The 101,051-nt window shown below is 44.2% G+C and overlaps 2 protein-coding genes across 2 annotated transcripts; both read right to left on the reverse strand.

The window, feature by feature from the left end:
• Positions 1-1,435: 1,435 nt before the first annotated feature.
• Scrn1 (secernin 1) lies at positions 1,436-66,198 on the reverse strand. The gene is made up of 8 exons (XM_036181001.1): positions 65,925-66,198; positions 45,288-45,447; positions 29,698-29,879; positions 21,003-21,205; positions 18,281-18,475; positions 15,495-15,660; positions 8,178-8,358; positions 1,436-4,945 (listed from the first exon to the last, which is right to left on the reverse strand). The coding sequence occupies exons 2-8, from the start codon at positions 45,444-45,446 to the stop codon at positions 4,787-4,789; spliced, it is 1,245 nt and encodes a 414-aa protein (XP_036036894.1). The 5' UTR covers position 45,447; positions 65,925-66,198; the 3' UTR covers positions 1,436-4,786.
• A 19,113-nt stretch (positions 66,199-85,311) lies between these two features.
• Positions 85,312-99,337, reverse strand: Fkbp14 (FKBP prolyl isomerase 14). Its single transcript, XM_036181809.1, has 4 exons — positions 99,002-99,337; positions 95,559-95,710; positions 92,639-92,766; positions 85,312-86,448 (listed from the first exon to the last, which is right to left on the reverse strand). Exons 1-4 carry the CDS (start codon positions 99,196-99,198, stop codon positions 86,290-86,292), a joined length of 636 nt encoding a protein of 211 aa, XP_036037702.1. The 5' UTR covers positions 99,199-99,337; the 3' UTR covers positions 85,312-86,289.
• Positions 99,338-101,051: the final 1,714 nt, after the last annotated feature.

Raw genomic sequence — 101,051 nt, forward strand, 5'->3', positions numbered from 1 at the left:
GGGAGATGAGGTTCCTCTGCTTGGAGCTGGCTGAGACTAGAGTTGAAAGGCAGGCAAGAATATGAATCTTTTGAGTTTGGGGGATTAAATTACTTAGGTGTGCCTCAGTTTCCTCCTCAGCCAAATCGGGGTGTAAGTGTGTACGTGGACACATAGTGATGAAGCCACACTGTCATGCCCTGAACACTTGGGTCCCAAAGCTAAGTAAGGGCACACTCCCTAGAAAGCAATCAGTCTGTGTATTTGTTCCCTATAGGTATTTCATGTAAACAGAGTTATGTATGTCTTCTTGTGACTAATTCACTTTTCCCACTAAAATGTCCAGAACTTTCACACATATTGTGGCATGTATCAGAATGGCCTACTCCTTTGAAGGCTGACTAGTACTCTGTTGCACAGATATACCACGTTATGTAATTATCCATCCATTTACCTAGAGATAATTTAGCAGACTAGGAAGGTGACCCAACAGGCATCTTTTCCAGCCTTGCTTTCAATTCTTTTGGTACACACTAGGAAGTGGAATTGCTGGGGCATATGGAATTTGTTGAAAAATCTCTGTAGTCTACAATGGGCAACCGTTTTCATTTCTGCTAGCCATGTATGATGTTTCCAGCTCTCCATGTGGTAGTCAATTCCTTTTTTTTTTTTTTTACTTTCTTTTTATTTATTCTTTGTGTCTTTCACATCATTCATCTCGATTCCATTCATTTCCCATCCCTGTGTATTTGCCCTCTGCCCTTGCAGCCCTACCCCCAATAAAATTTAAGAGAAAAAAGGAAAAAAAATAGCAGGGGAGGGGGAGGGGTTGTCTCATCATGGAAGCTGAAATAATGTGACACAGTAAATCACACAGGAAACCCTTTTGCCCATGTATCTTTACTTGCCAGTGTTAATTGCAAAGAGTCACTGGTCTGGTTTGAGGTCTCTGGTTTCTGCTGCACTATAGGTGCTGGGCCCTCACTGGAACGCCTCTTGGTTATCCTGCTGTTGCCCTGTGTTGTGAAGATCCTGCAGCTTTGGATCTGCAGGGCAGGCGATTCTTGCTGCTGCTGTTCAGATGGAGCTAAGTGGCATATGACTATAGTTTGGGTTTGTTTGTTTGTTTTGGTTTTTCGAGACAGGGTTTCTCTGTGTAGCTTTGCACCTTTCCTGGAACTCACTCTGTAGCCCAGGCTGGCCTTGAACTCACAGAGATCCACCTGGCTCTGCTTCCCAAGTGCTGGGATCAAAGGCGTGCGTCACCACCGCCGCCGCCGCCCGGGGGTTATTTTTAAATAGTGAATTCGTCTTCACAGTGGTACATAGTGCCGGGCCCTGCTGAGGTGCCTGAGTTTTCTAAAGATTACATTCAAGAAAGCACAGCTCTTTCACATGTTTGTCTTGTGACTGGTGCCGACTGTGTTCATGAAACACAAACAAGAGGAGGCTCCTAGGCATTGACTTGGCTATTTTTATTGTACATTTGGTGCATTTAAAGACACTCCCGAGAGCAAGCACTGGATAGGGACACTACTTGACTGGTAGAGATTTGTACAAAAGGCTGTAAGACCACACAGTCAGTTCCCCCCGACAGGAAACAAAGGTTCTCTGTGACACCGCTCCAGCTATGGCATTTCGGTTCTCACAAGATGATTAAAGACATGTGCTTAGTGGTTTCTGCAAGGACTCTGCGTGTGACATTTCAGGATGGCTGCCTTCAGTCGGATAAAATACATTTGGTCACATGCCACAGAACAGGAGCCAAGACTCAGCTCCGCGGGGAATAAAGACCACAGCAAAGGGAAGCCCAGGAGAGCTGGGATGCTTGCCCTGCACCTGCCACGCCTCCCCTCCAGGGTCCCTCCCCCAGCCTCACCCCCACCTCCGTGTTTTCTCCCAAAGCTGAGACCTTTGCAATAAAAGAATGCAGCCAATGATTGCAAGACATGCATACTTGGTTGCCCAGTGGGCCTGCATGGTGTGGTATCACCTGTAACAGTGTGGGATGACATTATTTTTTGTGGCTGACAATTACTTTTTTACAGGTGCTGATTCACCTGGCAGTAATGGAGTGTCGCCTCTGAGCTCCTCTGCTAGGCATACACCGGCTCCAGTAGCTTGTGAGGCTGACTGCCACAAACACTGGGTCTTGTGTTAGGCTAAGTCTCCATGGCTTTTATCAGGTCCTTATTCTCTCTCACACACACACCCAAGAATGGTAAATGCTGTTTCCTATTAACTAACTTATGTCCATGCAAGTGTCTGCCACCACCACCCACCCCACCCACTCCGCTATGATGCTGTTTTCACTTAGTGGAAATCTCATCCACACAAAACTAGCTAGCTTATTGTTAGGTTCTGTGGGGCAGGTGGGGCCAGGCAGTCTGTCTTTAATGCTGATGACTTATTTCTGCACAAAGTGTGCTCAGGATCCCCCACTCTCAAGGCCTAAAAGATATAGGGTGGTCTTCTGGGAAGTTATTTACAGAGTGATCTTAAACATTCCATGTTTATTTCATCCTGAATATCTATTTTCTCCATGTTCAGAAAACCAACCCTAATTAAGAAATTACCCACATAAGAAGCATTTCTTCAAAGAGAAATCCATTAGGAGCATTTTAAAACAAATATTCTACATCTGCCTACTCAAAATCCAGGATCATTTCTGCTGTTAATTTAGAGAAAGTCACTGAAGTATATGCAGGCACCTGCCAGATTCCCTCCTGTCCTGGTGTCTGTTCCCACCCATCCCAGTGGAAAAAATTTCTATTCCCAGCTCTTGTCCACTGCTTGAGGGGAAAAACCAGGCCCCCTAAGGTCTACCAGGTTGCCCACAGAGGGCTCCTGCTCCCTCTAGTGGTAAAAGGACAACATGGTTGAGATGTACAATGCTCCAAGCAAGAGGGTTGGTCTTTTTTCTGTGATGCTGAACTAAAGTCAATATCCAATCATAGAAACAGCCACTGTGTTTTACAGTGCCCACCTGGGTAAAGTTGGCACATCTGCAACCTTGGCCAAAGTACTGAAAGAAGGCCATTGTGTTATTATTCGCTTTCACTAGACTTCTGATCAAACCCTGAATCGCCTTGGCTATCTCAGGCAGGTCAGATCTCATGAGCTGGCCTCACAGGTGAACGTGAGACCACACAGGGAAATCACAGAATGGCTTTCGGCATCACCCCGCTTCTCTTTGCACCTGTGGGCACGTTCAGCTTAGCTGCTCTCCCTATGCCCCTCTGTTCATCACCATTAGATGCCAGGCTCAGCCTGCCCAAAGCTCCAGCAACTGCAAGCCATCATTTGGTCGCCATGAACTTGTCCCATCTCTCATGCTTTGCCATTTGTTTACACATGGAACTCACAAAACAGTCAAGAAAGGGGCTCACAGCCCACACCCACCCTCTTAAAGGAGGCCTGAAAGAGACCAAGATTTGTTCCAATAAAACCTCTGGTCTGCAACACATTGTGAAATGGGGGCTCAGGTACCCGCCAGCTCACAGCCCATGATACTACAGCTAAAAAGGATCTGGTGACCCTACACCATGCCTGAGATCACTGATGAATGGTTTGTGTTTGCTCAGCCCTGTCAAAAATGACAACAGATAACTGGGCCCTGCAGCATACCCCTACTAGCTGTTCCTCTAATCTACACTGCTATTGGCCATCTTTACCCTGTAGCAGTGGAGAGTGGCAGTGGATAAAAGCACCCACATCCTCTTGCTCCTTCTAGACACCAGTCCAGAGGCAACTACTGGACAGTGGGTCATGAGAACCAAGTGGGGAGACCCTGGGGTCAGGTACTCAACACACTGATTTGTGGAGTCTAGTTAACCAGGCAGTGGGCACAGCTGTCTGTCCTCAGCCTGTCTTGTCTTCCTCATACAACTGCTGTGGAGTCAAATCCTTTTTGCAACCCATTGGTGCCGGAAACAAATGAGTTTAGTTCCAGTGTCTACCGAGACAGTGGCTGCCGGGATCCCAGGTGCCTTCAACAGTCAAGAGTGTCCCTTTTCTTTGCCTCATTGGCTGAGATTTGCAGCTCTGTGAACTCTGCCCAGGGCCATTGAATGACTCTTATACAAGGTGCTGACAATCAAGTCACAAGTCATTTCTGCACAGGGCCATGTCCTCGCGTGGGTGCAGTGATGGATGGGGAAGTCCAGATAACATGGATGCCTAGCTCTCCCACATGTGAAAGCAGGTCTGGTCCACCGCACATGGACACAGCTCACAGAAGACAGGTCTTTCAGAGTCACAAACACTGGGGCAGAGCTGGGACTGTACCCAGGGGTCCTCTGTTCATTCCCATTGGCTTTGTTTCCCAAGACATACCTGTGGGGACTATGAGCTACACATAAGCCTGTGCTTTGTGGAGGAAGGCTGGGGGGCGGGGTTCTCCCCCTTCTACACACACAAAAGCCTTCAGTATGAACAAAAGCTGTTTGTTAACCTTGAAGAAACCACTATCTGGAGAGGGACCAGGACCTTCACAGATCTTGTCTTTCCCACCAGCGTGGCCCTGCAGCCCTGTCCAAGGCTGAGGGAACTCTAGTTCTCCTAAGGTGCCCATTGTCACTGAAATACAAGAAGGTCTTCAAGCCTGAAGCTTATCACACAATGGAGCAAGGGGCATGTGGGGTTGAGTTACAGAGCGAAGGGGAGGGGGGTTGCTAAGCTGAACAGAGGGAACATTTAGACACAAGGAGGCCACATGGTAAGTCTCATTTTACTCAAACAGAAGAGTGTTTCTCTGCTGGTAATTTAGTTGGGTGGGAAGTTTGAAATAAGGGCGAGGGTGCTTATATCACTTAAAGAACTTCATCTCGGTGTCCACACAGTCATAGAAAAGGTCCCCCACCTCGGCAGGGTCTGGGGGCTCGGGGCTGCTCAGGATCTCTTCCATGGCTTCCAAGCCTTGCTTCTCCAACTCCAGCATGGTCTTCCTCAGCGTGCGACCTTGTTCCTGAGGAAGGACACAGGCATGCAGAACAGCACGCATTATGGCGGTGGACACTGGCAGCCCAGGGTCCAGCTGGCTGACTGCTCACAGCACCATCTACCTGTTCCTCTGTTCCCAAACCACCATGAGCAGGGCTGCTCTAGAATGTGGCTACATTACCAGCCTGCTCGGAACACTTCCACAGCCACCAGATGTCTGATTCAGAAGTTCTGTCTACTGAGCGGTAGTCAGGGCACACTGGCCTCTTGCTTTGTGTATCTATCCCCTTCGGCTGTATGCACTGCTACATCCCATGATAATCTCTCCCCATGGTTCAGGTGACTCCGCATGACATTAGATCAACCTGAACCCATCTCCAGACATCTGTGGAAGGCCTCTCCTCCAGAATGCAATACCTTCTCCCTGCCATAACCACCATCATCTATATTGTGATGACTGGCCTACGTGGCTGTGTCTCCCGTCATTCCCTGACCTCCTGGAGAGGAAGAGGCTTGTATCTACATTGTGATAACTGGAGCACTGTAGGCATTCTTTAAAAAGATGGTCTATTGAAGGAATAAATGGCTCAATTAATAAACATGGATATCCCCATGTCACTTTTTCACATGACGATGGTTTCCAGGGGGCCAAGGCTGCATGTCAAGCTGGCAGCCAAACTTGGTGATATCTAGGAGTCTCTCAGGTGATACTGACTTGAACAGCATGGAAGGTGCAGGATGGAACTGGTCATGGAGAGCAGCTGAGGCTTAGCACTGTGGGAGGCCATTGGTGATGATTCAACCTCAGCTGCAGTGGAGACCCCGATCCTATTGAAGACACTGGGACCAGTGTGTGACCACTAAGGATGCCAGCAGATGCGAAATGGAGCTGGCCTGAGACAAGCTGGGTGTTTTAAAGATGACAGTGTCTGAGAAATGGAGTTGTCCAAACCTTTGGGAACCCAGAAAATTTTAAGTGAGTCTCAGAGACCACACTAAGCTCTGGGCTACAAGATTTGATTTAAGATGCTGGATGTTGATTTTGCTTTGCTTTGATTTGAACTGTGCTCTCTGGTTCTTAGTTTCTTGAAATAAGAAACATGTGACTTCTTTTTCATTTTGCAGGAGCCCAAATTAAGAGATGTGCGATTTTGCTTATTTAGTTTTGAGACAGTCTCTCTCTCTATGTAGCTAGTCCTGGCTGTCCTGGAACTCATTCTGTAGACCAGGCTGACCTCAAGCTCATAGAGCTCCACCTGCCTCTGCCTCCTGAGTGCTGGGATTAAAGGTGTGTAGCATCACACCTGGCTAAAGTATTAAAATTTTACAAGACTTTTGGACTTATGAAGTTATATTGTTTTATACTAATATGAGATCTTAAAGGATGAACAAGAAAGGAAAGGTTGTATATTTTTGTGTCAGGTTGGTAAGGGTTCAATTGTGCCAGTTAGTATTTTTGTCACTTTGACACAAGACAGGGTCATCTGGGAAGAAAGAACCTCAGTTGAGAAAATACATCAGTCAATCTGTAATGTAGGCAAACCTATGGCGAATTTTCTTGATTAACGGTTCACCTTGGAAGGCCCAGCTCACTGTGAACAGGTCCACCCCACCTTGGGCAGATGGTCATGGGGTATATAAAAAAAGCAGGCTAAGCAAGCATGAAAAGCAAACCAGTAACAGCATTCCTTCATGGTCTTGGCTGCAGTTTCTGCCTCCTGCCTCCTGCTTTGAGCTTGCCCTGGCTTCCCTCAGTGGGGTATCATGATCCAGACATGTAAGTCAAATAAACTCTTTCCTCCCCACATTGCTTTTGTGCATGGTATCTACTACAGTAACAGAAAGCAAATTAGAACAGTGTGCTGTACGTGTGTATGGTGTGTGTACACGTGTAGGTATGCATTCCTGTACTCATGCATGTTATGTACATGGAAGCAGAGGCCAGAAAAGGATGTTAGGTGTCCTGCTCCAGCTTATTATCTCAAAACAGGGCCTCTTGTTGAGTCTGGAGCTAGGCTGGTGACTAAGGAGTCTGAGCAATTCTCTTTCCTCTGTCTCCGCAGCACTGTGATTACAGGCTTACACAGCCATGACCAGCCTTTTATGTAGGTACTTTGGATCTAAGCTCAGATCCTCATGGAGGCACAGCAAGCATTCTCGTTTACCTAGTCATTCCTCTAGCCTCAGTCATTGCCTTTTAAGATCTGTTTTAGATAACTACAATGCCAACTATAAGAAACCGGGGGTGGGGGGATGGGGAGTGGGGGCTAGAGAGATGGCTCAGTAGTTAGGCGTATACCCGGCCTTTGTAGAAGACTTGAGTTCAAATCCTAGCACCCATATTGAGAAGTCCACAACTGCCTATAACTCCAGATCCAGGGCATCTGACACCTCTGGCTTCCTTGGACACCTGAAATCATGTGCACAGAGACACAGGATAAAAATAGATCTACAGAAGACAATAAAGTATGTGCGCCAATTTATCTAGAGATGGTTCCTTCCTTCAGGACAGCTTAGGCTTGTGAAAGTCAAGGTACAAATAGTGGGGAAACCTGATGAATGTCTGACAACTACATTCCTTCTTCCTTCTCCCTCTCAAAAATAAAGTATAGGCTTGGGGATTCCATGAAAATTCACCACTAAAGGCTACTGGGGCCATTTACCAGATGCTAGGGAACACTAGGGACTACTAGGGATTTTTCTTCATTAAGTTGCTGTGTTTTAACTTTATTAGCCAAAGCTTTTCAGGTATAACAGTTGTACTCTGAAGAATTATCTCTAAAATACTGGGGACTTAAGATCTTTTTTTTTTTTTTTTTTTTTTTTGTATCATGATAGGATATTCATAGCATAGAAGCTACTTTTGAGTGTGGAGTTGATTTGCACACTCACACTGTGATACCCCAAATTCACACCGCCTTTGGGCAGTTACCATTTAGAAATGGCATATGACTCATTCCATACAGTACTGTTTTCTTCCCCCAAAAGTACACAAAGATTTTAGCTAGCACATCTCTGCTACTCTGAGGTTAGCAGCGATGAGGAAGGAGTCATCAGCCTACTGGATTCAGAATAACAACAGAAGCAGAGGCTTCATCTTCTTTGGTTTCAAGAGAGTTGGTAGGAAAGTTAACATCTGCTTTCTCTTTCTGAGAGAGACCCACAGGGCTAGAGAGGAGGGATGTGTGTGCTAGCCACCTCCCTGCCTCTTTTCCTGTTGACCTCCACCATCCACCCTGGGCCTCCCCCAGGCTCACCTGGTCACTCTCAATGACAGCACGTGCCCACTCATGAGCCTTGTATAGCTCATGCCGGCGGTCCGGCTTCTCCTGGAACCGAGGTTCCTTTTTGGCTGGGTCATCGTCACCGAAACAGGGTGACTGTGCTTTGGGGACAAGTTTTACATCATCAACAAAGATGAATGGCTTGAATATGGACCTGGAAAGAAAGGAAAGCAGCTTCAGCCAGACTGAGCTTGATGCCTGGAGTATCCAGTGAGGAGCCAACTGAGGCAGGCAGGGGCAAGCCAAGAGACACACAGCTGCATGTTTTCGTCGCTGTTTCTATAAAACTAGCAACCATTTTCAAAGGCCAATGCTGAAACAGACTTTTGCTGCTCTGGGAAGGTGACTGGAAAGAAGGGTAAGTAGACAGACACAATGCTCCAAGACAGGAGAGAATAAACCGTGTATTTGAATGGAACAGAGGACTGCCCCTTTCTCTCCTGGGAAGGCAGCAGTTTTCAGGTTTGATCTTAAGGAGCTACTTGAAAAACCTTTGAAGTATCTCATAGACTAGAGGAGGACAGATTAAGGTGATATCAGCTAAGCCCAGAGGCCCCAGAGAGGACATGAGCAGGGAGGGAAACAGAAGGCTGCCTGGCTAAGAGCTGGCCCTGAGCAGAGAAGGTGGTCGATGCCTCCTGCTCCACTTGCCTCCTATTCTCCCTGCAGGATGAGCATATCTTAGAGGAAATGGCTGAGTCTGGGCGCATGCACACATGGACTTGTGAATACCTGGGTATGCATCACACAAATACATGTACACACCCCAAAGCAGCCACGCATATAAAGAGCTATACAGGATGAGAGACACCCACAGCTGGTTAACAGCTAGAAGAAAGCCTTATTCTCCCCGTCTCCCTTCCACAGCCCAAGAAAACACAGCTGGGACAGAGGTGCAATTCTGGCAGACACCCTGGGGGCCACTTGTGATAACAACAAGAGAAAATGAGAAAGTGGGCCTTTGACACTCTGTGGGGGTGTGATGCATTTGTGTGGTTTACATCTTTTCTTCTCTCAGGGATACATGTGGGCCCACTTCAAGAAGCCATGAAGAGGTTAAAAATGAGCTGGGATGTTGACTTCCTCAGCTCTGGCACATATGAACGCTCTCTCGACATTGTGCTACAAAGTCATGGACACTCTGGCCTGAAAAGGACCATAAACCTGTCACTCTTGCTGTCTTAGATGTGTCCTTAGATTTGCAGTATCAACACCTTTCAGAGCCCTGGAACCAGCCCTGTCCTACTGAATCAGAATCAGCATTTAGCAAGACCTGAAGGGATTCATAATACCTAAGACCGAGGGACACCGCCATGGGTAACATGCTGAGAAGTGACCTCTAGGTTTGTTTTCCGAGGCCATGGTAGGAAAGAAAGCTTGACAGGGAGAGACACACATCATGACATGCAGAAGTAAGGCCCAGCTTCATTTACTCAGGTGCAGGTTAAGGACAGGTGTCTGAGGCTCTCCTGTCCTCTCAGGTGACTCTCATATTTACCAAAAATGAGTCCACCTAAATTCTCAAAGAATTAATGAAAAATGAGGGAACAGGTGGGCTGGAGCGATAGCTCAGTAGTTAAGACTGGAGCACTTGCAGAGGACCTGGGTTCAATTCCCAGGGCCCACATGCAGTTCACAACCTTCTGGAACTCCAGTTCCAGGGGAATCGGATGCCCTCTTCTGGCCTCTGCAGGCACTGCATGCATGTGGTGCATAGAGATACCTGCTGGTAACACACTCATACACATTTATAAAACAATATTTTAAATAGTGGGGTGGGGAACAAACAGAGATTCTCAAAGAACTAACAACAACAACAAAAACCCTGACCCATTCCTCAGCCCTGTCTGCCAGACAGCACAACACACGCCAGCTAGGTTGTCCCAGGCCCCTTGTTACTCAGCCTTTTTGTTTGTTTGTTTGTTTTGTTTTTTTGAGATAAGGTTTCTCTGTGTAGTTTTGGAGCCTGTCCTAGATCTTGCTCTGTAGACCAGGCTGGCCTCGAACTCACAGAGATCCACCTGCCTCTGCCTCTGCCTCCCAAGTGCTGGGATTAAAGGTGTGCGCCACCACCACCCCGCGTTACTTAGCCATTACTAAAGGAAATCCCAGAACAGAGGGGAGCTACCCATGGACAGAGGAACACACTTCCACTTCCTGCAGTCTCTTGGAACTAGATCATTGCTTTCTCTTCTCCAGTCTGCTGGGTGTGAAGGAGGAGTTAGTACAAAGCTTCAAACTGTCTGAACCAATTGTGATTACCTCTCAAGGGAGAAGAGGAGGAGAGGAAGAAAGAAGTGTGTGCCCAGCACCCACTGGCACCACACTGCTGCCATCCAGTCCTTCTGGTCTCTGACCATACTGTTGCCATAGCAATAAGCATCCTCCTTGTCCCACAGGGTGAGCAGCATGTAGATGGTTGCAGTCTGTGCATGTGATACAGCAGCACCCTGGCTAGCACAGGGACCCTTCTGCCCACGCAAGCCAAACACTCAGCTCAGGGCTGTACTAAACAGAGCCAGTGACAGACAGAACTGCTGAGCAGCTGAGTGGAACCTCCTTGGAAGGAGACCTCCCATTCTCATTGACCCCAGGGTCACGGCACAGGATGCTCATCTGTGACATGCTGCCTCCTCAGTCTGCCAGCCTCTGCCCTCTACCACCCAAACTCCAAGGGGGAGGAGTGATCTCTTCCAGAGAACCCTGCCCTGCTTCCTGTGCTCTGACACACTTGTCACACCAGGCATGGCAGCCCAACAGCTCTAACAGGGGGGACAAACAGTTGTGAATGGGAGTGCATCTGACCAGATGTAAGGCCAGTGGTTTTTCTCTGCTTCTCAAGTGGACTGAAGTGGTGGCTACGGTTTCTTCCAGCACCTAAAGCTGCTCTGCTGGCTCTGTGCCTTTCCGTGGCCATTTCTACGAGGCATGCCAAGTTGTCATTCCAACTACAGTAGGTTCGTGCCACCCACAGTTTATCTTCTGCATCCAATATATAGGGGGAAATGGAGTGAAATCCAGGAACTCAGTATAATGTCAGCCTCCCTCACCACCTACTGAATGTCAAGTTAGTTTACTGAACCATGATGCCAAGTGCCAGGTAGCTTTTCTAAGGCAAAGGGTACCATATGTTTAGCCTTCTCAACACCCTTTCTATTTGAAAACTAAACACTAAATATGAGTGGGTCCCCATAATATTTGGAACTGCCAAAGCTCCCCCAGAGTTCTTTTTTCAGGCTGTAAAAACGTCAGCATCCTCAAGTGCAAAACATGTGAGGCATCAGTTTGTGATCAAAGGTAAACTTGAGAGTGGATAAAGAATGTAAATGACAAAACTATGTAATTCTAGGTATTATAAGATGGTAAGAATTGTTGCCAATAACTGACTGAAGAAATGCCTGTCATTCATGTCCGATCATCTGTACCTCCGGCCCAGGCTCTACAAACAAAATGTGGGACACTCAGCAGCTGGCAAATATTCTAATGTTTTGCTAATCTTTAATGCAAAGCACACTTACGATTCTAAATAGATAAGGGCATGCACAGGCATCTTTTCACACCTGAGCCTCAGACAGCAACTTCTTCAATGCACTTGAGTGCTAATTTAATGCCCACAGAGATTAAATGACTTGACCAAGGTCACACAATGAGGTGGTGTCAGAGCTGAAACTGCCTCTCTGAGTCATGGCTGTACCTCCCAGGCCACACTGCTCCAGTATCCCTAAGGGCCACACTGCTTCCAGGTAGGAGGGAATGGCCCCATTTTACAAAAAGATGAGTGAGGCTCACAGAGTTGAGTGCTTTGTCCAAAACTGAATTCCAAATAAGTGTCTAAATTCAGATCGTCTCAATGTGAAGCAAGCTTTCCCCACCACTTCTCACTCTTTACCCTCCATCTGGCTTTTATACACATGTACTACTAGAAAAAGCAATAGCTCTGGTCAGCAAACATTCCGACCTCAGACACACCTTTGTTCTTGCTGAAGATAGAGACACTCCCCAAATGGCTAGGCTGGGCTCATCTTGTGACCAAAGTCCCCGAGGGACAGGAGACACAGTAAGGAACAATGCACAGGCCCTAGCTCAGATGAATCTGCTCAACCCTGGGGGTGGGAGTGGGGTCAGAGGGGACATGCCTAGAATAACCAGTTCCTCTCAAAATGTAGGTATCATTCTAAATGGCTCATCTGTGGTCATATGAAAATGTCACTCTTATCTTACTGTCAGCTGAGATCAGAACCCCTCAGTGAAGGAGCTTGCATTGTATGGGAACGCTGGGAAGGGACATTGTATGGGAACACTGGGAAGGGACATTGTACACAGCACTGGGAAGGGACATTGTATGGGAACACAGGGAAGGGACATTGTACACAGCACTGGGAAGGGACATTGTATGGGAACACAGGGAAGGGACGTTGTACACAGCACTGGGAAGGGACATTGTACACAGCACTGGGAAGGGACATTGTACACAGCACTGGGAAGGGACATTGTATGGGAACACAGGGAAGGGACGTTGTATGGGAACACTGGGAAGGGACGTTGTACACAGCACTGGGAAGGGACATTGTATGGGAACACTGGGAAGGGACATTGTACACAGCACTGGGAAGGGATGTTGTATGGGAACACTGGGAAGGGACATTGTACACAGCACTGGGAAGGGGAATTGCACTTGAGGAGCACCCAGTGGCCCTACAGACACATGGTGGGCTAAGTCAGAAGCCTGGAGGCATCTTGGAAGGTCGGAATATAGTAGGAAAAGAGGAAAGAGATGGCGTAGGAGGGATAAAGAGTGGAGTTGAAAAGTATATGGGTGCCATTTGGTCCAGGGCCCCCCACTCCACATGCTGGTTGTGCCTTGTGGACCCAAAGGCCTTTTGTGCTTCCTCTAGGAACACATAGGTGCCATCTAAGGCTGACAATTTCCCCGATGGTACAATCTGGGCCAATCCTTGAGGGGGCAGGTGCTGCTCCTTCTACCTCTTGGCGTCATCTCTCCTGTTAAGGCAACTGTATCCTTCCCCTTTGGGCTCCCCCATCCTTGAGTCTATGTGGCCTTGCCTCCATCCATGGCCTGCCTGTCACTGTTGTCCCAGTCTAACAACTACACCTCTCAAAAGAACTAAGCTCAGATTTGTGGTGTTTGCTGATGTCTATGGTGTAAATGCTCTCTCTGTGGCCCATGTGGCACCACCAAAGACATCACAGTGCATGGGCTGGCACTGATGAACACAAGTACTCTGGCTGCCACATACCCTAACAGTCTACTCTTGACAGGCTAAAAGAACCAAGGTTCCTCTCTAAATATTCTTTCCCTTCCAACCTGCCACATCTGTGGAGCATCAGCAAGTACTGATTTCTCAGGAAATGGCTCCTATAGGTCAGAGCCGGTTCCCCAAAGCCAACCAGCATCAATGTCAGTAAGTGAAAAGCCTGCTGACTCAGCAGAGCAGCAACACTACAGTAGAATTTGTCTCCTTGGTAAGCTTGATTAAAGGGCCTTCGCCTCTCCCTCAAACATTCAAGGGCTGATTTTCCTTCTCCTTTCACCCCCAAATTTATATGGTGGCTGGCACAGGAGAGGAGAGGGCATGGGAGATGAAGGGATGAAGGGAAAAGTCGGACGTGAAAGCCAGCTAAGATCTGTAGACTGATGTGTGGGGCATGACAGAGAAAGACCCAAGCAGATGGAACCCTAGGCAGAGCCTGATACCAACTGGGAGGAGCAAGTCATCATCTTGAAACATCTCTGCATTTTAATCCTAGCAGAAGCCAGCTGAGATCGCCTTAATTACATTACCCAATGACAAAAGACAATGTTCATTGTGCCCAATTACGGAGATGCACTGAGGCATCAAACAGGGTGACGACTAACTGCAGTCCTGAGTCACAGTGGGCGACACAGCCTGTTTCTCCTCAGAAGACCACACTGATCTGTCTTCTCAAAGGACTCTCATCTTCAACATGGGCTTTCCAATTAATTGAACCATGAATAATTTTCTCTTAAAACTACTTTAAAGTTTCCACTTAGTACCAGAAGGAGATTTCACAACCCATTTCTATAATTGGATTAAGCAGCCTGCTTCAGCCTAGGCAATAGGATTGATTCCTTTCTCTGAGTGTTCTGGAGATGAAAAGTCTCACATCCTAAGCAAAGTAAGAGTGGGGCCTCCATGTACCAGGGCCCTGGACTGTGGTCCAGCCAGACCCACTCCTTGAAAGATACCTGTTTCCTAAAGAGTAAAGTCTGTACACCTTGGCAGAATACTCCAGACTCAGAAACAACTCTTACTGGCCCTGGAGAGGCCCTTGGCCCACAGAGACCTTGGGAGACAAGTCTTAGCCTACTAGGAGGGGCCTGGACACAAAGCGATGTGAACACAGGATCTGCTAGGCCAAACCATGGAGGGAGGCGGGGATAAAATCAACACCATGCAGGTGGAGTTGGGGGTGGGGGTGAGGAATGATCCAGAGAGAGCGTCAGGAATACTGCAGAGTGGCTGACATGGGGCGGGGGGGGGGGGGGGAAGGGGGGGCAACAGCGGGACCATGAGCATGGCTGAGCTTGGTGAGTAGAAAATAGAGAGAGAACCGACAGAAACCTAATAGCCAGCCTCGTATACAAGAAGGTGCGCTGGGTAGTGGTGGTGCACACCTTTAATCCCAGCACTCGGGAGGCAGAGCCAGGCAGATCTCTGTGAGTTCGAGGCCAGCCTGGGCTACCAAGTGAGATCCAGGAAAGGCACAAAGCTACACAGAGAAACCCTGTCTCGGGAAGAAAAAAAAAAAAAAAAAGTGCACATCTAGCCAGTTCTGGTGGTGCAGACCTTTGATACTAGATGTGGGAGACACAAAATCCTGGCTGTTCCTCCTAGAGGATGTGCCCTCAGCACTGTGCAGTACTACCTCCCTGCTGAAGCAGTTCTCTAACACATGCCAAAAAATGGCAGGTACTTCCACATGCACCACCCCTGGACCATCTTGTCCAGTAACTCACAAGAACTGGTTCTCTTTGTAAACCTTGGGCATCCCTGTATCTGGACCTTACTGTGTTTTATGCATATTTGCATCGTTATCTATAACCCAATGCTTGGGCCATGATCTATACTCAACAACAATGACTGGGTTCCATGACTAGAATGAACATTATGTGGCTGCAGGCAAGCAGCCCACCTTATCACAGCTCCGGTACTACACTGCCCAGGCTGAGAACGAAGAGAAGTATCCAAGGGAAGGACATGGCCAGGAGCTGGCGCCTTCTGCCTACCTGACGTGTCTTAGACAAACCTGGAAGGATCCGGGGTCCCGGTGAAGTAGTGGATACATGGTGAACTTCGGTTCTGAGGCAGGACAGACACTATACTGGATGTAGTGAGGAAAGACTCAGAGTCTATGCAAACTCCACTGGCTTTGTCTCGTAAGATGTTAATCATCGTCTGCACGGTGATGCTTTCTGTGAGAGAGAGAGAGAGAGAGGAAGAGGGAGACAGAGAGGGAGAGGGAGAGAGACAGAGAGAGAGAGAGAGAGAGAGAATATAGCTGTGAAGGCTGGCAACCAAGACTGATTCACTTTTTTCCCCATTTACTTCTAAACTATTGAATATAATTCCCAGTTGCTCTGATAAACTCTGGCCAATTCTAGATGAGCAGAAATGGTGTGTCCCATGCTCTGTCCTTCACTTTTTCCTCCTGCCTTCCTGCTGGCCGGGAGAGGTCAACAAGTACTTCACAAACCGCATCCCAGAGTTGAACAGAAAAATCCCCAGTCCTGGACTGTCTCTATCCATATAGATGCTAATGTGGGAAAGAAATGGCTTCCATCTCCTTTAAGTCATATTAATTCAAGTCTCTTTGTTACAACCTTACCTCTACCTCAACTAGTGCAATGACCGAACAGACACACACAAGAAACTGTGGTGCCTAACCACGGCCCTCCACACTCTCACCTTCATGCCTCGTCGCTGATTGGGGTAAGTGTACTATTTGAAGAATGACCACTTCACGGTGTGAGACACACAGCGAAGCATTCAGAGTGCCCAGTCTTTAGGACTACAGACTCTAAATTCAGATGAGTGGGTTGAGTCCCCGATGACACATGATTCCATTCCATCATGTCCTCCTGCGGCCATGACTCTGTAAAACAGCCTCTCAGCTGCATATGGTGGCTCACTTCTATAATTTCAACATTCAGAGGACTGAAGCAGGAGAAGCACTAATTTGAGGCCATCCTGGGCTATATAGTTAGTTCTGGGACAACCTGAGCTACTTAGGGAAACCTTTCTCAAAATATAAAACCAAACCAAAACAAGCTGTATGGAGAAGCAGCTGGCCAGTCACTCCAGGTTTCCGGTCAGAACCTGCAATAAATTCACTCTTCCTCAAACCCCTCCCCAAAGTACCAAAAACAAACATGCAAGCCAACAAACCCACTCTTAGCCTGAGTGCACAAAGATGAACTCAAACAGAGATAAGATTCCTGTGTCCTCTTTGTAAATCTCTTACATTTTACACACAATATTTACAATGTCTTTGGTTTCATGACCTACCCAATGTCCCGATTTCCTGCCTCACTGTCATATTAATTCGAATCCGTCTCTAACAGGTTGGTAGTATCTCTGGCATCTTCTGTCTTGTATTTCTTCCCTTGCTTAGTCCCTGCCATGTCTCCTAAGGTTCCCCAGTCTGGACTGGGCATGTGGCGCCCCCTGGAGTTAGAACGTGCTCCTCCACCCTGGGCTTCTGGTTAACTAGTGCCAGTTTAGGCCTGATATTTGAGCGGGATAAATAATTTCATCACTAGTTTTATTTTAGCTTAAAACATTTGGAACTTTCTCATGAAGCTCCCACTTAAAAATGAATATTCCCACGCCTTTATATACAACAATTTCTACAGCAAAATCCCAAAGCAATATTCTACAACAAGGATCAGAAAACATTTTCTTAAAGAACCAGATAGGAGGTATGTTAAGCCTCTGGACCATGTGTTCTCCGTCACACTGTCCTCTCAGCAGCTCAGCTGCACCACTATAGAACAAAGGTGGCCAGAGGCAGTACATAATGAAGCAAGTTTGTGCTGCAGTTTGGACTTGCAATGTCCTCCCAGGCCCAAGTGCTCAGCCTATGATGCTATTGTGATGTGAGAGGGCCAAATATAAGGAAGATGGGCTGTTTGGGGGTGTGGTCTTGAAGAAATATTAGGACTCTGCCCAACCCCCACAGCGCACACACACACACACACACACACACACACACTCACTCACTCACTCATTGCTTCCTGGTCATCATGATGTAAGCAGCTTCCCTAACAAGCTTCTACTGCCATACCACCTGTTCCCACCTCAAACCCAAAAGCAACAGAGCAACTGATCATGCCCCAAAATCTCTGAATCTATAACTCAAAGTAAACCTTTTCTTCTGATAAGTTTTTTTTTTTTTTTTAAATCTTGCTAGAGGACATACTTTGCAGCCATTGGTTCTAAATGATCTTTTGATTGACAGATATGCATGTATAACTAGCAAATACAAAATGTGACCATTATAGACCGGGGGGGGGGGGCAGTTTCTATTCACACATATAAGGAGCTATCTGTTCAACACATTTACCTAAGTTTGGGTTCTTAATCAGAATTCACTAAGGTATGGCATTGCTAAATGAGTTATAAAGAGAATCCAGTTCAATAGTCCAATGTAGAAGTTCATGGGTAGAGGCAATACCCAGGCACCACAGGAGGATCTCAAAGTGAGCAGAGGTTTATCCTGCAGGCTAAGTGGGCTAGGGAAGAGGGGTTCTCTCAAGTTTCTGGAGCTATAAGGAAGCTGTAATGAGTACCACAAAGAATCACATGGCAGCAGTGTTCACATCAGTAGGAATAGGAAACCCCCACAGATCCCTACAGGTGTGGAAGCTGTGTGTAACACATGCAAGCTGGCCCCTTGCCTGCACACCAGGACATAAGGTAGAAGTTGGTCTTTAATGTGCAAGGCTTATTCCCTACTCCTCCTCTTTGTTGACCCTCTCAAGTTCGGTGAAGAACAAGAGTAGAAGGGGAATTGTAAGGGACTGGTTAACTTACCCTCCTGCTTTTCTAAGCTGTCTTTGCCTGCACAGCAGTCCAGATGGTCATCGGCTGGAGAAAAAACCTGGGCAAAATTGAATTCATTCTCCCCTGTCCACCAGCCTTGACTCTGAGCATACGTCCTGAGTTCCGGATGCTCCTCGTCCATCTTAGTTGTGAGTGAAAGCTGGTTGCAAATGCACCTCACTCCCTCTGCAAAGAGGTGGATGTGTGGTTAGTGGCAGGAACCCCAAGACTACAGGGAGAAATCATTTCCATTTCTGAGAAGAGAAATACAGAATCCTTGATCCTCACTCCAGGAGACATCCTAAAAGGTTCAACCTGTCTCCATCAGACATTATTACAGCTTAGACAGGCATCAGCTTTACTGGTCTTAAATTCACAAACAAAATGAAACACTAAAGCCCCTTTATTCACACTAAGTAATCCCCAAGCATTTATGTTTACAGGAAAATTGAGCAGTTCTTTGAAAGGACTGCTGTGCTCACAAGACTTGGGGATCTATATGTGATTCGCCAGAGCAGTGGTTCTCAACCTGTGGGTTGTGACCCCATTAAGGAGTGCACATCAGCTATCCTGCATATCAGATATTTACATTGTGATTCATAACAGTAGCAAAATTACAGTTATGAAGTGACAGTGAAGATGATTTTATAGTTGGGGGTCGCCACAACACGAGGAATTGTACTAAAGGATCGCAGCATTAGGAAGGCTGAGAACCACTGCTATCCAGGGATATTCCACCACACTCACAGCACCCCCCCCCTAGAGGAGCAGCCTGCCACCCCTCCACCACAGACTCACACAGATGAAGGGTGACTTGGTCCCTAAGCTTCAAGGGGCTGTCTGGACTGCAGAGGCCAGGTTACCGTTGCTAGATGAAAAGGGCCGTTCAGACAGGCTGCTCCCAGGGAGCATGCTGAGCTTCCAAATTCTTGGAGAATGAAGAACTAGGAATAGTGCTCCAGTGGACCACTTACTGCCTGAATCCCACTCCAGCAGAGCCCTTGCTGCCTGACTCTGGGTCTCTAGAAGCAAGATCAGCTGGACCGAGTTTTCCCAGGACGCCAAAATATGCACTCCTGACTGAGGGGCACCGGCTGCTTGGCCATTCATTTTCTTCCAGAGGGTATCACTAATATAAAATGTGATTAAGCCATAGAGAACAGCTATGGTCCAAACAAGTGAGTTTGACACCATTCATACTAAGCCATTCAAAGAAAGAACTGTTTTTGTATACACAACAGATGTTATTTTCCTAGAGGGCTGATTTACAGTAGACATTTGCTTTTAAGAATCAGAACTGAGAGCACAGAGTGCAAAACTCCCACCAACATCAATCCCAGTGCTGTTGGGGTCAGAGAACAGGAAATCGATGAGTTAAAAAGAAAAATGGCTGCTGAAAAAAATGTTTAGTGAAAAACAACACTCATTTTGTAGAGATGGACTTTTATAAGTGATGCTTTGAATGAAGCTTGGCTTCTGAAATGCAGTTGCAGATCAAAAAGTCTTAGATTCTACTTAAAAGCAACTGGACCGCTTTGAAGTGCAGCCCACCCGCCTTCCCGAGAAAGCCATTTGATAACATCACTTTATCTTAGGAGGGTTTCTGTAAAGGAGTTTTCAGTTCCTGCAGGGAAAGAGAGCTGGAGGTCCAGAGGAGCGGCTTTTATTTTGCAAACGCTCTAAGGCCTGGGAAGGGAGCATGCCTAAGTCCTGATAGCATGGGTGCTGGGCACATGGTCATAGGACTACTCCCTGTGCTGCTGGTGGCTTGGCTAGCCCTTTCCACACGCTGTGAGAGTGAGCAGACACAGTCTTCACACACACAGGGAACTGGTTTAGACTTCTTGGTCTCTGCGGGGCAACTTTGTACAGGGAATACACACTAATCTTAGGGGAGCCTTGGTTGCTGGAACCAGATTTGGTTCTGATTACCTAAAAACCAGGGTGGTAAACATTGCATATCTAATATCTTTCATAGTTAACTGATAATGACTTCATAATTAAAAAAAAATATGCAGCCCTGTAGAGGTTCAACGAGAGACAAGTGTGATAATGGTGCACTAGCTGGGGCTACCTGGGATTTGGCCGGGAGAACGGCAGTACACATGGTGTGTAGTTATCATCCTGTCCCATTGGGCATCTGAGGGAGGGTGCTGGGTGCTAGTACACTGTCTCAGTATTGCCCCCAAAGCAAGAAGCGGCATGAACTAGAAAGGCACTTCTCCTGTAGATGGCCAAGTCCATGCTCTTCTAGGGATGTAGCCTCAGACGGATGACCTGGTTGGCCCTGAGTGGCACTCAGTAGTCCTCACAGACCCAAGTTTCTATTTCAGAGGAACAGTCTTGAGAAGCTAGGGAGCTGGGGGGTGACAAGAGGTTTGTTGACCTGTTATAAATGAAGACTCCCCACTCCTTTGCCTAACTCATAGTCATGGTTTGCCGTCAAAACCAGGTATGTCCAAAATATAAACAGGAAGTGTCAAACGTTAGCAGTGTACTTCCTGAGTCTTGACATCCTTTCACAGGACTCAGGAGACTCTGGATTCATCTCCGGAAACAGATACGTGGAAGTGAGTGAGAGGCACGCCTAAGCCTGATGACCAATGCAGAGTTGATGCACCACAGCAGCCTAGCTCCTCCAAGACGGCCCAGCATGTTCTACCAACCATCTCAGCCTGTCCTATCCTTCAAACTCTACCCTGCACCTCCTCACCTGTGATTCTCTCGGCAGCCCAATACTTCCCTACGGTCTCCAGCACCCAGGCTTCATCGCGATCCACCAGCAGATATGCACTTTGGAAGGTATGGCAGGAGTGCGCATCTTCATAATAATTCCCACCTTGTCCGTGCTCATCCAACAAGGAGACAATGATGTCTAAGGCTTCCTTAGCCGTTGTTCCTCGTTCTAAACCAAGCCTGAAGGAAATCAGAAGTGTATCTCCGTCATTTCGAACCAGAGGATCGTTACCATAGCAACCAAAGGTTTGGGACAAGGTCATATCAGGAAACAGGCCGATGTGTACAAACATTTTAAATATTTAGACCAATGTATGAACTAATTAATAGTACTTTAACTCAGAATGCCTCTCTCACATATCCTATTACAAACTGTAGGAATGTGTTTCTTTAGACAATCCATAAGAATAGACATATCAGGGTCAGCCCCTCCTTACTCTTGGCCGACCGTCTTCTGTCAAGTTCAGCTCTAGCCTGGATTTCCTCCTAACTACTGCCTAAGGAAAAGAAAACCTTAGATCAACTGTTATTCTACCATGAGTGCTTTGGATACTGCTATAGCCTATTTGTGTCTCCTCAAGATGCTGAAATCCTAACACCCATGAGATGGTATTAGGAAGTGGGTCTTCTGGGAGGTGATGACATCATGGGAGTGGCGCCCTCATGAGTGCCACTGGTGTCTTTTATAGAAGAGGCCTCCTCAGAGAGCTGTCTTGCCTTATTCCACCATTGGAGGACACAGTAAATAGATGCCATGGATGAATCAGAATGCATCCACATTAGACATTAAATACTGGTGCCTTGACCTTGGATCTTCTTGTTTCAAAATCTATGAGCAATGCATTTCTATTGTTTATAACTACCCCATTTATTTTGCTATGGTATTCTATAGTGGACTGAGAAAACTGGTTCTAAGGTTTGATTGCCAGCCATTGTCCTCTGTGTATATAATTTTCTCAGAGATCTTATCAGAAACAGATTATAATATGACGGGTTCTTTTTCTATGTACTTCCCTCCTACACATCAAACTGTATCAACTGATGTTTCTTATAGCATCCGCTATCAAAAGAACACAGACTCCTAAAGTGAGCCAGGCATCTTCCTTCCCCAGCCCTATCAATGAATAGGTCTATTAAGGGGAGTACAGACACATCCTTCTGCATAACTTTGGGTAGCATATATAAAAGATTTGAACTTAGGTTTTATGCCATCTGTGAAAAGTGTCAAGGTTTTCAAGATGTTATAAGGTAATAAACATGAAAACACATAGCACTAAGGGCCAATCCACTTCAGCAGGTGGGATGCTGCGGGATACAAACCCAGAGAGCATGGACCCAGCTCCAGCTCTGGTTATGCTACTCGATGACAGTCTGCCCTAAGACATGGGACCTCTCCAGCTCTTTGTGCTCAGACTGGCCATGTGCACACACTACTACCTCCCTCTCAAGCTGAGATGACAGGAAACAGCACGTGAGATGCATTCGGTTCATTTCATCATCCATCCATTCAGTCGGACTATTGCTCTGCTTGAAGGAGCTCACATCTTAGAAGGGGGCAGCGGAGCTACTTAGCTGATGACATAGCCTGTCCTTGATAAATTCATGACTTGAGAAGTAATGACTACTTAAATTCTCTCAACCGAATGCTTCCTAAGGGATACCCCACTGTGCTGTCATGGAGAAGAAAGGATAATCCAACTGCTAGCAGAGCGAGCTGTAGACAGAGCAATAAAAGAAAATCCTGAGCCTTGAGCTTCACAAACAGGGTGGCTAGGTTTCAAACTGTTGTCTGAGCCCTCCCTCTTTCCCTCCCTCCAAGACGGCACATTATCTATCCCTCTGGCAGGAATGAAAAGAACCAACTCGCTGAAATAGACATTAAATGGATCCCCCTTTGTCAATGCCATCATCTCCTAAAAGGAGGGGCATCTCAAGGATTTGGACTGAAGTCTTTTCCATGGTCCCTGGTCACAATGCCTCATGGCTCAGTGCCCTCAGGCCTCTGCAGGTCTAACCGGACCCACACAAACATACTCCAGAAGCATGCAACCATGGCTGTGTGCAATAGTCTTTGGAGGTTGGAATTTCTGTTCTGTACATTCTAGTGTGCACAGCTGATGTCTTGCCTGCTGAAACCCCACCCAGGCTCTGTACTTGCACTTTTCCTTCATCCAAACATCTGCTTCTCAGATCAATACCATGGGTGAAATGCTATCGATGCCTTTAGCCCACGTGACCATTCCCACCCGGCCTCCGGGCCAGCATATGAGGACAGGACTGCCCACTCCACAGCACAGGCAGGTAAGGACACCCTCTCCCTGAGCTCGAGAGGTATAGATGAGTCCTGAGTCACTGGACAGGAGGCCATCACTCAGCATCCTAAGGCATAGTTTGAAACTGTCCCCACCTATTCTAGGCTCCCAGTTGGGTTAGCTACACAGCCAAATGAAAATAGCGTGCTTCCGGCCCAATGCCTAAGTTGAGTTGGTGACTGTGCCTTAGCCTAGGAAAGACCAGGACAGAGATGGTTTGGAAGGGTACAGGTTAGTGCCATCCAGACATCTGCTTCCTCCCAAAGTGCTTTATCTAAGTTGTTCTGGATCTAAGAGTTAGATGTTCCTGAATTCAAGTCTTGGTTTTGTGAAAGAAAAAAAAAATGAGTCCCCTAGCCTGCTCACAGATGGGTCATACTTCCCTGCCCATTCCTGAAAGGAGAGCTTGCCAGATGGCATCTGCACTCTGGTTTAGGAATCTGTCTGCCGAGCTTTGCCGTATCTATGACTCTGTACATTAGAAGGGGCTCCCCGCTGTACCCCAAATAAGAAAAACTAGGTAAAAACCAGGTTGAGTTTGGTAAATCATTGCTATTCTGAGGCAAGCAATGAAAATAATTGATATCCCACCCTAGAGGACCCTGTTCTCAAAGGACACTGTCCTTGGAGGACTCTGTTACAAATTACCCTCCCCACTTCCTATCAATACATACTCAAGGTCCCTCTGGTTTGTGGCCTTTTGGACATTTAGAAGATTCTCAAAAAGGGCTGGATGTAGGATGATGCTATGAACAGAAGGTTTGTGCCCGTCTTCAAATGTTGAATCCACTTCTCCTGGCGGTGGCAATTGGATCTTTGGGAAGTGGTTAGACCATGAGGATGGGGTCTTTGTGATGATGTCAGGGTCCTTAGCAAAGAGACACAAAATGTTGTCCTCTCTCTGCTGTGGCCATCTGTACCTCAGACGGGACCTGTTGGCACTGTGATCTTGAACTTCCCAGCCTCCAGAACTGAGATATAAATATCTGTCATTTAAACCTCCCAATCTATTATGTGTTGTGCAAGCTTGAACTTTAAAATGTGTGGAATTGTTTTAGATTGAACTCCTGCAACAGGCCTCAGCTGACCAGTTCAAACTGGAGCTGCCTATGCTAAATGCCCCATAACTGGAGCTTTTGAAGGCAGAGTTACCTGACTCCTGCTTCTCTTTAATGAACAATAGATTCTAGTCTGCCTGAGTCAGCATAAGAAAGTCCCTGGAACTGGAACTCCTACAGGAAAGTAACCTGAGGTCACCTAATGTTAATGGGTTTCTTTTTCTTCTCCTCTTCCACTTTGAAAAAGCCAGTGTTCCACTCTTGCCTGCTGGGAGCTTATTCTGCTTTCCAGAATGAAGGCTTCCCGGATTCACGCACCAGGAACCAACGCCAACTCAATCTAAAACTAAATCTGCTGTCATTTCATCTTCTGACAGGGAAGAGGGTGTTTGAGACCTTTTGACTCCTTTCCATTTCAGTGTTCTGTCTCCCTGGAAGAAGTAAAGCATGATCTAATCTGGAGAGAAGTAGTACCCTGGTATTCCTAGCTCAGCCACCTTCTAGCCCTGGGGCGTTGGCAAGCCACTTAACTTCCCCAATTTCCAGTTTCCTCATCTTCTCGTCTACCAGAGGAATTAGAAGACCTAGCTATCTGGGTTGTTGTGATTGTTAAATGAGATAATATGTATAAAGCCAGTTTCCCAAGAGAGTTCAGGAAATTGCGGCTTTATTTACACAGGTGCTTCCCTACAGGTAATGGCAGAGCCTTCTTCCCCATCATCTGTGGGCTCCTACATGCACTTACAACCTACTATAAAACCTCAAGCCTTTCCAAATTTTTCTGATATGAGAAGCAGCTGATGGGTTGTATTTAGAATTATAAGATGCTCTGAAATGCTGAGACTGGCCAAATTTAGTGCCAACATCAAACCCAATTAGAAGCAGGAAAAGTCAGTCTGCAGGGGGATGGCAGAGGACCTGAGTTCAGATGTAATATAATGCTGGGTGCTCACCTGTAATTTCAGCCCCTTGGGAATTTGAAGACAGAGGAATACCCAGAGCAAGCTGACTGGTGAAGCTAGCTGTACTGGAGAGCTCTGGGTCTTATTGGGAGACCTTCCGTAAAGAAATGAGGTGGCTGAATGATCTGGGAAGGTTCCTGGGCCTCCATGTGCATGCACATACATACATGCATGCACACCACACACACAGATACATGAAATGAAGGGGGAGGGGGTTGGTCTGCAGAAAAGTAAAAGGACGAAACTCTTGTCTAAGGGACAGGTGCAGTGCATGGACAGAATGCAGTACTCTGTGAAACTGGCTGGTACCCACTTACTCGGAGAACATAAGGTTAAATCTGAGGGATTTTTGAACTAGTTGCTAATCTTTCATCATCTCTAATCTATCACAGTTGGAGTTTTTACACCACAGGTGTTGGAAAGGCCACAGTTTAGGGCTGCTGCCCCACTTCTAGCTGATTACTAGTATTTCCCAGCATCCCACTGTCTAATGGGATCCAAACGCCTCCTGATCCTCTTCTGGATGGAGGCCAGGAGGCATCATCAGGACATACCAACCTCAGATGTAATGGACCTTGGGTGCAAAAAATACCTTGACTTCCAGAAAACATCCCCCTATCTTACGTTAGCTCCCGCCAGCTGGATCCATAGTCACAAAACAGCAAAGCATATGTATGTATGTGTTTATATGTGGGGGGTGAGGGGGGCTACGGGAGGACTAGCCAGAGATCTATAGATAAGAAAAAAGAGGGAGGGAGGAAGGGATGGGGGGGAGGGAGGGAGGGAGAGAGGGACGGAGGGAGGAAGAAAGGGAAGGAGGTCAGGAGGGAGGGAGGGAGGGAGGGAGGGAGGGAGGGAGGGAGGGAGGGAGGGAAGGAGGGAGGAAGGGAGGGAGGGAGGAACTAACAAAGGGTGAGCCAGGGAGGAAAGAAGGGAAGTGGAGGGATAGCAAAAACAGACACAGCTTGGTTTTTAGCACTAAGAATAAATTATAACAAGGGCTGCTTAATGCTTGCATTCCTACCTGCCTCTAAGAAGCACACACAAATTACACCTTTACCCTGAAGATGGTGCCAAGGCTGTCACTCAGTCTCTTAGCGCTGAGCTTGGACTTGATGTATGGGTGGAAGGCACAAAGGACCAGAGTGTGCAGACAGCAGCAGCTCTGTTCTTTGAATACCCAGCCACAGTCTCACAGACACTTGAAGCAGAGTGTGAAATATAAATAGTCTGTTCTTCCAGGAGCCGCCCAAGAAGCTGGCAGCCAAGCACAGAGGACAAACAAGGACAGCACAAGAAATGATGCTCCACGGTGCTTCACCTGCCTGCTGAGGTAGACTGTGGGCCAAGCCATGTGCAGACAAATGAGGGTGGGGGTGTGGTGAATGTGTCTTTCTGGCAGGCTTCTAGGCAGTGTTTCTGTGGAGGCCAGGCTCTGAGAACAGCTGTGCTAGAACTTTGCCACTCACAGAGCTGTGGTTGTGATCTACAGCAGTGTTTGGTTCTCACCTTGCAGGTCGGGTTGCGCCCCCATTGGGGGTCAAAGGACCTTTTCACAGAGGTTGTCTAAGACCATCAGAAAATACAGATGTTTACATTATGATTCATTAGCAGTAGCAAATACAGTTATGAAGGAGCAACGAAAATGATTTTATGGCTGGGGGGTCACTACAACATGAGGAACTGTATTAAAGAGTCCCAGCATTAGGACGGTTGAGAACCACTGATCTACAGTAGTTATATTTCTACAGCTCCCCAGTTAACATTGGAGGACTCTGGGCTCAGGAGTCATTCACAGAACTTGCTTGGTATGAAAGACCATGCTTAACCAGTTTAAAGCTGGGGCCAGACTCTGAACTAGACCCTGAACTTAGACATCTACTCTAGGTACAGACTGTGTATGCCCTCCAAGAAACTGCCACACTCAGGGTATTTGTCACACTGTTCTTATGGCAACAGCTATGTGTGGGCCCGGGGGAGATGTCAATTTAAATGGCTATGGGTCGGCCATCATCAACTCCTGCATTTGTTATTACCCCAGACCTTGATAACTCTCACAGCACCAATCATCCACCAAATACAGCTTCCGTCTCTATCCTTTTCAGTCCTGCAGATCCACATGAAGCGTGTCTTCCCTGAACATCCCAAATGAACCAGGCAGGGAGCCTTCAAAGACCCAGGCTCTATGCAGAGCTACCCTGGGATTCACACCTGGGAGTGTCTGTGAAGGGATAGCCCTGGAATTCTGTGCCGTTAGATCCCAGAATCCTCTGCTTCTCCTCTCTGTCACCTTCAGTCACCCTTAGATTTGTGCTGTTCAGTCAAACTTGACAGTGGACATGTAAGCATGAAGCTCACATTTTATACTTTCAGAACTGTTTATATTTTACAAACTCATCCACCACTGGGGAAAAAAAGATCCATGATAGAGTTAGATCTAAAACAAAACCAGTTAGCTTTATATCCTCATTCATAACTCAGTCCTAACTGTATAGGAGTTCATTACATTGCATAGACTTTTGGTATGGTTAAATGTGTATGGGATATTATTTATTTGCTTGCAAGGCTTTTATAATAAAATTTATAAAATAATTTTGTTTCTCTGGACTCGATTTTTAAAAAGAATATGTGTTGTTCAGTTTTCTCTCTTCTCCCTGCAGGCAGACTGCAATCTCTCTGCAGCCTTGAGCATTTTCGTGCCCAGCAGGGTGAAGAGCACATAGATACTGAGCTGGCTGCTCCTGGGGTTGAGAATCTCAGGAAGAGAAAATGCAAAGCATGAAAGGAACGGTGTTCTCCACCGACACTCAGAAGTTAACTTCCTGGAATAGATGTCTCCATCTCCCCAGACCCCAGACTGCAAACTAGCACAGAGTCGTAAGTGATGGACTTCATTGCCTATTCTTCATTTTCAGGGTTTCTACTAAATGGAGAGGTTCATTTTAAAAAGAACAAAAAAAAAAAAAAAAAAAAAAAAAAAAAACTAAGTAAGGGAGATGCCAAAACCAATTCAAAAGTTGTTATTCTACATGTTTTGTTGGGAAAAATGAAACTGGTTAAACATAGAAGTTTGTTTGCCTCTTTTCCAGTTCTGATTTTACCCAGACTAACATCCCAGCACTCAGGAGTCTGAGACAGAAGGATCGTCAGTACTGAGCCAGCCTGGATTACAAAGTAAAACACTGTCTCCAAAGAGAAGGAGGGAGGGGGAGAAATGATAAAAAGAAAAGAAAATGACACAGGAAAGCTACCCAAGGCCACCCCTAGCCAATCTGCATGGGGTTGGCAGAAGCCATGGGTCATAGGTGCTTCTAAGTAAATACTCAGTTTCCCCCCAGGGGGAAAAATGTCCAAACCTCAGTTCTTCTTCTTAGGAAGTTAGCTTTGGGAAGTTCTAGTGCCATCCAATAGGCCTCCTAGTGAAACCTGAGGGGACTTGGCATAGAGAAGAGCCATCACTTGATGTGTCCACTCCACTCTGAAAGCCAGGCCCTCAGCCCCATCTTCACTCAGCTACATCCTGATCCCATGTCAGAGGAGTAGTGCTCCCCCCCACACTCTAGTCTCCTCATTCATGCAGCACTCAGCTGCCCATCACCCTCACGTGCCAGGCACAGGCCCCATACTTGTGCCACTGTGAAGAGATACCAAGATCTCAGCCCATCCAGCTTCCACACCTGGCTCCTTCTGGTCCATGGTGTCTAGGAAAGCAAGAAAGACCACCAAGGCGCTGACAGGAAAGAGGGTGCTCCATCTGTGTTTTTATATTTTGTACATTGTATTGTTCGTTTCTCTTGTATGCTATAATAATTTCTAATTCCACAATATTCTCCTATTTAAAATACTGTTTATAAAGCTTCAAAACACTTGCTTGTGAATGAGGGATTTTAAAGACATGTTTTTCATTAATAATTCTTCATTTTCAGAGTTTCTATTAGAACACTTTATACAGAAAGTTGTGTAAGCACTACCACAACCTACGTTTAAAACATCTTCATTATCCCCAAGGACACTGCCCTAACCCACTCCCCTACCCATCCCAACCCCAGAGAAGCATTCATCTACTTTCTACCTCGATGACTCCGCCTCTTCTGTGATTCACAGGCATGACATTTGTATCTGATGTCTTTGACTTATTGTATATCATGTTCTCAAGACCCTATATGTAACACATAGCAGTACTTAATTATTTTATTGTTAATATTCCATTATCATCTGTCCTATTTTTCCCAATCATCTTAGAATTTCTATTAAATGGAACTTCTTACAATACAGTAAGTATACGAGAAAAGAATTCCCACTCCCATTGGCAGTGGTTTCAGGGAATCACCGTTCTGTACCTGACCAGATCCATCCCCAGTAAGGCTTCTGTCTCAGCAGCTGGCTCTCTGGCAGTGATGGCTTCATTGGCTATGCATACGCCGTGTTCATTGGCTCCCATTTCTGCCCCCCAGAGCCAGGCAGGTCTGCTTATCACTATGGCGTGGGTCCTGGGAACTTGGTCGATTGAGATGTAAGTGCACTGAAAAGGAAGACAAGCAAGAAGGTGCCATCACCCGAGAGAAACCTTAGTTTCCACCCTGGTACCTACGCTGGACCATCACGTTAGTTACAGAGCTGAGAAGTAAGATAACCGAAATGTCCAGTCTCCAGACAGACACCTGGGACAGCCGCAGGGTCCGCTGTCTGGCAGGGTCCCTGTGGTAAGCACCGTTCTGCTTAGATAAAGCCAGTCTGCTCATAGTTTCCTCATGCACTATCACCCTCAGCAGGTGTGGAGCTGACCACTGCACTGCCATTCTCTGCCCGCTTATAGTTCATCATCCTTACAGGCAAAACTCCAGCTGTATCAGTGGTCCCCAAACTCCCTAGAAGTCATGGATCTCTAGCTTCAAAAGGAACTTTACCCAGAAAGCAGGTAAGAAGATGTGTTGTCTAAAGCAAACAAAAACAGGCCTTCTGAGGCCCTCTTGACGATCCCGGGGTCTGTGGAACATTTGATAATCTATGATCTCAGCGGTGTAGAATAGGGGGCCCCCCTAAAATGCTACCATTACACTTTCACATGACAAGGAATCCTCACACACATCCACTCCCCTGCCTAACCACAGGACTCTCATGCTAAGGTAGTGAAGCCTCAAACAGGAAAACTTTGCAGAGGGGCGTAGTACACTGACAGAACACACTACTCTGAGAACCTGGGCCTAACAGGAAGAATAAGGATGCTTGTTTAGATCAAATGACTACTAAGGTACTTTTACCCTCGGATCCTTCTGCCAGGGGCTGGGGATGAGGCTCAGTTGGTAGAGTGCTTTCCTATCATCCAGGAAGTCCTGACTTTGATCCCATGAATTGGGCATGGTGGCTTACACTTGGGAGGTGGAAGCTGAAGGATTAGAAATTCAAAGCTAGCCTTGGCTACATAGTAAGTTCAAAGCCAGCTTGGGCTATTTGAGATCCCGTTTCAATTAGTAAATTAATAAGCAAATCAACCATGAAAACCAAGTGCCTTCCCTTTACACAAACTGTTGCTCAGAAGGAGAATTATTAAAAAAAAAAAAAAAAGCTGACCCACCAAAAGTGGGGAGGGGCAGATGGGAACAGCCACGGGGTGAGAAAGGCACTCATATCATTGCCTACTCTGCTTCCTTCCCCTCCCACATCAGGCCTCACTCCATTCCCCACCTCCACCCAGGGGACTGGGCTGGGCACTCAGTTATCCATGGAGCCTCATGACTGCCTCTGTAAGCCTGTAACATGCTCTTTGCATGGTGTCTGTGGTCTGGGAGCACTAAGCTAGCTGCAGGCTCCATCTACATTTTAAACTGGGAGGCTGAAAGCACTGGGTCCAAGGCAGCCTGAGATAGCTTTCTTTTTTTCAGTTCAAGACAGCTGTTGGCGAACCGAATGCAGCCCAGACAGGCGCCCTGCGTTGGCTCCCTGTAACCTGCTGGCTCTCTCTGGCCAGAGTAGAAACACAGGCGGTATACACACTTCATGGCTTCGGCCACAGCTTCGGCCTCTGCACAACGCATGTCAGGTGTTTCTCAGCAATGGACTAATATTATTTCGCCCAAGACATTTTTAGAAACTGAAAGTTAATTAATCCCAGAGGTTTCCAAGAAATCCTTGAGGTAGGCATGTGTGTGTGTGTCTGTGTGTGTGTGTGTGTGTGTGTGTGTGTGAGAGAGAGAGAGAGAGAGAGAGAGAGAGAGAGAAAGAATAAAACACACTCTTGAAATGTTTTCCCCTGATTTACTTGTTGAAAATAATTTATTTAAAAAAAAAAATGACTCTTGCAGAACAAAAAGCTGGCCCAGCAGTGCTCACAACTATGCTCCTCCATGCTTTTCTAAATGGAACTGAAGTTTACATCTTCAAAACATGTTCACTCCCGTATGCAAAGCAAGTAATTTTGTATCACCATGACTTCATGTGGAATGTCCCCTGACACCCACGTGTTAAAGGCTTGGTCCCCAGGGCAATATACTACTGTCACCAGACATTCAGGGGCAGCTACCCCAGCTCCATCAGCCCCAGCAGACTAGGCTCAGCTGACCTAAGCAATATGCCAATTAAAAAGAGCAGCAATTACGAAAGACAGAGGAAGGAGAGCTAGTGAATGTCAGGAAGTGTCCAGGGACTCTTCAACTTCATCTTCGGGGTACTTATGATGAGCTCTGGGTTTTAATAGAGAGAGAATCGGGGTACAAGGGCACAGGGTATTTGCAAAGTTGAGGTCCAGTCTGTTGATCACTGTCTCGTCTGATTCTGCAAGGTGGTCTAAGAAAGATGTATTGTTTATGGGGACAAGCTGGTTCTCAGGAAATGATCACTTTTGTTGGAGGCTTGACTTCATCTGGGAAGTGGTCTGTCCTGTGAGGCATTGCTGTTTCTGGAATTCAAAGTGACCGCAGGATTAAGACAATAAATGGTCACTGTGCCTTCATCCTTGAAGGGGAATAAAATATGCTAAGTAACACAAGGCAAAATAGAAAAACAGAAATTAAACAACATGAGAAAGAAAGGCCCCACTCTGAGATCTGGTTTGCCTTTTGAGAGCCCAGAAACGTCACCACAACTGGTGAAGCCCAAATTGCCTACAGTGGAGTATGTGCTTACTGACAGGCATCTCAAACAAGAATATTCAAAACAACAAATGAGGTGGCTGGAGAGATGGCTCAGGGGTTAAGAGAACTGGCTGCTCTTTCAGAGGACCTGGGTTCAATTCCCAGCCCCCACTTGGCAGCTCACAAGCAGCCCACAACTGTCTGTAACTCCAGTTCTAGAGGATCTGGTGCCTTCTTCTGCTCTCCATGGCTTCCGGGCACACACACAGTACGTAGACACATATGCAGGTAAAACTCTTATACACGGAAGATAAAAATCAAATAATGAAAGAACAAACGAATGTTGCTCACTGAAGCCCAGAATGTGTGTGCCTTTGAGTTCCACCTTTAAAAATAATGCACAATTACATTTACAAAGAGAAATTATTGATACAAAAAATAACTACACCATCTCACATTTTTTCCTTAATTTAAAAATCTTTCATTTTAAGCATTTCATAATCTTTAAATCTTGTAAATCACATCCTTTGAGGATTGTAACTTAGGAAACCTCAGGATTAAGCGTACAACCACATAAATCCCTCCTCCCTAGAGAAGCCAGCATCTGTGTTCTGAGAGTATGCACTGCCTGTTTCCTGTAAGAGTCCCCGCCTCAATGCCTATTCACCTCACTAACTCTGTTTCACTCTGGCTCATCCCCAAATTCCTTTCTGTGGCAGAGTCAAGGATTCAGCTTTACTTGAGCCTAAGTCTGTGGTGATATTTTATTTGTACTGAAATGTGGTTTTATTTGTATGTTAATAAATAAAGTTGCCTGGGGGTCAGAGCTAATAGCAAGCCATAGCAGAAGCTGGGCAGTGGTGGCAGTGCACACCTTTAATCCAGATCACATGACAGGCAGATCTCTGTGTATTCAAGGATACAGCCAGCATGGAGACACACGCCTTTAATCTCAATACCAACCATAGAAGACCTGGAGGTCTGTACAGACAGGCAGTGATGAGGAGGTCATGTGGTTGGGTTTACAACCAATGAGAAGGCAGAACAGAAAGTCAATAAAAAAAGACAGACACACAGGAAGTAGATCTCTTGCTGAGGGAAGGACAGCAGCAGCAGGAAGGGTAAGGAGGTTTTAAGCTATTGCTCTGACCTCTTGGCTTTTAACTCTGTATTTGGCTCTGTGTTTCTTATTTAACAAGATGGTTACATCTACATAAGTCCCTAAAGGAGAAGGGAATTTCTCCATTTCTCCTCTGGCTGCTGGTGCTGTGTTAGGGTGGTCTTCTTGCCCCCCCGCCCCCACACACACACACATAAACAACAGACACACCTTGACTGGCTGATGTGCCTACAGCAGGGGTAAGCAGGAGGCTGACACATAGGAAAAAGACAGAAAAACCAAGTAAAGGTTTTCCTCCTGGGTTCAGTTATCTATGGGCCCAAATGAGGGGCAGAAGCTTCAAAGTGCCTGTCCTGGAATCCTTCAGAGGTGCAGCCAAGTGAGAGCCTTGGGTCCCCAGAGGTCTCAACGGGACTATAGGACCCTGGCCTCTTTCTATCTGGATCCCTTGGGCCTTGATGTAAGCAGTTCTCAAGCACATGTTCCTGCCTTGATATGCAGCCTTCCCACAGACCCAAGGTAACAGGACCAAATAGTCACAGCTGGAAGCCCCAAACTGTGAGCCCAGATAAACCCTCTCCCTGCATAGCTCTGCTAGCTGGAGCATCCTGATACTGATGAAAGGCTAACTCAGGCGTTGGCCAAGAGTTTTCGAGACTCCTTCCCCAAGGAGCACAAGTGACAGATTTTATCTTGAAAAGAACAAGTGAGTAGGAAAGGGATTGTGGCTTCTCGGGCATGGAGATTCATCATTCTATTTTTTCTTTTGAGACAGGAAAATGTTAAAATAGGAAATGGTTTTACTAATGTATCCTCCAGTTCATTTCTACACACTCATTTCCATTTTACCAATGATGTACAGAGCACCCACGACACTTAGACAGAACCAGCAGTGGTTGGGGCATGGGCCAGAGACCCAAGGAGTTCTTTCCAGTGACCTCTACTCACTCAGGGGAAGATGGGATTCTTGAATTTGTCAGAGAAAAGAATTGCAGGATGAGTCAGGTTAAAGCAGAACTGGAGTTTACTGAGAGATGTCAGCAGAGATTTAAGCAGTGGAGTTAGAGAGGCACTCAAGGAGAGCACAAGACAAACTCAAGGGGAGGTTCGATTCCCAAGGACTCACACTTCAGTGTCTTAGAAGGAGCCCGACATAAGGTCTTGGTTGCTGTCATGTTGCATCTCAAAAGATTGCTAAGAAGCATTTTTTTCTTCCTATTTCCTCTTTTTCCTTAAATGGGATTACAAGGTGGTTCTGGGGTGTCTTGGATAGGACTTCAGTCTGCATCACAAAAGCAGCAACAGGAGGTCTGGACACAACTGTACTGAGACTCCTTGACAGCTGCAGATCAGGGTGGGAGGAAGGAGAGAGGCTTCACTGGAAGAAGCCCATTATGCCTGGACTTTGCCTTGGTTATTTTTTCATTATCCTAACAAAAAAGCCACTTTGGAGACAATGGGTTTATTGGGGTGCACAGTTACAAGGTCCTGTCTGTCAGGACAGTCAGGACAGTCAGAAGAGTTCTGATGGCCAGAGCTGGAGGCAACTGCTCACACTGTGTCCACAGTGGGAAGTCAGAGAACCAGGAATGCTGGGGCCAGCTCCCTCTCTACCTCTCATGCAGTTTAGGACCAGAGCCCAGGGAATGCCATTCACTTACCTAACCTATATAATCCCTCACAGGCATGGCCAGAGGCTAACCCAACCTAGATAATTCCACGTAGGCATGGGCAGAGGCTCATCTCCTAGGCAACTCCAGATCCTATTAAATTGATAATTGATACTGATGTTAACTATCACAGGTCCTCAGACATGACCCACTGTTATTTTAGTATGTATTTGAAACATACCTACAAAAGGAATATTGGTACCATGTTGCCCACCTTCACAGCAAATGCTGTGAATTATGCTGGAATTTCTGACTTCAGATAGCAAGAGGCTTCAATCAGACTCCCCTCCCGTGTCCCCTTAGTTTTTCTTGTGTCCTACCTAAAGAGAAGTTATGCCATGTACTGTCGGCAGACATCATGGAGGCCAGTCTCTGCTCTATGCCTGGGAAGGAGAAGGAGCATGCTCAAATGGTGACCATCATCTGGATGACTTCAGGACATGTCACAGCAGGGGCTGCCCATTTCATACACATGGTATCTTGTGACCCCCTTCTGATCAACCTTACCATGCTTCCTATTCTACTCCATATAATTGATGTTTTAATTATATGTGCTATTTACATATCTGCTGTCTCCTTCAGCTAGACTGTCAAGTCCATGAATAAAAATGTTTTTTGTTGCTTAGGTTATAAACATATCCCAAGGTTGAACTTAGTAAGCACTGATGAGCTTTTTTAAGGATTTGTTTTTATTTAATGCAGATGACTGTTTTGTCTGCAGATATGAATATGCACCGTGCATATTCAGTGCCTGTTGCAGCCAGCAGAAGGTTTCAGATCCCCTGGAACTGGAGTTCTAGAAAGTTGTAAGCCACCACCAGGGTGCTGGAAACTGAACCCAGGTTCTCTACTAGAGCATCAAGTACTTAACCTCTGAGCCATCTCTCTAGACCGGTCAATTGTAGCAGGAATCTTAAAGAGTCTTATTAATAAAGTCAAATCTGGAGCTAGGTGTTGGGATGAATGCTGGAAGATCAGAGAAGCAGAACAAGCCACAGCTACCTCACCTCACCAGTTCCTCAGCTGGTCCTGTTTCCTCAGACTGGAAGCCTCTGAGTACTTATCCAAATGAATCTCAGCTGAACTGCTGCTAGAAGCCTGAAGGCTTAACCAGCCAAAAGCTTCTAGTTTCTGGTCTTCATGCCTTATATATCTTTCTGTTTTTGCCACCACTCCCCGGGATTAAAGGCATATGTCACCTTGCCTGGCTGTTTCCAATGTGACCTTGAATTCACAGAGATCCAGAGGGATTTCTGTCTCTGGAATGCTAGGATTAAAGGTGTGAGTGCCACCATTTTCTAGCCTCTGTATCTAGTGTCTGTCTGTTCTCTGACCCCAGATAAGTTTATTAGGGTGCACAATATTTTGGGGGAACACAATACCACCACAGTCAATGAACTTTGATGGATGGATGAATGGATGGATAGATGGATGGATGGATGGATGGATGGATGGATGGATGGATGGATGGATATGTAGATGGATGGAAGGGTGAGTGGATAGATGGAAGGGTGGGTGGACTGATAGATAGATGGATGGGTGGATGGATAGATGGATGGATGTGTGGGTGGATGGATGGATGGATGGGTGGGTGGTGGGTGAATGAACAGTGGATAGAGGAATGGATGAATTACCAAGGTCTCAGAGAATATATCTAGTTGGCCAGAGGCTGTGAAGTAGGGGACATTTGAAAGAATCTTAAAATGGCCCAGGCAGTAGATTCCACAAACAACTAAGGGCCTGAGAATAGAAAACTATATGTTCACTGTGTGTTCACAGTTCAAGAAAGTCCCCTCAGTGCCACTGAGGGGAGCTACTGCACCACACTGTAGCACAGAACTACAATGGCTCAGTAAGGACTGAATGATAAATCTGTCCCACACTGAATCAGAAAGACCAGATGGTGCTTGTGGGAGTTAAAATCCATGCAGCCAACCTGACACTTTTCAGGCTAGATTTAGATGATGGGGAAGGAAGGGGATCCCCAAGTGGCCAGATGGGCCCAGTCAGCCCCTCCTGAGCCTGAGAGTTCGTGCTACAAATCCACCCCATAGGGGAGCCTGTAACATACACCCCCAAAGGCCTCTTTGTCACAGGCCTCAGGAACCCTGGCCTAACAAGGGCCCTTGTGTGACAGCCATTCAAGCCCTCTCTGCTCCATTGTCAGTTAAACCCAGCTAATCATGACTACCTCTGGGGATGGGGGTGGGGGTGGGGGGGTGGGGGGGGTGGGGGGGGGTGTTGTTGTTGAGCTCAGCAGGCTCACACAGATTGGTTATTTACAGTGCCAGTGTAAAGTAAATCTCACAAAACAAGTACCATTTACACCCCGATGTGATTAGCTAGACTTTGCAGAGCCAACCATCTAGAACGTGGACTCTGAAGGAAGTTATGTTTATAAATAAAATCCATGGACCTTGGCAATTGTTCTATAATTAATAAGGGAAAGAAGAAGCAGGATTTGAGGTACAGAGGCTTCCTCCAGGAACACAGGTCCAGAAAGCATCTGAAATCTCTCATGGCAAAATTCCTAGTTACATTTACAGGAAAACAAACAACAACAATGAAAACCTCAGAGAGTAGGGAGATGCCTCAGAAAGCTAAGTGCTTGTCACCTAAGCATAAGGACCTGAGTTCTCTTTCAGCACCCAAGAAAGGCTCTCTGCAGTGGAGCACACCTGTAACATTGACACCGGTAAGACAGAGACAGGGGGATGCCAGCTAGTCTTGCCAAACCAGAGGACTCCATGTTCAGGGAGAAAGTCTCTCAAAGACTTAAGTGGAAACAATTGGGAAAAACACCTGATACCAACAACCCCAGGTCTCCACATGTGCATGCAAATATCCACACATGCACACACACATACAAATATGCACACACGCATTCACGCACACATTGTGCACCTACACGAACACATGTATATACAAAAGAAAAGTCTTCACCACCTGAAAGGATCTTGACAGAGGTGGTTGGAAGGTAGCTAAGGAAAAGGAAAAATCGTTTGTCCCACATCTCCACAGCCCCTCTCATCCTGCCTTCCATAAAACAGTCTGTCAGTGAGTGTGACCTTGGGTGCCAAAGCCACAACAGTAGAAGGCTGCCTGAGCAGGCGGTACACTTTCCTTTGTCAACATCAGCCTATCCTGAGTTCTCATTCTTTCAAGTGGCTTTATGAGGACTCGTGGAGGAAGGGGCAGACGATGGGCCTTCAAAGGGCCTCCCACACAATGACAGACAGCACCACTGTGCAGAGCAAGCCCTTCGATGTCTTGTGGGACTGGGTCAAAACTGAAAAGCAAGCTCAGCTTCACGGACGCCTATGCCACCCACATTCCAGGGCACACTATTTCTGGACTTCGCCCAGTGAAAGGCGAACAGAGACTCACACAATAGGCATTTCAGTGTGTGAAATGCGGCCATTGTATCTTTCCTACTGTACTCAGATGGGGACCACAGCCCTGACACCACCAGTGAGGACCTTGGAGGGACAGCTGATGAGTCAGCCAGGCTTCAAGGGCAGAAGAGAAAAGACAGGGAGACCGGGGTACTTTGGGAAAGAAGTGTAAGAAGCTTGTATCTTTAAAGCAGCAATACTCTGATCCCTGGGGCTTAGTGCAGGGCCTGGTTTTACCTAGGGTCCCACCTCCTATTTGACTTACCAGTGAATTCTAGGGAAGGGGCTGAGGGCAGAGAGCACATCTCAGAATTGCCTGGCATTTCCTGAGACTGCCAGATCTCTGGGGATGGACAATGTGGAGGCCGGGCTTGAGGAGTGGGGTTGGGGAGGATTGCATGCCAGAACAAAGCCCTCTACTAAGCCACACTCACTCCCAAAGCTGTGAGCATCAGACTTCTCACTCAGCACAGACCTGGGCCTTACAGATGCAGAGAAGGAAACAGAAAGATATTTCCCTTGTTTTTTTTTTTTTTTAGGTCCATTTTAATTGATGTTCCTTTTTTACAAAAGAAACAAACAGCCAAACAATGGTGTGAGATTAATTATCAAGCAGCGCTAGAGTCTTTCAGGATGTATTATGTGTGGAATCTAGTTTTGTTAGTAATAATTAGTCTCACTAGGTAGTGGTAGTGCACATCTTTAACCCTAACACTCGGGAGGCAGAGGCAGGCATATCTCTGTGAGTTCGAGGCCAGCCGGATTTACAGGGTGAGTCCCAGGACAGCCAGGGCTACACAGAGAAACCCTGTCTCAAAAAACAAACAAACAAACAGTCTCATGGGCAACAAGAACAAATGTGAATTTCACTAAAAACTCATTATGTTTCTGAAACAGTGTTCTAATGTTGGTACAATATTCTCCTAAATAGAAGATTCAGCCATATAAGAACAAACATGTGTCCACAGACACATATGCAGACACACAGACACACAAACAGCACAACATTACCCAGGAAGCTGTTCATCTGCTTCCTCTCCCTCCCTAGGAGGAAGAGCTGACACACATGTCTAAGACAGAGGTGAATCATGGGATGCTCAGCAATACAGCATCCCCAGACAGCACGGAGGAGCTTTCAAAGATAAACACAGGTGCTTGCTTCAGCAGCACATACACTAAAATTAGAATCACATGGAGATTAACACGGTCCTTGCACATGGTTAAAAAATAGAAAGAAAAAGAAAAAAGTCTTCCCCACCCTATTCTTCAACCCTAAGAGAAGTTGTCATAAACTGAGAATCCACATGGAAAAATTTAAAATATCAACCCCGAGGTCTCAGTCCTGGAGCTGTGCATTGGAACAAAAGCACTCGGTGTAATTTTAGAACTGAGACTCTTGTGCTGGGAACCTCATTTCTGTTCTTAGCATCTCAAGCAACGTGACAGGTAGATGGGAATGACTGGCAGGAAGGTGAAGGGTGGGTGGATTGGATGGACTGGGTGGAAGCAAAGCCACTTGGAAGGGTGGACTAGCTGTCAGGAGGCCTCTTTAACATGCCTGTATGCGTTCTGTAAGTAAACCTCAGGGTCTGTGCGTTTGAAAGAGCATGAGATTGGTGTCGTTTTAGATTTATTCCCTTTATGTTATGTGCATGAGTGTTCTGTCTTCATGTGTGAGCCTGGTGCCCAAGGAGGTCTGAAGAAGGCATCAGACTCCCTGAAACAGGAGTTATGGTTAGTTGTGAACCACCACCTGAGTGCTGGGAACTGAACCCGGGTCCTCTGCAAGAGCAACAGTGTCTTAATCACTGAGCCATCTCTCCAGCCCCTGATTGTTTTTGTTTGTTTGTTTGTTTGTTTGTTTGTTTTTTGTTTTTTTTTTTTTAATGAGAAGCTCTGAGGTCTTTTTGTTTTGTTAAGTCTGTATGGTCAGGAGTGTTTCTATCGAAGTGTCATGGTAGTGATTGTGGTTCATAGGGGCAAATATATCGAAGAAATCCTCACTCCGTGTTTGTGACAATGATAAAATGGACACTGAGATAGCTATAAGGAGTGGAAAGGGTAAGAGGAAGGCTGAAGGGCAGGCTGAGACACAAACACCAAGGACAATTCAGGCACTAGGACCTTGTGTCAGTGACCATGACAAAATGCCTGAGGAAATCAGCTCAGAAGAGCAGCCCTGTGCTTTGGCGCCTGGGTTCTGAGGCTTCTGTGAATGGTCACTCTGCTTCTTGTCTCTGAGCCTTTGGTGTAGCAGTGTATCACGGCAGGGTACATGTGATAGAGCACAGATGCTCCCCTCATAGTGACCGGGAAGCAGAGAAAAAGAGGGGACTGGGCCCCCAGAGACCACTTCCTCCAACCAGGCCCCCCCAGTGCCCACGGCTTCTCAACATCACCACCAGCTGTGGACAATCCTTTAACACGTGAGCCTTGGCTTCCAGTGTAAACTGTGTGTATACAGTGGTGTGGTCAGACAACAGAGACAAGTGGAATGGAGACCATAAGTGTGGTTTTTACTTGGGATGTAATTTTACCTCCCAAACACATGTGTGTACAGAGGCAGCTCATAACACAGGTGTGGAACACAGAGAGGAGGCCAGGGGCATCCCGGAGACTGTCGGATATTATCAACCACACCTTTATCTGTGCGAGAGTTAGCATGATTCAACCCATGGCATACTTGAGTAATAACATATTGTGGGTTAAGCCAGTGAAGAGAATCATGTCTGCTTCTTGACATGATTCTGGATATGAGAGCAGAGTGCCAATAGCTACTTAGCTTGTCCATCAAGAAAGAAAAACTTTCTTAAATTCTCTTTTTAACTATTTTTTTAAAATGATATGTATGTTTTGTCTGCATGTGTGCCTGTGCACCACAAGCTTCTCTGGTGCCTGAAGAGGCAAGGAGGGGGCATCAGGTTCCCTGGAATTGGAGTCATAGACAGTTGTGAGCTGGCATGTGTGTGCTGAGACTTGAACCAAGGTTCTCTGAAAGAGCAGCCAATGCTCTTAACTGCTGAGCCATCTCTCCAGCCCCATAAAATTCTTATTTCAGACATGTTTATACCAGGCTTGTGTATAATATTGTGGGCACTATGGCTACTTAACAAATTACCCCTAAACTAAATGGTATTAATAGTCATTTACTGTGCTCACAGATTCATTGGATCAGGCATGTGAATAGAAAACAGCTAGACACTGTGTCTCCACACCACTGTCTGGGGCTGGATCACCAAGAGGTCTTTTATCCACCTGCTGACAGTTAATGCTAGTAGTTGACTATTGGTCCTTGGGTTTTGTCCATGTGGGACCTGCCCTATATATGTGGGCTACTTTAACACATCCCAGCATGACAGATGGCTAAGTTCTTAGTGAAGAGTTTAGAAAGACAAGGATAAACAGACAGAAAAAAAAAATCCATCTTATTATCTAGTCCTGGAAATCACTCTGTATCACTTCTGCATGAACTGCCAGTCAGAGCAAACACCAGCCTTCAGTGAGATTCATTCATGTCAATGGTCAGAGCGAATGATGCAGACCCCAGCCATCCCTCTGCCTGGGAGGAATAAGAAGTGCATGTGGGATGGAAATGGGCACCATGGGCTTTGGGGTTCGAATCCATCCTGTAAAAAAACCACAGGACCGTTTCAGTTCCTGCATCTCTGACGTCAGGTTGGAGAGTTAACTATTCATGAAAGCAGACAGGAAAGGAAGGGCAACACCAACTTGAGCCAGCAAACTTCATCCGTGCAGTCTGCCCTGTTCCTGGAAAAGACACTCACACCTGAATGACACTGATATCCACTCACTGAGGAATAGACACTGAACTCTGCCTCACCAGAGAAACTCACACTTCTCTTCACCTCCATAAGCGTCCCACTGAAGAGATATGGACTAGCTAGAGGCTCAACTCAAGAAGCAAGTGGTCCTGTTGAAAGCTCTATGGGACATAGTCTCCCACCATCCTGTACACAGACAGCTATATCAGAATACCCCCAACTCTGCCTTCCTCAAAACAGGCAACTCTTCATTGGGGTCTGTAGCCTTTGGTGCTAATGTCCACATAAAAGAGTGAAGCAGAAACAGCATTCAGAAAAGAAAACACTAGATATGTTGGTAACCGTGCCTTTAAAACCAAGCAGGACATGAGAAAAATCTTGTATTTTTTTCCACCATAAAACACTAAGGAGTATAGATATAGAAGGAGCTTGTTCTTTACTAGCCTAGTTTTTCTCTACAAATTCTTAATCATTTAACAACTACAATTTAAAGACACAAATGAATATACCATCACTAAGAAGCAGAAGCCATGAATGCAAACATGACTCAATTTGCCAAAGAATTAGAAAGGAAGGCATTAGGCAATCCTCCCCATAACTGGTAAAAAGAAAGAAAGAAAGAAAGAAAGAAAGAAAGAAAGAAAGAAAGAAAGAAAGAAAGAAAGAAAGAAAGAAAGAAAGAAAAAGAAAGGAAAGAAGGAAGGGAGGGAGGGAGGGAGAGAAAGAAAGAAAGAAGAAAAAGAAAAAGTGAACTTCAACAGAATTTACCAATGCCTCGGAGCTATTTTTTAACATTTAAATAGGAACTTATGCAGAGATTTCATTATAATAGAGCTATACAAGTCTCAGTCTCGACCAGCTTCCTGATGTGGCTGTCCACAGGCATCGTCACTTAATCAGGACCAGTTGCAAGGACGCCGCCACTGTCTCCATTGTATTCAGGATGGACGCCAGCACGATCAGACAAGAACATAAGCAGAGGTGTGAGAAGAATCAAAGCACCCCCACTTTGAGGCCACGATGGGACACCCGGGACCCCAAAAGAATCCATGGCAAACGCTGGCGCAGCTGAAGAAGAATTCAGTAAAAGAGCAGAATTCAAAATTAACATAAGATAACCATCATGAAAGACCAATGACACACTCTAGGCACAGAGAGAGACACATGTTGTCATGCATTGCTGGTGGGCATGCAAAGTAGTAAACCACCTATGAGAAGAGGTATGATCATATTTACCAAAGTTACATGTTTACTTAGCTTGTGGTCCCCCCAGAATCTTATTCCTAGTCAAATATCCCAAATAAAAATTCATAAAAATGAAATTTTAAAGCATTCAAAACAGGAAGTGATGAGCAATCTTTAGCATGATGGACATACAAGAGACAAGACACTGTGATAGACAAAAAGACTACCACTCATCCAGCACTGCTGGTAGCAACAAAGAACTAATAACCAGCAGCAACATGGAGGTGGTTAAACTAGTCAACTGTCATAGCCACTGGGTGCAACTCTACACAATGAAGAATACTGAAGTGTATGTCGTGTCTACTGTGTTTTCTCATCTCCAAATGTGGTGGTTTCCATGAGAATGTCTCCATGCACTCAGATGTTTGAATACTAGGTCCCTAGTTGGTGGCACTGTTTGAGTAGGTTTAGAAGGCATGGCCTTACTAGAGGAAATAAGTTACTGAGGGTGGGTTTGTCACTTGGGAGTTTTAAAAGCCACATGCAATTCCCAGTGTGCTCTTTGCTCCTGGCTTTCAGTTCAAGATGGAAGTGCTCATCCTGCTGCTCCGGGTGCCATGCGGTCTTGCTGCTAGGCTTTCCCACTGTAATGGTGATGAACTCTTACCCCTCTGGAATCATAAACCCTTCCTTTCATAACGTGGCTTGGTCATGGTGTTTTATCCCAGCAACAGAAAAATAACGACTACACCACAATATGAATTTTGTTGGGGGGGAAAAAAGTAGAGAAAAGCAGACTAGCTATAGTGGTGTACATGTGTAATCCCGGTACTCAGGGGTCAAGACAAGAAGACTGTGAGTTCAAGGCCAGTACAGCTATGTAGCAAGGCTCTGCCCTAGGAAAAGGAAAGAAAAAAAGGGGGGGGGCAGGCTATGCACAGTAAGCTACTGTTATTCTCATAGGAAAGAAATGGGGAGGAACATGCACTGTGTGTGATTTATTGGCTGTTAATCTAATAGGAAAGGAACCAGGATGAACATGCACACACAGGACAGCTTAGAGAGTTTATTTTAGCTAATAGTTCCCATGGAATAGATGCCCATAATGGCAGGGGATGCAAAGCAACAGATGGCTAGAGCAGGAAGCTGAGAGATCACACCTCAGTCTCCCACAGGAAATAAGGGAAGTGAACGAGAAGTGAGGCGAGGCTAGAAACACTAAAAACCCACCCCTGGTGACATACTTCCTCCAGCAAAGCTGCTGGTTGTGAAGGTTCCATCACTTCCCAAAACACCACCACCAACTGGGGACCAACTGTTCATCTATGAACCAATGAGGGACATTTCTCTGTAAACCACGGCAGAAGGCTAAACCAACCAAAACAGAAGAACAAATCCACTTCCAAAATGAGGTTACCTATGGAGAGAAAGGAAAGCCATAAGGGAGCAAGCCGGACTTAAATGAATCTGTCTTATTTTACATATCATCTTTGGAATTATGTATTTTCCTTAACCATAAAACAAGGACCATAGTGAACACAGAATTCTCCATGTGCCCTTGTCGTTAAGGCTCCGAGCACATCAGCATGAAAAATGGAATTGGTAGAAATGGCATGACCATCTGAAAGGTAAGCAGATTTCCAGGGAAGAAGTGGTTAGAGGCAAAGCCAGAAAAAGACATTTGGAGGAGCGGAGCCTTATCACTCACCTCAACTCTGCTCTCAGCTTCGTGCTCAGCAGCCGGGAAGTACACCACCTCCTGCACTTCGTCTCTAGGCCGTGCAGAATTTTTCCCAAACACCACCAAACCATCCTTAGCTCGAGGTGGCAAAGCCACGAAACAGTAACTTGGAGGAGCGCCAGACATCCTGCAATGAGAAGAGCGGTGAAGGCTCCCACAGCAGGCTGGCAGGGGACACTGCCACTGCCTGTGCATGGCTTGCACATCAGCAGCTAATGCAGGCTGACTATTAAACCGCTTGCAGCTAACTCAGGACAGGATCCTGGCTGGCATATTCATCTGGGGAATCTGAAGTAGAATTTGCACAGTTGCAGAGACCACGCATGCCTAGTCCTTCGTGGGGCTAAGTAAACTCAAATTGGCAACAGGCCATAGCGGCAGCCGAAAAAGAGCAGTGATGTAAGAGAAAGGAAAAGAGGTTATTGTTCCTGGCATCACACATGTGAGTGTGCGCACACACACACACACACACACACACACACACACACACACACACACCACACTGCAATCTGTCACATGAATAAATGAATAAATGATATACAGTTGTCTTTTGGTATTCCAGGAGATTGATGCCAGGACCCTGCAGAAACGCCCAAGTCCCTCATTTAAAAGGGTACAGTATTTGCTTATAACCTATACACATTTCCTGCAGGCTTTAAGTCATCTCTAGATTGTTTAGAATGCCTAACACAATGTAAATGCTACATAAATAATTCATATACTATACGGTTTGGAGAATAATTAGATGAAATTGCCTGTGCATGTTGAGTTCAGTTCATTCCCCCGTGCTGTATTTCTGACCCTCAGTTGTCTGAGCCTACACACATAGAACCAGCAATGACAGTGAACCAACTCTCCCTTGTAGAAGTACCATGGACCAGAGATACATGGTGGCCACTACTTAACAGATTTGGGCATTATTTGGAAAATGATTTGGAGATTTGAAAGGTATGGCCACTCTTTTAAAATAATGTTTACTCTGCCTCAATGGCATAATATACAAGTACTTTGGGTTTTCCTCCACCGATATTGGCTCCTGGGCTGACTTGTTCTCACTTTCCCTGAGTGGGGATAGGATGCAAACATGCCCAGAGATTCCTTGCACCAATAACTCCAACAGCTAAGCCCAGCTCAGTTCTCAACTTGAGTTTCCATCTCCTCCACCCAGCTACCTCTCTGATGTCCAAGGCTGATCTTTCTCAAACTGGATCCCTTCTCCCAGATCTCGGGGCCAGCTCCACCATCCATCCTATTAGAGGGCTGGGACTCAGAAATCATCCTTACCATCTGCTTCACCATCTCTTACAGCTCTCTGGGAATTAGCCATTCCCTTTCATCCCAGCTGCCGCCGCCACCGCCGCCGCCACCACCACCAACACACACACACACACACACACACACACACACACACACACACCATCATCTCTAGTCAGGATCACATGGGAACCCTTCAGGAATTTCTGAAAAACCTGTTTCCCACTTCAAAACATTCTCCACACTTCAGCCAAAGCAACTTTTTAAAAAAAGAATGCATTCGATCATGTAATCTCTGCCTTACATATTTGAAAGTTTATGACAGCTCTTAAAACAAAGAGCTGATGAATAAGGTCTGATCAGTATTGTTCCCCTGCCTCAGCTTCACCTCACTACTCACCCTCCACCCTCAGCAGCGCACAGGCCTCTTCCCAGTTCTCCAGCATCCCAGGGCCTTTGCTCCACTCCCACCTCCACCCTATTCCATGTTCCCTATGTCTCTGAGTAATTCTCACAGCTTCCATTTAAGTTCCAACACCATCCTAACTTATGTGATCACGCTACACCTCCCACAAAAGCCTGTCCTTTACTTTTGAAGTAACAACCACAATCTGAAATACCTCTCCAACCATCTCATTATCAACAATTGATAGTCTCTCCCTCTAAAGACCACACACAAAATGAAAGCCTCAAGTCTTGTGTGGAGTAGGTTTTCAATAAGCAAGTGTTCCTCTCTTGTTCTCTAGCATTCCACAAACTGGAGTTTCTGTCTGCAAGTATCTGCTTTGCCATCTCAGCACCTGGCCTGAGAGCCCATTCCCTTGGTCTGCTTGCACAGCAGGATCTGCTTCAAAGCTGCTTTCTTTCCAGGAGAGTTCCAATTAGTCAGCATCCATGAGTACTAACACACTCAGTTGGTTTTTTTTCCCCCTAGAATAACATACATTCATTGCTTGTAAATATATTTATTCATCTGCTTAAAAAAAAAAAAAGCCCTTGAGGGCAGGACCCATGCCACCCAATTACAGTGCCCCCTCCTCCAAGTCCAGTGTTAAAGACACTCACTGAGTCCACTTTCTGTCTGGGCCATCATTTGCCCAACTGAATGCATTGTGTTTTGTGAGTCCAGAATTCAACAGAAGTAAAGCAGCAGCTCTAGACAGCAGTTCTCAACCTGTGGGCCTTGACTCAACCTTTCGAGTCAAACGACCCTTTCACAGGGGTCACCTAAGACCGTTGAAAACCACAGACATTTACACTTACTGTTCATGACAGTAGCAATATTACAGTAGCAGTAAAAATCGTTAGTGGGGTCACCACAACATGGGGACTGTATCAAAGGGTCGCAGTATTAGGAAGGCCACCTCTCTAGGCTGACACTCAAAGCTCAGCTCTACCAGCTACCCGCTCTGTGACCATGGGCAAACCGACTTACCTCGCCAAGCCTTGGTTTCTCTTCTGCAGATGTTTTGTCTCACCTCACACACTTCTTCTTACAAATGTCAAAGTAAATGACCCGGAAGACATATTTTGTAAATGTTAAAGGCTGTGTAAGTAGAAAATGCCATGGGGGCTGACTTTTAAAATAGGACAGCACTCCAAACTTCCCCTGAGCAAGCCAGTCAAAATTGACTAGCTTCATTCACACCTACAGCAGCTATGAAGTCTCAGAGTCAGCCATGTTTAGAAACTACCTTACTAGTTCTATGTCCAGGCTACCCCAAGCACAGATCTTTCATTTATAAAAGGTATTTGCAGAATGCACAAAACCCAAGGGTTTTTAGCAAGCACCTATTCCTCTGCTTGCTCAGCAAGTCAGCTGGGTCTTTGGGTCAAGTGACCATGAAGAGGACACAGACAACAGAAGCCAGCCAAGGAAGGTAGGGATCATGGAGGCTGGCTTTTTCATTGGGTTTTGTTGATATCGAGGAATTCTAGAAGGTAGTGTAATCAATCAACCAATCTCTCTCTCTCTCTCTCTCTCTCTCTCTCTCTCTCTCTCTCTCCCTCCCCACCCTATGTGTGTGTGTGTGTGTGTGTGTGTGTGTGTGTGTGTGTGTGTGTGTGTGTGTGTGTTTAGCTAGAAGAACCCACAAACTACCTCACAACCATCAGCTGAGCTAACTGTCAACTTAATGTGCCTGAGTCCCATCTACTAGCCTCAGAGATGACTCGGCCAGACTCCTAGACCAGCTAATGGTTGAAAAGTCATGTCTCCTCTCTCCAGCATGGTGACCACTAGGTTTAACAATTTACATTTCAGCTGCCGTATGTGACATCTAAGAACTCTGATAGATGGAGCAGCCATACTATTTCCAAAAGAAACCCAGAAATGGAGATTTCCACATCAAGGTTTCTGCTAATCCCAAAGTACTTTGAAAACACTCCCAATTAGCCCAGTGACTAAATATGTGATCAGCCACCAAAACTGAATGATTGCCAGTTGTACAGCATGGTAGGAGGCCTACCCCTTTCATCCTAGCATTCTGAAGGAAAGAGGAACTCTGTGAGTTCAAGACCAGCATGGTCTACATAACAAATTCCAAGCCATCCCGGACTACATATTGAGACCCTGTCCCAAAACAAAACAAACAAACTACCCCCACCTTCACCTCCCCAACCCCTGCTAAAATTAGGAAAGAAGAATGGGATGCTTCTGGAGACTGGAGAAAAGGTCAGGAAGCAGCAACTGACTGGTCTCCAGTAGCTCTGGAGAAGGCACTGGACATTCTGAACCGATATTCTTTTTACCACGATGTGAATACCATGGTGCTAAGGAGGACGACCTCATTTTAACCTAGAACGTTTTGTTTACTTCCTCTCTTTGGTTTATGAGTGATTTTTTGATGCCTCCATTTTTTTCCTTCAAGTTCCCACCCATTTCCTTTACGCAGGCTTGGCTTCCTAGCCCACAAAAGAGTGCTAAGTGTGCAGGAGAAAGTCCACGAGGCCTCAACCTTACACAAAGAACTACAGCAACTGAGTCATGCTGGGAGCAGGAGAGGTGGTCCTCCGAGGAAGAGCACACCAACTGGTTATCCAGTGCCAAATAGTCAGCCCTGCAAACATACATACAAGTAACATTATATGGATTCAATAGGTTTTATTTAGGAATATATATGTATATACAAATACATATATGCATGCAATAATGATTAGTGAAAACAGAACAGAAGAAGAACAGAAAAAACTATATGGGAAGTATGGGGGGTAAGGTAGAAATGTTGTAATAACATTATAATCTTTTTTTTTTAAAAGCTGTATGTGTGTGAGGGGGTAGGAAGAGACTCACTGGTGGCAAAGGTGGCATCCCTGTGCCACTAAGACAGCACTTCCCAGACCCCATGCTGTGTTCCTCTTGTGGGTTACAGGATGGAATATGTGCATCTCACACAGTAAGGGTCAGTAAGGTCATAAGCACTTCAAAGCCAGGCTGTATATATTTGCACAGACACATATGTGTAGACACTGAATTGACACAGCGTTCCACATTCACTGTGGGTTTCGAGGGAAAAAGCCTTAAAAGCAGCTGGCTGAGGGGGTAGGCCTATTGAATATGGCTGCTTTGTGGCAAAAGCTAATTAGGACTCTTGCCAGGTTAGCAATTCAGTTCTAATTAATGAAACACTCCAATTTAACTCCCATCAATGGCGACGCTAACAGGCATCTCCCAAGTCCACGTTGGGAACCTTTAAAGTGCATTTGTGCTCTCCAGGTTCTCTGAGTAAGTTCTTCAATTAGTTATTTAATGGCCATGCACTGGAGGAGAGAGGACATTAAAAGATAGGAAGCTGGGATAAATATCCCATTCGGAAATATACAAATGCCTTGTGACAGGTAGAGAAAGGAAGTCTGATTGGTTCTTAGCTGTCTCAGTGTGGAAAAATATCCGGTATGCTTTTTCCCACCCGTACCCCGCAGTCAGTTATCAGGGTAAGCCAGCAGCTTTCTGTCCAAATTAGCTCTTTCTGAGCAGTTGGAAGTCTCTTTCTTAGCTATTAGTAGTAGCTAGCCAGTTGTGGCTAATGAGTACTTGAAATATGTTTAGTGAAACTAAGGAACTATATTTTTAAATTAATTTAATGCTGGGCAGTGGTGGCACAAGCCTTTAATCCCAGTACTCGGGAGGCAGAGACAGGAAGGATCTCTGAGTTCAAGGTCAGCCTGGTCTATAGAGCAAGATCTAGGACAGCCAGGGCTACCCAGAGAAATCCTGTCTCAAACAAACAAAAACAAAACAAAATTTAATTTAAAATTCAGCAGCCAACCATATGCTAATGAATATGCAAATCAGAAAAATATACATGAGTATCTCTTTGCCCAATGTTTAAGACCTCAGATTATTTTCAGATCACTGGACATGAACATATGATGAAATACTTTAGAAGGATGCAAACTTTAAATACAAAATGTGTGATGTTTCCATACACCTTATATACATTGTCTGACTGTCTTGATGGAGCTACCATGTGAGGGTGGACATGAAATTGCCTGTTCTGGAGTCGTGCCAGACATGAAAAGTTGCACTCTTGGGTACACTAGCTGCTTTTCTCAAGATGTGACTACAGACCTGACAAGAAGCGCCTTAGCAGCGAAGGGTTTATTTTGACTCATGGTTCCATGGTGATCCAGTCCATCATGGAGGGAAAGGTAAGCTGACAGGCACACAAGGTGGCTGGTCACACTGGGTTCTCAGTCAGGAAACAGAATAACCAAGAAGTGACACCTGCTTCCAGTCACCCACTTCCTCCAGCTAAGCCCATCCTCTAGCTGGGGACCAAGTGTCCAAACATATGAGCGGAGTTGAGGTATTTCATATTCAAACCACAATATCAGATGTGGTGTGCCCAACCTGTACTATATGATTTCAGTCCCATCAAGGAACCAGAACAGCCAGACACCTAGAAATAGAAAACAGAACCACGGGGTGGGGGTGTGTGGGGGGGAGCAGAGTGGGGAGACTGGGGGCTGGAGAGATGGTTCAGCAGTTAAGAACAGTGACTGCTCTTCCAGAGGTCCCGGGTTCAATTCTCAGCACCCACGTGGTGACTCACAACCATCTGTAGCTCCAGGTCTAGGGGACCTGACACCTTCACACAGATGTACATGCAGGCAAAACACCAACGCACATAAAATAAAAATAAATAACCTTAGAAAGAAAGAAAGAAAGAAAGAAAGAAAGAAAGAAAGAAAGAAAGAAAGAAAGAAAGAAAGAAAGGAGAATGGGGATCGCAGGGTTTGATTGAAAAAGGGAAGGAAAGCACTTGCATCTACAAAAGCATTTGCATCTACAAAAGTACTTGCATCTACAAGATGGACAAAGTCCTGGAGAGCAGTTACACAACAGGGTGGATGTACTTAACGCTGTCAATTAGAGATGACATCAAGGACCATTGTATGTATATTTTACCACAATTCACATTCTAAAGTTAATATCTGCATGTGCTTGCTCTTCCATCCCCAGGACAGCTGCAGATCTGTTGCCATTGCTAAGCAAAGAATCCCTAGGCGCAGTCCTTAGCCCCCCATGGGACCTCCTCAGAATTCATGACTTCCTCTTGGGGACAAGACTAGAGCTCATTCAGTATTGGTGCCTCTACCAGAACTCAGCCTGTGCCCGGTGGCAGAAGGCTGGCCTGCAGGCTTGTGGGACTGGGTTTGTGCTCCTGTAACTAGGAAACCACTGCAGAATGTCTAGACAAGGAGGGAGGAAGCTGCCTGGGAGAAAAGAGCTTTGTCCTCAAGCTCAGGGAGGGATTATTGAAAACATGAATGCTCCGAGTCTGGCCAGGGGGTTCTTTGTATGGCTGCCAAACTGCCCTGGCCCTTTATCTCCACCAAGCTAGAGTGATCCTCATCAGTCACCTCGACCAATAAGAAGAAAGCCTTGAGTTACTGGAGAGGAAGAAAATGACTGTCTATATGAGCTATAGCTTGTTAGCTGTCATGCAAATAACTGTGCAAACTGCCTTTCCTTACACTGGAATGAAAGCCAATGGCCAGTGGGTCTTCCCGACTCCCCACCCTCCGAGGAACTTGGAATTCAAAGTCTGTGAAATTTGTGCCAGAGAGGCAAACAAATGATCTTTTTGGTGGATAAATTCATCTTTAAAATTATTGACATTGCTGCTGAATTGAAAATGAGGCAAATGATACTCATTTATAAATAGAGTCTTCTGTTATAGTTTTGCTATTGAAATAAGGACTACTGACATGTCTGGGAAAGGAGTTACCTAAAAAACGGGGGTGTGAGTTACCTCAGACTCAGCAAGCTCTGCCTACGAGAAGACAGATCTTACATGGTCCTTTGGAGTTCAGGAGGCTCTAGCATAAAGCTCCACAGCCAGGGGGTACGTGACCCTAGTAGCCATGGCTTTGATGGAGGGACTACCAAAAAGAGACCTCAGAAGGTGTTAACTAAGTGTGTAGCCAGCTCTCCTACACTGAAAAACAAAACAACAACCCCTATAATCAACTCAGAACAATAGAGGAGCTATTCTGGCTCACCATTTGGGAGGTTCTAGTTCATGGCCTACAGATCCCACTGCTTCTGAGCCCATGATTAGGCTTATGGCAGGCAGTGTTGCTCACTTCCTGATTGGAAATGAAAAAGAGAGAGGAAGAGGCTGAGCCTGCTACTGCATGAAAGACCCCCCACCCCCACCCCGCCCAGTGACCCATTACTCCCCATTGGGTAACTTAAACAATAATAGGTCCAGCCTATATTGTTTGCTCCCAGGGTCCATGGAAGTCTAACAACCAGCTGAGGATTCTAATCTGAGGGATATCAAATGAATCTAAGCACACTGAGTTCTTTAGTCCTTTCACTTTATTCTTCTAAGTCAATTCTATCCACTCAGTTTCTTTTCTGCTCTCATACTTAGCTCCTCTCGGTCCCTCCTGCTGTTCTCTCATGTCTACCTAGTTCTTTCCATCTTCTCCTCTTTATTCCCCCAACCATATATGTATATAGATCCATTCATTAACAACTTGTTAGTAAAAACTACAAAGTAAACCTTCAGAGACAAGTATTCTGATAAGATTCACACTTGGCAAAGACTGGGTCAGCTTAATTGGTGATGGACAGCAGCTGTAGGTTGTAAAAAGTTCTGGCTATATCTTAAAGGGATAGCTACAAAGGTTACAAGGAAAGAAATTAAACCAATGAGAGATTTAAGGAAATGGTAAAGAATATGTGTACTATTTTATGTGATTAATAATATTCGGACATGGTTAATCAGTTAACAGCCTTTTTCTGTTAGTCACCTGAACCTCAGGACCTATACATAATTAGTCTACTGAGCCTAAAGTCTTGCATTAAAAACTGGTGTAGAAATAAGCACAAAGTGTTAATTGTTTTTTTTTAATCAGAGTAGGGAGGTGCTGGTGGAGAAAGGGCAATATAGGTGCTATTGATCTCTTCAAGGACTAGGATATACCAAGGCCAGACACCTGCACTATTACTTCTGGGGAGTTTCGAACAAGGCCAGGCACCTGCAATTCCACGCTGTGAAAGTTCTACAAAGACACTTTGGCCAATATTTACCTTGTCAGTGGCTAAGAATGTAGAGTAAGACCTCTAAGTGTCTACAGTCCACATGGAACAATAGATTAGTATGAAGCATATTTTAGTCTGTTTCTATTCATAGAAATTGTACAGTTAAATAAGAAAACCATCTTCTAGATTATCCAGAAATGTCTGCCTATAAGATTGAGATGCAATCATGAGATTACATGTACACATAACATGGAGATGCACAGTAAATGGAGAGAATCATGACTGTTATTGCACAAGAAGTTTACAACATGAGACAGTCAGTTCATTCAAAAGGCAATAATTCCACAACACCTTGCGTGATGGTTTCCTCTAACAGAACCCTTAGTTCTGGTAGGTTAACCTTCTGAACTCTAGTTGTCACTGCTGTATACTCCACAGACTTTTGCTACCAGTGGTTCTCAATAACTAGGCCCACCCTTAAAAATTCTACCATCTCAGCGGTCAGTGGTGGCACACGCCTTTAATCCCAGCACTCCAGGGTAGAGGCAGGTGGATCTCTGTGAGTTCGAGGCCAGCCTGGTCTACAGACCTAGTCCAGCACAGGCTCCAAAGCTACAGAGAAATCCTGTCTTGAAAAACAAAACAAAACAAAGAAAGAATTCCACCATCTCTCAGTAGTGCCACAGGCTGGGAACACAGAGGACTGGGGGAACATACCAGACACTAACTACACAGAGCAACAGCAGGTTATGAGCCTGTGTCACCTCAAATCTCAGTCTGTCCCTTCTCTAGGAGATCATGAGGGGTCATGAACTCTTCTAAACTTGTAGCAAGAGCTAGAGGGTATATGCTAGCGCTCAAACATTTGCCTCTGACAGTTAACTGCCGGGTCTGTGGCCCACACGCTTCCCAGCAGTGCAACATGGGCCTGCAAACTGGCTGGTTTGAGCTGAAGTGTTACCCTTTGAGTCCTGAATTTGCAACTAACATTTTAAGACAGACATTCAGATGTTTGGCCTCTTCTGACAACTCAAAGGTCTGGCAAGATCTATTCACATCCTGCATGACTCCAAGACTGGAACTGGGTGGGAGAGACAGGCTAAGGTTCTCCCAACTGTCCCTGCATCCCTCCATCCCCAACCCAGGGCCAGTCAAACATCAACGGGATCTGGTTTGTGCAACTATACTCTTTTCTAAGGTCTGTCTAGCCCTGAAGCCCCATGTGCACTAGGGCATGAGACAGACATGCTGTAGAGATACACAGATCCTGTTTCCTATCCTGACTCCATTGATTAATTCTAAAACAGTGTTGTTTGAAACGAAGACAATCCCCCTACATGGCATAGCACACAGGTTTATGAGCGGTAATGGAACACACCTAGCACTGTGGCTACATACAGTGAGCACTCAATCAGTGCTTACTTCTTGTCTCCCATTATTTAGTGGTGATAATAATCCTAATTATCACCAATCCTACAGCACCCTTCTCAGTAGTGATTGGCATCTAGATCATCAGCTACATTCCTGTTCCAAAGTGCAGCTTAAGCATACTGACTATCCACTGACATGAAATAAAAGTACATCAGGGGATACTGTCAGCAAAACCAGTATTCTGGAACACTGTGGAACAAAGTTGGCTTCTTCAATAGTAACAATAAACAAAGAAAGATATTAAAAATGAAAAAAAAATACACAAACAAAACGCCCACAGATGGAGGGACAAAATTCCTTAAGATACATACCCAGTAATTACACTGAGCAGCACTTACTTGGATCCTAATTTAAATAAGTCATACAAAATCTTTTAAGGCAATTGGGCTAACGTGAACAACAAATAGATATTTGATGATATCAAGGAATGATTGTTAATGTCCTGTATAGTGTCATGATACTGTGATGACCTCCATTTAAAAACAAATGATTTTTTTTGTTGTTGTTGTTTTGTTTTTTTGTTTTTTGTTTTTCGAGACAGGGTTTCTCTGTGTAGCTTTGCGCCTTTCCTGGAACTCACTTGGTAGCCCAGGCTGGCCTCAAACTCACAGAGATCTGCCTGCCTCTGCCTCCCAGGTGCTGGGATTAAAGGCATGCACCACCACCGCCCAGCTAAAAACAAATGATTTTTAAAAGCCCATGTCTTAAATAGGTGTAATGGCCAACACCATCTAGCCTCACTAACTAAGAAGGCTGATCTGAGTGAATCATTGGAGCCCAGGAATTTGAGATCATGCTGGACAATATAACAAGACTCTGAGAAAGAAGAGAGAAGATTTTTAAAAAATCCTCATCTAAGAAGCACATGTTTTATAGAAACACACATATTATATAAACTGCTATAGAGGACATAATTTAGGATGCAGAAGTAGTGCTCAGAGAAAACAAAAATGGCTGAAATATAAGCTGAGCTAGGTGATGGGCAGGAACATGAGGTCTATTCTACTGCCCCTTTCTACTTGTGGATTCTTGAATTGTCCCTAGAATAGGCAACCTTTCAAGAAAAATAAGGCTCGGGGCTGAAGAGATGCTCAGAGGTTAAGAGCACTGACTGCTCTTCTAGAGCTCCTGAGTTCAATTCCCAGCAACCACATGGTGGCTCACAACCATCTATAATGAGATCTGGTGACCTCTTCCGGCATGCAGGCAGAACACTATATACATAATAAATAAATAAACCTTTTAAAGAAAAAAAAAAAGAAAAGTAAAGCTGGCTGGTGGTACATGCGTATAACCCAGCACTTGGGAGGCTGAGAGACAGGAAGATCACAGGTTGGCAGATACATAGTGAGACCCTGTCTCCAAAGTCCAAAATATAAAAATATAAAAGCAAAGGACATGTTTAGAATTCTTACAAGGTTAGAGGGAACACTGGGCTGATCCACTGGAAGGGATGCTTGCCTGCAATATGTACTTACTCAGATACCTTCTTGAAGAAGACATGTTGGGACAGGAAGGACAGGGAAGGGACATTCATTTGGCTTGGAATTATCATGCACTATGGGAAGAGTAGAGACTCAGGTGTGGCTACCTTTCCTACACCCCACCTTGTGTGTGTGTGTGTGTGTGTGTGTGTGTGTGTGTGTGTGTGTAAATTAGGAAATACATAGGGGGGGTAGCTACTGAAATGACGAGAGTTCACACAAATACGAATATGACCTCATTTAAATCATTGTTATCTAAGATGCTGAAAACAGTCCTAAGGAAATGTAAGGGAAGTGGGAAGAGGTACACAGTTCACAGGGCGACAGACAGTACTCTACGTGTATTTTCTCCAAGCATTTCCAATGTTTCTACATGACATTGAAAAGCCTGTAACCACAAAAGTTTTCAGTGGGACAGTTGCAACAAAATAATTGGTCACTCAGTTTACTGCAGCTGGTATCTATGGCCTGTGACAAGGGAGAGACTCTGATGGCAATTGGTGAGCAGTAAAGAGCACTGGCTGCTCTTCCAGAGAGGACTCGGGTTCGGTTCCCAGCACCCACACCCACTCACATTGTCGGTAACTCCAGCTCCAGGAGACCTGGTGCCCTTTTCTGGTCTCTGATGGGATTGCATGTACTTTGTGCACATACATACATGCAGGCAATCATTCATACACAAAATAAAAATAATTATTTTAAAAGGATTCTGAAGTGAAGAGGAGAAATAAACTGAATACAAGCTTTTTAAAATTATTTAATTCAGGAAAGAGTGGACACACAATTTAAGTGGGACCCAGGCCAGGGAGATTAGATAAATATGGTCAAATCAAGTTCATTCTAAGGAAGATATTCTCTTATACATGGCAGGTTGGAAAGTAATTCCCCATTTTTCAAACAGGACGAGGAGGGAGAGCAGAGAGGGAAAGAATACAAGATGCTAATGACATGGGTTAGAAATACAGTGTCAGGATAATTACTTTATAGCTACAGTAAGGCTGCTTCAGAGAGTCAGACAGACCCTCGTTCTGGATTCTGTTCTTGCATATATTAAGTTCTTCATATGTAACACGGACCATGATGTCAACCATGCATAGCTATATGCAGATCCATTTGGAAGAAAAGTCCATTAAGAAAAAGACTACCGGACAGGCATGATGGTGCACACCTTTAATCCCAAGTGGATTTCTTAGTTCAAGGCCAGCCTGGTCTACGGAGCAAGTTCCAAGACAGCCAGGGCTACACAGAGAAACCCTGTCTCAAAAATAAAAAAAAAAGAAAGGAAAGAAAAGAAAAAGACTACCCTAAGAACAGAGTCCTAGAGGTAAAGGAGGAAAAGTGTGTTAGAGAGCGCAGAGGCCCTTGGTCATTGCCTAGAGCTCGCCCCGTGGGAAACCCCGAGAGCAACCATGAAAGTCACCTCCGGGCCCTTTCATCCCTTCTGATCTCATTCCCAACACTGCTGTCACTGTGTCCACTGATTTGGCAGATTGCTTTGAATCACGACCTTCCCATCCCACCATCTGTCTTCCTCTCCATCTAAACAATGTGCTGTCTATTCTAATCTTTGGCCATTAGTGTGATTTGAAGCATACCTGTAACTCTGTAAACTGGGGCTTTAAAAGCAATCCTCCCCATTGTTCTTAAAATGGAAGCTTAGAATTTACTTTCGCTGTAAAGCAAATGGCTAAAATATCCACTTTCTACAGAAGACATAAAATAATGTATATTACTATATAAATAATACAAATGGTGTGAAATGAGATGATTTTACAATCTACAAAATGAAATTTAAAACTTCTTATAAATATCCATTAGTGCTGGGACTATTTATTGGGTTTTACCATTAACATTTTCTTCCAATTTTATTATCAAAAAATAATCTAGATATTAAATGTGCATATATTAGTATTATATGCACACAAATATACATGTGTATACATACATATAAATATGTACAGAAATACAAGCATATGTGATGACAGATAGATACATAGACAGACAGAAAGTGACCTGAAAGGATTATTCTGTAACTCACAGTTGAGCATAAAGGTGTAATAGAGAAACAGAAACTTTAAATTTCACTTTCTCTGGTTATGCAGCCTTAACCTGTTTTTTAAATAGTGAGGTCATATTCCTTTATTGGCCCTTCAAAAAAAAAATTTTTTTTTAAATCGGATTACTTTGGTGAGTAAGAAAGACATTTTAAGATATTCCATTAACTATTTCAGGTCACTAGGTCAACTACTGAATATAATCAAAAAACACACGAGGGCCTCAAGAACATACTTGGCTCCTGATTGCTACATTTTAATTAGGAATTTTCAGCCAGATGAATTGCCAACAAGTATTTCGAGCATATAACCACTCACAGGTGTATGTTCAGCTCAGGGGACAGGAAGCCAGGGTGTTCTCAAGGTCTTTGTCTTTAGAAGAAGGGTGTGCCTGTGTGACCAGAGAGGGTAGTAACCTGATTTCAACAATGATCAAATCCCTGGGGAGCTTTCCCGACATCTTGCTCACACAAGGGAGCAGAGGAACAAACAGTGAGACATAGGTGAAGCATATACAGTCAGTTAGAACAGAAGAATTACCTCAAATCCTTTTCCCAGGTTCAGGTGGGGCTCGGCTATCATCTTGTCATCCTGACTGAAAGACTCAGCCTGAATGATGTAGGGGAGTGATGCTGGCGAGCGGAGACAGGCAGAGATGACTAACACACCACTTAAGTTCTTACCCTCTTGGACCTCAAGAATCTCACTTGCTACAAAGGGAATGGGAGCATGCAGCCTTGGTGATGCCACCAACAGGAACCTTATAACCACGTCTAAGAGCCGCCCGCCTAGAAGAAAGCTCTTATAAGGCTAAGATGGAGGACAGGTGTGGGAGCAAGAGAGGAAGAGATGTACAGGATGGAAGAAGGCTATGCCTAGCACTCTGAGAGAGGCATGAGGGCTAGGCTGTGGCTGATCAACCTCAGAGATGAACTAAATTGTAAGATTTTATGTGGACAGAGGAGATCTAAAGGGCAGGGACATTCCATTTCTTTGCTGTAAATATCCAGTGTTAGTTAGAGCTGTTAATCCTCCCTAAATGAATCTGTGGAGTCAACATGGCAGCAATCAACATTTAAATAGGGCTTTAAGACAAAGTGTGTCCAAAATGATCTTGAGGGCTCAGGGCTCAGTGGTGGAATGCATGCTTAGAGCCTTGTTTCAGTTCTTGGGGCATGCCCCAGAATCTATGAAAGAAAGGGGAGACTGATGTAGAAGTCTCAGAAGTGAAAACCAATGAAGTAGGCTTAGCCCTGCATGATGTTAAACTACCTGACAAAGTTTTGGTTTTAAGATGGTTTGACAATGACACAAACAGAACAGACTGGAGGGTCCCGAAATGCAGCCGTGCATGGTGATGAAGTCTGTTTGAAACTCAGGGGAAGGATGCTTTAGAGGCTCTGAAAAACACGGACTCTCAAGTTTTTAAGCTGTTTTAAAAACTCGTAACATCACAATGTCTGGATACATATTAAAATCTCATTAAAGAAGGAAAAGCCTGCTAAGTGCTTCAGTTTCATCCCAGTTGCTGTGTAAAAGTGCTCTTGACAAAAGCAACTTCAAGGAGAAAAGGTTGATACTCTACCTCCAGTTCTAGATAGTAGTCCATCACGGCCGGGAAGAGAAGGCAGGCACCTGAATTGGGTAGTCTCAGGTAGACTGAATGTATGCCTAGTACTCAGCTTGTTTTCCACTCTTAACCCAAACCCAGGGAATGGTGCCCCCCACAATGGGCTGGTCTTCCCACACCAATTAAGATATCAAGACAATCTTCCAGAGAATTGCCTATAGGCAAACCTAATCTAGACGATCCTTCATGGAGACTCTCTTCCCAGATGGCTTTAGTTTTTTGTTTTGTTTTGTTTTGTGTTTTGTTTTGTTTTTGTCAAATTGACTATTAAAACTAACCATCACAGGAAGGAAGCAAAAATAAATAAATTGGTCAATAGAAAACAGGAAATATTATAGACTTATTTATAATATAACTTAAAATTCATATGACAAAACCTTTACAATATAATACAGGGAAACACATTTGTAACATCCACCAAAAAAGTTAACTTTTCTAATGTGTAAATAATTCTTATCAATCAATAAGAAAAACCCACTTCTAAAAAGAAAATATGCAAAGTCTAGATACCAGATCAACAAATACAAAGAGTCTTCTAAAGTGTTCTAAAAAATATTCAATTGTACCCATAACTGAAGAACTATAAACTAAATATAGTAATCATCTTAATATAAAAGGTTACCAACTGTTTAAAATTTGGTAATATTCAGTCTTGACCAGGGAGTGGGGAAAGTAATTGAATAATTTGGTAAAATCTAATTTACTTAATAGCTAAAAATCACACCTTGGGCATATCCACCAATCTACACAACAGTGTAAATTACTCTATTCTTCCGACTATAGTTTCATTGACTCCCACTACTATCCAGTCTGCTGCACTAAAGGAAAAAGTAGGCCCCGTGTTCGGTGCTCGGCTTGCAGCCTCATGTCTGTGAGCCTGTTTACCGTGGCATCACCCTCCACTTGTACAACGTGGGACACACGAGCAGAAAGGAGTCAAGAAGGCACCAGGTACAGAGAAATGGCAAGATGGCAGATTGCAAGAAAGAGTCCTCAGTTCAAATGCTTAGGCCTTGTGTTCAGTCTGGGTGACAGACCACAGACTTCTACCCAGACATCCTTGAATGCAGCAAGAACAATGACACAGTCAAGGTCCCTGCAGTCAGCGAGAGCAAGAGCAGGCCATGTGAAGGGAGCAGATCCTCATTTCCTTTTTCCAAAGGAGACAAAACAAGAAATGAGTGACGTGTTCAAGGACATACACCTGATTAGAATAGGGCCAGCACTGGGACCCAGGGACTCCAACTTGCAGTTGAGGCCCCTTTCTGCACTGGGCTGCAGTTCCCCTCATGTGGACATGTGAACATGGCCAGATCGGGATTGACAGGTTAGACTGAGGACGAGACAGGAGCATTAACAGTCCATCCCTGCCAGCACCCACTCCAGGGCCTCCAAGTTAAAGGACACTGCACAGTGTCTGCTTATTCTATTTCAAAGGGTCTCATAGGGCTGGGGTATAGCTCAGGATGTGTGGTTGTAGCTGTACTTGTCAACTTAACATAAACCACCTGGAAAAGAGTCTCCATGAGGAATCAGGTTGGCCTATGGGCAGATCTATGGGAGAGTGCCTTAATTAAATTAATTGATGTGAGAAGACCCAGCCCAGTGTGGGTGGCACCATTCTCTAGATAAGGGTCCCAGAACTGTATAAGAGTAACAAAATCAGGCTGAGCACAATCAAGCAAGCACATGAGCATCCATTTCCCTCTGCTTTGGAGCATGGATGAGATGTGAGCAGCTGTTTCAAGGCTGTGCTGTCTTGACCTCCCCACACCGTTTCTCCCTTAAGTTGCTTTTCGCTGGGGTGTTTTTATCACAACAGAAATGAAAGTAAAACAGAGCCCTGGCCAATGTGCACAAGGTTCTGGGTTGGATTCCCAGCACCAGAAAACAAACAAAACAAAAGAGAGAGAGAGAGAGAGAGAGAGAGAGAGAGAGAGAGAGAGAGAGAAATGAATCTCCTAACTGAGTTGTTCATGACCACCACAAATGTCTCTCTCATCCATTGTCATCAATCACTCACCCTGTTTAGTTTCTACCCAGCTGATCTCTCTCCTCCTGTCTCTTATATCTAGGGTCACAAGCAGTATCAGGAGCCTCTTGTTTATCTCCACTTCCTGACAATGACCCAGACCAACACTGCCCAACAGTATAATACAAGACAGACACGAGCCATGGGCACACAAGGTTAATACTGTATGGTAACCACATTTTAAAAGGTAAAGAGAAACTGGTGAACATTTGTAATAACATACTTTACTTAATCCAATATTTATAACATATTACATCAATAGCCTATCAATATAAAAATTACTAATGACAAATTTTACATTCTTTTTCACGTAAATTTTTGAGATCTGGTGCAAATTTTACACTCACAAGGCATCTCTATCTATGTTTTAAATGCTTAAAAGGCATAAAGCCAATGTCCACCATACTAGGTAGCGTGGAACTAGAAGTTCCGTGAGTCTTTTTAAAATCCCATTTGCTCACTTCTACGCTTCCTGTTCTCCAACAATGACAAACCTCACACAAGTCTGTCCAGGCAAGGGCTCTTGGGAACTACATTCCCAAGTTGTGCTTTTTCTTTTGTTTTTAGATTAGTGTTTGTTTGTTTGTTTGTTTGTTTTGAGACCAAATCTCACCATGTAGCCCTGGTTGGCCTAGAGCTCAATATATAGACCAGGCTGACCTCAAACTCATAGAGATCCAGCTGTTTCCTGAATGCTAGGATTAAAACCTTACTTGGGTTAAGGCTACACATTTTTAAAGCTTGTTATTTTCAGTTTCTTCAACATGTCTTCACATTCATGCTCTAATACAAGCAACAGTTTTAGGTGGCACATAACACGGCGGCATCTGTCTTCACTGTGGTGCCTTTCTCCATACCTGGCTCCTGTCTACCCGACTGTTGCAAGTCCTTGCTCCATTTACCCATTTCCTGCTACCCTCTTCTCTGTGTTGACTGGCTGGGGAAACAGAGTGGCAGAATTCCCATCCCCTCACCACCCTACAGGATGCTAACCCAACACAGAGGACCCATTCTGCTCTCGTGGACCCGGGGTCACTGATTCACAACTCAGAAAATTCAAGTTACAGAAAAACCCGGCTTCAGAACAGCCCTAAGCTTATTTCAAAACAGGTTTGTCATTTATTTTTACATAAAAGTAGATGCCTAGGCCACTCTGTTTCTTTGCAAAATAAATTCATCTAATAGCTGTCCAACAACACAAGACAAGCTACCAGTTTTTCAAAGGATCTATTTCCCACCTCAGAGATTTGGTTACAACTAAAATTGTAGTTCCTACATAGAGATGCAATGTCGTCGCTAAAAAAAGTGGGCTGAGCATAAGGTGGACATCTTCATGAAGTTAAACCGGCCTGGTTACTACATTGGGACTGTGGGGGAGGAGAAGGCATAATCCCTTAAACACCTGAGTTTTTAAATTTGTTAGTTTGCTTCCCTTTGCTCAGATGTTCAGGACCAATCCACTCGCCCCTTCAGACTTTGAAATGAGGCTTGTGGAACTGTGAACAGGAAAGCTGCAAGACCTGGCTTTGAGTCCTGGCAGTCAGCTGCAGCCATGGGCACCAGCTCAGTTATCCATTTATCCTGCTCTGTGCCTGTCCTGCGGCCCCCCAGCAAGCTCAATGGGTTCCCTCCAGCTCTGCCACCCCTAACCCTCAGGAATCATCCTCCTCTCTGTTCATGATCCCCAAAGCACCTGCTTCCTCGCACACTTCCTCTTTCCTAAAAGACAAGATGGCTGGCAGCCCTGCAGTGAAAAGGGAAAGATAAGCTGCTTTATGGGAAAAAAAAAAAAAATCCTGAAATGAGTCACCTTTCAAGAATTTGCAATCCTAGTGCCTGGGTGCTGTCATGCTAAGTCAGTCCTCCTAGTGAAACGCACTGTATTTGTTATGTGCACTGTTCTCCGGTGGTATTTACACTGTACACCCGTCCTTTATAAGAGCCACTTGTAGGTACAAAGTATGTCAGCTGTGCAGTTACAAGCTGCACAGTGGACTTTAAATGAGCCTAAAGAAAATCAGATCAAAAGAGAGTTTCGGTTAGGTTTGTACCAGCTCTTGACAAGTTAGGGAAAACAGCTGCAGCTCCCCAAACTTCCCACTTGCTCAAATTTAACCAGCTCTAAGAACACTCCCGGCCTATACCCAGGAGAGCCTTTCCTCCCCCTGATTCTCTCGGCAGCTCAAGTCAGGGGCCCCAGTTGCTGTTGGCTGTGGTCTGCTAGGGTTCCGCCTGGCCTGATTTTTCATGCTGCCATTTTGAATTAGCATAGGTTTCCACGGCAAGTGATTATCTTTCAGGCAGGCGTGAAGCACAGTACACACACACACACACACACACACACACACACACACACACACACACACACACACACCAGAAAGAGGCACTTAACAAGCTACAATTACACAGAAAAACCATATTATTTAACGGAACCCTACTAGGTCAGCTTGGGAGACAGAAAATAGTAAGTTGCCTTAAATACAAATGGGTGTGATCGACATTTTTATTCCTAAGTTCTAACTGATTCTCTAAAATTCAAACATCCCTCTTGCCCTATAGACCTCACAGTTGTTGCTAAATAATTATGTCGGGACAGAAAAAACAAAACGAGGAGATAAAGGTAAACTGGGGTGGACTGTTAGCAAGGGTCTAGACATCTGCTGTGACCCCACCCCAACTGCAATGCAGGGGTGATGCCGGGGGCGCGGGGAGAGGGGAGAGAGCAGTGTCAGGTCCCAGTGCATTGGCCTTTGGGAACAACCGCAGATCCCGGGACTCTGCGGGGGCGGCCCAGGCAGCAGCCCCATCAGGCGCCGCAGGTGCATTACACCGGGAAGGAGCCAGGCTTTCTGGGCTAGCCACGCCCGCCAGCCCTAAACCCCCCGGAGCCAGCCGGGGAAGCACAGAGACACTTCACCCGGCTGCAACTTAGCGCACAGGAAAATCAGCCCCCGGGGTTGTAAGACTGAGAGGGAGGTGTGGGAAGGATGCCTGGTGGAGAGCAGGAGCAGGTTCTGACCAGGCTGCAGTAGCTTCGTCCTCGCAGTCCCTGGTCTTAAGTCACGCCCGACCCAGGCCACCTCTCAACTGCTCTCCTCCCTCCTGGCCTGCAATCGGGAGGGGAGGCACGGGACATTAGAACGGCAATGGGAAATGTGGTGATTGCCCAGGGGAAGAGCAGCAGCCCGCGCCCTGCGCTCCCCGCGTAGCCTGAGGCTCACCTGCTAAAGCAGCGGGCTCGGGCCGGGTCCTTTGGTGCTGATGCTGAGACTGCCGAGTTAGGGGCGCTGCGGCGGCAGGGTTACTGCGTCTGCATCAGGGGCTGCAGCGGCAGTAGAGCAGGCCACCGCCGGCGCTTCCCGATCTCCAGACTCTGAGCTCTCCAGCCCCCTGCTAACAGCTGGGTGGGTCACGTGACCGCAGGCCCACCCTCCCGCCTCCCTGCGCTCAGGGCCCCAGGACTAGACTGTGTTGACTGTCACGGCCTCAGAGCCTGCCCCTCCAGGGAGGGGAGAGGACCAGGAGCCCCAAGAGCAGCAGAGAGGGCGGGACTCAATCAGAAAGTGGCTACCTCCTTTCTAGATTTTTATTTCTTGGTCGCAGCTCTCTCAGAGGGAAGAGCAGAGCTTTAAGGAGCCAGGCCCAGCTTCCTCCTGGCAACATTTTTACTGTCCCTGGTGTTTGGTCGATTGTCAGAACCTTGGTGCCTAGGGGAGAATTCCCTGTAGAGATCTGTGTTCTGTATCTGCTTGACTCATGTGTCCAAGTTGTTCCCTGATCTTAACGGATCGTGTTCCTAAGCCAGACTGTGTGGACCAAGGGTATATAGCAAGTAACAAAGCCAAGATTCCACACCAGGGTTAATAAACTTTTTGTGGGGGAGAGGATGATGCCCACCTTACTCACAGTGCATCTGGGGCTGTGACTCGATTGACCTTGAATAGATTGATAAGAAAAGGCCATATCAAACTGGGAGCAGAAAGTCCACGGGGAAATAAAGGCAGTAGATCCGCTGGCCTACAAGCATTTTCCAATAATCAGAGGAACATAAATCGAAATTTTATAGCCTCTAGGGGGGGATTTGGTAGTATCTCTCAAAATAAGAACATGTGTATACTTTCACCTGATTCCACCTTAGGAATTTATCCTACAGAGGGAAGGGTACAGTGTGAAATGAGCAGGAGTTCCTCTGTGGCCATATGATCTGTACTAGCAATGGCTAGAAGTAAATGTCAGTGTGGTGACACACACCTGTAATCCTATCTTTAGATAGGCTGAGGTAGCAGCGCCAGTTGGAGGCTACCCCAGGCTACATAGTAACACCTTGTCTCAAAAAAATAAAATTAAATTAAAAGATTGAATAAAATTCAGCCTATAAATACCAGGGAATGCTATCCAGCATATTTTAAAGATGAGATCAGTGTCTATGTACTGATACAAGACTTCCAACCTATACCAAATAAAAGGCTAAAGCAGGCAAAAGTTAGGTGCAGAACAGTGTGTGTGTGTGTGTGTGTGTGTGTGTGTGTGTGTGTGTGTGTAGAAAATAATATATACACATGTACTTCCCTTTGAAAATGCATAGATTACCTTTGGAAGGATTCATAAGAAATTGTAACTGGAGATTTCACGGTGGAGGAGAGAGGGGTGACTGGCTGCTAGGAAAGGAGACTTTTTACCATGTCTCCTAACTGTGTGTGTTCTTAGAGTTTGTCGGGTCAGTGAACAGACGATGGGAGAAAGATGAGGGAATGAAAGTGGACAGTGTAGAACAGACCGTTGGTTCACAGACTTGGAACACAAAGGTGCCTTATTGTTTATTTACTCCAAACAAGGAACTGTGGCCAAATGCATGTGGTTAATCAACATCAGAATCTCGCCATAACTACTGAAGTTAGTCTACAGAGCTGAGGCCAAGGAACTTGCATTCTGTCCAGCTTTCTGCTTCTCCTTGTGGATCAAACCTTGACAGCTGCTGTTTGAAGTGTGCCCTTATCTCCAGAGTCTGCACAGGGACACTGTCATGGTATTAGCTGCTGCTGTTTGAAGTGTCTCCCTTATTTCCAGAGCTGCACAGAGACACTGTTCCGTGGTGTTAGTAGCACTTATGAAGCATCAATAAGACATTTTTTCCCCCTTGGCTTTGTACAGGAGAGACAGATTCTGTTGCCATTTAAGTCACATAAATAGAAATAAGGGAACAGAACAGTCCAACAGATACAAAAAATCCAGAAATATCAGTTAGGGCTTTAATCATTGGCCTCTACTAATCATGTGAAGTCTAGCTGTGCACAAATTACAAGGCTTTTGTGAACTAGCCTACAAGGAAAAAAACCTCCTAAATAGCATACAATTGTTACATAGTCAATTATAGTCTATCCAGCATGCTCAGAGGCCTGAGAGCTGGTAAGTAACAGTGTACTGTATGCCACTTTAGTCCATAAAGTAGGCAAAGCTTTTTCTTCTCCAGGACCAAAAAGGGAATGTAGGGGTACGATAATGAGTCTAACCTTCATGCATTGTCATGAGGGACATTCATAAAAACTCTTTAGAGAAAACCCTATGGATGTACTTCTGGTGTTATAGATAAGCAGTTAAGATGGAAATTATTTGGGAAACTGCATAATGTACAATCCCAACAACCTCATAACTGTTCCTGATATAACCTCTCTTCCCTACTTGGATTACTGTTAAGAACATACACAGAGGCCAGTGAACTGCCTTAAATAGTAAGGCACTTGCTTCGAAGCCTAACGATCTGAGCTCAATCTCTAGGACCCACATAATAGAAGAAGAGAACGGACTACTGCAAGTTGTTGTCAGACCTTATGTATGTGCCATGGCATGTACACACACACACACACACACACACACACACAGAGAGAGAGAGAGAGAGAGAGAGAGAGAGAGAGAGAGAGAGAAAGAGAGAGACCCAAAACCTTAAATAGCTTTTCAGTTAGTTTGGCCCACGAGCAATCAGTTGTCCTGGACTGGAAGAAGAGAAGAAAATGTCCTGATACTAGTGGAAAGTGTCAGTGTCTGATAGGATTCTGTCTGTATATGGACTCTCCATGACAGGCTGGAGGAGTTGAGATGGTGTTTGGAAGTATAGGAGTTGTGAAGGAAGGGAGTAAAACCAAACGCAGAGGAAGCCACTGGTCTGCAATGCATTGCCCATTAGAATGTCATGCATATAACCACAAAGGCCAGGTCTTCACACCCCCACCTTTCTCCTTTAATAGCAGTGGGCTGCCCTGGAAAGGCCAGCACCTCTTGGGGGATAACTCACTATGACCAAGGCAGAAGACACTGATGGCTGGAGACTGACCATCAAACATCTGTAGGAAGCACTCAGTGGTTAGCATATATTTGTGTTTTCAGTTGGGTGAATTATGAGTAAATGTACTACCCATCTTCATTTACAAGTGTTTTTGTGAATATAGGTTTTCATTTCCCTTGGGTAAATACCTAAAATTGAAATGAGCGAGTCACATGGCTTTATATTCCTAAGTAACTGTCAACTGCATTCCTAAGTGGACTTTGCCAGTTTTTGTTCTAACTGTATTCTACTAGAGGCAGATTTCTCAAAATTTATCTTTTCTGGCCAATGTGTGGTAGCTGCCCATGCTGCCTTGTTTGGGTTTTCTCTGACGATCAACATAATGGCCCTCCTTTCTTGTATCTTCATTCAGGAGGTGCTCACATTTCAACCCACTTACCCAAAACTCCCATTTTGGTTTTGCATCCTCATTAGCTCACATAAATCCATTACATTTGGCCGGGGCAGTAGTGGTGCATGTCTTTAATCCCAACACTCAGGAGGCAGAGGCAGGCGGATCTCTGTGAGTTCGAGGCCAGCCTGGGCTACCAAGTGAGTCCCAGGAAAGGCTCAAAGCTACACAGAGAAACCCTGTCTCAAAAAACAAACAAACAAACAAATAAATAAATCCATTACATTTGAATACAAGTCTATCATATTTGTGTACGGAAAATACTTGTCAACTCTTGTCTTGCCTTTTCATCTTATTCATGATAACTTTTGAAAAGATTTCAATACTGGTGACATGCAATTTATTCCTGCTTTTCCTTTTGTGATTAAAGTTTTTTATGTTCAGTTAAAGACAACTATGAGCTAGAGAGTTGGCTTAGTGGGCAAAACTGCTCGAAGGTCTCATATAAACTGTGGGCCTGAATTTGAATCCCTAAACCAGTGTAAAAGCTGGAGGTGTGTTATAAGCCCCCCATAATCTCGGAATTTCTACAGGGAATGAGAAGCAAGGACAGAAGACTCCCCAAAGGTCACAGGCCAGCAAGACTGGCATACACAGCCAAAACAATAGCAAAGATATCTGTCTATAAGGTGAAAAGTGAGAACTGGCATCCACGATTGTCCTCTGACCTACATACACACTGTGGCTCACTGACACATTCACATAGATGAATGTGCACACGTAGCACACACACACACACACACACACACACACACACACACACACACACTACATATTCATACACATAATCTTTGCATGCTTAAAGATGGCAAGAATTTCCCCTGTCTTTGCATGCAGAGATTGATAGCATTAGATTTCTGCTTAGGACCCTGATGCATTCCCATTTCACTTCTGTGAAAGGGAAGAAAAGGCCAGTTACTTTTTAGATATGAGTATCCAGTTGCTCAGTACCATTTGATTATTCCCACTGAGTTACTCTGCTGTTGTGGAAAAAAATCAATTGGCTGTATAAATGCAAATCTATTTTGACTATATTGTTTCATGTATTTATCTTATGTCAACAGTGCATTCTTGTGGTTGCTGTAGCTTTTTAGTGAGTCCTAAAGTCAGGGAGCTTAAGTCTTCCAACTTTGGTTTCTTTCAAAACTGTTTTGGTTGTTCTAGGTACTTTGTACTTCCCAATAAATTTTAGAATCTTTTCATCAGTTTCTATTGTTAAAATTTTGACTGGTATTACCTTTAATATCCAGCTGATTTTGGAGACAATTTCCATCTCAATCTGAGTTTCCTAATATATGAACATAGTTCTCCATTCATGTAAGTTGTCTTGAAATTTTCCCAGATTTTTTTATAGTGTCTGGCAGCAAGTCTTAAGCAGACTTTGTTTAGTAAATATCCCATGTTTGTAGATGCCATTATAACTACTAGTTTTCTGCTTTACTCCTGTTTGTCACTACTGTTTAAAAGCAATCGATGTCTTACACGTGTGTGTTGTTTGGGTGTGGGTAGACACATGCTTAGTGTATATGTGGAGGTCAGAGAACAACTGTGGGTGTCAGTCCCCAGGTGCTGTCTGCCCCCCCTTTTTTTTCTGGAGACAGGGTCTCTCCTTGGCCTAGAACTTGGCCATGTAGACTAGGTTGGCCTTTGAGCTTTCAGGGATCTGCCTGGATCCACCTCCTATCTCTCTATCACTGAGATTCCAGGTACACGCCACCACATGTGGCTTTCTATGTGAGTCCTGAAGATCTGGGTACAGGCTCTCACATTATCAAGATACACACTCTGTCAACTGAGCCATCTCCCCTGTCCAACCACTGACTCTTGTACACAGCTGCTCTTTCACTTAAAATGATGTTATGCCAAAAAATCATAAGTAGGAAATACATTTGACTACACCTGGCCTACATCATCAAGGCCTGGCAGAATGTCACTTTGGAAGCTGATACTGAAGAGCATAGCTTGGGAAAAGAAACTTCAGCTTTGAAGTGTGCTTTCTAGTCCATGTGTCACTGTCAAGTCAAAAGATTATAAATCAGTCAGGCACACCTTTAATCCCAGTACTCGAAATGCAGAGGCAGGTGAATCTCTGTTAGTTTGAGGCCAGCTTGGTCTACGTAGCAAGATCCAGGATAGCTCTACAAAAAAAAAAAAAAAAAAAAGAGTCCCTGTTGTAGCTGAAATTTTCCTTTCCTGGTCCTGCCTGGCCCACAGTCAGGACAAATCTCTCTCACCCACAAGTCCTGCAGCCACTCAGACCCAAGCAAACACACAGAGACTTATATTACTTATAAACTGCATGGCCGTGGCAGGCTTCTTGTGATCTATTTCTTATATCTTAAATTAACCCATTTCTATAAATCTATACCTTGCCATGTGGCTTGTGGCTTACCTGTATTTTATATCATGTTTTTCATCACCGTGGCTGGCAGCGTCTCTCTGCCTCAGCCTTCCACTTCCCAGAATTCTCCTCTCTCCTAGTCCTGCCTGGCTACTGGCCAATCAGCACTTTTTTTTTAAATCAATCAATCATTCACAGCACTCTGTCGAAAAAACAAACAAACAAACAAAAAAACAAAAAACCCAAACAATCAAAACAAAAATAAGAAGTACTCAATTCAAACTATCGGGAAGGATGATACTCATTGACTGCACTGGTTGGCTTTTATCAACTTAGCTGAAATCATCTGCAAAGAGGGAGCCTCAGCTGAAGAATCGCCTCGATCTGTTGGCCTGTTGGCAAGTCTGTGGGGGTATTTTCTTGATCAATTATTGGTGTATTTTCTGACTTGTATCCAAACATAATGAATTCCTGTGAGGCAAAAACCAAAAAAAAGACCATTCTTCTATGGTGTCTTCTTTAGAGCTTGTCCCCAGGTTCCTGCTCTGACTTCCCTGCATGATGGGCTTTCTTCCCTATGGTCTGTCTTCCATAGGGCTTCTATGGCTCTAATAAAATACCATGACCAAAAGCAACTTGCGGGAAAAAGGGTTCATTTCATCTTACAACTCCCAGGTCACACTCCATCACTGAGGGATGTTATGGCAGGAACTGAACAGAGGCCATAGAGGAGCACTGTTTCCTGGCTTGCTCCTCATGGTTTGGTCAGCCTTCTTTCTTATACCACCAAGGACCACCTAATCTGGGGTGGCACCACCCACAGTAGACTGGACCCTCCTACATCAGTCATTAATCAATCAAATGCCCTCACAGACTTGCTTACAAGCCTGTCTTTGACGGCATCTTCTCAATTGAGATGAGTCTAGGTTTGTGTTACATTGATAAAAACCAGCACACGATCTTTATCACAGCAACAGAAAGCAAACTGCAACCTTGTGCAGTGTCACTTACCACTTACATACACGTTAGGTCACTGGTTCGCATTCTCTCTTCGTGAAGTCATGGTGAGCTCAAATTCATTGTAGGTCTTCCTTTCTGATGTGTGTGCTCTCTAGTTCTCTTTGATCTGCTTTTGCCAGGACCTCCTTACAACACTAAAGAGGAACAGTGCAAACAAATGTGTTCAGTCCCTTCCCGTGGCTCCTGTGACTCAAAGAGCAAGTACACGCAGGCTGTAGATGAGTCAGAAAGGACGTTACTGCTATTCAGATGAGATCAGGCACACTCGGGTGCTAGACCTGCAAACTCACACAAGGCAGTTCCTTTCCATTTCTCCTGTTACTCAGAACTCCATCACCGTGACAAAATACCAACATAAATAACATGCAAAGAGAAAGTTTTACTTTGGATCATGGCATCAAAGCTTCCATCCATGGCTACTTGACTCTATTAGTTGAGGAGGCTGTTGTCTCCAGTACAGATGTGAGATAAATACTTCTTGTTGAATTAGTATGTTGAGGATATTCTTAAAATAATAGCTCTAGTTGAGTCTGTTTGGGGATGTTGAGTTCCTTAGAGGCATCAAGACTAGTGTCTATACTTTCACACCTGCCCATGATGGGAAACTCCAGGAGACCAGCTAGCCATGCTAAGTAACTAGAAAACCAGGCAAAGTATGTGAACTTGCCATTGTCAGACAGTGGACAACAGGCAAAGCAGGAACCTGATGCTTGAGGGAAAATGTTCCAGCTTTCTACTTAGGGGCCAATAAGGAGGAAAGGCCTGGGTGCACTGTAGCTTCTCAAGAGGCTACAGTGGCAGGGGAATTGCTTTACCTCAGGAATTCCAGGCCAGCCTGGGCAAGAGAGCAAGACCTTGTCAGAAAGAAAGGGGGGGGGGGGGGGAGAGAAAGGGGAGAGGAAGAAAGAAAGGAGAGGGGGGGGGGGAGGGAAAGAGGGAGGAGGGGAAAGGAAGGCCACGGTGAAGGTGACATAGAGGAAGAGGAGAGGAGCTGTCTTACTGCCAGGGTGGGTTTGAGGGTTGAAGGAACAGGTTCAGGGAGGTCAGGGTGGCTAGGATTTGTGAAGCTTCACACCGACGAAGAGAAAATTAGAGAAAAAACTTTGGAAACTGCATAAGCTCCCTGGGAGTAACACCTGGACATCAGCTGTGCATGCAGGAGGTGAGATGCACAGGCTGGGCATAGAGTCACTTGACAAGGAAGGCCACTACGGGGAGCTTCTAAGTCCCAGAAGTCACAGGACGCCAGGAAGTGTTCACACGTCCACAAAACACATCCCTCCTGTGGATTCCGGAACAGCCACTAGACACTCTGTGTGCAATGTAAGAAAGCCCCAGAGCTGAGCAAAGTCCTGCACCTCTGCAAGGAGTTTTTAAAAATCTGTCATTCCCAGCAGAAAATTCAACATAAGACAAGTCTAGCATCTAAATTCCAAGACAAGGAGAAAACATACTAATCAATAAGAACTGACTAAAACTAAAAGAAATAATGGAGTTAACACATAAAGTACTTTAAGACCAGTACTAGAATAATCTGGATATATTTCGGAATTTAGAAGCAAACACATAATGTGTGAGGAATGGGACATAAAAAGAACCAGAGAGAACAATCTACCCTGTTAACTTGAATCCACAGATGTGAAGCCTGGGGACACAGAGACTCTTTTTGTTTGCATGTATGTATTGTATGTGCTATTTGGGGAACATAAAGGTTATACACAGACAAGTATATTGTTCCAGTATACTGAGAAATATAAACAAGTTTAAAAGGTGGTCATAAATGAAGAGTACCCAAACAGACTATTTAAAACGTATCCCTTACAATTTGACCTTTTCTTATCTAAAAACCACTATGCTCTGATTTTAAGGGACTGAGACACAGGCAAGTTAGAAATCCATTGAGCACAAAGCATGTAGGGGGTCTTTTCTGCTCAGTGCTTCCTTTATGTATGATAGCTGGGGGGAGAAAATAGACCTGTCACTGTGCAAATCTGACGAGGATGAGCCGGATGACTTCACGTGAAAGCAACACTTAGGTGCAAGCCAGAAAGCCTCACAATTGCCCTGTGAGTAAGCTTAGGGGACTCAAAGGAAGGAGCTGACAGTGGAGCCCTGGAAAGATGAGAAAGAACAGCACTAGTCAAGATTCCAAAGCCATCCATCTTCATCTTACCACCACCATGCTTAGGACCATTCTTAGAAGGTTACCATAGCAACAGACCTCCAGGATGCCCTTAAAGCAATTTACAGAATTACTGTGCACACTGAACATAGGGAACATAAGCATTTGTTGTTAAACTCTATTTTTAATCACATTTAGGAATTAAAAAATCCATCAAGCCTTTTAGACATAAATTGCATTGGGCAAAAGGTCATATTTTAATCAATGGTTCATAATTAATTCAAAACAAAATATAGTTCATAAATATTCTGGGCCTAGTTTTAAGAACACACTTGTTATCTGCTTCACCTTTAGGAGCTGGATCAGTTTCTTTTTGTTGCTGTGATAGAATACCATGACCAACTTAAGGAAGGAAGAGTTTAGTTGACCTTAGGGTTTCAGGAGAGTCCATAATAGCAGGGGAAGCAGCAGGTGGCTGGAACAGGAAGCTGAGAGATCACATCTTCATCTACATGCAGGAAGCAGAAAGAGCAAACAAGAAGCGGTGTGAAGCCATAACTCTCAGAACACACCCCTCTAAGGAGCAGAAGTCCTGAGTGAGTAAAATCCTGAGTGAATATGTATTGGTGACATGGGCACAGCCATGACATGGACCAAGGCCTCAGACCCACGGGAAATTGGCAAAGCCTTCTTCCTCCGGTCCAAGCACCAATGTTTACAAAAGACTGACTAGTTCATAAAAACTAACTAGTGCAGCCTCTTCCTTCTGGGTGTGTACAGCCGGAGATGGCTCATCTGCAGAGACCTCCTGTAAGACTAGCTTGCCGCTCCCTGTGCTGTACAGAGTAAATACACGGAAGAACTTCTCTGTGGAAATAGTAGGTGTGGCTCCATGAGAGCTCACAGACCACTTGACTCCAACTTTTCATGTCTGTCTATCAAGTCTTCATTCCCTCACAGCTCAGGTTTCCAAGATCCAACCTACATTGTATGGGGGCACATCTTCAGTGATTACTGCTTCCAGCAAGGCTCTACCTTTTGAAGATTCCACCGCCTCCCAAATAGCACCACCAACTGGGGACCAAGTGTTCCAATACGTGAACCTACAGGAGACAAGTTTCATTCCAACCAGCACAGGAGCCATCCGTGAATTTAGCTAATTGTATAGATACTGTGAAGGGATGCTGCTAAGACCTGGTCTTTCGATAATCAAAACCCAGTCAAACTTCAAATCAGACTTCAAGTTTTATCCTAACCCTTCCTTGCTGGCATAAAATGTGTAAATGTGTGTGTGTGTGTGTGTGTGTGTGTGTGTGTGTGTGCACTCTACCACTGAGCTACAGCCCAGTATTTCTTTTTTTAAATATTTATTTTTTAAAATAAATATTTCTTTTTAAAAAATATTTATTTATTTATTTATTTGTTTGTTTGTTTGTTTGTTTATTATGTATATAGCATTCTGTCTGCATGTATGCTTACAGGCCAAAAGAGGGCACCAGATCAAATTATGGATGGTTGTGAGCTACCATGTGGTTGCTGGGAACTGAACTCAGAACCTCTGGAAGAGCAGTCAGTGCTCTTAATCGCTGAGCCATCTCTCCAGCCCCTTTTTTTATATTTCTATGTTTGGAAATTTCCACCTTGTATTATGCACAGCTTAAAAATAAATTTGTTTTTAATATTCCAGTGATATTTGAAACCATTTTTAAGACTTTTATTAATTAATTTATTTATTTATTTATTATGTATACAGTGTTCTATCTGCACATATTCCTGCAGACCAGAAGAGGGCACCAGATCTCATTACAGATGGTTGTGAGCCGCTGTGTGGTTGCTAGGAATTGAACTCAGGACCTTTGAAAGAGCAGCCAGTGCTCTTACCCTCTGAGCCATCTCTCCAGCCCTTTAAGACTTATTTATCTTTAGTTTATGTGTATGAGTGTTTCAGCTTCATGTACATACATGTACCATGTGAGTACCTGATGCTCTTGGAGGCCACAAGAGGATGTCTGATCCCCTGCAACTAGAAAGTTACACGTATTAGAATCAGTCATGTGGTTGCTGGGACTCTAATCCGGGTCCCATGGAAGTGTAACCTAGATCCCATGGAAGAACAGCCAATTCACTTAATGAGCCAGGGTTCCAACCCCCACAAACTATTTTGAATAGTTAAGGTTTACCAAGTGTTTTCCAACATGAACATCTTCTACCTGCAATGTTGTTGGAGACCAGCCCACACTTTTGTGACTAGAGTACTCTTGAGCAGGGAGAAGTGAGGAATATTTAGATAGAAAGAGATACTTAGACGATGAAAGAAAAGATAGAAACACAGGAAAGCCTCAGGAGGACCTGGGTCAAAACCCACCAGCACAGAACTTTATTCAAAAGGGCTTTTATAACAATGCCAAAGGGAGGGGCAAAAGGTGTCCCCCTTGCTAGATACAGCCAAGTGTAGACCCTTCCAAACACCTGGTACCCATGCAGGTATCCCATCATGCAGTCCTGCTGGGTAAAGCCATCAGGAAACCTCAGTGGGCTCCAACACAGTATTAACACTGCTCACTTACAAAGTCACTTTACATGGAGAGAACTATTAGTGATTTCCCAGTTCTTCAGACAACCAACCAGTTGGTCTATATGTCATCTTGGATGAATGCCTGGCTCTCAGAACTGGAAGAAAGGCAGATTCATAGCAAATTTAGTTTTTACATTCCTTGTTTCTCTTCACTTTCCTTTTCATTGCCCTTGACCCTGACTATAAACCCAGGTCCGGGTTTTCACTATTTATGCTCACAGGTCCTAGTGCTTCTATGTGCAGAGTCTGACATTTCACTATATAGAGTGACTTAGTCCTTAGGGTCAGGATTCATACCTAGTTCACCTATGAATTTCAACTAATACTTACCTTAAAATAAAATTAAAAATGGAAACTATTATCGAATGAGTTTTTTTAGATAACCTATCCTTACTTTGAATAGAAAGAAAAGGTTGAACTTTAAGAATTATTGTAAATACTTGAAATCCACAGAAAGAGCAGATTGGTGGCTGCTTAGTCCTGGGGGAATCTGTAAAAGTGGGCAGGAGTTGCAGATAATGTGGGACTTTGTTTTTGAGGAGTTAAAATAAAATGTCCTGTAACTGTGTTGAAGGTTATAGAGTTATGTGACTATCCTAAAGTTGATTGGTCTGTTGAAAGCTCATGACTAGAATAGCAGTACTCACTTCTAATCCCAAGTTAGGACGGAGAAGCAAGAAGATCATGATTTCAAAGCCACCTGAGCTATATAGCACTATCTTGTCATACATACATAAAAAGGCTATTTTTGTTGTGATCCACTCGGTTTAATAACGGCCACTCATGTGGGCATGAGTGTGGAGCTGGCCACAGAAACGTGAGTAACTCCCCAGTTCTGTATCACAGAAGACAATGACTTCCTGTCCTCAAGCAGACCCTCCCTGACTCATACCAATACCTCCCTGGGTGGGAAGAGGGGGTGGTGGGAGTAAGAAGAGGGTGGAGGGTAAGTGTGACTAGGATGCATTATATACATGCATGAGATTGTCAGGGGAATTCATTAGAATACAACAAGGACTGTGGAGCAATGCACCTGTCATTGAGGGGGAAAAACTATTGCAGTGCATATTAACTTTACTAAAAAATAACTCGACTCTCCAAAAAAGAAATACTAGAAAACCAACAAACATTGCCTAGGTCCAAGGAAATAAACCACAAAGAGTTAATAGCTTTGGAGATATTGTTGCCATAGCAATAAAATGTTAGAAAAAAATTCAATCAGAATTGATTTACTGCTCAGTCTTAATGTAAGAATCAATTAACTTCAACAAGCTGCTTAATTCTCTTTAAAGACTAGGACACAAAGCAGAAAGCCTTGGCTACTGCCACAGGAGGCAAGAAAAAAAATGCAGGGCATGTTGTGGAAGAATCTGTACCTCATAAAATTCAACCAAAATAATATGGCGGGGGGGGGGGGGGGGAGAGAACCTTTAATAAATAGTCTGAAGGAACCATTGGCAGGAGAACTAACACAGATCCTCAGGATAATGGACTAATACAGATGGGAATTAAATTGCAAGGTCTTTTAAAAGTTTCTCTGCATGTAAAATGTTATCTTACTTAAAGGGAAATCTCATTTTTGTACTGTTATTTCTCTTGGTTATTCTATACAATTTAATCACTATTAGCATTCTCTCTCTCTCTCTCTCTCTCTCTCTCTCTCTCTCTCTCTCTCTCTCTGTGTGTGTGTGTGTGTGTGTGTGTGTGTGTGTGTGTGTTAGGAGCTGCGCCTGCCCAGGTATAGTGGTGTGGAGACCAGAGGTCCATCTTTGGTCTTTCTCTCTTGCTCTCCACTTTATTTTTTGGAGGTACAGTCTCACTCTGAACCTGGAGCTGACCCTTCTGGCTAGACTGGTTGTAGCAAGTGCCCTGAATCCACCTGTCTCTGGCCGCTCTTAATGCGGGGGCTACAGATATGCTACTACACCTTCCCATGGGTGTTGGAGATGAAAGTCGGGTCTCCGGGCTGGCACAATGGGCATTTTACTCAGTGAGCCATCTCCCCATCCCCGTAAGTTTAGTCACCGACTTAACTGAACTTAGCTGCTGAGAGGCCACCTGAAAATTACCTTAAACGGATTGCATTTGGCAGAAAAATAACTGCATAACAATTCCAGAAAATACTTGATCATATGATAAGGAGCCACTAAGACAGAGTAGATCATTATATTCCGGCCTCCTAAACAGAGGCAAAAAACAGGCTCAGGGTTACATGAACATAGCATACACCTTGCAAGAATAGAGCTGGCAAATAAATGAAAATGCTATGTAAGAAGTTGGAACTTACCACAAAGGGTGTTTGTACCCTTACTTACCTTCTTTGTGATAATGATTGGCCCTCAGTTCCGTGTTTTACATTGTGCTCACACCCATTTTACTGCAACTGTTTACTGAAGAAATTATCTGTTTCCTACTACAGCATGGAATTTTCAATTAATGAAATGCCTTATAAATTCCCAGAAATCCCCTAGTGGGGGATAATTTAGCTGTCACCAGAATAGGGGATAATTTAGTTGTTACCAGAGACCAATGGGACCCCATTTACTTTACTCTGAATTGCTGGGGGGGGGGGGGGAAGTCAGCAAAGGTCTTAAGTCATTTCTCTTCAGGCCATAAAACAAAATTGATGTTAGTCTAGCTTGCAGGCACTTAAGATTGGTTTGTGCATTATTGGCTGACTCAATGCACTAAGCCATCCATTTTATATCAGAAGTTTTACCAGCAGCACAGGGACACAGGGAACTGGTAAACAAAGATTCCCCGGGGGTGGGGCGATTGCTTTGTGGCTCTCTCAGTGTTCTGGGTGGTTTTAACCCCTTCTTTAGCAATAATTGAAGGAAATGAAAAGGAGATGCTCCTTTCAACACAGGCAGCCCAAGCTAAGAGAAAGAAGCCATTGTTGGCATCAGAATTAAAGCAACCGCTTCTAGCATAATTTATGTGTTATTAAAACACAGAAATAGAGGCTAAGCATGGAATGATAGCTGCTAAGAAACATAAGGAATTTTAACTGTGTAATAAGGACACATTTTCAGAGAGAGGAAATCATGTCAAAAGAGAATACTCCATCATCACATTTGGTATAAGATGCCATGCATGTTTCACATTAGAGGTTTGGTATCCCTTACTGAAATGCTCCAGATCTGAAGTATTTCAGCTTTCATGGGTTGTTGTAATGGGCTTGAGGAGATAGCTCAGTGTTTATAACCACTGTCTGCTCTTGCAGAGAACCCAGGTTCGGTTCGAAACACCCAAATGGTTGGTGCCTCACAACAGTCTGCAACTCCAACTCCAGTTCCAGGGAATCTGATGGCCTCATCAGGTGTCTGAGCGTACCAGGCACACTTCTGGTGCATAGACAGACACACATGCAGGCAAAACACACCTATAGACACATAAAATAAAAAGAAATAAGTCTTAAACATTTCCAAAGTCTTTACCAGTTGAGCATCTCTAACCTGAAAAGCCCAAACCCCAAATACTCCAAGTCCTAAACTTGTTTAGCATAATGTTACACATTCATACACACACACACACACACACACACACACACACAGAGAGAGAGAGAGAGAGAGAGAGAGAGAGAGAGAGAGAGACATGCACATACACACCCCACATTAAGAGAATAATTCACTTTTCTGTTAATCTGACTATGCATTCTTCTAGAGGTGTGGTTTGTAGATAACTTCAAGGAGAATATTAAGTTCTGGAAAGCCCAGTGCTTGTTACTGTCTCCTTTCAGGGAAGATGCTCACAAAAGCTAATATTCTGATCTTTTTTTTCTCCCTCCCTGGTCATCTAATTTTTGCTCTAGAAATTTAGAACAGATTTTTAACTCTGGGAAAAGAGTAATTCCTCATATCTTACCCTTTTGGTCATCTGTTGATTGTCAGGACTATTATTTGAACACTGCTTTCTAAATATGAGAAAAATTATTTGTAGGAGATAAAAATCAAGTCTACATTCAAGAGCAAGGATCTGGTAAAGTTCACCATCTCCAGTTAATGTTTGTGGATTTTCTTCCTTGGGATCTTCTAGTAAGAGGGTTTAAACACAAATTCAGATGCAGGAACTAGTCAGAAGTCCTAGGAAAGAAATCAGCAATGCCCACTTTTAAAATGCCACATATGATAATGTACCCCACAGGAAGGAACCATTGTTAGACTCCTGCCACCTTTAGGAGTGAGCTCTGAAACCACGCTCTTTCTGCAGTTCTAATGCAAGGAACTTGAGGGAACAGGAATAAAGAGGAAAGACATAAAAATAGCATTGTCTAACTTTTTATGGTTCCACAGATTGAACCCAGGACCTTGCACATGCCAGGAAAGCACTCTGCTGTTCAGCTGTCCCTCCATCATCCCACTCCCAAGACAGCAGAAAAAGAACCCCATCACATAGACCCCAAACTCATATTGTTATATAGGTTAGAGTGTGTGGGGTTTATTGTACTAAAGGGAATACAGAAATCATATTCATATGAATACTAAAGATAGCCAGAGAGCATCTACTCCTCCTCCTAAAGTCCCAATGACAAACTGAGGTATGGTTCCATCAAAGTTCACCTGGGTACCAATGAATGATTTTATCAGGCTGGCTTAGAAAGCAATGGGTGAGGGGCTGTAGTTGATATATTGTGCACCCCAATAAAACTTATCTAGGGGTCAGAGAACAGAATAGTCATAATATTAAACACAGAGGTTAGGCAATGGTAGCACATGCTTTTAATCCTAGCATTCCAGAGGCAGAGATCCATCTGGATCTCTGTGAGTTCAAAGCCACACTGGAAGCAGCCAGGCATGGCGACTCACGCCTTTAATCTCAGGAAGTGATGGCAGAAAGCAGAACGGTACATAAGGCCTGAGGACCAGGAACTAGAGCTGGTTAAGCTTTTAGGCTTTCAACAGCAGTTCAGCTGAGATCCATTCGAATGAGGACAAAGAGGCTTCCAGTCTGAGGAAGCAGGATTGGCTGAGGAATTGGCAAGGTGAGGTTAGCTGTGGCTAATTCTGTCTCTCTGATCTTTCAGCGTTCACTCCAATATCTGGCTCCAGGTTTGTTTTTATTAATAAGAATTTTTAAGATTCGTGCTACAAGGGGCTATAGGTAGGAGCATGGCAGCCACACTGGAGATGTGCACCCAGTGAGGATGATGGCTTTGCAAGCTGCATAGATGAAACCTCCCCTCCTCCTTCCCAACCTCTATCCTCTAGCCACTCCCAGAGACCCCAAGGCCATATCCAGTTAGGTTATAATTGCATACAACTGGTTGGGTGGTGGTGGTGGCTGGATAGTCAGGTGAGGGTCCCATGATCCTCCTGCCCCATCCTTCCAAGAGGGAAGGTAGGTAACAGTCAACAAGTCCAGCTGTGATGATCTTTGGGCAGGCCCAGTTGGACTCTGGAAGATTGAAGCAGTTTGGCTGCAGGATAGTCCCGTACAAGGCATACACATTTAAAATAATGGCTGACAATTTAGAATGGAATTCAAGCTAATGTGGGTAAAAATTAAAAAAAAAAACCAACAAAAAACAAAAAGACTACTGCTGAGTGCTCTGTATCTTTGGAAAAGAGGTTACTTTCCCCTAGAGGTTTCATGACAGTGCTAATTTTCTTTTTAAAATAAAAGGTAAGAGGAATTTTCCCCATAACATGTCATCAAATCAACTCTTCCCCTTCTTGGAATTTTTAAACACCAAGAGCCCCACCCATCCACCCCCCACCCAAACATACACATTGTTCAGTTCTGTGGAGAGAGGGAGCATGCAGAACTCTAAACAACACCTCGGAACTAATTTATTACATGAATAAGTACAGTTCATTTGCACAAGCAAACATCCAAATAGCTAACTGCTTCATCTGCAGCAGAAATCATTGCTTCTTGTTATTTGTGTCAACTCAGGCATTCCGTGTAATCACATAAGGCATTTGATAACACTAATTTACTCAATAGGCAGAAATCATGTTCACCTGCTACACACACAATCAAGTGCCAAACCAAAACAACAGTGATCACACCTGCCCTACTGTCTTCCCTACCATAAGCCCTGTGTGACATTCTCATCAACTACTGCCCTTAATGCTCAAGGTCTAATGCTAATTTGGAGGAACAGCTTTCCTGGCAAACCACAACAGAGCAGCTGCTCGGAGACAGACCACATCCCTCTACCCACCTCTTGCCACTGTCCATCTTTCCCACTCTATCATGAAACCTAGAATAAAACTGGAGAGGAACTATGGGTGTAGGCCAATGAGTTAGCACACAGAAGGCTCAATCCTTAGCATGGAAAAACAGGGAGGGAGCTGCCAAGTGCTTTAATATTGTTCTTTTTTCATAAAATCAGGGTTGAGGGGATGAATGAGGGTAAAGCACCTGCTTGCACACCAGCTTCCCAGAAACCATATAAAGAGGCCAGTGGGCAAAGCGGCTTAGGTGTAACCCCGCTATATATGGGAGGCGGAGACAGAACTCCTGGAGCAAGCTGGATAGCCACACGAAAGAGCTCTAGGTTCAGTGAGAGATCCTGCCTTCATGTGTTAGGTGGAAAAATCCAGGAAGACACCTGTACACACACAAACAACATACACATGTAAATATGTAAAACATTTTTTTTACAAAACCAATTATTTCCCAAATAAACTTTATTTTCACAAAGAGTATCACATAGACATAGAAATTTAAATATGACATATGGAATAGTTATGAGTCAAATTACATACATGTGAAGTCACAGTTGGTGTTTGATTTTTCCCACTAATGGGAGGGTGCAAAGATATTGCTATAAAAAAAGGCAAACGGCTTATACAACCATTATTACTGGTATATCTTTCTTTCATACTTGTTTGAATGTTTAGCTGAGGACTGATACAAATTTATACAATTGACTAGTAAAGGATTCTTTCTCTGTCCTTGCTCCAGCACAGATGGCAGCAGCAGCAGCTTTGGTGAAAAGCAGCCTTCAAGACACACCACTGTCCTGTCATGACAGTCACAGCCCTTCTTACAACCTCCCCAGGGTCAGAAAATGCTAGTGAATGCTAGTGTTGACAACCATTTTACAGCTATAGCTGACATCTGCAAGAACAGGTCTTCGAGTACATAGTACATTCCTCCCAACAGCATGTTTTGGTGGGAAAAATGTCAATGCCTAATTAGTAATTTTTACAAACAACAGGAAGTGATAGGATTGGGTGAGCTAAGACATATATCTGTTCCCTCTCACAGGTCACGGGGGGGGGGGGGGGTGAGGAGGGGATGACTGAGGCAATTCAGAGTAAATGTGATGATTAGTCTATGAAAACACAGACATTCCTGAATCCTGAGGAGAGCTGTGATCTGCCAGGAACAGCCAGAACTGTCCCCAGAGGTAAAGATGCAAAGGGAAATGGGGCCCAACAGATACAAGCAAACTTGTGGTTTCTTCCTAACAGAAAATAGAAAAGTGAACTCAGGGACAGAAGACGCATCTTCAGCTTAACCACCAGCACTGGGCTCATCAATCAACCTCCAAACAGCTCCTCTCATCCGTAAAGATGTACTATAAGACCAGCGGCTTCCCGTGGGTGTCAGAACAGCAACAGTTGGACAATAGTGTCCTTGATCTGTTCTTAGAAACTAGGAGAAACTATTCCTAACAAACGGAGCTCTGGGAAGTCTGTTGTAAGTATCTGAGATAACACGAAGCTGGAGAGATGGCTCAATGGTTAAGAGCACATACAAGCTGTTCTCCCAAAGGTCCTGATTTCAATTTCCAGCAACCACATGGTGGCTCACAACCATCTTTAATGAGATCTGGTGCCCTCTTCTCTGGCCTGCAACCATAAATGCAGGCAGAACACTGTATATATAATAAATAAATCTTTAAAAAAGATAACAACCAATTTGATTAAAATCAATTTGAAAAACAGAATTAGTCATCATTTTTAGAAGCCAATTTGAGATAAAATGATAAAAAATCAATGTTCAAACAGAGGATATGTGTGTTGATAGTAGTTGGTATAGGTTGGCCTCATTTGCAGTGTTACTGCAAAGTAATAAACCAGCTGTAAACTTTACTCACTGGAGAACCAGGAGGCTAATCTGGTAGCCTTTAAGTAAACATTGACTCTAAACACAACTCTCTGCCATGCCTACCATATTTTGAAGCACTGGTTACAAGGAAACAAACATAAATGATCTGTCTGACTTATTTTACTAGGCCGTTAGCCACTATGAAGTCTTGGCAGAACGTTTCAATGCACACCTATTCATGAGTTGCTAACTTCATCGTTCACCCAACATTGCACATCTCCACAGTGAGGCCATAACTGTTAAGGAATGAGGGGCCACCGTATGTCTTCTCAAGCAGAGACTCAAAGGCAGGTAAAGAAAAAGCTACTTCACTATAACATGAAAGTAGCAAGCCATGGACTATGGTAAAAGCTTTTAAACACATCAGTAATCTAACCTGGAGGAAACAGAAAGAGGCCAAAGTACAGGGAACTGATTGTGCTCCAACCTGTTCATATGTTGCGGCGTTTCCAGTTGCAATACGTCACCATTAGAAGGAAGCAAGTGAACAAACTTCGTGTGAACATGGAAATGGCCCAGAAGTCTTCCACTCAAAGATGACTGTTTCTTCCCAATAACTTACCAGAAATGTGTGGATATTTACAAAGTCTATGAGGTTTCTTAAGTAACAGAAAATAATATAAAACTGAAAAAAAAAATCAAGAACAGAATGTTGTTAAAAACTACAACTTTCTTTAAAGGTGCCGCCTTCCCTTTACAGATGGATGCATATACAATGGCAGGTGCGTCCCTACAGTTCGTCATGCACATAGGTAAATTCTCTAGCCGATATAAATCCATCTTTGTCTTCATCTTCTTTATCAAAAATATCCTCCACCAAAGCATCATGGTGGCTTTCATTCACCACTGCACTGTGCTTCTCAAACTCCTTCTTTAGATACACTTTAACCTACAAAATAACAGCTCTCATTAATAATGCATACACATTATATCATTGTAATAATATAGAACAAGTACAAAACAACTCTGTGAACCATTCCTAAAGGAATTAAAACAACCTTTGCTTTACAGGTATGATGGAGACATCAAATAGTTTTCAGAAGTGAAAATAATGCTTATATTATGCATAGGTATACACACACATATATATTTACATAATCTTTGTATCAAATACATTTTTATTAAAACTTATTACCTGCCTTTTTGCCTTTAAAAAAAAATTGCGTGTGTATGTGCATGTGTGTGTGTGTGGCTGTGTTGTGTGTGTGTGTGTGTGTGTTGTGTCTGAGTTATGTGTGCGTGCATGTGTGTGTGTGTATGTGTTGTGTGTGTTGTGTGTGCATGTGTGTGTCTGTGTTTGTGTGTGTGTGCGTGTGTGTGTGTCTGTGTTGTGTGTGCGTGTGCATGTCTGTGTTGTGTGTGTGTGTTGTGTGTACGTGTATGTGTGTGTGTCTGTGTTGTGCGTGCGTGTGTGTCTGTGTGTTGTGTGTGTGTGTGTGTGTCTGTGTTGTGTGTGTGTTGTGTGTGCATGTGTGTCCCTGCATCACTCTAACTCTCTCACTGCTTGAGATGCAGTCTCTCACTGGGCCTGAAGCTCACTGATAGCCACCCTGGCTGGCTAACAAGTGCCAGAGCTCCCTGTCCCTCTGCCTCCCCAGTGCTGGGATCGCAGGCAAATCACAGGCAGATCGCAGGCATGCACTACCACACTCAGCTTTTCCCATGGTACTAGGGATCCCATCTCAGGTCCTCATGCTTATATGGCAAGCACCTAAGGCATGGAGCCATCTCCCCAACCCGTTTGCTTGTTTTAAGCCAGATTCACTTCCATTCCCCTAGTTGCACATTAAGAAGTCAACATTTAAGAATGTTTAGTTCACAGCTCATTTAAATCTGTGTGTGTTCTGAGGTGTTTGTACATGTGCTTGTTCAAGTGGGGTTGTGCGTGTATGCACATGTGTATGCATGTATACAGAGGCCAGAAGTCAACCTCAGATATCATGTCTCAGAATCTTGTTTTCTGAGACATGGTCTCTCACCTGGAACGGCAGAGTCAGTCATTGGGACTGGCTAGCAATCTCCAGAGATCTGCCAGTCTCCTCCTGCCAGCTCTGAGATCACACACACACACACACACACACACACTTCCACAGCCAACTTTTGTCTCTTCTTGGATTCTGGGTCTGGGCCTCAAGTCATCATGCTTTAGTGGCAAGCACTTCACCCACAGCTATCTCCTCACCGCCCATCTATGGGCATTTTTAATTCCTGGGTTATCTCCCAATACTCTCTGACTCTGACTGGATTTATTACTATTCTTCAGGAGAGAAATGCTTTTAATAACTCCACAGTCTCATTGACACAGCGTTCCGTGGAAAGTCTCATGTTCTCAAGAGAACCAAACATGGTGGTGAACTAGCTTGACTGATCTGCTTGCCGTGGGATGCCTATGGTAAATGGGCCCATCCACTCACTGAAAGTAAGGGAAACAGGACATTACATTTTATGAAATTTCATGTTTGTCTTGGTGTTTTATTCAATTCGGCTTTCAGATTGCTTCTCGTATAGATTTAATTGAAAATAAAAATGTAGGCTTTAAAAAAATGTGTGGGCAGCATTTTAAAGTGTTAACAGAATTAAGATAACTTTAAAAATGTTTAACTATGCCAGGCCTATTACATTGTTCACTAGGTTTAGCTAATATTTTCACAGCATTATACTAAAACTACTGAAAAAATATATACTTTAAAGAGATTATTAGCATCATAAAATCTTCCAGAAGTTGGTGAGATTTGATGTTTTTAATGTTCTTTTAAAGTTCAACTTATAGAAGAGGAAATTTTTTAAGATCTATTTTATGAGTGATTGCCTGCATGTCTGTATGTGCACCACATGTGTGCCTGATGCCACAGAGGTCAAAAGAGGCCACTGGGCATTGAATCAGCTGGAACTGGAATTACAGACAGTTGTGATCCACATGGGTGCTGAAAATTGAACCTGAGTTTTCTGGGAGAGCAGCCAGCGCTCTTAACTACTGAGCTCTCTCTCCATCCCAAGAGAAACATTCTTGTTTTTGTTGTTGTTTTATTTTTTTGAGACAGGGTTTCTCTGTGTAGTTTTGGTGCCTGTCCTGGATCTTGCTCTGTAGACCAGGTTGGCCTCGAACTCACAGAGATCCATCCGCCTGGCTCTGCCTCCTGAGTGCTGGGATTAAAGGCATGTGCCATCACCGCCCAGCGAGTGAACTGAAGTTTTTATGTACTTTTTTTGTGTGTTTTTTTTTTTAAACTCTCAATAACCAAAGAAAACTTTAAACAAATTATGCTACATGTTTCCTGGCTTACTTGAACGCTATAATTCACTTTGCTGAAACTAAGAGATAAGTGTGTAATAAGAAATAAATATACTTTGATGCCAGTGAAAACAGGTGGATCTCTGAATTTGAAGCCAGCGTGGTCTACATAGTAAGTTTAGGCCATCAGGCCTAGTTACATAGAGAAACCCTTTCTCAAATAAAAAAAACCAAAAAAACAAAAAAACCCCACAAAAACAAAAACAAAAAATAAAAAAACACACAAAAAATACAAAAAGAAATATTATATTAATCAAAAGCTAAGTTTTAAAAATATATAAATTATATATACACACATATCAGAAAATGCTCTTAGAAAGCTTCCAAGCTTTTATAATCAAGAGGTTTGAAATAATTATGTGCTAGAATCAAAGCATGTAAAGAAAAGCCAATTTTTAGGAAATAAACAGATATCATAATATGCTTGACAGAAGCAGCTTTCCTTTTCCTTTGTGCCCCATCTAAGTCTGTCCAGGGTTTGTTTCTAAGTGGTTCACCACAGAAGTCACCCCTCCACTTCCTTCCCTCCCCTTTTGCCCCTGCCTGGTCACCTTTTTTCTCTCATCAAATTCTCCCACTGCTCTTCTGGTTCCAATTTCTAAAATGTGCTTCTCCATAGAAAGCTCAGCTGGCCACCATCTGTCACAGGCTACCGCAGGCACTGCAGATCTACAGGGTACAAGGTCGCACTCCATAGGTGCCACTGTGCTCCACAAAGGGGCAGCACCACACTGGAGCAAAGCTCCTAAGAAGCATGCACCGTGAAGACAAGGCATCCATTCTAACCAGCAGAATTCCCACGCTAATATATGACTAGGCATATAAGGAAATTGATTTTGAAGGCCAATATCCATTTAGGACTTCTCCAAATTTCTCTACTTTGGATCCCTAAAACATGTGTATGGATGCCTCAAATCTATGCTTTTCTGGCCCTGTCACAGAACCTCTTGAAACAAGTCAAGTCATGACAAGAGCTTGGCTTAAGTTCACCTAATGCCTGTATAACAGTTGTAAAAAAAAGAAAATATTTTGTCATTTCCAGTATTCTCCCCAGAGAGCTTCTAATATTTCTGGCTTTCCTTCAATAGACCTTTCTCTGAAATTCACTGCAAATAACCAGAGCTTTGTCAAAAGTGGCTGCCAAGGAACAGAGCTTTCTCTGATGGAGCAAATAAGCAAATAAGCACAGTCAGCAGCGTGGCCTACACTATGGCCATTGGGACAAACTGTCCTGTGGCTGTGTTCCTTGTCCAGCTTGGGTCAACAGTGCATACTGCCTGCTCCTGTCAGAATCCAAACAACACTGTGTACCTGAAGGATGGCTGCCTTTGGATACATTGGTTTCATCAGGATTTCTTTCTAGGAAGAGTCAGAATTCCAGACATTCCTTCTAAAATAAGATTATATTCTCCTTTTTCATCTGAACCCATGGCTATGAGTAGAAAGAACTGTGTACCTGGCTGTGACCATGCCACATCAGCAGGATCTAATCTGGACCCTGTAAACTTGGAAACCAAAGCAGTCTTAGATGTGCCTGTGCTATAATTTCCTATTGTCTTTAAAAACACAATCAAAGGCTGGGGACATAGCTCAGTAGATAAGACCATTTGCTGTGTAAGCATGAGGGCCCAGGTTCAAATCCCCAGCACTAAAGAAACTACATGTGCCTGTAACCCCAGCTTTGTGGAAAGGAAAAGGGGAAATCTCAAGAGCTTACTAGCCAGCCAGCCTAGACAAAGGTTCAGTAAGAATCTCAAAGTAATAAGGCAGATAGCAATAGGGGGAGATACCCAATGTCCTGCTCTTCTGGCTTCTGCATGTACACCCATGGGGTGTATACACTGCATATTTATAGGCATGAACCATATATACAAACCACACACATAAATATACATACAACCAAAATGCTGTTTGCAACCCCCATGAATCACTAAAATGCACCCCAGCCCGTACCATCATTTGTCATCACAACCCCACTCCACCAACTTGGACTGGTGATCTCAGTCCTCCCTCCGCAGCAAACTCTGACGTGTAACAGATACCATTTGCTTAGGGTAAAGTGATGTCATGTAGCTGGAATGAAAGCAAGGAGAAGGCTAAGGGAGGTAAAGGGGGCAAGGAGGAGGAAACAGAAGTTACTATATCCATCTCAGGATATGGTCTGTGAATAAAGGAAACTACTAAATAGTATGTACATTTTTTCTGTCTTTTGTGTAAGTCAACTAATGATAAATATTTGCTTAAACGCCAGAAAGATACATTAGAAACTAATAAACCTGGATAGGGTGGAGGGATCCAGTGAAGGATGAAGATGACATGGGCACAATAAGCACATTTTGTTTTGTTTTGTTTTGTTTTGTTTTGTTTTCTGAGGTGCTGAAGATTGAGCCTTGCATATTCTAAGCATGGGCTTGGCCACTGAGTTACATGCCCAGCTCAAGACTTCTTAATATATATTAACTTACATCAGTTGATTTTTTTTTTAAGTCACAAGAATATGTCACATAATTTTTCTTGAGTGAGAGAGAATTATAATTTATCTTAGATATTGGGGGAGGTATATAACTGTTAACACCACATCATATGAAACTCAGTGGCATGGATTCTAAATCCCAGTGCTTACGAAGCTGAGGCAGAAAGTTCACCAAGTCAAGGCATGCCTGAACACTGGAAGCTCCTATTTCAATCAAAACAACACACAGCAAAACAAAACTACAAAGAAACAACCCCACTAGTGTCCAGGAAGATCTCTTGGTTCCCAACAACTTTGAGACACCATCATCCCTGGCTCTGAGAGAGAAACTCACCAAAACATTAAAAATGACTGAGCATTGCCAGGAGGCAGAGCCAGGAGGATCTCTGTGAGTTCGAGGCCAGCCTGGTCTACAGAGCGAGCTCCAAGATGGGCCCCCAAAACTACACAGAGAAACCCTGTCTCGAAAAACCAAAAGACTGAGCATCCACCTGGACATGGCACACTGGGGACTATAGGTAGGAACCGCAGGGCATGTGTCTGCCTCCACTTCCTTTTCTACAAAAGCCAGTGACTGAGAATGCTTGAGATGTGGAGAAATCCTTCTTCCTCCCACCCCAAAGGTTAGGACTTCAGAGGGCTGAGGAAGATCCCCTGAGGAAAATCCAGAAACCCGGAGCTAACTTAACAAACTTGGTCACGTAAACTGCTTGTTGGAGAGTACTATGAAACACACTCACAGCCAGTCTGCCATCTTGAACAGAAACTGTCCACATGAGGAGCTTCTCAGGACTTACGTGTTTCTCCTACATTCAGAATGGTCATGAAAAAAATGAAACTTCCCAAGATCCAAGGGTGAAGATGAGACACAGTCAACACTGAGCACAGGGAAAAGGAAGTGGTCGAGACTGGACATGCTTTCTCGGTCAACACAGTTCCCTAAGCAATGGTTGCCTACAAAAAGGGTAACTTTCGAAGCACTTCAGGAAAAGCAGTGAATAATATTTTATCTAAATAAAAAGAAGTTTTCCTTATTTATTTATTCTTTGAGAATTTTATATAGTATATTTTATCATATTTTCCCCAACCCCTTCTCCAATTCCTTCCCTCCACTCAATTTCAGGTTCCTTTTCTCTCTTAAAAAGAAAAAGCCACTGACAACCATGGAGTCTGATTTGTGTTGGCCAATACTCCTGAGCATGGGGCCTACCCTGGAGTACGGTTAACATACCCAGTGTCACTCCATTCTCCCAGCAGCTAATGTACTTCTGAAAAGTAGAAGAAAAACAGCACAGAGGTAGAGGGTAGGGTCACCTCATGCTTAGAGAGTTTCCAGTCGTCATTGAGATCCATTTCTTGAAACGATTCATGGGACCTTGGGCCATTTCGAATCTCCAGGAGGTCAATGTTGAATATCAGTGTGCTCTCGGGGGGGATTTTGCCTGATATAAGGAGATAGGGAAATTTTTATTTAGAAGATCTGAAAGTAATCATAACAAAATCAATTGTGTTAGCAGACGTTTTAACTACGTTAAATGAAAAGGCCCTCTAGGACTGTCACAGGCAGTAGAAATCACTCATTCTATAATTATACTTTGCCCAGGAAAGAAAAGCAGACTCAAAGAAGGAGTTACCCAAACTGGCAGAACAAAGGACTCACTCTAGTGTGGAGTAATAATAAAACATATGCACATATGCAGATGTTCCTAAAAGCTCCGATGCTAAGTTTCAAATATAATTAAGGCCCTTCATGTTACATGTCAAGAATGACTTTTAAAGGGCTTTGAGTAATTCAGACTTAATTATATTACAAGATATTTACTAATTTAGATTAGAAAGTCTTGACTTTCAAGTACATAGGGTTGGTACTGCTGTGCCTTCCACTGGGAGGCAGTATAGAACAGTGTGAGCTCTGTTCACATCTGCTGCCTCTAGGCATCAATTCCTTCTTTGTAAAATGAGACTGATAACATTTTCTGCCTTAGGAGTCCATGAGAAGGATAAAGGGCAAAAATTTACACAAAAATAAAACCCTGAGTATGATTCTTGATAAATAGTAAGAGCCTGATATAAGTTATTAAGATATAATTTTCTTACAGGCCTTAAAAATAATAAAGGAACATTCAAAATTTTCAACAACTTAGGAAATACCTCCTTGATATATAACCTTATGCATTTGTTGAAGGCATTTCATCAGAAAAGGAAAATCCAAATGAACTTCTGTAAAGAAAGCTAACAAATCTTCAAGTTTTAAAAAACAAAACAAAACAAAACAACAACAACAAAAACCTGTTAAAATCTCAGGTACAAACAAAAAAGCCCAACTAATAATCAAAGAAACTAACCCTTTTTGTAATTTTGGGCATTTTTTTTTTCAAACTTTCAAACTTGCTTTCTTATAACTCTATTTAATAGAAAGGTCTGGGCACACTCATTAAACAAGTCTTAACTATGTCCCCATGGAACTTTCCTCAAAGTTCCATGAAAGGCCATTAGTCAGTTTCTAAGAGGACAACACTTACAGGGCGAGCCAAAGCTTACCGTCGTGATGGAGTCAGGGAAGGGACATGCACTTAGGTCGGTGGGAAAGCTGGTATCTTTCCAAGGAGGCATGCAAGCGTGTGTTAAGACACTACGAAACTAGTGGTAAATATATAGTAGAAGAATTAGTTTCATGACACTGAAGGAAATGACTGCATGCTGGGAAGTAGAGCTGAGTTAATGCACGGACACCTGCGACCGTGCTGCATACATAAAGTTAACAGTAAAAGAACAAAGACACAGGGAAGAAAGAGTACATCTAGGCACTAGGGAAAACTTTTTCCTAGCTACTGCATTTCTTTCTGTGAAGAATATAATCAGAACTGAATTTGGTTAATAACCAAGCCTGTGGACCATGGCTTGAGACAGCTAGTCCTACTGTGGAGTGCATCATATTCATGTACAGTACTTAACCTTCTCAGGAAACTGGGGCAAGGAACCTTGGTCCCTACTTTGTCAATGGAAATGCTTTGCTGAAGAATGGTGTGAAGTCTATTTAAACCACATCAGAGTGACTCTCTATCTGCTTCGGATAGCTTCCCACAATGTTTTCTTCACTGTATAAGTGCTATATTTTCTTCACAGAGAATTTGGAAGATAGAATCAGAAATGAATATAATTCTCAGAATCATAATACACTATGAATATTTTATTTCAGTGTGCATATACTCCCCCTTATACTCACAGGGAAAGCTAGTTATACAGAAAATCTACTTGATACTTTTACATTACACACATTTCATATGTAACTTATATTTGGCTAACCTCTAATGATAATACTCAGGTTGGTTTCAATCGTTTTAATGTAAGAAACAATACAGTGGTAGACATCCTGGTCCACTAACCTGTCTCTTCAGATCTGGCCATTGGCTCAGAGCAGATTTCAGTGAAGAGACATCTGGGGCCAGCTGATAAGCATCACCAAACAACCCTTGGAAAGCTGTGTAAACTCAGCCTAAATACCAGGTGTGTCTGTGCCTTGGATCAAATGATCAAATTGGCACAAAAAGTGTGTGGATCAGCAGCCAGCCAGCTTGTAACACAAGGAGAATGACTTTTAATTCATGTCAATATATTATTTTTAAATAAACCATTGAGCTGGGCAGTGGTGACACACACCTTTTTCAAGACAGGGTTTCTCTGTGTAGTTTTGGTGCCTATCCTGGATCTTGCTCTGTAGACCAGGCTGCCCTTGAACTCAGAGATTCCCCTGGCTCTACCTCCCGAGTGCTGGGATTAAAGGCGTGTGCCACTACCACCCAGCCTGGTGACACACACCTTTAATCCCAGCACTCACAAGGCAGAGTCAGGCAGATCTCTGCATTAGAAAGCCAGCCTGGTTACAGAGCAAGTTCCAGAACAGCCGTTGCTACACAGAGAAACCCTATCTTGAAAATACAAAAATAAGTAAGTAAAATTAAAATAAGCTATTGAAAACTTTGCAAATACATTTGAAAGCAAGAATGAAAGGACTCCCAGTGAGATCTACAGTGTAGAAGACTTCCTGGCTGTCAACTGTATATATACAGTCACACATCAAATTATATCCAGTGATCTATATTCCAAAGGTCCAAATCATCAAGACATTTGTTGGATGGTCTTTCTTGTTGCATTGTTAAAGTGAGTTGGTAGGTTTCCATTTGGGAGGGAGGAAATATTCAGAGACTCAACAGTGATGGTTACACAATTTTACCTTTTCCTTCTTTGCCATAGGCCAGGGCAGGAGGGATGATAAGCTTCCTCTTTTCTCCCACACACATCCCCTTCAAGCCTTGGTCCCAGCCTTTGAGAGCCTCCAGGATGCCCAGGGTGAACCAGATGGGCTGACCATTGTTATGTTTGTGGCTACCAGAAAGAAAACACATCAGAATTCAAATAATTTTGAATCTTTTTCCCCCACTAGGAATTTAAGCCAGAGTCCCATGAATGCTAGGCAAGTACTCCACACATGAGAGATAATTTTGTGACTTTAAAACAAAGATCACTGCTATGCTTCATTTTGTCTACCCACCAGTGGTTAAGCTTATGACCTCAGAAATTAAAGAAAACAGCCATTCTTGGATTGGAAACACACACACACACACACACACACACAAGTCTATTTCATAGCATTTCAATTAATTCCCTGCTCACTTTTCTTAATGCAAAATTCATAAATTGAGTGAGCCCGAGAAAGGCAGAGGAAATAGTAAAAATAATAACAATTAATTTGAATATGTACTTTAAAGCAAGTATTGTTGCAAATTTGTCTCTAACTTCAGTGATAATCCTGTTGTTGATAAGTATTCTTGGAAGACTGTCCCCAGAATTTGATCCTCTGTCTCGCAGACCACAATGAGCTCAAATCTACAACAGTTGCACATAACCTACTGTATACATTAAACCATCTTTAGATTATACATACTATAATGTAAATGCTATATAAATAGCTGTTGTATTGGATAATGACAATACAAAGTCTGCCAGAGTTCAATACACACACACACACACACACACACACACACACACACACACACACTTCAAATATTCTAGATCTATAATTGATTTGAATCAAGGGACACAGAACCTGTAGACAGAGGGCCAGCTAATCTAATATTAGCTTTTGTACAGAGAAAATAGAGGTTAAGTGTACTAGCATTTGACTTCATATACACCTAACCCCTCAGTTCAAGGTCTTAATGACAAAGTTATACTTTGCCAGGAGGGCTACAAACCAAGGAAAAATTCAGGGATTTTCTTGAATTTGAGAAGGAAGATAAAAGGCTAGGAGAATTACTGCTAAAACCTGAAGGTCCATTTGCACCCAGACACAGAGACAGGAGTATCTTTTTTTTTTCTTCTTCTTCTTCTTCTTCTTCTTCTTCTTCTTCTTTCTTCTTCTTCTTCTTTCTTCTTCTTCTTCTTCTTCTTCTTCTTCTTCTTCTTTACAAAGTAATTAGTCCATTCTTTCTTTTTAAATCTATTTAAATTTATTTTATGTGCATTGGTGTGAAGGTGTTAGAATCCCTGGAGCTGGAGTCACAGACAGTTGTGAGCTGTCATGTGGGTGATGGGAATTGAACCCCCTATCCTCTAGAAGAGCAGTCAGTGCTCTTAACCACTGAGGCATCTCTCCAGCCTTGATATATCTTCCTTTCTGTCTACAAGCCTTCCTGATGGACAGTTAACTAATGGTTCTGATGCATGGAAAAGGCTGCTTCCCCCCTAAATCTCCACTTACACCCAGACCCTCTCCAAAGATCTATGTTGGGGCTACTCAGAAAATCCTGGAGCAGTAGTTTGTCAAGTTCTGGAAGAGAAAGGAACAGGAAGATGTCCTAGCATTCTGAGAGACCAGCTTAGTTCAACTACTAGAGAGCAAGGAAAGTGTTTTATTTCAGGATAACTTTTTGGTGTGAATAAAATGTCCTTGTGCTAGGTTTATGGGTGCCATGGTTACGAAATCTGGGTAAATGACATTCCTTCTAGTGGTACTGCATGTTCCTTCATGATCATAGGGCAAAAAGAATGGAGAAGCAGCAATCATCTGCACTGACTACATTTGACCACATTTATTACAGCTAAGCTAGTCATCACACAGATGATGATTCTGGCAACACAAAACACTCTTTGGAGACTTATTTAGTAGTATTTCTTCATTATTATACCAGTTATACCCAGTAAGCCAGGCCTAAGACTTTACATGGAAGGAAGGCTGCATGACAACAGTTCCCTCCGCAAGTACCAGAACATTAGCAGTGAACTGCTACAAAGTATCTGCACAGGTTGTTGGCCCTGAGATGGGAAAGAAATTAGGCTAGACAGGAAGGAGACCAGACTGAAAGCAAGAATGTAACTGAAATTTTGAAGTGCAATGTCACAGTATTGGTTACTAACTGTCTTGCCCTGGCTTTACTGGCAAGGACAAAGCCATGACAATCTGTTTCGGGAACCTTTTACCAGAACAGTGTTCAGAGAGAAGTGTCATTTACAATCCTCAGGCCTCACAGATGACCATGTCTCAAAGCAGTTTATTAAAACAAAACAAATCTAAGGACCTAAGGTGAGTTAAAGCTCGGGGCTTAGCTCATATGATCCCCTCATTTGCAAAGTCCTCCTCCAGCTCTGCCTTGATAATCTCCACTCATCACTTTCCGGGGTATTCCGGGCTATTCTGTTCTGAATGCTGCCTTTTACCCTCCCCTCTCAGCACAACTAACCACAGGCTCTCCACACTTTGCCAGTGCTCTGAACATTCTGCACTCTCCACCAACTGAGTCCTTTCCTATCTCCCCCTCCCTACACATAAAGTACTGCTGGAGGACCAGAACTTGTTTTTAGTAAACTTTGCATCTCCAGGACCTGAAATGCAGCTTTCCGTGTTTACAGACTGGACGAATGGATGGATGCAGATGGTTAGAAGGGGAACTTTCTGAATGTCCCTAAGGAAGTGCTCATTAAATACTTTCAGAACGGAAACCATTACACTTGTGAACATTACCCTGCTGCCTTTCTTTGTTTATAGGAAAGAAATGCTAGCGCAAAGCACCTGGAAAGCCTCCCACTACGACTTCTATAACCACACCTACTCCATCAATGAAGCCTGAGTTTCTAGAAGAGAGGGATGACTCCCAAAATCACCACCCTGTGCTTTGACCAAATGCCACCGGCCAGAAAGTTAAACAGGTCCATGAAACAGCATTTGTGCATCTTTTAGAAGCAGGCAAATAGATAATTGTGCATTTTGCTCTTGAAGCAAAATGACACATTTTAGTATTTCTTATGCCCCATTAAAAGTGGAATCAGATATTTTTACCTAAGGAGTTTGAGATAGAAAATTCTGTTAAGCCTTTTCTACTTACTGCTTAATTATAACCTAAGTATTTCGGTAAAACTTCAAATATTCTAGATCTAATTTTATAAAGAATAAAGTTTAAAAAATTAACTTATGAAGACTACATGTTTCCAGAAAATTCTTTCAAGGCCTTGTTCTCTAGAACTGGCTTTTGACAATTTTCCCCCCCCAAAGGTAAGCAGGTGTTTCAGTTTTTTCTGTTTTCTGAGGTAAAGGAACTGTTTGTTAGCTTTACAAGAGGAGGGCTGGTGTGACTGGGTGGGTCCTTTTTATCCTTTTGCCTACGAGGCATAACTACTTACGTGGAGTGAAACAGGGAGCCGTCCTTTTCTAAATAGCCCTCGTAGTGGACCAACATCAGGTCCCCTCCCTTGGTCTTGCGATGGCAGATGAAAGGCTTCTGGAGAACTTCGATTTTCACTTCTGGCTCTGGGATCAAAGCTCCACTCACAGCCATGACCCCCAGTGTCAAGATCGCGTTCCACAAGAAAAACCTCATGTTACCAAAGCAGAGAAAGGGCCCCCGACTTCATAGAGTTAAAATGTGCCGAAAGCGAAGTCGGCCTCGGATAAGTTCAGGACTCCCCCAACCCTCCCAAGAAGACGTGGCACTTTTACTACCAACTTTCACACACACTGCGAACTCTCCTTTAAAGAGTTAAAGCCCCATCCCAACGTGATTGGCTCTGATAAGGCGGCTGCTTTGGAAGGGCTGTCTTCCATTGGCTGGCAGTACTGTCCATCAGGCTCCTCTCCAACCAATGGCGCTGCAACAGTCCAGTGCTTCGGTATGGTGTTGGGTCAGACCGCCGGATCCTGCTTCTCGAGTAGTCCTAGAGGCCGCGGATTAAGAAATTTTCCCACCTTGGGAGAGCAGCTTAGTGCAGAGCTAACAGGAAACTCCTTGGGGGAGGGCTCCCTCTCTGTAAAGAGCTCCAACCGAGCTACTGAAGAGCCCCGGACCAGGTGACACGGGTTTTTGGAAAGACCGGACACTGGAGAGCACACCCACCTTCAAGATACCACAAACAATGGCTCAGAACTGTGGCTTACTAACTTAGAACGTGAACTCTAAGGACGAATAAGGATGCTAAAGTTCACAAAGCACCTTCTGGTGCAAGAGCCTCACTAATTTAACATGGCTATTCTTGCCATTTAGACAGTGTCTAAGTTAGGCTTTCCATTCTTGGGTTAAAACATCATGACCAATAGCAACTTGGGAAGGAAAGGATTTTTATCCATTACACCTCATATCACAGTCCCACCATCCAGGGAAGTCAGGACAGGAACTCAAGACAGGAGTCGGGAAGCAGGAACTAATAGAGGGGCCATGGAGGGATGCTGCTCACTGGTTTGCTCAGCCTGCTTTCTTATAGCACCCAGGACCACCTGCCCAGTGATGACACCACTCTCAATGGACTGGGCCCTCCCGCATCAATCAGTAATTAAGAAAATGCACTACAGACTCGCCCACAGACAAATCTTATGACGGTTCAGAGCTCATCTTTCCAAATTACTCTATCTTGTATCAAACTGGCATAAAACTAGCTGGGACAGAAGATAAACAAATTTAGGCTAGCAGTTAGTGTCCTGCTTAAGGTCACTTGGCCACAAAGAATTTGCACTCCACCTTAAGACTAGACCTGATTCATTTCACAAACATTACTGTTAATGACTGCTATGATTCATCACTTGAGTGGCCTTAGCGTAGAGTAAATATTGGCTAAGGACATTTCTCTTTAAAGAAGAAATAGCATTCGTGTTTACATTACACAGCTTCAAGTTCCTAGTTCTATCTACACTCTTGCCCTAATTATGTAGTCCACTGTAGTGGCCCGAAAAGAAACTGGGAATCATGAAACGAGAATCGCTAGATTAAAATAAAAGCGAGGGCGTTAGGCAAGATGTGCAGTTCAGGTAAATAACCAATTAAGTTATATATTATTTACTAAATCTGTCATCCTTACATTAAGGAAAAACAAAATGCCCACACCCTAGCACACCCTAGCATACTTCTGTGACATTAGCATTTGGGTTGTATTGTGCTCTTTCTAACATTTTCCTTCCACTTAGCCAGTGATTAACACTTTTCTTGGCCAAAAATTCTAACAACGGTGCATTTTCACACTTGTCATGTACATAGGCATCCCCCTTGGGGAGCTTGCGAAAATGCAGATTTTGATCCAAAAGGTCTGGAACCCGGGCGAGATGGTATTTTTAACAGAGCCCCAGGTGAAGTCAATGCCAGCGGTCCAAAGACCAAGCTCTTCCACTCAAGAGGCCCTGCAGTTTGAATAGCGCCGTACACCGGAGTGCAGCCGGAAACGCAGTGCACACTCGACTCATCCGAGG

This window comes from Onychomys torridus, chromosome 3, assembly GCF_903995425.1.
Source record: "Onychomys torridus chromosome 3, mOncTor1.1, whole genome shotgun sequence".
Lineage (NCBI taxonomy): Eukaryota > Metazoa > Chordata > Mammalia > Rodentia > Cricetidae > Onychomys > Onychomys torridus.

Bases quoted from the DNA above. Each gene is read 5' to 3' on its own strand.
- Scrn1 (XM_036181001.1), bottom strand. From the start codon at position 45,446: ATGTCTGGCGCTCCTCCAAGTTACTGTTTCGTGGCTTTGCCACCTCGA. The intron at 29,880-45,287 runs GTGAGTGATAAG...CTTCCTTTTCAG, and splicing joins AAGCTGAGAGCAGAGTTGAG to TGCACTTACATCTCAATCGA. The intron at 8,359-15,494 runs GTTTGTCTAAGA...CTTTCTTTCCAG, and splicing joins GGGACCCCGGATCCTTCCAG to GTCCATATTCAAGCCATTCA.
- Fkbp14 (XM_036181809.1), bottom strand. From the start codon at position 99,198: ATGAGGTTTTTCTTGTGGAACGCGATCTTGACACTGGGGGTCATGGCT. The intron at 95,711-99,001 runs GTAAGTAGTTAT...TCTTTCTGGTAG, and splicing joins GGCTCCCTGTTTCACTCCAC to CCACAAACATAACAATGGTC. The intron at 86,449-92,638 runs GTGACCCTACCC...GTTATTTTGTAG, and splicing joins GGAAACTCTCTAAGCATGAG to GTTAAAGTGTATCTAAAGAA.